We start from the raw sequence: 118,578 nt of genomic DNA, 5'->3' as shown, positions 1-118,578 counted from the left end.
CAGCTTAAGGGGAATTGTAGTGACAATGTGTGTGTGTGTTTATTGGAGGGGACCTTTTCAAGAGTTTGCTATGGAACCCACAGCATTCTAGTTACATTCCTTCCCATACCCACTAGAAAAGATAGTGAAAGATATAGCTCAGAAGGGCCCTTCTGAGTGATATATTTTACAATATCGTCTAAAGTTTACAAACAAGTGCTAGGTCCCCATCCCTGCCGATAACAGCATTGACCGGGATTGCCTAATGTTTATGGGGTTAAAGTATTTGATTCAGATGTGGAAGGAGTTGCTTACATTGAAGCAGCAGCGATAGTCAGTGCTGAAGAGAGGTCTGCTGGACCTGGGCAAAATTTTGGGGACGTGAGCCTAATTTCAGGAGGCATGTTGCACTTACAGAAAAATGTGCTAGGGAATTTGAGGGGGAGCACAATAGTTATTATCACTACCCCCATACCCATACCCTCCAACATCTAAGGTGAGAAACCGGTAGAAATTCAGAAAAGTGGAGTAGCCATGGGTAAACGGGGCGTGGTCACATCCCCTTTCTATACTTTCAATGGAGAATCGAAGACCCAGAAAATCGGTACAAAGCCATTTTGTCTGTTACAGGCCAAAAAAAGCGGTACTGTATAGGCCAAAAAAGGTACAGTTGGAGGGAATGCATACCTGCATGCAGTGTGTGCTGCCCTGATCAGTCTGCTGCCTGGTAAGGAGGGAGAAGGGGGAGGTGTGAACCCTGGTCCTCTTTTGGACTCTTCATCATGCTAGCGCCTGGCTATTGTGATAACACTTAAATGTGTTATGAGTGGGTGATGGCTGCGATTCCAACGGTCAGTATACTGACATCTGAATACCGAAAGCTGGTTCTCTACAGGACAGGAGGGTGAGACCCTCGCGGGCTCGCTTTGCTCTGCATGCTGCAGGTACGGTGGCTTGCTGCACTCACCACAGGTTCTATTCTCCTTCTATGAGGGTCGTTGACCCCCACGAGGGAGAATAGCCCTTGTCAGTGTTGGCGAGGTGCACTCTGCAATGGTCTCCTAGCAAGCGGCAGCAGCAGGATCAGCCCTGAAGGCTATTTGTCCCCTTTGCTCTCCTGTCCTGTGTGAGTGACAGCGCGCCTTCTCAGTCAGTTTGTTACAGACAGCACGCCCAGTGTCAGTCAGCTCGTGATCTGCCCTCACAGTCTCCAGCTCCAGTCTACAAGCCTGCTATAAAGAGACCTCCATTACTGCCACAGTATCTGCTGCATACCCAGGACAACAATAAATACCTGCACCATACACCTGTACCTTACATCTGTGTACACCTGTCTGTGATAATATATCTGCTCTACGGCATATCTGCAAGTTAGCCCTTTGAAGCCTGTTAACTCTGTGCTCATTACTACAATAAACCCCCATTCATGGTTAAGCTTCCAAAAACTTGTGTCGTCGAACAACACCACAAGCACCGCTATATATTCTGCTAACAGGTGGGCAGTTGAACAGTCGGGATTCCGATTTTGGTAAACTGACCGTCAGGATCCCGCCTGATGTGCAGTCATCTGCACCCACTTACATGTTAATGCAGCAGGAGGTGTCAGGCCCCCTGCTTGCATTAGTGATCTAAATTGCATCGTAGTATTCAACATCGAATCATCTGCAACACCACTGGACTGCTGTGATCCATGGCCGGCTGCATGACACTTGAGGTCATGCAAACCAAATGCCACAGGTCCTGATAACAGGACAGGAACTCTCTGGATTTGCTAAACTACAAAATTCCTCCCAACATAATCCTCTCCAGGAGGGACACAATGCTCTATTCCTGGACTTTCCTCTTCATTTATGGTTACCATCACCTGTGGTGAAACACCTTTCTAATCAATTAACCTGTTTAAAACAGGTGATGGCCATCATAAATGAAGATATAAGTTTAGAAACAGAGCACGGGCCCTTATTCTGCATCGTGCGGTACGGCCCGCGTGCGGCCGTACCGCCGATGTTTTTAGTCTGCACATGCGCAGAGGTCAATCTGCGCATGTGCAGCCCCATTCGCCGCAGACGTATTTCGTCCGCCGCAAAGGGGGCGTATAGGGGCGTGAGGGGCTTCATACCCTCATTTCCCTATGTATACGCCCCGCGTTTCATGGGCGTTCCCATGCAAACGCGGGGCGTATGCATGGTAATGAGGCTATGACGCCAGTGATGGGGGCGGAAAGCTGACGTCGCCGGATGTCAGCTCTCAGCCCCCATACAAGCTATCACACGGACGATTGTCCGTGTGGTCTCAGCTTGCGGGAGCTGCTGTGGCGTGCGGCCCTGCCTTCGATGGTCGACGACCATCGAATGCAGGGGGCAGCTCCCACCATGGTGGAGGCGTACGCCCCACCATTTTTATGCGGATCGCCAGCCGTCCGTGTACGGACGGCCGTGGCGATCCGTCTCGTGGGCGGGGATTGGTTTGTGCGGCCGGAGCACCGTGTGCGGCTCCGGCCGCACCAACCAGAATAAGGGCCATTGTGTCCTCCTGGAGAGAGTCATGTTGGGAGTTATGAACCCATGGCAGCAAGGTTGTCCTGCATGCCGTGTCTCACCCAGCAATGTGCCTGCAAAAATTTGCAGTTACATTACTAAAGTGCAAGCTCTTCGCTGCGCAGTACCGACTGGCCCCTGGTTGTCAGAGCAATAATGTCATGAAAAAAAGGAAAACAATTGTGTGTTGCACAACTAACAGCAGCTGGCATGGGGTAATCACTCCCCAATAATAAGGTACACAGAAAAAAGAGTGTGCCAGCGCTGGCTGAATATATTACAAGACGGTTCAATAAAAATTGATTACATTTATTAAAACATTTATAACACAATAAAAATCACAGGTATATAATTAATTGAATATTCAGCTTCAAATAAGAGCAGTTTTTGCTGTAAATTGTTCAGAATTAATAACACTTTCCAACTGTCTCAGTTTGATGATTTAAGAATATTACCAGTATTCTTAAATCATCAATAATGTAATACTTTATGTCAGTGGTTCCCAAACTGTGCGCCTAGGCTCCCTGGGGTGCCTCGGTTTGGTTGTACAGAACCGATTCAAATTATTTATGGTCAATGTAATAGGCAAAATCAGTGCTTGTGGCTTCCAGTTTTTAAATATATGGATAAACAGAAGTGAATTCTGTCCCTCACCACATAACTGGACCTAAGGATGACATATAAGCATAACTTATTTAATTTAATATTGTTTCTGAAATTCTCGGTAGCAAACTTTGCACCTAGGGGTGCTGTGACAAATATTCTGATAATCTAGGGTGCCGTGATGCAAAAAAGTTTGACAACCGCTGCCTTACGTCCAGGAAGCTCCTGGAAATCAGGCAAGATTCCCAAATCCACTTCCCCCTTCTATCCTTTCACCCCACTCACCCCTGAGTAGGGACAGATGATGAGCCATTCCTTGAGGGTAGGCAACACTGATATAATTTTAATAGCAAGTGTAAACATTTTCCCTGATCTTATAGCTTCCTGTTACAACTATCCTTGTCTACTAGATGACAATAATTCATTATGACATGCCAATTATATTGTTATTTAGCTTAATTTTGCAATGTGTAGAACAGGGTTGCCGACTTTATAATTCTCCTCTCCGGGAGAAGCCCGGAGAGGAGAGTTCCAGCAGCCGCTCAGGGGGCGGGGCTTAAGTGTGACATCCCTAAGCCCCGCCCCCATGGTGTCAAACTGTCAAATTCACAGATCTCCATGGAGGGGCGGGGCTAAAATGTCGCGATTGTCATTTTAGCTCCGCCCCCTCCTCTGAGACCCGAGGATTGCGGCATTTTAAGGCCGTGATACGGGGCGCAGGTGGGGTCCCCCCTGAATCCGGGTGGGTTGCCCACCCTTCCGGGGGGGGGGGGGGGGGGCGGGCCATTCCGGGAGAGTCGGCAACCCTGGTGTAGAAGTTAAACTCCTATATTTCTGGTACACACAGTTGATATATTGGGAGTGCAATTGAATGGGCGATATATATTGGCCAGTGTATATGCACTTTGAGAGGGCAGACAAATTAGGCAAAGAGCTCAGCTGTTTAAAATAAGATTATTGTAGTAAAAGCATACCTCCCAAGTTTGAGGAGGGATGCTCCCACGCGCTGTAGGCACGTCTGAAAATGTTGGAGGCAAGTGGGAAGGGGCGTGGCCTATACTCACAATGCTTCCACGAGGCCACGCCCCATTTTTGCCGCTGTTGGGGGCATGAATCGACACTGTGCGCAGTGTCTATTCACGGGTGACAGGGGGGGACTCCCAACCCCTCCCCCCCTCTCCACTGTGAGACACTACTGGCCCCAGGTGGGATGCAGGAATGTCCCCAAAAAACGGGACATCCCTCCAGAAAGCGGGACAGTTGGGAGGTATCTAAAAGTAAAAATATTATTATTATTATTATTATTATTATTATTATTATTATTATTATTATTATTATTATGTAACATTCTCCTGGTCAGATATGAGTAACTTAAATATGAACTTGCAGTTCGGAAGTTCAGTATTTATTTGAAAAAATTTGATTAAAGGTAACCTGTTATGTACTGGCTTTTGTTATTTGTGTTTCTATATCTGTTCTCATTTATTCTAGAGAGCATATTTTACCTTTTCCCTCTGGGAATGGAACCTCGGTTTTCTAATGTTAATAGGTGTTTTGTAATTCTACTGAATCTTCCTTAAGTCTGTTTACTTGTGTCCCTCCTGTGGTCAATCAAGGTAATTGCCTTTTTATATAAGCCCCTGTTTATTTATTTACAACTTCTTATATAGTGCAGTAGATTCCGTTGCGCTTTACAATTTTAAACAGTGATAAAACAAACTGGGTAACAACAGACAGACTTGGAGGTAAGAGGGCCCTGCTGCAAGCTTACAATCTGCACCCTACTTTGTTGTGCAGCCGTGCTTAACCCTTTGAATGCCAACATCTCTGTGAGAGTTGCGCAAAATATCCACTGTAAATGGCAACATTGCTCACATTTGTTATAAATATTTAAATAAACAATGTTAAAAAAAATCTCTATCTATCTATCTATCTATCTATCTATCTATCTATCTATCTATCTATATATATATATATATATATATATATATATATATATATATATAGATAGATACAGAAGTACCAACACACTCGCCATTCCTGAGAATGGGGTGCAAACAGCACCCACTTCCCAGGATGGGGTGCATTGGTCTGTGACCACACACTCTAGTAAATACAAACACAGGGGGCCCAGCACTCACTACAACAAACTAACTCACACTAACAACCGGTTTTCATGGGAACCTGGCCACTGCTTACACATCATAGCTAAAATGAACATTTGTTTTTTTTCTTGGGTTAAAGCTCAACTGCCAAGTAACTTGTGGCTTTTAAAGGTGAGACAATCCCAAACACAGCATCTGAATTAGTATTAAAGGGGCAGCTTCACAGGTTTCAGATGAATGAGCTTATCTAGGGTGCATGAGAAAGCTATGATAACAGTAACAGAGGTTAATTAAAAATCAACCCAAATATATAGATACAGAAGTACCAACACACTCGCCATTCCTGAGAATGGGGCGCAAACAGCACCCACTTCCCAGGATGGGGTGCAGTGGCTTGTGACCACACACTCTAGTAAATACAAACACAGGGGGGCCCAGCACTCACTACAACAAACTATATATATAGCAAAACCAAAACCCGGCACTCAGACCCCCCCCCCCCCCGTTGGGTAACTTGCTCAGTTGCCCTTCTGTGCAGGTCGTTATCCTGGTATAAATGATGCGTGGGTAAGCAGAGGCACTCTGAGACTTTCAACGGTGAAATGAAGTGAATCTTTAATCGTCTACATGTTTTGGGGATTTCAACCCTGGTCCTGAAGAAGAGGTGAAATCCCCAAAACATGTAGACGATTAAAGATTCACTTCATTTCACTGTTGAAAGTCTCAGAGTGCCTCTGCTTACCCACGCATCATACTGTATGTATATATATATATATATATATATATCTGTTTAGTGTATAATGTTTATTAGATTCATTTTTTAATTAGTCTTATTGTGGTCACATTCTCTCATGCACCCTGTTTTAACCTATACTTCATAGCTTATGTTGGCCATTTCCCTAGATGATTAGTGACAGGTGTGTTGGTAACTGCTCACCTATAAAAGCACAGTCTGCTGTGAGCTTTAGACCAGATAGCATGCCTGGAATCAAACATTAATGTGATAGCTATGTGTATTGCAGCCATTTTGAGCGATAGTGTTAGGACCTGCAGAAAAGTGGGGTCCCGTGAAGGGGGCTGCAGGCTTAAATGTATTGATCAATTCATGAACCAAATCTCCACTATTTATTATCAGTTAATTTAGTGTGTGCAGAGCCCCTACAATGCCTCTTTGTCTTGGGCGGGCCCGATTGTACGTGGGATCGGTGCCTAAAAAATCGCCTTGTGTGGAGCGGGGATCAGACTGTTCTGTGTCGGAGGTGGAGGAGCCAGTATCAAAACGTGCTGGTCTCCTCTGTTGCCACCTGACTCTATTAGGTCGTGATGATCTATTTGTGTTTGTGTCACCAGTTAGCCACCTATACACGGTGTGATTTTGGTAGTCTGCTGTGACTGTAGCTAATTTGCTACGCTTGAAGGTTATCAGGTCCTTTCTGTAGGTGTCAATTTGGGTGACAAGTTTGTCTATAAGATTGTTGGTTCTGTCACTTTTAATGGTGACCAAATGAGCCGCCCCAAAGTTGTCAATGTCCACTCTAACTTTTTTTAGCTCCAGTCCAACCTCCTCGACCACCAATAACATGAGGTCGAGGGAACATTTGTTTAGAACCCCGCACCATCGGCTGCAGAACGTGGGGTTCGTTCGGCCTATGGTCGGGGTATTGGCCACCCTAAAGCCTCTTGGGATAAATTTCTTCCGATGATATTCGAATAGGAAATGGCCGTGTAATGACAGGTCTACTTCCCTCTTCCTCAATTTCAAGAGACGGTGATATAAGTCCAGGGGAGTTTCAGTGGGGAGTGTGTCAAAGTCTATCTGATTGAACAAGACATGATCAGCGTCATCGTCAGTCAGTGAAATTATTCCATGCTCTGCCTGGGATAATAGGTGATCGTCTAGGAAACCTGTGGTGCCTGTTGCCATTACCCCACCGGCGTAGATAGCACTAGGAGCGCAGGAGAGTCAGGGGCTCACTTGGTGAGGGAGGGTTTTCTCCACTTGAATGATTGCTAACACAGACAAACTTGGGACAGAGGTGTGTGACATACAACACATAAACATACAAGTAATCCACTCTAGGTGGGGGTCTGGTGACAGTTGAAGCCCTCTGTCGGCTGTCGGTCAGTCAGGGGGGATTTGCACGTTCGTGGTCAGTCCCCACTGCTAGGAATTGACCACTTAAAGTGGGTGTCAGACTATGAAGATAGTAGTCACTATCCCCAATTGTATAGATCCACAAAAAGCCTGCACTCGCACAGTTAAAAACTAGGCAACCGTGGGGTGTTCTTTAAGGACCACAGGCGTGCCTGTGTCCATATACAAAACCAGAAACCTACCCAAGGTAGGAAAAAACACTTGCCACAAAAAACAGCTGATATAACTACTAGCTGTTTTCAAATGAAAAAAGACTCAATGAAAATATAACCTGTTTCACAGATCCATCCTTCTCCAACGTTTCGGTCATCAACAGTGACCTTTTGTGGATATATATATATATATATATATATATACCAATCAATGAGGGCTGGCGCTTCCGTACATTTCATTAAGTGCCATGGTGCGCTGAATTTTTTTTTTACCATAGGCTGCTCTTGGTCAGGCACTTGGCAGACTTCTCGTAAAGGAGTTTACCACACAGAAATGGATATCAATGTTTCAGGTTTAATTCATAGTGACCTGTCATCAGGATAATATATACAACTAAATGTACATACATCATATACAAGTGCAGAGTGAAGCACCGCACCGGGATCCCCAGGACGCCGTCACACGTTGTGCAGGGGCTTCTGGCCAATCCGTACTTGCGTCATCTGCATGCGCCCCCATTGCATAGGGTACATGGGGAAGTTTGAGTTAACTTCGACATGGGGTTTTTCACTTTTTCTACTGAAATGTCGACATAGTTGGCATGGACACTAAAAGTGCACCACGTCCCCTCGCATGGCTCGCTGAGCTCGCCACTATTTTATTCTCCCACCATGCCCTAGTGGATGGCAGGGCATGACATACTACCTGTCGGCACATGTCAGGCCGCCGACGCGTTTCGGATCCGGTCTAGATCCTTTTTCAAGGCATGATTTGTGTGTGTGTCCGAATCCATCTTTATAGTGTCCTGGCTGCGGTCCATAGCGTGACGCGGTCGCTGGACATCCCACTTCCGGGTGCCGCACGACTCCTGCGTCATCGCGTCAGTCACGTGACGCGGCCTTTGCACACCCCACTTCCGGGTGTGGCGCGTCGTCTTAGCTAGCGTGTCCATGGTTACTGGATAGTATTGGCATACCTTTCCTCTGCTCCGGTCACGTGACCACTCCCTAATCACATGATCGGCAGACATTGCCATTGTATGGAATCTTGTATGCTACTTCCGCCGATACAGACTATTGGCACCATAAAAACCTTATAAAAAAGGGAAACAAACAAATAAATGTCTAAAAATCATCATGCAATTAAGATACCTCATAAAAACCATTTTAATTCAAAATCTGCGTTTATCCAGCTGGGTTTCAATGTATTGAATTTATAAATCATCTGCATCTCTAATTTGGCAAGTTGTACATCACTATCTCTCCTGCGACAATGTCCTTCCACATATTTTAATCCTAAAAATATTTTAATGTGGTTAGGAGAGCTGCCATGTTGTTCCTTAAAATGTTGGGACAATGGGGTTTATTCTAGTTCATTCTTTCTGACAAAATCCTTCTTAGATGGACAAAACCATGTGCACTGCAGGGGGGCAGATGTAACATGTGCAGAGAGAATTAGATTTGGGTGAGTTATTTTGTTTCTGTGCAGGGAAAATACTGACTGCATGATTTTACACTGCAATATAGATCTCACTTTGAAGAAAAACCCCACCCAAATCTAATTCTCTCTGCACAAGTTACATCTGCCCCACCCGCAGTGCACATGGTTTTGTCCATCTAAGAAGGATTTTGTCAGAAAGAATGAACTAGAATAACCCCCAATGAGTGCGTCTCGACTCCTTTTTTAATATTTCTGATGTGCTCGCCTAAACGCACTTTTAAAGGTCGAGACGTCCTCCCTATATAAAATAGATTGCAAGTGCACCCAAAGAGATATCTCGTTGGGTGCTTGTGGAGCGTGACCCAGCATTGCTGCCGGCAGCCCCACCATTTCCAACGCCGGTCACGGACATCCGCTTCCGGCGGAAGTGACGTCAGTATGCCCGGCAGCGTTGCCAGGGTGACACTGTCAAAACAAATACACATATCTTAACAACAACGTAAAACATTAACCTGTGCATACAACTGGTGACCAAGAGGAACGTGTACGTGTTTGAATGACAACTCAGTACTTATATGTTAGTTGGGCGCCCACTAAGCTATTTGCTTAGTTTTACGCTTCGGGCTTGGTGGCTCGCCACACTATATAACATCAACTCCATGCCGACATGGATAGTTGGGGTATGAGCGTACTAACTATAGTGGCCGCCCAAATAACATATAAGTACCGACAACTCTATAAAAACGTGCTATGTTTGTAAATGAAAAAAAATCATATCTATCAGGTTACACCATCTACTTGCAAATTACCCTCTCAAAAAGCATGAAACATAGTATTTAAAGAAAAAATCCTGGATAGATACTCATAAAACAGCCAGTACAAAGTATATCCGGTACTTATGTATTATCTGGGCTCCCATGTTAAATGCACCCCATTTTTTCATACCCCTACTATCCAATTACGCATGGAGTTGATTTTATATAGTGTGGCGAGCGCAGTGAGCCACCGGGCCCGAAGCGTGGCGAGCGCAGCGAGCCCCGCGAGGGGACGCGGTCTCATAAGAAAAACGGGAGCCCGGATATTACATAAGTACCATATATCCTTATTTAACCATTATTTTATCATTATTTTATCAACTGACGTCAGGGGTGCAGACATTACCCCATGTCCTGTCAAGCCCCCCTTATTATTAGGTCTGTGCTCATAACAGTTTTAACATACCATATCCAACATTTTCAGGAATGTGCCACGTTGTTAAACTACATGTTATGTTAATGTATCTTAACTATATAGCTGGCCCACTCCACTTAAAAAAAAAATATATATATAAAGGGGTGGATCCATTAGAAAATGACAGGGGGGTCACCAAGATTGGGGAGGGGGGGGGATAGTGGTGCCAGTGTGCCCGCTCAGAGAGTGGAGAGAGAGAGAGATAGAGGAGGAGAGCAGAGAGAGAGTGGGAATGGGATTATAAATAGGCCCTGGCCTTTAAAGTACACAGGCCCACCTTGGCATCAAACACGAAGGATGCAGTTGTGTGCACGCCGAAGGTGCGCGGTTTGAAAAAAAAGGGGTGTGGCTTAATGAAAAGGGGGAGTGTCCTTGAGTGTAGTGTACCACACCATATACCACTTCTACACATTATGCAACAAAATAGTGCCCATAGTGCACCATGGCACCTAGCTACACTGCTGGTGTTGCCTTCACATTTCACTGACAGCTTATTATTCATTACAAAGTGACCATGAATTTGTGTTAAAGTTATCAAAAAAATTATTTTTTTCCCTTCCCAACAGAAAATCAACAGCACCGGGAGGCCTTGGCACAGACAGTGCTTGAAATGTAGGGGGCCCTTGAGAATGTTGCCACTCTTCTGGGATGCCTCCACTCCCTTCTTTAAATTTATTAAAAAAAAATATATATAGTTTCTAGAAAATAAAAGTTTAGGAATAGTTAGAAGTTGTCTGTGGTTTTTATACTAATATGTTAGAGTCTTTCTGAGGGCAGCTGGACATAGGTACATGGACACATGTGTAATGTAACTTATATATGTTATTTAAAGTGAAGGGTAAGTAATGAATGTTGTGTGCATGTGTGGGTTTTAGGTTTAAATAACACATGCAGTATTGTAAGTGCATGAATGTTAGTTGTTGGTGGAGTAAAACATCACACATATCATTAGGGTAGAGAGACATGTAAATAAATAGGAACATAATAATTATTAACATTATTAACTAAATGCACATAAATACCAAAATAAATATAAATTGGTGGACACATAGTGGAAAGTGCCACATTCGAACACAAGAAATATACATGTAATGAGGGTTTTAATTGTAGATTAATTAAGGGAGAGAAATGAGGTAATATAAAGCAATCAAAATATCAAACAGGATAAGTGGGTAATTGGTAGAAGGTAACTTCAAAGGGAATAATTGCTGGACCATATATGTGAAGTGTACCCCACCATGCTCGGCCGTACGCTTCCTTGTACGATCAGAGAGGCACGCTCAGTCACCGAGCGAAAGGGCTAAGATCCGTACGAGCACGGTAGCGTACGCTCATATGCACGCCACTCCCCTTTGCCGGTTTATTCCACCGACTGTGTGCAGATGTTCTGTACGTTCTGATGCGTTCTGACCAGCACGTCCACACACGGCCGCCCGATCCAACCTGAATAAGGTCCATAATGAAATGCATGGATTAGAGATTCAGCAGTGTCCTGTAAGGTATGGTTGTATTTTGGATGTGTCTTTAGATGCATGTAACATGATTTATACCCCTTTCAGACAGAAAAGTCTGAAAATCCCGGCAAATACACGGCATTTCAAATGCCGTGTCAATTTGCCGGGAGCAGCCTGACCCCCCTTCACACAGAAGAACAAATTACCGGGTTGAAAATTTCTACCCGGTAATTTGCTGAATAACACAGGTATTTCTTCTGTGTGAAAGGGTCAACACGGGTCATAAATCCCGTGTCCTCGACCCTGGTCAATTCCCGGGTGAAACTGCTTCACCGGGGTATTTCATTTTCTGTGTGAAAGGGGTATTAGAGACGGATTGAACGTGGGGCGCAAAGGACAGTTCAGAGTCAAGGATGACACCCAGGCAGAGAGATTGTGGGGCAGGTTTGATTGTCGAGCTCCCAACAGTGATAGAGATATCAGGTTGGTAACTACTTGGCCGGTGGAAATATAGTTCATTCTGTTTCTGAACTGTTAAGTTTGTGGTGGCAAGATGTCATTAGAGATGAAATGGCAATAAGGCTTTGGTGGAATGTACCAATACAGATGGTGATATATCTGAGGAGGGGACACACCTGTCTCTTGTGTGTTGTGCACAGAGCTGGATTAAAGGGGATACGGTCATTAGGTTTACAGTAACTAGGCGACAAGCATTTGGTTGACACCACTAGGTTGACATGCAGCAAGGTCGACATGGGTTGAGGTCAACATGGGTCAAGGTCGACATGGATCTAGGTCGACATGGGTCTAGGTTGACATGACATTAGGTCGACACTAGCGTTAGGTCGACATGGGCTAGGTGGACAGCCAAAAGGTCGACATGGGGTTTTTCACAGTTTTTTTGTTGTACCAACAGGTGGTATTTCATGCCCTACCATCCACTAGGGAGTGGGGGGAGAATAAAATAGTGTGCCGAGCGTAGTGTGCGAGGGGATGCGTTGCACTTCAAACTGTGCCTGTGTGGACATTCGGGTCCATGTCAACCCAGATCCATATCGACATTGCTGCATGTCGACCTAGTGCTTGTCAACCTAGTTATGATCGACTAAACGATCCCAACCTGATTAAATGGGCCAGCCAGCTACTACAGCTGCTCTGACTCTGGCACTACTGTCCAGGGACAAAACAGTTTCTCTTCAGCCATGGCCACCAGCCAAGCAATATTTATTGTGCTTTTTTCTGAGAAGGATGCAGGAGGTGCTGGACCACTATTCTTCCCGGTATGGGGGAGTTTGTCACTGTACCTGCTGAAGGTGAGAGGGCTAGGGTTTTTGGTTAAAGGTTTATTGGGTCAGATGCAGGAGAAGGCTAAGGAGCTGGCCAATAAGCTCCTACCTGTCATTTTTCAAACCAAGCCTGTAACTTCACAGATAGGAGCTGATTAGCCGGTGATAAAGTACCAGCCACATTATCACTTCACTGAGCTTAATAAATCTGCCCCTATGTCTTTGACCTAGTATGCATCAACCTGCTGCCCAACACTGGTGTAAGGTTTTTTGTCACACTAGGCAATAACTTCAAACTTCTTCCCCTCCACAATACCACACTACCACAAATACCCAAATTCCAGCCAGGGTGTCCGGCGCCCTCCTGCAAACCATAAATTTTTTGCGCCCTTTCACATTGCCATGGGCTGCAGGGGGGGGGGGGTGTTTGCTGGGTGCAGGGAACGCAGGGGGGGGGGGGGGGGAACAGAGAGCCGGGTATGTGAATGCCAGGAGGCAGGTGTAAGGTGGAGGGAGCTGGGTAGTGAAGGGAAAGCCAGGCAGCATAGGGGAAGCGAGCAGGCAGCGCAGCTAGTGATTGGCTGAGAGCTCTCAGCCAATCACTGATTGGCTGAGAGAATCAGAATCGGTTGAAATTGGGCTCAAATCGCATAGTGTATGGGGACCTTTACACAACACAAACACAATAGGGGGGGATTTATTTTTTACATTGTCAAGAGGTTTTATGTGCAGAATTTTGAGGGGAAAAATGATTTCTTCCATTTTGGAATAAGGCTGATATTCGATACACTGTGCACGCATATGGGTCGCAAGGTGTATGTGCGATGTCTGCTAGTGAAGAAATCTTGCTACTTTTTTCCTTCGCTAGCCAAAGGTGGCGATACCCTGCCCTGCAATGATGCGGCGGGGGGGGGATTAGTACATTTGAAAATGCGGTGAAACGTAGGTTTTACCCAGTGGTGGGATTCAAATAAATTAACAACAGGTTCTATGTCCTAATGCCCATTGCACATAAAGCCGCACGCCATAGTGCTAATAACACATAAGGCCACACACCGTAATGCCCATTACATATTGTGGTACACACCGTGATGCCAGTTATACATTTTGCAGCACACCATGATGCCCATTACATATTTGAAACATGTGCCTCTTACCTACATGCTCATTGCTAGGGGGGTGTTGCTCGATGTCAAGGGCTTCATGCTGGATACCAAGGGGCTTCATGCTGGATACCAAGGGGCTTCTTGCTGGATACCAAGGGGCTTCATGCTGGATACCAAGGGGCTTCATGCTGGATACCAAGGGGCTTCATGCTGGATACCAAGGGGCTTCTTGCTGGATACCAAGGGGCTTCTTGCTGGATACCAAGGGGCTTCATGCTGGATACCAAGGGGCTTCATGCTGGATACCAAGGGGCTTCATGCTGGATACCAAGGGGCTTCTTGCTGGATACCAAGGGGCTTCATGCTGGATACCAAGGGGCTTCATGCTGGATACCAAGGGGCTTCATGCTGGATACCAAGGGGCTTCATGCTGGATACCAAGGGGCTTTCCGAGGGCCGCAACCGGGGTCCTTAACTCAGGGGGCTTAACTAGGCCAGGTGACTTGGTCTCTGTGAGCCCTGAAGGAAGGAGTTTATAAGTCCCTTAGTGTAGAAGGGGTGGAAATCAGTGACAGGGTGCCCACAGCGCAGGTGCAGCGGGTACGTGCGGGCATCTGGTCGGCCGGTAGTTGATGGTTGCTTGTGGTGGGCAGGTAACTGGTGGGCAGGAGACAGGGTGCCACATAAGCAGCTGTGACAGCAGGGCAGAGAGCTGCGTGCTGCCCATGCTGTATAATGAAAGCAGGTCTGCGCAGCTATTTTGAATTCTCCTGCTGGACCAAGAGACAGTAGGAGCTTGCGGCCGGCAGCCAATAAGAAGCCCCCATTGCCGCTCCTTATTGGCTGCCGGAACGTGAGCTCCTATTGGCTCTCGGTCCAGCAGTAGCATTAAGAATAGCCGCGGATGGTGGCACGTACCTGCTTCCAGTATATAGCCGGGCAGCATGCAGCTCTCTGACCGGCTGTCACAGCTGCTTCAAGTAACTTGTGAGCCTCCGCAGCGCTTCTTAGCCACCGGTTCTGCAGAACCGATCATATATTAGGAAACGGTTCTGCAGAACCGGTGCGAACCGGCTGAATCCCACCACTGGTTTTACCGCACTTTCATCTTAGTACATCCCGCCCTAAGGGGCCAGGCTGACTGCATATACAGTATGCTGTTCTGCCTAACAGACAGTTTCATCTATGGCTTCCTGCCCACACACTAGCGCCTCCTGGTCTCCATTCCACAGTACCCTGTAAACTGCCAATGGCCACTATCAAGCTGAATCTGTCCATGGCTGGGAATGTCCTAGGTGGTTGAAAATGCTTTTGACTAGTTTGCCTATGCCTAGACTGTCTCTTGATGTAGGTACAGGCACTGTATAGGATGGAATGTGAGATCAGAGTAGGTACAGGAACATTATAGCATGGGACATGGGATCAGGGTAGGTACAGGCACAGTATAGCATGGGAAATGGGATCAGGGTAGGTACAGGCACATTATAGCATGGGAAATGGGATCAGGGTAGGTACAGGCACAGTATAGCATGGGAAATGGGATCAGGGTAGGTACAGGCACAGTATAGCATGGAACATGGGATCAGGGTAGGTACATGCACAGTGTTAATGACGATTAAATATGACCAGAGAGACAATAAGTGATAAGCGCTGGTTACGTAATAAGTCCGCAACCAACGTACCCTTTATACCTAACTACGTGCGAACAAAGCGTAGCGTACCTTTTATTGTATTATGTACACCAAGAACCAATACCTTAATCAGAGATTCCTTCGCAGTACTTTGTCTCTAATCTGCGAATATACCTTATCGGACAGTGTCCGTAATATACCTTGCCGCTATTATGCGAATAAACAGACACGACCACTGTATAGAAATAAGGAGATAAGAACTCCGTAAAAAGGTTGTATTTAAGTCCCTAATGGACAAAAGGGGGTTACAGAAATAAGAATAAACAGGTATAACAAGTAATACAATATACTAACAATGAATACTAAACAGACTCTGCTAAGGGGAAAGAAAACAGATACAAGACACAATCAGCCAATCAATACAATAAGAATAAATACCGTTAATGCAACCGTTACCGTTCTCATCAAATATGCGAAGTGTAGTCCGGTCAGAGCTCGCTATCGTTCAGGAATGAACTATAGCCCGGTGGACAGTCAGGGAAAGGTAGATGTGCCGAAGAGACTTTGGCTGCTCTGGGTCGCCTATCTTATAGGGTCAGAAAGGGGAGGTCAAAGGCCGTTCTCATTGGTCAGAGGTCGAATGTCAGGTCAGCTGTGATTGGGAGGTAAGATGATACACCTGGTTTGGCTAGGTCCAGGGGAGTGAACTTTAAGAGTCCTTTGTTTGGTGGTTTCGGCGTCAGCAGTGATAAGAACCGGTTTCATCTAGATTCCTTTGTTACATACTTTCAACAGAAACTGTCCCTGGAATATGGATTATGTCCATAACTGTTGAGCCGTGTATATTGCGGAATATTCACAATGACCGGAATACTTCGCACAATGAACGGAACGGAATGGTACTAAACATGATACAGACAGATGTATGCAGGGCTAACTAAGCTATGTGTGGCGTTCTAAACCTTTAACTATATTTTACTTAGTGTCAGTATGTATTTATGAATTTATGTGTGATAGTATGGCTACTCTTCTGGTCCACTTTGTCACACATACTCGGGTATGGAAACTTTATTTGCGCAACTCTGCGAACCAAAATGGCGGCCATACTATCCTAAAATGGCGTGTGTGTAACTCGACTTCCATAGTCCACCCTTTAACAGTAAATATAAAACTGTTACAATACAAAACATTTCACACGATAATACAGAAATTCATAATCCTAACAAAGAAATTGGGATCCATGAATTAAACATATAAGGGGAGTAAACCATCTGCTCTTGGCCGATCCGGGATCACGGATAAACGATGGGCCGCATTTATCGAACAATCTACTCAGGGTCACGAAGGATAATGTACAATTTTGGGATAAAAATAAAAACAAGGGTGGTTACAACATTTACACGTTCACAAATATGGTTTCCTTTAAAGGGAGGTGGTTTCGATTCTAGGGTCATATACCAAACCCTGGTCTTCCTCTGTATCTCTCGTTCTTACACTCATGATTTCGGTACGTTTTGTCTTTCCCCGGGTCACCACCTTTAAACATTTGAACAATAGCACAAAGACTATGATGGCACCACCGATACAGAGAAGGAGTTTTCCTATGCTAGCTATGATCCCTTGCGCCCATTCTCCTAAACCAGAGAACCAGTGCATTGGATTCAACCAGGAGGTCCATTTGCTAACTTTGTTACCTATTTCTGCCAGGCTGATATTATGTTCCCTTCTAAATTCCCATTTAAGCTGAAGAATCTCATCCATCCGATGATCGATGATTTCTTCTGGGTCTTTAGTATTGTTGGTGATATATGTACAACACTTCACCCCAAACTGTGTAGAGAGGGTGACACAATATCCTCCTGTCATAGCTGTCAGATAGTTCAGCACCATCCGATGTTGGACTAGCTCTCTTTTATATGCTTGCAACTCCTTCCCAGTGTATCTAAAGGTGTCATCATAAATCTCAGTGATGTTATCTACCAAGCTGGCTAATGCTTGTATATATTTAAAATTTATGACTCCTCTGGCGGTATGGGTGATATCTAATGCAATGAGAAGTTGGATACCGAATGACTCGTGTATCATTTCAGAAGCTAGGGGTTCTTTCCTGATTGTTAAATCCCTTTTATGGATTTGATCATAATGGGTATGAGTGTAAGGAGGAGAAATACCTCTGTGTATGCTCATCATCTCATCATGTGTGAGGGTCATCACTTCAGGTAACACTCTGCCTAAATAACAAATACCAACGTAGTTCATGGAGAGCCATTTGTACGCCCTCCTACCACAAATATAATAAACATCGTCAGGGAGAAAATAAGGGACAGAGTATTTCATGATCTTGTCACACATTATCCATAAGAACATCCCCGTCCCCTGTTCCCTGACTTGTTCCTCACAGATTTCTGGTTGTAGGGTTACATTACAGTAGCCGGCTGATACTCTGCCGGCCATCATTTTACTTCTCTTCACCGTGTAGACATATTTATAGTGTCTCCCACTGGTTCGGATTTTTAACAACAATTCTTTATCAATAGGCTCTCCATCTGGACGCTGGGAGTAAGTTATTGTCTGGTTATGCCATGTCACTTCCCAAGTACCAATCGCTCTGGAACTCGAGAAGTTCATACATACCAGGGATTTATCCACTTGGTATGGGTGTAATCTAAGACTAGGGGACCTGGTATACAGGTATCTCTTATCCAATGGCCTCCCCTTGTTTAATACGCTTATCTCTGAAATATTAAGCGGGTATGGGACTAGGCCTACACTACTCCTTTTATGTAACACTTGTGAACACACCCAGCATTCTGTTTGGTTTAAGACCTTACCCACTAGTGAGTGGTAATCACTCAAAGGATGTCGGCCTGTAGTTGCCTTACTTGTCGACTGACATCGCTGGATGCATTCTTCTTCCATTTTAGGTTGACAATATCTACAGACACAGTACTCACCAGACAATAACTCATCACATAGCCCTTGAACTACGTTTTCCTCATACCTTTTACCTTCTCCTGTCATGGGCAAAGTGTCAAGCTGGTTTAGGGATTCTACCTCACCCATATCTGGGTCCATTATTACACTGTCAGAACTCCGCTCCGATCGCTCTAGACTGTGGCAGCCACCGAGTATCTTGTGATGAAGAAAAGAACACAGAAAGAAAACAAAGAAATATATGCATAACTGTGAACCTGTTGCTTGGAGTCCTTCCATCATCTCTACCCAGGAGACTTTTATTTTGCTCTGCTCTGGGACCTTTGTTCGCTCAGGTTGCTCGACCTTGGCTGCTTCTCAGTGTTCCCGAAACAATGCTTCTAGCGACACTTCTTCTCTTTCGCTCTCTGCACACTGGGATTCTGGGTTACTGGCTTTCTTGCAGTGGGACGAATGTATCCAAGTCTCTCTCTCTGCGACTTTAATTGATGTAGTGCTGGTCAACAAAACTTGGTACGGTCCTTCCCAACGGTCTATCAAACAACCTGAGCGTAAAAAATTTCGGATCATAACAAAGTCTCCTGGTTTAAGATTATGACAATTCTCGGTAGGCATATCAGGGTTCAGTAAATTCAGCTGCTTTTGTTGCTCCCTTAGCTGTTTGTTTAGCTTTAGGATATACTGTACAGTTAGCTCATTGTTACATTTGAGATCATCCTGTGGGTCTATCATGATGTGTGGCTGCCGACCAAACAATATCTCGAAGGGGGACAAGTTGAGCGGAGTCCTGGGAGTGGTCCTAATGCTATACAGCACAATAGGCAATGCCTCTGGCCATAACAACCCTGTTTCAGCCATAACTTTACCCAATTTGTTCTTAATAGTACCATTCATTCTCTCAACTTTGGCGCTCGCCTGGGGACGATATGGAGTATGAAGTTTACTATTAATCCCCAGGAGTTTACACATGATTTGGAAGACCTCTCCTGTGAAATGAGTGCCTCTGACACTCTTAATGACCTTTGGGATACCATACCTACAGACAAACTCCTGACATATTTTCTTTGCTGTAAAGGTAGCAGTGTTGGAGGCAGCGGGGAAAGCCTCCACCCAGCTGGAAAACATGTCAACACAAACTAATACATATTTCAAATTTCTACAGGGTGGTAACTGTATGAAGTCGATTTGTATTACCTGGAAAGGGCCTTCTGTAGGAGGGATGTGGGATGGCTCTGTTGGGATGGCTTTTCCAACGTTCTTCCTCAAACAGGTGAGGCATGACATTGCCACTCTACCTGCTTGAGAAGCGAACCCTGGTGCACACCAGTAGGCCTTTACCAGCTTGCACATACCTTCCTTCCCAAGATGTGTCAGCCCATGGGCCGCCTCGGCTAGACTAGGAAGGTATGCCCTGGGGGCCACTGGTTTCCCGTGTCCATCTCTCCAAAGTCCGGTAGACTCTTGGCCACATCCCTTCGACTTCCATACTGCTCTTTCCTGTGGGGAACACAAATTCTGCATGTCTATCAGTTTGGATGTGGATACCATGTTCAGTGTACAAAGGTTGGTAGGATGGGTGAAAATATTTACAGGGCATGCGGCCCTTTTCGCTGCCTCATCAGCGCGGCTGTTACCAAGTGACACCGGGTCCTTCTCTGATGTGTGAGCTTTGCACTTGATAACAGCCACTCTGTCTGGAAGCTGAATAGCTCCCAAAAGTCTCCTAATGTATGTCGCATGCGCCACTGGTGTGCCAGCCGCCGTCATGAAATTTCGGAGACGCCATAGGGCTCCAAAATCATGCACTACTCCGAAAGCATATCTGGAGTCGGTATATATGCTAACTGCTTTTCCCTGGGCCAGTTCACATGCTCTGGTCAGTGCCACCAGTTCCGCTACTTGTGCTGAGTGAGGTGGTCCCAAGGGTTCAGCTTCCACAATACCTTCTCCATCTACTACCGCGTAGCCTGTGCACAGCTCTCCCGTGTCCGTCTGTCTATGACAGCTACCATCTGTGAATAAGGTTATGTCTACCTCACTTAATGGACTGTCGCTTATGTCAGGACGTGCTGTGAAGGTCTGATTCAGATAGGTCATGCAATCATGCTTGTCCTCACTCTCACAAAACTCTGCTTTACCATATTCAGCAACATTCCCATCACCCTCCACCCTTTGTGCCTTGGAGGGCACATGAGGAAGGAATGTGGCTGGGTTTAGTGTGTTGCATCTTTTGATGGTAATATTTACTGGGGCCATCAGCGCCAGTTCCCACTTAGTGAACCGTGCTGAGGACACATGACGTGTTTGGGCAGAATTTAGGAGGGCAGAGACAGCATGGGGAGCATGAACAGTTAAATCGTGTCCCAACACTACGTCCTCACTCTTACTTACTAGTTGTGCTATTGCAGCCACACTTCGTAAGCAAGTTGGGAGTGAGCGTGCTACTGTGTCCAGCTGGCCACTGTAGTACGCTATTGGTCGGTTGGCATCACCATGTTTTTGTACAAGTACTCCTGCCGCACACCCACCTGATTCAGTTCCGTACAGTTCAAAGGGTTTCCCATAATCTGGCATTCCCAGTGCTGGGGCCTTTGTTAGGCTCACCTTTAGTTCCTCGAAAGCCAGCTCAGATTCCTCAGTATGAGAGACCCGATCTGGCTTAGTTGAGGAAACCATCTCTTGTAGTGGTAATGCCAGAGTAGAGAATCCTGGGATCCAATTGCGACAGTATCCACACATGCCTAGGAACGTACGGATCTGATGCTGGGTCTGTGGCAGTACCATGTTCTGAATCGCTTGGATTCTGTCGTCGGTGAGGTGTCTCAGCCCTTGGGTAAGGCAGTGGCCCAGATACTTAACCCTGGTCTGGCATAATTGCAGCTTATCCTTTGATACTTTATGTCCTGTCTCTGAGAGATGCATCAGTAGTTGTCTAGTGTCATCCACTGATGACTCCAGTGACCCAGAACACAACAATAAGTCATCGACATATTGTATCAGTATCGAACCACTCATGGGTTGAAAGGATTGTAAACAATCATGCAAGGCCTGGGAGAAGATGCTGGGGCTGTCTATGAATCCTTGGGGGAGTCGTGTCCAGGTATACTGTACTCCTCTGTAAGTAAAGGCGAACAGATACTGGCTGTCAGGGTGCAAAGGGACGGAGAAGAACGCTGAACACAAATCAATGACTGTGAAATGAGTACAGTGAGGTGGGATTTGCATTAGGATGACAGCTGGGTTTGGCACTACGGGGAATTGGCTCTCAACTACTTTGTTTACCCCTCTTAAATCCTGCACTAGTCTGTAGCCCCTCCCCCCGCTCTTTTTCACAGGAAAGATGGGACTATTGGCCGTGCTGGAAGTTCTAACTAGGATTTCCTGTTGGAGCAATCGTTGGATCACTGGGAATACTCCTAGCTCAACTTCAGGTTTTAAAGGGTACTGCGGTATTTTTGGGGCTATCCTGCCTTCTTTTAAGCGGATTTCTACTGGAGCTACATTTGCCATCAGCCCAGCGTCCTGTCCATCTTTAGTCCAAAGGGAACTCGGTATTTGTGCTGTAATTTCAGCTACCCTAGATGGATTTGATTCTACAACAGTGGAATACAACATTAGCCTCTGAGGACTGTCCAGCATATCTTGCACTTCTTGTGTAAGATTTTTTAGGAGTGTCTAGGAATACCCCATCGGGAGTGCAATAGATGACACATCCCATTTTACATAGTAAATCTCTACCTAGGAGGTTAGTCGGGGCCGCTGCAGCCAACAGAAAAGAGTGTTTGGTATGCAGAGGCCCGATTGTAACCTCCGCTGGTTTCGTCAGTGGGTAATGTTGTATTTTTCCTGTTACCCCAATTGCCGCTACTGATTGGTTAGTGAAACCCAAGTGAAGAGGAGTGTTGAGAACAGATCTGGCCGCCCCTGTATCAACCAAAAAGGTTTGCCTTACTCCAGCTATATCAACCTTCACCTGAGGTTCCTCTCTAAGGTGTTGAGTTAATCTAACTGGCTGTAGGATACAGGTATGACCTGTTTCCTATTGTCTGACCTGGGTTGCCCTTAGCACAGTGTCAGCCATCAGATGGGGAGGAGGCATGTTGCGTGACCTGTCTGTCTCCTCCCATTGTCTAGGGGCTGGGTATCTCCGTGTCTCACCTTTGTGAGATTCCCATTCTCGCTTATGTGTCTGATAACTCCTGTGGTTTCCTAACCTACAATGAGCTGCAATGTGTCCCTCCTTATTGCAGTTGTAACAGATAATTGGCTTTCTACCTGTGTCCCTGGTGTTTCGTTGGTATGCAGCTTTGTTTGGGGCATTAGTAAGGGCTTGGATGCTAACCATCATCAGTTTGTCAGTTTGCAGTTCCCTGTGCTTCTTAATGTTGCGGTCGTGGTCCACAGCAGATTCCCGTAGGGCATCCACTGTCATTCCACGCCAATTTGGAAAAGAAGTTTGGACTCTGGCTCTCAGGTTTTCCCTAAGCCCTTCCACCAGCACAGAGACAATCATCTCCCTCAGGTGGGGGTCGTCCTTAGGCTCGGAGACACCAGTGTACTTTGATACCTCCAGTAAGGCTTTTGTAAAATAATCAGCAGCAGTTTCGCCATCTTTCTGTTTGATGGTGAAAATCTTGCTATATTCTACTGCTGCAGGAAAATACACTCCCAACTGTAAGTTAATCAGGCGTATATTCTCCTGGTTGATCTCATCATTTATCTCCTTGTCCACTTTCAATCCACTATCCTGAATGAATTTCGGGATGTCAATGTGAGTGGGGAGACAGGCCCTCAACATGATTCTCCAATCCTTGTTGGTGGGCTCATCAGAGTTTCCTAGATCCCTTACAAATTTCCGGCACAATGCCAGATCTTTCCTTGGGTCAGGGAAATCTGTAATGATGGACCGCAGCTCTAACCGTGTCCATGGGTTTAGCATGGTCATCTTTCTGGTAGGTATCACACCCTCTCTGTCTGCCTTACCATAGGGAACCTCCAGTGTGCGCATAGGATATGTTTGTACCACATTCGCATTACTGGGACCTGCTTGGGAGTCATTTGTGTCTGTGCTGTGTGGTGCATCATTACCTGAGTCCAATACTATGCTGTTGGCATCAGCCGTCTCCTCCTCCTGTGCTGGGGCCTCAACAGCGGGTTGAGCTTTTCCCTCAATCATATTAATTGCATGAGAGACGGCCAGTGCCAACAGCTGCTCGTTTTCCTCTCGGGTTTCCTTGTAAGGGGATAAGACAGGGTACAGGTTAGCAACGGATACATTATTACTTATACCTTTCTTATGAGTCATTATCCCCTTCGGCACATATGGGGGTGGGGGAGCTGATTCTATTGTGGCAGCGGTTGCATTTATATTTTGGCTGATTGTGTCAGGTATTGCCAGACCTCTGCTTCCCCATTGTTCCTGTCCTTCCTTCTGCCACAATTTAAGAATATCTATATGCTTCACTCTCTCCTTACGACTGGAGAGTAGGCATATTTCATCTTTTACTGCCGATAAGATTTCCGGATCGAAGCTACCAACACTGGGAAATTCTAACTTGCTGCCTTGTGTCATTTTTCTCCATTTATTTTGGTAAACAACTGCGAGTTCACCGTGCTTCCTGCACATAATAAAAGCAGCCGATCCTTTTGGCCGGCTTGCTTCCTCCCTAACATGCACGTTATCACAGCGTGACCCGTTATTACCCATAATTACAGGAATAAACGTTCACAGCTTAATAGATATCGGTGGGTTATTACTTATCTGAGAGCTCCCCAAACACTCACTTCTACAGCTTCCTAGAACATCCCACAGTCAAGCAGGTGCGAAGGATACGAGGTACGATACTCAATCACCAAGTCTTTCAACTAGCAGCGAACTTCTAGCCAACTTGCTTGGTGCGGCACAATTTTTCCAGGGTATAACAAACTTGTTTTCCTATACCCCCAAAAATTGGATTTCTAAAGTAGCTAATCGGAAACAAGTGCGTTCCGATGTATCTTCTTGTACCCTCCTAGCGGAATCAATTCCACTGAAGGGGCAGTTCCTATGGGCACGTCGTCACGTGAACCCTGTCCTACCTGGACTGTCCTACACTGGACTACACTGCGCTTGAGTCGTGTCGTCACACACCCGTTCGCCTCAGTTATTTTTCACACTGGGCGCTGGTTACACCTTGGTCTTATGCATATATTTGAAATATTTCTGTACAGAAAATCTTCCCAGGCTGGTAGCTTTTCACTAGATACTTATGCAGGTATAAATCCCTTATAATACGCTATAGGAATCTATTAAAATAATGCTTGAGTTGCTTGCTTAATGAGAAAATGAACAAAAAGAAAAAAACTTATTTTCTCTTTATTTAATCACCACCTTATCCACAGTATATTGCTATACTGTTTAAATAAAGCTAGTGGTTCAATACTGTTCACCTTTGAGTTCCTATGTGTGCTGCATGTGCAGTACCAATGAACAGCCACGTGTGTACATGCGCTGTTCACAGGCCGCCGATTAAACGGCCACCCACGTGTTCTATAGTGTATTTGCAAGGTTGCACTCGGGTTTCGCTATACGCAGTAATTGCGCCTAAATGTGGAATAAATCCCTTAACTCCGTCCGAAAGTTACGTATCAAGATGCGAAATAAATCCCGCACTTAATCCGTAAATCACGTACAAAGATGCGAAATTTTCCCGATATGGGCACGTGCGCGCGCACCTTGCGTGATACACAATAAACGCTTTACGTTACTGCAAAAAGGCCCAGGGCTTGTCGCCACGTGGCGGAGTCTCTGGTTTTGCAGTAACTAACAATAAAAGTTATAGTTTTGCACAGAGGGGATCCTCTATGTACTATTATAAACACAGACTCCACGTATGCGAACCTTATCGCACGTGGTACATATACTATAATAAACAAGCAGCCCAAGACACTATACCCCGTTAAACTACTTGTGGCAGGCAGAAGTACAGTTTACTAAACACTTAGGTATGATATGCTTTAAAACACGTGGCTTTCACTTATTGTACTCCGGGTTCAGCGCTAGCACTTCCCGAACCCCGCACCGCCGCGGACTCGGCCTATCCAGCAATGGAAACAAATAAATACTTCCACCCTTTTGCTGGTATAGGTCGAGCCGCACGCCTGGTACTGAGTTCTGGACTGTGGAGCGGACGGACGAGCCCTCAATTGTTAATGACGATTAAATATGACCAGAGAGACAATAAGTGATAAGCGCTGGTTACGTAATAAGTCCGCAACCAACGTACCCTTTATACCTAACTACGTGCGAACAAAGCGTAGCGCAGCGTAGCGTACCTTTTATTGTATTATGTACACCAAGAACCAATACCTTAATCAGAGATTCCTTCGCAGTACTTTGTCTCTAATCTGCGAATATACCTTATCGGACAGTGTCCGTAATATACCTTGTCGCTATTATGCGAATAAACAGACACGACCACTGTATAGAAATAAGGAGATAAGAACTCCGTAAAAAGGTTGTATTTAAGTCCCTAATGGACAAAAGGGGGTTACAGAAATAAGAATAAACAGGTATAACAAGTAATACAATATACTAACAATGAATACTAAACAGACTCTGCTAAGGGGAAAGAAAACAGATACAAGACACAATCAGCCAATCAATACAATAAGAATAAATACCGTTAATGCAACCGTTACCGTTCTCATCAAATATGCGAAGTGTAGTCCGGTCAGAGCTCGCTATCGTTCAGGAATGAACTATAGCCCGGTGGACAGTCAGGGAAAGGTAGATGTGCCGAAGAGACTTTGGCTGCTCTGGGTCGCCTATCTTATAGGGTCAGAAAGGGGAGGTCAAAGGCCGTTCTCATTGGTCAGAGGTCGAATGTCAGGTCAGCTGTGATTGGGAGGTAAGATGATACACCTGGTTTGGCTAGGTCCAGGGGAGTGAACTTTAAGAGTCCTTTGTTTGGTGGTTTCGGCGTCAGCAGTGATAAGAACCGGTTTCATCTAGATTCCTTTGTTACATACTTTCAACAGAAACTGTCCCTGGAATATGGATTATGTCCATAACTGTTGAGCCGTGTATATTGCGGAATATTCGCAATGACCGGAATACTTCGCACAATGAACGGAACGGAACGGTACTAAACATGATACAGACAGATGTATGCAGGGCTAACTAAGCTATGTGTGGCGTTCTAAACCTTTAACTATATTTTACTTAGTGTCAGTATGTATTTATGAATTTATGTGTGATAGTATGGCTACTCTTCTGGTCCACTTTGTCACACATACTCGGGTATGGAAACTTTATTTGCGCAACTCTGCGAACCAAAATGGCGGCCATACTATCCTAAAATGGCGTGTGTGTAACTCGACTTCCATAACAGTATATCATGGGACATGGGATCCGGGTAGGTACAGACACCGTATAGGATGGGATGTGGGAGCAGGGCATGATATATGCACAGTATAGAATGGAATGTTAGATCATGGTACAGGCACATGCAGATTTAGACCTAATGGGGTCCTAGGCAAGATTCCGGTTTGGGGCTCTCCTCAAACAATTTATAGAAATATAGTTTTCCCTGCCGATTGCAGCCGGCATTGATAGCGTACCTTGGCACGTGCACAGTTTACTAATAAATGCTCAGTTGCGTGAGCTTCAGCATTGTGTGCAAATCTGAATAAGGCTCTTGTCGTAAATTTACTAAGATCGAATGGCTACGAATGTAGCCATTTGTACCCATTTGATCTGAAATATGTCCAGACCCGGTGGCCGACTGATTTGCAATCAGCCAATGCGGCTGATCTGCTATATGTATATACACCTGGGTCAGCCATTTTCAGCTGATACGAATAGCTACGCCATCGATAGAACACGGCCATATGTGGCAGATTTACAATCATTCGTACGGGTGAATTCGGATACGAATTCACTAGTACACACATGTCAAATACAGTACTGCAAGCCATGTTTTTTGGTCGTATTTGACTGAAGCCTGCATGCATTAATCATACCCGTGCAGGCTTCTAAGGTGTAAAAAAAAAGAATATATATATATATATAGTAGAAGAAATGCACAGAGGCATTCATGGACTTGTGATAAAGAATTGCTTCTTTATTGTAGTATTTCTACGTTTTGGTTTGTCTCCAAACCTTCATCAGGAATACAGTTTAAAGGAGCAAGTCATACATTTATAGTGAACAGGCAAACAGTGAGAAAACACGTGAAAACACCTGCCCACAGCAGGCTGGTGACGTCATAAACAATAGACTGTCTCAAGACAGTGACTGTGTATAATTAACTGTATGCTAAATACAGTAAATAATAACAACGGCAAGTGTATGTACAAAAGAGCAAGGTAAACAGAACATACATTAGCGGTTCATATGCATGTAATAACATTTTACATCTCATGATCAATACTGCGGGGAAAAGCAAATGTCATAGATAGACAGATTACGCACTTAAATCCGTTGTAGAGGTTTGTATGGCTATGTCAACTAGCCTAGATTTGCTAGTCTAATGAGCGTCTAGAATAGACAGAAGACAAACGTGTCATTGTAACACATACTTGCCAACCCTCCCGCATTTAGCGGGAGGCTCCTGACATTCACAAGAGCCTCCCCCTGCCCCTAAAGCCCCACAGTTCTCCCGGTTTCTTGGTCCCATCCATTAAAATATGGACTGCGCATGCGCGCATCCGGAATTGGTGGGGGGCAGAACGTGCAGGGAGCACATCACAGCCGGCCACCGCGAGTTGTGGGTAGCGGATGCCGAGCTTCTGCTGTGTGTACGCGCTGACAGGAAGCAGTCAGTCTGCATTGTTGTGTATTGGGAGGAGCAGGAGAGCCGGCAGCCAGGCCTCTGCTTTACTCCAGCTGGCCCCGCCCACCAAAGTGAGCTCCGTGCATCAGGCCTGACGCCTGCTGCCTGCTGCCAGCTCTTCCTTCCTTCCTCCGCAGCCTGCAGTGATCTGCCTCCCCCTCAAAACTGCCGGAATTCTGCAGCCCCAGCAAGGAGTAACACAGCCAGGTTAGTGCTGTGTGTGCACTGGGGGCTGCCTGTATGTAATGTGTGCGTTTGGAGGGGGAGGGGGGTGGGAGCTGTATAATGGCTGCAATATAAGGGGAATGAGGGGGGGGGGGTATATGTAATGCAATTTAGTGGTGTATGTCCTGGGGGAGTAGGGGCAGTGTGTAATATACAGTAGTGTCTTTACTGGGTGTAATTACATATGGTGTAGTGTATATTGTACTATGGGATTGTGTACAATATGCTGTGTGTACTGGGTGTAATGTACAATGGTGTGTGTGCAATGTGCTGTGTGTAATATGGGGGTGATGTATAACTTTGTTAGTGTTAAGCAGTGCTGTGTAACGTAGCTGTGACGTGTGTGTAACCCTACTGTGTAATGTAGCTCAGATGTCAGTATGTAGCCCTCCTGTGTGATGTCAATTATAGGCCTGCTATGTGATGTCGGGGTGATGCTGTGTAATGTAGCAGATATATCAGTTTGTAGCCAGTACTGCAGTTTGTACTTTAGTTTTTACCTGCACGGCAGAACACCCCCCTGAGTGACAGTAGACACGCCCATAGGTGGGGATAGACACCCCCCTTGTGTAGAATGTGATACGCCCCCTCAACGCTAATCAATAATCTCCCTGAAACTACTTTTCCAAAGTAGGCAAGTATGTTGTAACATTTTATTATTCATATAATTTGCAACACTCTATCAATTTCTTGTGCGTCTGAGTACTTAGTAAATACATGTCAATTACCATACTGTGCAAGGAGAATGTTTTAAGTAAAAGCTTGAGAAAGAAAGGTATTCGTTAAGCCCATGTGGTTGTACTGTGTTTAGTTGTGCTATCCACTTTGTTTCTAACCTTAAAAGGGTTTTATTCCTAATCACCTCCTCTGGGATTGATTCTCACATGATCAATCATTTTGTATCTCAATTGTGCCATGTTGTGTTAGTGAGCTTCTATGGTTGGTCTATGGGTCTATGGGTACACCACTAAGGGCTTTCTTGATAGCGCTCCTGTGTTGTGCCATCCTCTCTTTAAATGTACAGGCTGTTTTGCCTATATAATACTTGTCACATGGACACCTGATGTAGTACACAACAAATTCACTGTTACACCCCAATACATGTCTGATTTTCATTATTTTGCCAGTGTGGAGGTGTAGAAAGGAGTCTCCAGTTTCTAGGTATGTGCACGTAGTGCAACCTAGGCATTTGTACACTCCTGGGTTTTTAGTAAGAAAATGTAAATCTACATTTGCTGTAAGTTTCGAGATGTCAGTATGCATTATTTGGTCTTTCACATGTCGGCCTCTTTTGAAACAAGACAGTAGTCTTTTGTTTCTGAGGGGTGTGAGAGCAGGATCATTTTGAATTGAAGGCCAATGGTTTCTGGCAGTGCAGTTAATTTCTGTACTTGCTGTCGTGTATGTGTTCACCCATACTATAGCATCCTCAGCTTTGTTAATAGCCTTCGGTGTTTGTTTTTTGGGTTGAACAAGGGTTTTGTTCATGGCTGCCATCAAAATTTTATTGGGATATCCCCTTTGCAAAAATGTTATTCTCATTTTGTGCATTTGAACCTGCTCATCCAGTGGGTCACTGCAGATTCTGTGGACCCTTAGGAATTGGGAGTATGGGAGACCCTTTATTAGTGGGGCTAGGTGGAAGCTGGTTGCTTCAAGTAGTGTATTGCAGTCTGTGGGTTTAGAGCAGTGGTCGCCAACCCGTTGCTCGCGAGCTACCGGTAGCTCGCCTGAGCAAAACGGGTGGCTCGACCACTGCTGCCTGCCCGGTCCGCCCACCCGCTGTTGCCGCTGGCTTGCGGCCAGGGCCGGTGCTAGGGTGTCTGGCGCCCTCCTGCAAACCATAAATTTTGCGCCCTTTCACATTGCCATTGCAACAAGCTGCAGCACGATTGTGGAAGCATATGCAACATGCGATCCTATGGAGGAACTCGGGTGAATGCACATGTATGCATAAACCATCTCAGTGCTGTGTCCGCAAAATGTTGCAGGCACTAAAGGTGGGGTGTGGTATGATTCACCGACAGTTGGGATCCCGACAGTCATTATCCCGACGTCGGGATCCCGACTGCCTGGTCTCAGACAGCGTGGCCAGCGCAACAAAGCCCCTTGCGGGCTCGCTGCGCTCGCCACGAGGGAAAATAGCCGACGGCCGTCTGGAACCCGGCCGTCTGTGTTTTAACAGTCGGGATCCCGACGTCGGTTTAATGACTGTCGGAATCCCGACTGTCGGGACCCCGTCCGGCAGCCCTAAAGGTGCCCATACACCCTGCGAGAATCACATACATTATGGGCTAGATCGCATCGCACAGCATGCATGCAATGCGTGTGCGATGCGATTGCATGCATGTATGGCCACCTTTATTATTTAAAAAGTGTCTAAATTAATATAAAAAAAATCTACAATTCTTAAATTTGTTATAAACATGTATAATAAAAGACTCACTGTTATTTTGCTGTTTAACTCTTGTGTAGTCCCTCCTCTTCTATCTGTGTAGGCAGGATGCTGAGGATGCCATTACACCCCTCTCGTGGGGGAAAGGAGGGGAGAGAAGGTGGAGATGGAAGAAGAGGGGAGGAGATAGAGGGGGCAGAGTGTTGAGGACTGGCAGTGGCACTGGCACAGCACACTGAGAAGAGGTAAGGAAGGGGAGGCGGCACTGCTGCCTGTTCGGCATTTGATTGACAGCTGACAGGCGCAGGGAGCATTGGGTAGGGGACGGATCCGGAAATGACATGTCATCCAGGCATTTACAGCGCAAGTGTCCGTGAGGAAGAGGGGGCAGGTCACAGGAGGAGGACAGTGTGTGCGCGGTGCAGGGAGCTGCTCAGCCTCTCCATACTGCTGTCCGCTGTCAGACAGGCGCTGCGGGCGACTTGCAGGCTGTGTGCACTCACAGTGCAGGGAGCAGCTCTTTATACTGCCGCCCGCCCGCTGTCAGACAGGCACTGTGGGCGGCATGCAGGAGGCAGTGACAGTGAGGGCTGAGGTAGCTTTAGCAGAGCAGAGAGGGAGACAGCGCCTTTTTAGCATGGCGCCTCCCTGCTTTGCAGGAGCTGCTGAGTGGGTAGCGCCGGCCCTGCTTGCGGCGCTATAGCCGCCACCTCGCGCCGCTATAGCCGCCGCCTTGCCCAGCTACAGCCGCCGTCACCTTCCCCCCCGCTGTAGTCCTTGTACGGGGACCAGAGGAGACAGCAGGCGCTAGAAGTCATATTTGACCTCTAGCGTCTGACAGGGAGCACCGCGCTAAGCGCTTCCGGCACTTCCGGGTAACGCTGCAGCGCTGTGTTCCCTGTCAGATGCAAATATGACTTCTATCATGGTGTGGGGGAAGAACGGACGGACTCCATAAGCCAGCAGGGGGATGATGGAGATGAGCACCGAACGCGGCAGCAGCAATGACTAATTTATTATTCAGGAATTTATTATAGTGAAACTGCCCACTATGCCCATTTGAAGACGGGCATAGTGGAGGGGGCAAGCAGTGACCCCCTTGTCAATGAGCATTAACCCCTGGCAACAAAAATGAACCCCTGACAGCAAGCAGGTAATTTACATTTTTTTATTAGAAGCCTTACTGTGGGACATTGTGTGCAATATGTGTAATGGGCATCATTTGTGTGGCACATGTTTAATGAGCATCAAGGTGTGGGGCATATGTATAAAGGAGCTTCACGTTGTGGGTCATAGGCATAATTGGCATCACGGTGTGTGGCATATGTATAATGGAGTATCACGGTGTGGCATATGTATAATGGTGCATCACGGTGTGTGGCATATGTATAATGGAGTATCACGGTGTGGCATATGTATAATGGTGCATCACGGTGTGGGGCATTTGTATAATGGGCATCGTGTGTGTGTGGCATATGCATAATGGAGCATCACGGTGTGGGGCATTTGTATAATGGAGCATCACGGTGCGGGGCATATTTATAATGGGTATCACGGACTGCACTATTGTGGTCATGTGTATCTGGCACTGCACTATTGAGGGCATATGTGTATCACACCCCCATTTTCCATGGCCGCACCCCATGTGGCTACAGCTCTTAGAGAGCTGACTATGCCCCCATAGCGGAAAAAATAGGGGATGTAGCCTCGCAGGAGTTCCACGGTAGTAGCTGAACCTTCTCCTCTGCCTCCAGTGTTGGGAGGTATGTTTTGGGGCATTGCAGTGTGTGGCATAATGTGTCAGGGGCATTACAGTTTGTGGCATTATGTGTAAAGGGCATTTTTGGGGATATTATGCAGATTTTTACATTTTTTTACTTTAGTAGCTCTTCGGGCGGTTTATTTTGTCGCAAGTAGCTCCCGACCCAAAAAAGGTTGGAGACCACTGGTTTAGAGTATATTGACGTTTGCAAGACGTTGTCTTTCTTAAACACCGCTACATCTAGAAAGTGTATGCTGTGTGATTGTACATCATACGTGAATTTTATACTTAAGTCTCCACTATTTACATCTTGCATCATGGATACAAATTATTCTCTGGTTCCCAGCCAAATAATAAACAGGTCGTCTATATATCTTGTAAAGAAATGTATTTTGTGGGCCAAATCATGTTCAAAAAATAATTTGTTTTCTACAATAAATGCAAAATAATTCCTGTCTAGAGAGAGTTCAAGTAGGCTAATAAAAAAAGGTACACATGGACCAGTATAAATGTCACTTCTACTCAACAACTAGCTTTCTCTCTCTCTATTTATATATATATTTTAAACTGGCGTGTGGTCCCCCAGCCTGGCTATAACCAGCCCCATGCTCGTTGAGCCGGTACTGGTTGTAGAAATACGGGGGGGGGGAGCAAAAACTGCGGTCCCCCATATTTCTATTATCAGCACCAGGCTCATGGGTCGGGTGTGGTATAGGGTTCCGACAGTCGGGATCCCGACAGTCATTAGCCCGACATCGGGATCCCGACTGGCCGGACTCAGACAGCATGGCAAGAGCAACAAAACCCCTTGCGGGCTCGCTGCACTCGCCACCTATTCTATTCTCCCTATTCTATTCAAACAGAGTAGGAAACCCCCTGTATTTTAAAACCAGCACTGGGCCCAAACAATGTAATGGGGCGGTGGCTGAGGAAGATGGCTGAGGAAGATGAAGGGTTGGTGGCAGAGGGTGGTGATGGAGCTGCAGTCTGTGGTTGAGTAAGGTGATGGAGGCTGTGGCTGAGGTAGGTGATGAAGGATGTGCTTGATTAAGGTGATGGGGCTGTGGCTGAGAAAGGTGATGGGGACCTTGGGCATGGCTGAGGAAGGTGCTCTGATGGGGACTGTGGCTGAGGATGGTAATGGGGCCTGTGGCTTAGGATAGTGATGGGTGCTCTGGCTCAGGAAGTTAATGAAGGACTAAGGAAGTTAATGACGGAATGACAACAATGTTAATGAGACCAAGTTTCAACCCACTGGCTAGATCTGGACTCTCTGAAGGAAGGCACTCACTGTTCTGGACTTTCTGGAGCGACTGGAGGCAGGTCTGCTGCGATTCATCTGTCAGTTATTTTATTTTATCCATGTCCTATTTAAAATCAAACTTGTCTCTTACATACATACAGATGTAGCACCGCTCATTCAGTGCTGGGGCTCACCAGAACACCCCTACTGGCGAGCGGATGCTACTTCTGACTGGGACGCATGAGCGTCCCACACGCAGGTGCATCCCAGTTGCCTGTTGGCGGGAGACGGGAACCCTGCCCGTCTCTGCTTCAGGGAGATGGGCAGGGTTAGGGGGGGAGCAGGGAGGTGGGGGACAGCAATGGGGGACGGCGACAAGGTAGTGGGGATCCGGGGGGGAGCTCCGGTTGAAGGGGATGCGTGTGCATCTCATACAAGCGCATCCCCTACCAGCAGCTGGCGGGTAGCGAATCCACCGCCAGCCCCTGCCTGAATGAGCAGTGCTCCATCTGTAGCCACCAGCCACACTTCTCTCTATGGGGAAGATGTGTTAAACCTAGAGAAGAGATAACCTGGAGATAAAGTGAAAGGAGATAAAGCACCAGCCAATCAACTCCCAACTGTCATTTTCAAACACAGTTCATTGGCTGGTGCGTTATCTCTTTTTACTTTATCTCCAGTTTATTTCTTCTCCAGGTTTAATACATCTGCCCCCATGTTTCCAGCCTCATTCCATCACATACTTCCTCCCACACTCTGCACTCTATCAATGACTGCCACTTTACCTCCACCCTTATCATTTCACTTTCCCGCTTTCTGGATTCTCCAGGGTTGCTTTCAACATCTGGAATGCTGTCCGCACTAGGGATGGACATCGGAAGCTTGTCATCAAAAGGTAGACGGCCTTCCACCATCAAATGTTCTTATTTGATTGGTAGTTAACAGTCCTATCAAAAGCATATGAAAGTAACATCATGGCAATATTTGAGCATGTGCAATTTTTTTTTTAATTTGTGCATGTGCAATACTGTTAAATGGTGGCTGGGCAAAGGGTGAGTCATGGGGGGAGATCATTGGGTCTGGCCAAGAACAGAGTTGGGCTGCCACAAGATTAGGCAGACCAGCTGCCGGACTGGACACAGCCAATGTGGCCAGTGATGGTCACTATACACAGTGGCTGTTTACAGTCCTGTAGCTGCTCTGCTTCATCAAGTGACAGTCAGACCTGATTGATGCTAGACAACACTCTGCATTGATGCTGCTGATTCAGAGGCAAGAGCTGTCAGAGATAGTAATCTTACCTGTTGCTCAGTAGCAACCTGGGAGAGGGGAGTGTATGGAGCAGTCTGAAAAGCAGAGACAGCCTCCAATGAATTGACATGAATGCCCCCCTGAGTAGGTATGGACATCGAAAGTCCACCATCAATTGATGGCTGGACTTCCACCATCAAATCTTTTGACACAATGGTAACTGACTGTAGCATCAAAAGATTTAGCTAAAACAAATTCATATGATTTGTGCATGCGCAAAAACACAATTTTTGGCGCATGCTCAAACATCTGCAGCATGACTGGCTGGGGATTGAACTCAGGGTGGTTCCATTGCAAAACCATTCAAATGTTTGCCATTTGATGGTGGTAAACAGCGGAATGATACTATTGAATGATAAAACACAACTGCCAGAACAAAAACATTGATGTTAACAACAAATGCAATGTGAAGTAAATCACTAATACATAGAGCAGCAGTCACCAGAAGCCAAAGCGGTGCATCTACGTCTTTAACAGTAAGGTAACCATCGAAATACCATGAAGTCATTACCATTCATTGGCAGCAAACATCCGAATGGTCAAAACCCAGGGCTGAATTAAGGTCTGTGGGCGCCATGGACAAAAAATTGTGGTGCCCCTCCCCCCGATGGAGTTCCCATGTGCCGCAGGGACCCCGCCGCTGACTTCCCATCCGCCGCAAGGGACCCCACCACTGACTTCCCATCCGCCGCAGGGACCCCGCCACTGACTTCCCATCCACCGCAGGGACCCCGCCACTGACTTCCCATCTGCCGCAGGGACCCCACCGCTGACTGCCCAGCTGCCGCATGAACCCCGCCACTGACTTCCCATCCGCCGCAGGGACCCCACCACTGACTGCCCAGATGCCGCAGGGATCCCCTGCCCGCCCTGTGCTGCCCAACCCTGCTGCCTGCCACCCACCCACCAGCCACTGCAGTGCGGGTGTGAGGGCCACGGGGCAACCACCCCTGTGGCCCCGTGGTTTATCTGGCCCTGTCAAAACCACTGTCACATGATGGTTTAAAAAAAACACTATATTTCGATGTCCATCCCTAGCCCACACTGAAATACACTTTTATCAGATCTATTCTGCCAGCTTTACAACATATCCTTATTTTTATTTCCTTTCCAGCCAACCATTCCTCCGTTAGATTGATTTTGTAAAAATAAACAACTGATTCCATTTTATAAGATAAACAAACAAGCCAAGGTGGAAGTGTAAAAAAAACAGTCTTTTAAACTTCCTGCTAATGTTAATTTCACAAAGATTAGTCTTAGTTTGCCTGCTAAAATTTCCTATATTTAAATTTATTTTAACTTCTTAAATGCCTTTTTTTACTCCTTTTCAGTAGAGCAAAGTGTACGCATTCTAAACTAAAAACTACAACTTCCATGATGCTTTGCACGGGGCGTATCAATGACTACGCCATTCTTGCCCTTCTCTTCAACCTAACCCGACAGCTGATCCAGCAAACCTCTTTATTGGTCAGGGGGTCGATCGCTCTTGCAATGAGACTCTGTTATTGGCCCATATGTCCCTTCCTCTCCCTCTTCGAGTTGCAAAGGAGCAGTAGCGAGAAGTTAGTACGACCAGGTGTATTCCTGAACTAGTGTGTGCGCACACTGCGTAACGCAGCCCCTGCATTGGGTAATATGGGTACGGTGACTACGTAGTTGGTGAGTGCCTGTTTGAGAGACAGCCGGAGAGGTAAACACGGGTAACTGGGCTGTCAAAGGCCTGTTCGTTTGTGTAGGCGGCTAATGCACCCGGGAACCGCACAACATATATATGGTCCAATGTGTATATCCCTGTAGTCATTTCCTGTTATACAGAGTATCGGATCATTGTAATAGTCAAGTCAAATATACACTGGAGTGTGGTGTATGTGTACTATATATCTCTTCATGCACTTCGTATACGTGCACTCTCACATACAGCTGATATGCAGGTATTATATATTGGACTGCAGTAGTTGCTTTCATGGATATTGTAGATAAAAGTTACTGGGTCGACATCTGACATGGGCCCACATAGCACTTCCAGTATAGCACTGTGTGCATGCAGTAAAACCATGTATTGCATTTTTGTGGCTTATCTCAACTCCTTCTGCATAATGTCTTAAGGTGCCCACAGACGCTACAATTGTACTGTGCTATGCGTTTTTGACTGTACAATGGTTCTATACAATTTTTCTTCCAGCTTGCTATGAGATGTGCACTTGGATGCATGTGATGAACCCATGTTTGTAATGTTACATTTCAGATGTAGTCTAAAAAGTACGTGCAGCACGTACTTTTTTAGACATACAATATCGGGCTCCAGGGAACATAAACACCATCCAATAATTGTACATAAGATGCAATTTGTGCTTAAAAAGTACAAAACGCATTCGATAATTGTAGCATCTGTGGGCACCTTTAGAAGTTCTTTAATATCATGGAGGTAGGGGGCCTTTTATTGATGACTGCTTATTTGTTTGTGCTTTATGTCTTTTTTTATCTGAGAATAATTGTGATGTTTGCATCTTACAGGTGTCTAATTACCAAGAGCAGTGGCAATGGTGCAGAATGTTACAGGTGCCCTAAGCTCTGTGTCTTAACACCAACATGGACAGAGCCAATATTGCCCAGGACATCATCCATAGACAGATCAGGGTATGTGCTCACTGTTTACTCATACTATCGATGATGTACAGAAGCTATGTGAATGATGATGTGAAGTGAATTTCTGACCTTTCTGAAAATTGTTATGCGTAATGAAAAACAGTTGAATGTGGATAATTGGGAACACCTCATATAATAATGTATCATGTGACACTTTATTCCAAGGAGCACAGTTATTATTAATTGCAGTCAGCCCCCAACCAAGTATGAGAGGTTTTGCGTTCGACAAAATGTATAATCAGTCATCATGGCTATCAGTAATGCCTCATACACACTATGTGGCACCGCCAATACCGTTAATGATATCGGCAGTGCCAAGAAAATAAATTACCTGCTCGTAAACACTGAACGATATAGTTAACAATATAATTCAGTGACGTTACCGGGACCCTCACTGAACATGTAGTCGCTGACAATCGTCAGATTTGACTGCATGTTCACACATTAGGGGTTATTGTTAACTAGCAGCAGGAGCCACATTGTTAACGATACAGTGGGCACACACTGAATGATACTTACTATGTTATTTTTAATTATATTGTTTTCGTAAATCCATATAGTGTATACACACTTTAAGAAATAAAATGTTTACACATGTATATTTCCTGCTGCCCTGTGCGATAAAGTATGTCAGCAAATGTGTGTGGGCACCACGTGGGAGAGAAAAAGACCCTATGTAGCCCCTATGAAATTTGCCGGCAGGGTGACCTGAGACAGACATACGGCAAATAGCTGGGGTGTGCGTCTAGATGTAGTCAGCCGGTTTTGCCCGTTTATCGCTCGTACGGGACAGCGTACAAACCTATACAATTGATCGGCCGTCTGACCCAGAACGGAGGAACGGGCCAACGATTGTATGTATGTGTACCCAGCTTAACATGTCCCAGCAAGCCTATCCAGGCATGATGGCTCTTGTCTAACCACAAGGGCCAGAATGTGTGGACACACTGAATGTTTCAGTCCTTTATTAAATAACGTGCTCTTGTTACATAAAGGCACCCTGGTTCACTCTGGGGCTAGGTATTGGAAAGTAATGGGAACCTCACACCATTTTCTCCCCCTGTTTTCCAGTACCAGCCTATGCACAGAGGCTAGGGTTGGTTATAGATCTAGGGAGTGCCCTATGTTTTTCTATGTTTTAAACAGAGAGAAAGGGAGATGCATGTGATTGTTTGTTGTCCGAAGTATGACTGGAGTAATTGTGGGGAAAATATACTGTATAATGTGTAAACATTGGTCATTAATTGGGGTTGGAATGTTTGATGTAGGATGATAGCAAATTATGTAGCAGCATTATTGGCATACTAGCTGATGTGCCGTTTCAACCAAGCAGACGTTGGCTGGGTGGCTGCAAATAACTGTCCAGATCACTCAGCGGGTGCTGACAACTGTCACATTTTCCAGAGCACAATGGTGATGCTTAATAAATGGCACACAGACGTTTTGCCACATAACCTTGAAACTTAGAAACCACTTACAACGCCAATATTTTTCTGCAAATCTACAGGCCAAGACATTTTATTTGTGCTGTTGCTAAGACAATGGCATCCTAAAAATATGTCTACCATAAGTTGTCCTTTAGCTATAAAAAAAATTATATACAGAACAAAGATTTTTTATATCAGCGCTAACAAATCTAGCAAACAAAAGCAAGGGATTTTGTGCATATTTTGCTAAAAACATTGAAGCTTTCAGCCCATCGTCAAATGACACCAATTCTCTGCAAATCCATTCAGTAACATATATGCCCACCACACTATCACATTGCAGTGATTGCACTGACATTACAACTACTGTATATGTGTCCGAGGACCCACTATTTAAATAACTTGGGGCTCTACTTCATTGTTTCTTGGTCCCACTATAGTTTATTGGGTACTTATATGTTAGTTGGGCGCCCACTATAGTTAGTACGCTCATACCCCCCTCTATCCATGTCGGCATGGAGTTGATTTTATATAGTGCAGCGAGCCAGCGAGCCCGAAGCGTAGCAAATAGCTTAGTGGGTGCCCAACTAACATATAAGTACCGTTTATTGTTATTAAATCTAACATATAAGTACCGTTTATTGTTATTAAATCTATTCTATCTCAGCATCCTGTAGATGTTGCAGTTGGGATATTGTTGCTTTGTGTGTAGTGTAATTATTACACAGCGTAAAGCCTAGAGGATCGTTTAGTATCTAATATTCAGGAATTACCACTGACATCATCGATGTCATAACTAAAGCGCCTCCTAATCATGATTATAGATAAGCAGAATAGTGACCTGCATTAAGTCAGTGATGGGTGCCAGATTTCCTCCCGACAGCTGGGTTTCCGGCGGTCATTAGACCCACTTCAGAATCCTGACTGTTAAAAGCCTGACTGTCGGGATCCTGACTGGCAAGGCTTGTTCTCCCTCATGAGGGTCCATGACTCCCATTAAGGGAGAATAGAACCTGTGGCAAGCGCAGCGAGCCACCGAGCCGGCAATTGGCTTTGTAGCGCTCAACCTCCTGTTGGAGTCCTTGCAGTCCGGATTCCGACACCAGTCTAATTACCGTCTGCCTTATCTGCAGCTCATACCACAACCGAATGCTTTAACTAATTGTCTTCAAACTTTGCACACTACCTTCTCTTAAGGGACAATCTAAGTTCGAAGATGGGTTTAATCTGACGGACCCTTAAGGGTTCTGTCATAAGGGTCCATGCTATTTCTGTTGTTTTCACGCATTATGATATGGGTTTTGTGGGGGTGGTAATGCGCTCCACCATTGATAGAGTTATGTGGTGCAGCAAATTCTGGGTTCTCTTGCCTATAGAACCCGGGGGTTAAATACAGCTGTTTTTGGGTGAATTGCGCTCTCACTAGTGTGTCCAATATGTATGGACCTCGGGCTAGATCTGGTATGTATGTAATGAGAGACCGATTTAGTGTAAAACAGATTGCTTTATTTGTTAACCTTGTACAAATGTTATTGACAATTGGTTAAAAATGGGGGAAATGATGCGGGGGTGGGGTGCGGGTGAGGAATGTCTCAATGGTGGATGGGTGTCACAGTGACCAATACTTCTGAAGATCTCACCGTTGTGTCTTCTGCAGGTATAGGTGTGTGTCATTCCTCCCTGTAGCGAGTGGTCTTGGTGGTGGTGGGGATCAACTGACCTCTGTGGTTTGGCAATGCACGGGGTCTGCTGGTGTGGATGGGGCTGGGGTGGATCGTTGGTGGGCGGCTGATAGGTCTAAAGTGCCCATCCACAACCCCCATCAGCCACCCACCACCGACCCACCCCAGCCCCATCCACACCAGCAGACCCCGTGCATTGCCAAAGTGTGGCCGATCCTCCCTGAGTAGTCCTGATCCTCCCCGAGCGGCGATGGGGGAGGATTGGCAAATGGGGGGACCTGTACCCCCCCCCCCCCTGTATCTGTTCCGGTTCCTAAAACTTTGCCCCAACCAACATTATTTTTGAAAGACTAAGGGCCGAAGGTAATGCGGTGTAGGATTCCAGATGAACCCAAGGTTTTTTTAAGGGGTTAGTCCTTTACAAGGCAATCCAATTAGCCGTGAGTTTACTCCTGGTGTAAGCACGGCTTTATGCTGTACTTACAGTACCACTGGGTTTGTTGATCTTTGTCCGAAGCCCTATAGGTCTGTATTTGGAAATCTACGAGTCCTGGGAGAGATTGGGCCACAAGGGGGGCAGGCCATTGTCTGTGTTTCTGCGCCTATGCAACAGTAACGCTCCAACTTCAATACAAAGTTTTGCAGTGTCCTAATAGGAAGTTTTTACCTCCTAGGAGAGGACAGCTAGAAGTTTTCAGAGACGTCATCATGTAACAGATCCATTAATCCATCGCCTGGGACTAGAAGCAGAGCTACAGGTAAGTAGGATCCTTGGAATATTATATAATGAGCAGCACGTCTGTGTAGAAACTATTTCAACTGTTCTATTATTTACTTTTCTGTAGGGTCACTCTGGTTGTGTCAATTGCCTGGAATGGAACGAGAAGGGGGAGTGAGTATTCTTTACATATGTCTACCTCCAATATTAATTGCTAGTTTTGTTTTACTAGGCTGATATTGTTATTTGCTCTCTGTTAATATATATGGATCTCTTAATTGTATGATTTTAAACTTTGTTACAGTGTTTTTCTTTTCCCACCGTCTTAAATGTTCCGAATCCATAAAGAACTGCCAAGTATACTTTTATAGATTGTTTGCGGTGTTCTGTCCCATGGCCTAGCTTCTATATCTACTAATACATACTCCCCATGTGCCTCCTTTTACCTTTTCATTTGCAATCCACAATGATTTTCTGTAAATGGCACAGCATTCTATTAGATCTTACATATATTGAAGAAAAGATCCATGCCAAATGAAAAAGTTTACCAAAGGTTAGGAGTTTATAGCTATGAACTGGAACTTTAACCAATACATTTCCACAAAGCAAATATATGTAGAGCGGATTAGTAATGTCTGTGCTTCTCCTAACGTTAATTTGTAGGTTGTTGTGTGGGCACTGTGAAAGAAAAGAAATGTATATAGTGTACAGTGTACACTGTTTAATATACATACTGTACAATACAATCATCCAGCGGCGTACTACTCATTTGGGGGGGTTATTCTGGTCTAGATGCTCGCATGCGAGCGCAATGCTTTTTAAATGCACATGTGCATACGCCGGGTGAAATTTTCCACTGAGACTGTCAGGAAAAAATGCAGGCATGCCCAGACTTTCAGGCAGGGTCTTTGGTATCCGCTCCTTCTCGATCAGCCTGTTTCTTCTGCACAGTTCGAGTAGGGTCTGGGTTATGCACAGACTTGGAACATCATTTAGATGGTGAGTGAGTCTGTCCAGGCGGCGGCTATCTGATCGCAGGCCTCTGCTAAATCACCCAGCAGCAACCAGGTCTGAATAACTCCCTATATGTTTATTACTTTGAAACCTCAATAATTGTATAAACGCAAATGTAAAGCACTTTGGGGGCGATTAAATAGTTTCAAGCGCCAATTACTGTGCCTCTGTACAAATAAGTGTCTATCAGGGATATTCATTTGTTGCTTTAATCAGATACCCATTAGCTGCGTCAGACACATTGTTTTTCTCGCAGCCTGCGGAGGTGTGAGGGAAAAAAATGGGTGAAATTCCGTAGTTTGGGCACGAAATGCCGGACTTTAGAAGCCCAACTGCTTTTACTGCAGCTTTCAGGCTTGTTTAGATGCTATTGTGGTCTGATCTTGGCAACAATTGAATAGCTCTAATAGACACCCATTCATATAGATGCGCGAACAATTGAATTGCCCCCTGTGAGTCTTATTGTTAGAGAAGTGCTATATAAATACAGGTTGAGTATCCCTTATCTAAATACCCGTTATCCAAATTATTCCGAAAACCATACATTGTAGAATGTGAAAACGTTTTGTTTTATTTTGTTTTGCTAAAAGTACTACTGGGGACATCTGTTACAGCACTTCTGAGGAGGGTTGGGATCGTTGGGTCTACAACAACTAGGTCGACATGGGTCCAGGTCGACATAGCCAAGGTCGATATGGGTCAAGGTCGGTAGGACATTGGGTCGACACACGCATTGGGTCGACATAGGGTTTTTCACAGTTTTTCCCTAATGTCGACACCGTTGACATGGACACAGTTTTAAGTGCACCGCATCCCCTCGCTTCGCTCGCATTGCTTTGGGCACGGTGCCTCCCTATGCTCGGCACACTATACACTATTTTCTTCTCCCACCACGCCCTAGTGGATGGTAGGGCATGAAATACCGCATGTCGGCTAAAAAAGCAGTGAAAAACCCCATGTCGACCTTTTGGCTGCCAACCTAGCCCATGTCGACCTAATGCTTTTGTCGACCTAGACCCATGTCGAACTAGTGGTGGCGACCCAATGCTTGTCGACCTAGTTTTGACCTAATGACCGTATCCCTCTGAGGACATGATATGTAACTGGCACTAAATATGTGCAAGAAAATGATTGCTTGGCATTCACATTCAGTGTCTGAGATTGTACACAAACTGTGTTTCATGTTTTGAAACCTTGTTTCATGTACAATAAAATATATATATTTGCGTGTATTTCATGTGTTTGATGTGATTATACAACATAAATGCAAGATACCTCATTGAAATATAAAAATATTCTGAAATACAGACTAATTCTTTTGGTCCTGAGCATTTTGGATAAGAGATACTCAACCTGTATTATTATTACAGAAATTAGAGTGGAGAGATGTCCTTTATATTTTCTGAAACTGTAAGTAAATCAAAATATATCACATCATCCAAACCAGGGTTTTTCAATTCCAATCCTCTTGTACTCCTGGTACACCATGGCTGACATTTTTTTCCCCCCATGTACTTCTATTTATTAACGGTGTCAAATGTATTATTTTGCATGTTCAGGTTTAAGGAGAAAGAAAAATCACACGGTAACCTTTAGCGCTATCTCAAGTCATGTATAGGAGAAGACCATACAATTAAGATGGGATGTGGTACATAACTTAATGAAAATAAGGTGCATTTTTAAAATAAAATACCTTGTTATTTGTATGACATACTGCACCAATTGTGTCGTTTTGTCTTGACTCTGGCACATCCAATGGTGACATTTGGGTGGTGTGGAGAGTTTTGATTTCAGATCCGTGACCAATTTGTGGATATTGAATCATTAAGGAATAGCCCAGCTGATTTATGCCTTGAGGATTGTTTGATGTGCATTATACCTTCTGCACACTTGTGAGTGCATCACATAAAATAAACATCGCTCCATGTGTTAAGACTTACTGCACCAACGTTGTTGTTGTTTTTTCTCCAAAAAAAACATTTGTGGGAGATTTGGAGATCTTTTTCAGATTTGGGAAAAGTGTGACCTAATCTGGGACATATGAAACTACAGCAACCTTCTTTTCATTAAGTTATGTACCACATCCCATCTTAATTGTATGGTCTTCTCCTATACATGTGACTTGAGATAGCGCTAAAGGTTACCGTGTGATTTTTTCTTTCTACTGTTTCCTTCATTGGTGATTGACAAACACCTACTGCACTGGTTCCTAGCTGCACAATCTCTAGATAGCAGCCGAATTCCTGAATATTCTTTGAAATGTTCTGGTTTAAGGAAATCATGAAAATGCAGTAGGTATACTGTAGAAATCTTTGATGTTGCAAAAGGTTCTCCTCACCGAGCCCCATATTTCCTCTGTCAGTTAATGTTATATATTATGCATTTGGCTAATGATTTCTTCCACTGCCTTCCTTTGCTCATCTGTGTATATATTTCTCTTCTGCACAGTTTGCTGGCATCTGGCTCTGATGACCAGCACATGATGCTGTGGGATCCTTTTCATCACAAGAAACTGCTGTCTATGCACACAGGGCATACTGCCAACATCTTTTCCGTAAAGGTGAGCAATGTGCAGTATGCTGCTGTTGTCTGCATTTTAAAAATAACCAGTCAGTGTGTTTGCTTCCGTATATACAATTTAGTGACCCTTAGTAATTTGTGAAAAACATAAGTAGTTTGCTGGGTCCCTCCAGCCCAGAAGCCCCCCCCATGTTGCTGTGTTAGTCTGCTACTCTCTGTCAGTCGCTGCAAGGATCTCTTTTTCCCTGTCGCACACTCCTGGCCATAAGCTTGTCTAGTTCCTCTGCTGCATCACTGAGAGTCTTCGGGGGAATGTGCCTGTGTAGGTGAGACGAACCATGCATGATTATTCTATAGATATGTGGAATAGATCACATGCAAATTTGCTCAGATGCGACTGGGACACAGGAGACCAGTAAGGCAGCTCTCTGCTAGCAGGGAGCCATGTCTTAGTGGCTGCTCCTCCTCTCCAGTATGGGAGACAGCTGGCGGTGCTGGAAGTGGGGCCCCCAATTATCTCTACACCCTTTTTAGACCATCAAGGAACACTTAACAGGAAAAGCGTCACACATTCCTCGAGGTTAGACAGACATAGCGGAGCAAACTTCTTCTGTTAACTCTTTACCCATCCCCTGCTGCATTCTCTGGTCCAAGCTACCCACTACAGGGCTGCTACTACTTCATTCTACTGCCATCTGAAGATGACGGACAGCCATTTTCACTATGCCTGCTTCACTATACTGAGAGAGACACACACACACACACACACACACAGGCTTCTGTCTCCTTTAAACCTCACACCTGCTATAAGGTTTTGTACCAGGCTCCTTAATCGGATTCAGTATGAAATACCGACGGTCAAAATACCGACAGCTATTGACCGACGGTCAAAATCCCGACAAGGTCAAAATCCCAACATATAGAATGTAGACAGGTGAAAAAGTCAGCATGACTTTTGGTCGCGAGGTCGACATGGGTTTTTCAGTCTTTTTACACGAATGTCGACACAGTCGACATGGACACAGTTGGAAATCAACCGCAGCCCCTCGCATCGCTCGCTATGCTTCGGGCACACCATTTTATTCTCCCACCACGCCCTAGTGGATGGTAGGGCATGAAATGCCGCCTGTCGGCACATGTCTGGTCAAAGAACTGTGAAAAACCCCATGTCAAACTCGCGACCTGTCGACCGAAAGTCATGTTGACTTTTTCACCTGTCTACATTCTATATGTCACGATTTTGACCATCGGTCAATGGTTTTCGGTATTTTGACTGCATCCCCCTTAATCCTATGTTGCCGTTGATTGTTGAGCCCTTATTGTCCGTTATGGGCCTAATTCAGCATGGATCGCTAGTGGAGAATTCACAGTGGACTACGAGGATAAAGTCACTGCCCAGACACAGAGAAAATAAAATGCCCATTAAATTTGCAATTCCCAGAACATCAGAGACATTGCAAATCTTAGTAGGTCAGAGGCTGCCACCAATGTTCCCTCTAATTTTACGAAGGATGTGTGCAGCTAAAGATTTTGGCTGTGCAACTTTGGAATGAAATTTACATTTTTGTGTGTCACTTATATATAACTGTAAAGTGACGTTCAGCATTTGTGTTAACTTTACTTAAAAATTATATTAAACATTTAAACATTCAAAATACAGCACGCAATGTAGTTAATGGGTGAAACACACATTAATTGAGTCCACAACTGCAAAAAGGGACCACTGCTGCTTTGTGCGCTCAGTTGTAATGTCTGTGCGCATGCTCGTCAAGGTGTGTGCGCGTACGTGCGCACAGCTTAGAGGGAACACTGGCTGCCACTGATTAAGACTGAGACTGCTTGGAAGTTGTCAGCCCTGATGTGAAAGACCATTCTGAAAAATGCCTGGGCATGCCGTTATTTTTTAAATCACGCCCAGAAAACAGCAGGTTTCGGTCCCCAAACGCAGGCTTATAAGGTGCATTTTAACTGTTGTATACTGCAAGGTACTACTTATTGTCTTAGGTAATCATCTAAACCAGGGATCCTCCAAAAATTCTGCTCTGAGACCCCATTAGACAATAAAAATAATTACAGGACCCCAGCAAGTTACTACAGAAGGTCATCACATCACACGAGTAGTCGGCAAACAACACATACATGGCAGCATTGTGGAGGCACAAAATGATGTGAGGATTCTAAAGTAACAGACAATTCAACAATTTTTCAGACTCCTCGAATCACTGACTGAGATTAGAAAACTTATCAGCCTGATGGTCTGCAACATGGAGTCGCGCCCCCATGCTGAGAAGGTCAGGACCCACAGTTTGAGAACCACTGATCTAAACATTCAGTCCTTTGTCTCCAGTTACGGACACTAGTTGGTAATATACCAAAGTGTATGGGGGTATTCCCTGGATCACACTATTCTGTCATCCAAAAGGGGGGGGGGGGAGTTCTTCTGTGGTTCGCAGTTTGTCAGAACTGAAGTGTGTATTTCAGTTCCTTCCCAAGGTCCTGATGGTTTGAGTGCTTGCTTGGCAGGAGTGCAGCGTGTGCGCACTTGGTTTATTTAATGTAGATGTGCCAACTCCGTCAAGTTGTTGCTTTTGTTTGGGTGGCTAAAGCCTTAGATTATTGTACAGCCTCTCTTGAGGAGGGTCTTCACATGGATACCCACCAATCTGAATTGCTATCGTGGAAATGGATGGCTATTACCTTATCTGTTCTTTTCTCCAACGTCTCCGCTTCTGTGCTAGCAGGAGACCTGCACTTAGGCAGCATATTTGGCAGGTGTATTCAGACTCCAAAAAGGGTCTGGAGGCTTTATGTTTTCCTGCTTTATGTTTTCCTGGGGATATCTTGTTTGGGCCCAATCTAGATAAGATTGTGGCCACCATAGCAGCTTCTATAACAGTTTTCCTCCTATCAGAAGCACCTAAATAGAAATGTTTTTCAAAAGCCAAGTGACAGTCCTTTTTAAGGTAAAAGGGATATTCCTCTAAAGGTTCCAAGGGCCATCAGTCCTGGACAACCCCTCATTTGGCTCCAAAACCAACTCTATAATGGGGCAGGCACCCCCATGGGACCCTCCACCATTGGGGGCCAACTTCTAATGTTTTCCTAGACCTGGTTGTGGACAACTTCAGACACTTGGGTAAGGGGCATTGTTTCCCGTGGTTACACCCTCACCTTCCTGGATTGAGCTCTAAGCCAGTTATTTTTCATAGGAACACAGAAAAGCTGTTTTTTTATTGTTTTTTCATTTTGTGTATTGAAGTTGGGTGGTTCTCCAGACACCCCCCTCCTCTCAATCGTCATCCATCGCCCATAGTCCTTCTCACAATGGTTTGTCGTTCAGGAGGATTGCGTTTTTGTTCTGAGCATTGCCATGTGGGCTCTTTTATGGCACCTTAATGGTGGTGGTTCTCAGGTGTAATGGGATTCAGATCTCTTCTAACCTGTAAGACCTCCTCCTGGCACAATGTCCAGATGTCCTTCAGAAACCTCTTAACCAAACTATAGATTTACTTCATTTTCACAGATGTAGTAGCCTTGCTAGATTTCAGAGGGTGTTTCGCTCCAGAGACAACTGACCGCATTACAAGACAAGGTTGCACCTTTCATAATAATCGCAGGGTTCATTCCAAGCCTGCAAATGCAGAAACTGGGTACATTAGTCACCCACGTTTTGACATAGAGGAACATGCCTAGTTTTACTCCAGCCCTCTACAATTGGAGCTTGTGTCTCCATGGAATCACTCCCATCTTCAATCCAATTTAGTCTCTTGAGGTGCGCCGCTCCTTAATATGGTGATATGATATTTTGACCACTTGGTCAAGGGTCATTCTTTCTGGACCCAGGATTGGGCCCTGCTCACCACTGATGCCAGTTGGAGGGAGATAACAGGCCACCATGCATTTCAGGGTCATAGTCTTCTCAGGAGACTTTACACCTGATCTTGGCGCTTCAGGCAGTGTACTAAGCCCTGTGCCTGGCCAAGCTCCTTCTCCAATACAAACTGGTCAGTCTGACAACCTGACTACTGTCTATAAACATTAACGGTGGAACCCTGCAGCAAAGGAGACATGAGAGAGTGGAGTGGTATTCTTCCTTTTTCTGATTGTCCCTTCCAGCTGTCGCCAGTTTACATCAAGGAATTTAAATACGTGAAATGGATTTCCTTACCTGCCAAAACATGCACTCAGACGAATGGTCATTTTACCCAGACTTGCTCCATAATTTGGCAATCTTAACATAATGGCCTCTCATCCCAAAAACAATTTGGCTGTGTTACTAGATAATTTCTTCTCACTGAATATCCTTAAGGTGTGTATGCCTGTCTTCTTCCTTTTCTTCTTTCACTCTCTCCTTGGGCTCACTTCATATAACTGGCTAGAGGAGGAGGTGGGGTATAGGTAGAGGGACCATGTGCAGGTGGAGAAAGAACATTCACTGTTTGGTGCTCAGGCACCCCTGCTCCACTCTATATCCACTATTTCCCCAGTGTCCCCCATGGATTCAGATAAAAGAATTCAGGTAAGGACTAAAGTCCACTTATTGCTATAGTGAACGATAATAATTTGCATCATTAAAGAAGGCTTTTTTTGGTACTTGTTTAGTTTCACGGCGCCCGATATCTCGGATGCGATATCGGCCGATCCGATGCAATTTTTTTACCTGTTCCTAACCCCACTATCCACTACGCATGGAGTTGATTTTATATAGTGTGGCGAGCGCAGCGAGCCACCGAGCCCAGAGCGTGGCGAGCAGAAGCGGATTACTGCACTCGCCACACTATATAGAATCAACTCCATGCCTAGTGGATAGTGGGGTTATGAACAGGTAAAAAAAATCGGATCGGACGATATCGCATCCGATATATCAGGCGCCGTGAAACTAAACAGGTACCCTTTTTTTTTCTTCTTTTTATACATTCTTTATTTTCGGTAGAGAAAGGAGGAAGAATGAAAAGACTGATATAGTAAGGGTCTAGATAATAGAGGGAGAGAGGACACACCAATTGGGGGCCAACTGGTGGCTCTTTGAACAAAAGCAAAGCATTGGTAGTCAAGGTGCAAATCAAGGTGTATGGGTGCAAGGTTTTATAGTCTATCCAGCTGAACCAGCTTATTGTAAATTGTCCATGTTTATCAGTAGTGGAAAAAGTAATGTCATCCATGCATATATTATATCCATTCACTGATATGACATATGCGGGCAAGAAATGATAACATTAAACACATTCATTTAAATCTCATTATTCTTTTTTGTTTCTTTTTTCTTTCCTTTGCCCCATTGCAGTACACAATATTAACCTTGTTTTATCATTGGGTCAGTTAGACTTCATATATAGGTATCTTATGTAGTTTTTCATATTTTTGCCATATTTTGATTCTATCCTTGTACTACTGCTTTCCTCCTTCTAGACAGCTTACTATATGTTCTGTTTTTCCAAATTTCCCTGCCAGTTTCTCCCTCACTCTGGGGACCGCATCTTGATTACTGGAGCAGCAGATGCAAAGGTACATGTTCACGATGTTAACTCAAGAGAGACCCTCCATGTTTTTTCGGAACATACCAACCGGGTGAAACGGGTGGCCACCGCTCCTATGTGGCCTAACACTTTCTGGAGTGCAGGAGAAGATGGCCTGATCCGGTGAGAAATTCTGAATGTTTCTGATAAGTTATGCAAATGTTTGATTTACAGGAATAGTAACTCTGTGTTTAGGCTGATCCGTTATCTGTGGGCCTTTTATTTCAGGCAGTACGATTTAAGAGAGAGTAGCACCCACTCTGACGTTTTGATTGATCTGACTGAGTACTGTGGCCAGCTTGTGGAGGCAAAATGTGTAAGCATTAGCCCTCAAGATAATAACTGCTTGGCAGTAGGAGCCAGTGGGCCATTTGTGAGACTGTATGATATTCGGATGATCCATAGCCACAGGTGAGTGAGTCTTTGAGTGGTGTCCTAGCAGGGCATTAATTACACAGGTGTTAGTGAGAATTGTTTTTATGAGAGACGGTCTTTGTGTCATTATCTCCATTGCAGGAAGAATCTCCAGCAGACTCAATCTGGAATCCACACTTTTTGTTCAAGACAAAAACCTATCCCAGAGGGAGCGGCACAGTATTATGTAGCAGGTAGGATCCCAATCAGCTCAATTTATATCTTCCGGTTGTTTTTTCGGTACTTGTGTATTATCACGGCGCCCATCGCATCGCAGACCATAAGGCATGCAATGTCCCGCGATGTTGCCCAATGTCATACAATGTTAAAATTGTATGGCATTGTATATGGCATACAATGCGATGCGATTATAAATTGTATAAGCACCCTAATGGGTGCTTACAATGTTAAATGCACCCCCACGCCACCCCCAGTATGAACGTGAACCCGAAGCGTGGCGAGCGGCGGCGGTACGCGTCCTCCCACCTTTTCATACCCTCACTATCCACGTCGGCGTGGAGTTGATTTTATATAGTGTGGCGAGCGCAGCGAGCCACCAAGCCGGAAGTGTGGGGAGCGAAGCGAGCCCCGCGAGGGGACACGCATTACTTCACAGGTATACGCATCCCCTTGCGGGGCCTGCTGCGCTCGCCACACTATATAAAATCAACTCCACGCCGACGTGGATAGTGGGGGTATGAAAAGGTCGGAGGACGTGTACCGCCGCCCCTCACAGGCTCGCTGCGCTCGCCACGCTTCGGGTTCACGTTCATACTGGGGGGTGGCGTGGGGGTGCATTTAACATTGTAAGCACCCATTAGGGTGCTTATACAATTTAACATCGTATAGGGGGCTTACATCGCATCGCAGTGCATCGGGTGTATGGCATGCGATGCGATAAAAAAAATCATTCGACTAATACACAAGTACCGTTTTTCCCCCTCCAATCATTTGTGTTGATGATGCATTACGATGTGCTTTCTTGCAACAGTTTGTTACTAGCATATAAAAATGGTAAAAAAGTATATAATATACACACATCATACATATGTTAGCAACCCCTACAAATTTTTCATGGCTGGTCAAACATTGTGAGACTATAGCCCCTTAGCTGCTGTGGCCCTACTACTACTGCCAGAACTGCTGCACATATCAGCTGAAGCCTCAGGCCCTTGGACCACCTCTGGGCATACTGAATGGAACTCCCCCACCCTCATATCATTTTAATGATTGATCATATTGGATATATTTTGAAAGGGTAAAATATTAGATCTTTTCATATGGTCATAAATACACCTGTTAAAACCCAATATTAGCAAAGCATAAATAGAAACATAATTTTGACCACAATTCATTTCACAGGATAACTTCATTCCTGTTCATAGTTCTGAAAGAAACACATCGGTAGATTAGACATGCCCTGTTTTTGTTTCTTCTGCTACACTGCTCTTTATTCTTAGCAATATACATTTACATTTCTGTTACTTGTTTCAAGGCCCCAATCTAAACTTAGTTTACTGAAACATTTTCTACAGGTCATCTTCCGGTAAAGTTGCCAGATTACAACAACAGGTTACGAGTTTTAGTGGCTACATACGTAACATTTAGTCCAGATGGGACCGAACTGCTTGTCAACATGGGAGGAGAGCAGGTTAGTATGCTGAAAACGGACAATTAACTGTTTTGATTCTTTAGTGGTACAGGGACTCTCCTGCAATGTTTTTTATGAGAAACGTTAAGAATTTTTTTTTTCACATCATTTTTTATCACTTTTGTAGGTGTATCTTTTTGACCTAACATTCAAGCAAAGGCCTTGTACGTTCCTGCTGCCTAGATCTCATCCATCTGGAGGTGAGTTTTGCAAAATAGTTGCCTCTAGATATGAATTGTTATGGATAAATGTTGTTTTTGTTTTTGTTAACATATATATCCTTTACTCTGAAAATGTTGGATGTTGTAGAGAGTAATTTGAGAAATAGGTTGACAGAAAACTTCTTTGCGTTCTATGGGCAGTATGCACTATCATCCACCGCCCCTTACACCCCCCTCCGCTGGCTGCCGCATCTATACTAATTGCATATTCTCTAACATATGCAATTAGTATCGCAAAGGGCAGCTCTTGCGATAAGGAGCCGGTAGGGGGTGAGCGAGTCCCCAGCGGCTCTCTCCCCTCCTCCTGCCCGGCTGCTGCTGCTTCAGTGCTCTTCTCCTTCTCCCTTCACCCGGAAGAGGAAGTATGGTGCTAGGGAGGAGGAGGTCACTGGTCCGGGCAGCACAGTAGGAGGCTACCCGGACACAGGTGAGGGGGGAGCGGCAGGGGTTTGTGCCGGGCGGCAGGGGATGCGGTAAGAAACCCATAGGCTTCTATGTAGATACCCCCAGCGTTAACCCGGTTTGCGGGTTTTCCTACATACTTTACAAGCCCTTTAGTAGAGAACAGGGGGAAGGAATAGGGGGCAGGTGTATTAAGCCTGGAGAAGTGATACAAGTAGAGATAAAGTGGATAGTTACAACAAACCAGCCAATCGGCTCCTAACTGCAATTTTACAAACCCAGACTGTAACTTGAAAGTTAGGAGTAGATTGGCTGCTGCCTTATCACCTTCTAATGTTTCTCCACTTTATCACTTCTCAAGGCTTAATAAATCTGCCCCATAGACAGAAAAACCTTTTGCCTAAACATAAATGATCTTAATGCAAGATTGATGGGTTGCGGTATAGATGGTAGACAATGTCTAGGTGACTAGATTGACACCTACGAATGATTGGCATGTATAGGGTCAAGATGAGTTTTTCATGTTTTTTAGTGTCTGTCGGCATGGACACCGTATAAGTGTACCATGTCCCTTTGCATGGTTCTCTGCTCTCGGCACACTATTATATTCTCACTCTATGTCCACTTGGATTGTAAAGTGTGAAAAACACCCTTTTTTGTGAAAAAACCACACCTAGGACAGGCATGTCCAAATTATGGCCCTCCAGCTGTTGTGAAACTTCAAGTCTCATCATGCCTTGCTGCAGTTTTACTTTTAGAGAATATTAAAACTATGGCAAGGCATGCTGTGATGTGTAGTTTCACAACAGCTGGAGGTCCACAGTTTGGACATGCTTGACCTAGGGTATGGCGACCATTCTAAGGTGCCGAACTAGTCACTGTTGACCATTAGTGGTCAACCTAGTCACTATTTACCTAGACATTGTCGACCGAGGGACCGTATTCAAGATTGCAGATGTTACCTTTTATGAACACTGTCAAAGTAACAAATGGTTACACCATTGCCTTCAGTAGAGCATCCATAACAGTCATGATCTTTGTGAACACCTGGCATTTTTACCAATTGGATAGAAGAGTACTGAAATTGGAAATGGTGAGCCTAAGCTGTGTGAGTGTAAATTTGTGACCTTCCCAGATTTGTGTTGAATGTAGAGGGGGACATTTACTAAAGGAAATTTGTAAAAAAAATAGGTGTATTTGTATCCAGAAATACACTTATTTTTGACATTTACTATCCCGAAAATACGGCAATTCGTATTGATAGCACATCAATACGAATAGCCGTATTTTCGGGATAGTAAATGTCAAAAATAAGTGTATTTCTGGATACAAATACACCTATTTTTTTTACAAATTTCCTTTAGTAAATTTCCCCCAGAATGTCTGCTTTTAGAACACAGAAAATATTTAAATAGAATAGCAGCCACTTGTGCTCTTCCGGTACAGGCATAATGTGCGGGACGCCACTGAATGGCTTCCTGCAGAGCATCATTTCTTTTGTCTCTGAGAATGTCAGTTGTGATAACACCACTGGCACCCAGGTATCTTTAGTTGGACCCTAAAGTGAAGCAGACCGCCACACCAGCTTCCACCACTAGCATTCTAGGTAGACATACTACGGACTGTATTACAGTCTTCTGAGGGTTTGGAACCTTGCTGCTTTACCAATCAAACCTCTTTCCGGTGTCATCCTCATAATAAAAAAAAGATTGGATCTGTGTAATTTCCTGTTGGACCCCCAGGTTTTCAATGGCGTTCATGGGTTGTAATGGACCTTTTGCTCCCTCTGGCCAGGCTAATTTTATACACCTCTGGATGAAATCTAACATTATGAGGGAAATTTACTAAGATCGAATTACTACGCCTGCCCATATTTGTAGCCATTCAATATCAATTACCGGTCGTATATTTGCTTCTGCTAATTTACTTAGCCGAAAATACTTGTGTGTAATCTGTTTTATGAACAGTATATTCATTCATTATTTTTATTTTTTTTGTCACCCTTCAATTGAATGGTGAAACCAAATTTACTATCTGGTTGTATGCTGAATTTGGCTGGTTATTCAGCATAAAATACACCTTGAACATACTCCTCATTTTCCAGGCGTATTTGGCGGAAGCCTGCACAGATCAGTCAGATTTCTGCAGACTTCCATATTTGAACTAAAAATGGCGTGCGGTTCCCCCTGCTTAGCAATTACCAGCACTGGGCTCATTGAGCCGGTCCTAGTTGCTGAAATACAGGGGGGGGGGGGGAGCCGGGGTCCCCCTTTATTGCTATAACCAGCACCAGGCTCATGGCCAAATCCTGTTTCCCAAAATACGGGGGACAAAACAAGTAGGGGTCCTGTCACAGCCAACAGTATCCTGTGACAGCCGGGGGACACTTATTATGTAAGGTCCCACAGCCATAACATGATCAAATCGTCCCTGTCATTGATTTAAGGCCCGGTAAATATGTCAGTAGCATCCTAAATGTTAACTATATGTCCAGAGTCCAGAGTTTCCAAAGTCATTCCTCAAGGCACCCTAGAAATCCAGGTTTTAAAGATATCCATACTTTTGCACAGATGGTATAATTAAACTGTCAGAGGTACTAATTAAATTACCTCTGTTTAAGCATAGATATTCTAAAAACCTGGACTTTTAGGTTACCTTGGGGACAGAGTTTGGGAACTGTAATGGGCCAAAGATTTAATCCAGATCTGTTTTTCCAGATCCATGGCAGCATCTTCAAATGTGCGGCGATCTTTATGATGTGTGATTTGACGCCTTGGTGCCCAATGGATTACACCACCTATTTGTAATGATTTGCATGGAGTAGGCAGAAGGGAGTATGGAAACATTACTCCTGAGCCTGAAATACTGCAGGCCCCGGATGCTGTATGGAAGCCCTCTTTCTCAGTAGTGGTTACAGAGATACTAAAATATGAAGACACATCTCCACCGTAATTGAGTCAACATTACGGAGTATATATAGGAAGAAGAGGAGGTTTTTGTCTGATATATATATCAGACGAGATATATATATATATATATATATATATATATATATATATATATATATATATATATATATATATATATATATATATATATATATATATAGTTCCAATATCCCATTGTCTGCGTTCTTCATACAATGTAGCGGTAATAGTGATTTTGGTTTAAAAAATAATTCTTTAGATTATCGCACAATATTTAAAATTATTTATACAAATTGTTTAATTCAATTTACATGAAGTTTTTACCAATTTAATGTAATCTTGTTTGCATTTAATATTGGTGTTATCACTTTGAAAATATAATGTTGTCACCACTGTAGAAGTCCAAAATGGAAAGACCTCAACCAATGGATTGTGCAGTAATGGCATCCGTGTGAGTGAAGCCAAGAACATTGTGGGGTGAGTCTCCTTACTAAAATGTTTTACAGGGCATTTTGCTTTCTTTTTTGTTTCATGGTATCCCTAGTGCTTCATTCCATATTAGTTATTAAATGCTCTGCATTATTCAGTCTCATGTAGAATGTCACTTTCATTCCTTTGCTTTCTGCTTTGCCGATTTTCATTCCACTTAAATGGTAGCACCTGTAATCAAGAAAATAAATTTTAATTAAGCATCCTGGAACCGGTTGTGGAGTACAATTTCCTGAACCTTTTGTAGACTACAATATGTTCAGGGAGAACAGAGACTCGCAGGACTACAATAAACCTGCATGACTAAAATTTGTTTTTAGTATATCAAGAGTGATAATATAAGAGGGTGAATGAAAAGGACGAAAGCAGTAGTCCAGAATGTGAGATGGATGCAGATTACTTCCATTTCATCCAATTTAGCAATAAATAGTGCCGCCATGTAAAATATGTATATGCAGATATTGTGCATAGTTCTTTATGGTCTGTTTAATAATGATAATGTAAAGTGACAAACGGCATTGGCTTTCACTGCTTCCTATTACCAGCACACCAACAGATGGCAGCAGCATTCACACAATGTAGTTTTCCACTAAGATGCTGCACAAAAATGTAATTTCACTTTCCTCATAGCTGGGAGACACTGGATCATAGGGGCTTGTTGGTGGGGACCAAGGAGTTGGTACTTTAACTAAAACCTGTAACTTTGAACATAAGCTTCTCCCCTGTTCAACTCCCAACAGACCAATGTGTTTAAGTGCCCATAGGAGTTGGGCGTGGTTTGAGGGGGCTGCAGTGCCTGCCCCAGGTTAATTATTTTATGGCGGATGCCATGATTGTTCCATGGGATCTTCATCTGGTGCACCATTTCCCCCCGATTCCAAGTTTCCTCAGGTATTTATGTGGATCAAGGATCAGTGGGTAACGGTAATCTTAGTTCATCCAGACTGGCCACACAGGCCATGATACACTGACATTCACAAAATATCAGTAGGTTCTGGGTGGCATAGTACACTACAAAACTAGAATTGCTGCTTCAGGGTCTGTTTATGCACATGCATCTCTGTTAGCTTTAACGGCCTGCCTTTTGAGACCAAGTTTTCACTTTCAGTGGCCCGATCCATGGACCTTATCCACCATGGATCGCTAGATAGAGGAAAAGCAGTTGGCTCCAATCAAAAAGTTGCTGCCCCTTGCAAGATCTGTGACAGATACTCCCTTCCACAGTCCTGCTTTTACCAATATCTCCAAATCCGAAACTTTGTCACTTTATCTCTCCCACTCCCAAACTCTCTGCGTACTCCCACTGCAATGGAGCACCTCTGCATTTTTCGGCCGACAGATAGCGGCATTATTTCCCACATCTACCACTCTGTCCTGTCTTGGAATCCTCAAACGCTAGCGGACCACGAACTCTCCTGGAAAAGAGATCTGGGTATACCTCTGGGAGAGTAGACTTGGGAAGCAATTCGCCTTAACATATCGAAATGCTCCATAAGTGTCTCCATTAAAGAGAATTCTTATAAAGTTTACTCTCGATGCTACTTTGTCCCTGAACGTCTCCATCAAATGTACCCTACTACATCAAATCTCTGTTGGCGACAATATGGACAAGTGGGAACATTTTTCCATACCTGGTGGGATTGTCCTATTATCGCCCCTTTTTGGTTGATGGTTCAATCTATCATATCCTCTGTAATTCCCCTGCCTCACTGCTTCTATGTGCCCCGGTAGACCAGCTCTCTAGGCCTGACAATAAACTGGTTTTGCACATTTCCTGTGCAGCCAAATTTCAGATAGCTAGATCCTGGAAACGAGCTTCTCCTCCAACTTGTCAGGAGCTTCTCAATCGTGTTTGGTTTGTATCTAAAATGGAGTACATAACTAGCCTTTTAAACAACACAGTCTCTAAATTTCACACCACTTAATGGGCATGATAGGGATTATTCAATGTCTCCCTTTCTGGTCTAGCTTAACTCTGTTCCGTACCCTCCGTCCACTCATTTTCTTGCTATTAATCTCCGACTATTGATTCCTCTTCTCCTCCCTAGCTCGCCTCCCTCCTCTGCTCACTACCCCCCCCCCCCCCCCACCCTTCATCTTCTCCTCCTCACCACCAGCCTCCAAATAATCTTTCCTCTTCCCATCCCCCTTTTTTTCCTTCCTTTTATTCTTTTTCTCTCACCTTTCTAGGCTAACTCACATCTTGCACTACGGCTTTCCCTGACCTCTTCTAAGAGCTATTTCTCAAGCCACTCCTCTCTAGATACCCCATGAGCCATTTTCCCTCACAGTTATTCCTTTTGGCTCTTTTGTATGTTAATATTTTATCAATGCTCACTTGATGGCTACTATATTTTATGTTCTTACTATAATCTGTAACTGCTATAATTTTACTGGCTTTTGGATATATTCCATTTCTGTATTCACATAAAACTCTAATAAACATATTAAAATTGCTTTCCTATTTTACACATTTGCGTAATTGGGTACTTGTGTATTTTGGCGGCGCCCATCGCATCGCATACCATAAGGCATACGATGGTATGCGATGCTGTACAATGTCATACAATTTTAAAATTGTATGACATTGTACATGGCATACAATGCCATACGATGCGACGCGATTAAACATTGTATAAGCACCCTAATGGGTGCTTACAATGTGAAATGCACCCCCACGCCACCCCCCCCCCCCCACTATAAACGTGAACCCGAAGCGTGGCGTGCGCAGCGAGCCCGCGAGGGGTGGTGGTACGCGTCCTCCGACCTTTTCATACCCCCACTATCCACGTCGGCGTGGAGTTGAGAATAGAAAGTGTGGCGAGCGCAGATACCTGTGAAGGTATCCGCGTCCCCTCGCGGGGCTCGCCACGCTTGTGGCTCGCTGCGCTCGCCACACTTTCTATTCTAAACTCCACGCCGACGTGGATAGTGGGGGTATGAAAAGGTCAGAGGACGCGTACCGCCGCCCCTTGCGGGCTCGCCACGCTTCGGGTTCACGTTTATAGTGGGGAGGGGGGGGTGGCGTGGGGGTGCATTTCACATTGTTAGCACCCATTAGGGTGCTTAAAAGCACCCTTTATGGTGCTTATACGATCTTTCATCGCATAGGGGGCAAAAATCGCTTCGCATGCCATGCGACGCGATATAAACATTGCGCGATGCACATCGGGGGCGCCGCTATAATACACAAGTACCCGTAATTGTACTTTTATATATTTAGGGATACATTGAGGCTTAAAGTGTATGGGTCTTACATGGAATTGGCCTCCTGCTTCTGCGATGCCACCTTCCCAGGTAAGGGGCCCAGCTTGATTTCAGAATTCAATTGATCTTCCTTTTGGCGGACCAGTTTCGGGCCCTACAACCCATTCTTTAGTCATTGTCGAGTGTCAATTCATTCCAGAATGTGGATTCTGGGTTCCTTGCTTTTCACTTTCAGTATGGAGTATGACCAGTTTCACGCCTGTGCTTTTCAACTGGAGATTCTATACCTCAAGACACAGACGATAGTGTTTTTTTTTTAAAGGAGTTCGGTACTCTCCCTTTGTGTTGGCTACACCAGACCCTTTTGGATCCACCTCTGGATCTTGCTCACCACTGTAGCCAGTCTTCAGGGTTTCGGGGTGGTTTCCTAGGGACATTGCACAGAGCTCTTTGCTTATCACAGCCTCTCCTCCAGGGTTGCCCAAGCAAAGTACAGTTGAACAACACGTTAGCTGTCTCCTACATCAACCACCAGGATGGCAGTTCTGGCAGCATGAAATAGGTCATGCGCATACTCCATTGTGCAGAGCTTCCTCTTTCAGCTCTGTTGGCTGTGCAGAGCTTCCTCTTTCAGCTCTGTTGGCGGTGTTCCACTTTGGAGCAGTGAAAGTCTGTCTTGAACGTCTTGTCTTGCTGCTCCCTCTTTTATAAGTATTGTTTGGGTTACCTTGCCAAGTAATTGTGTTACTGTCTTTTTACTGGCCCAGACTCTTCTCCGGTGGAAGAATCTCTGGATGTGGTGAGGGCTCTCCGGATATATGTGTTATAGGACTAGAGTTGTCCATCAATTGGACTTCCTCTTTATCCTGTTTCTTTTTCTCAAGCAAGGCTGACTGGATTCCAAGCAAACTTTGGCCAGGTGGCTCCCTTGATTATACGATACCCTATTAGTCAGTGGTTCATCCTTATCCTCTGTAAGACTGCTGCATGGTCCTCTGCTCACAGTTTCTTCGATTCTATGCATTGACACCTTTTGCGTCTTCAGATGCTACCTTTCGGGCACGAGTTCTTAAGACAAATCAGGAGCATCCAAGCATAGGGAGACCACTTTGAAACACCCCATTGGATCTGTGTGTCCTTAGAAGAAGAAACTGAGATTTATGTTCTTACCTGGGTAAATCCTTTTTCTTGAGACATAGGGGTGCAGACCACCCACCCTGACGCCCCTGCCTTGTGGGTTCTTGTTCCTTTGGTACTGGTTCTCCAAACATCTTGTGTGTGTGTGTGTGTGTGTGTGTGTGTGTGTGTGTGTGTGTGCTGGTCTTCCTTTTCCTTGCTCTTGCCTTGGGCTTATTACCTTAACCCAGTGGTTCCCAAACTTTTTAATATCAAGGCACCCTTTGGGTCTCCATGATTTCTTCAAGGCACCCTTAAGCTGAAATAATTAGCAAACTGTCCCTTTTTAAAGTAGTTGGGTCAAAATAACACTAATAGTAATTAGATCAGCTAAAAAATACATCTGCACCTGCTTCCATTTAAAAAAAAAACAGCCCAGGCTTTCTATAAATAGCAGGTTTTTTCCAGTAAAATAATTCAATCTAAAATGGAGTTTCCTGTGCACACTATGCATCCTTGAACCAAGACCCGGGCCCCACCACTCCCTGCTTACCAGCCTGATCCTCGCCTCCGTTTAGCATCCTATAAGTCTTTTATATTATAGCACCCCCCCCCCCCCCCACACACACACACACACACACACACGTTTCTCTATGCAGCACCTCGCATATACTCATTTAGCGATTGCCAATGCTAGGACCTCAATAAGCCGCCTGGTCCCTGCTGTATATTGCTACTGCACAGTGATGGCACCCAGTGAAGAAATATATGGGTTCCAGGGATCCCTCACTTTATAAATTTGGGGTCTTAATCCGCTGTTTCTGGGTCCCAGGCCAGCACATATTATGACTTTGAGGCCCCCGCCCTCCATTTCTGTGACTACAATGGCTACTTCAAGGGGGGGGGGGGGGGGGGGGGGGGGGGCAGAAGAAAGAGTGATTGGAGTGAGGAACAAAGAGGGGAGCAAAAAAATGAGGGGTGGTCAGATAAAAAGAAGGCTACATTGTAAATTAGGGAAAGAGAGAGGTGCGAGAAAGTCAGGGTGTCAGATAGAGAAAGGGGGAAAAGCAAGAGAGAGGGAAGGGTGTGAGCAGGAGTAAGAGTATGTCAGGGAGGGAGAGTGAGTGAGTGTCAGGGAGAGAAAGGGGTGAGAGATTGAGTAAGAGGAGAGAGAGGGGGGAGGGAGGAAAGAGAGATACAAGAGGAAGCATAGTGATAGAGATGGAGGGGAGAAGAGAGAGGAGAAAGATTATTGGCAGAAGAAATATAAAGAGAGAGGATAGAGAAGGGGCAGAGGGTAGAGAGAAAAGGAGAGAGGGGAGCAAGGGGAGAGAGGGTTACAGAGACTGGCTGAGGAGGAAAGAGAGAGTGCGTGAAAGAGAAAAAGCGGAGAGAGAAAATGGAACATGGAGAGGGTGAAAAGAAGAGATAGGGTGAGGGGGGGGGAAGAGAGGGGAGTTGGTGAGGGATGGGGTGAGATGACGAGGGGTGAGAGGGGTTGAGGTGATGGTGAGTAAGAGGCGGTGATGGGGATGAGGTGTCGTGGTAGCGAGAGGAGATGGGGTGATGGGGCGAGAGGAGATAATGGGGCAAAAGAGGCAGGTCTCGTTCTCACCACCTTTTACCAGCGTCGGCAGTCGCTGGGTCTCCTGCTCCCATGGCCGCAGTTAGGGGTCTCCTTGGGTGCTGGCAGCCACTGGGTCTCATGCTCCCACCATCTCTGAAGGGGGCACCCGGGTACAGGACGGCTACTGCTGCTCTCCCGCGCTGCTTCCTGCTCGCACTGATCATATCTCCCCCTGAGTGCCAGCTGCCTCCGTTCACATGTGCCCGCTGATCCAGCAATCTAAATACATCTCGTCCGCACTCCACACCCAGCCCCGGCGCAAGCTGATGACTCCCTTTTGGAGCGGCTCACACCACGGATGAAAAGGTAAAAAATACATGCGGCTGCAGGCAGGCTGCCTCGTTAGGGACATTGGCCGCGGCACCCCTGTGACAGCGCTGCGGCACACTAGGGAGCCGCGGCGCACAGTTTGAGAACCACTGCCTTAACCGATTACCCCAACCTTGGGAATGCAGTATCGTGCAGAGGGAGTCCTGGGCTGCCAAGGAAAGACATTTTTTAGCTATTTGGTGTCCAGTCTGTGCAGGCTATAGGATGTAGTAAATATGCCGACAGTCAGGATCCCAGCAGTTAGGATGCCGACGCTATGGTCCTGAACGCTGACATTACCTCCAGCCAAAATCCCAGCATACAGGGTTTATACTCCTTCATGGGGGTCCACGACCACCATAGAGGGGGAATAGAACAGTGTGGCTGCCGTGCCCACATTCAGCCCCCAAGGGTCCTCGTCAGCTCCCCTGTTGCTGGCATTCTGACAGCTGGGATCCCAACTGTTGGTAAATCGTACTAAAGCCCAGGCTATATTGTATCTGTGTCCCCTATAGAGTCGAAGAAAAGGATTTAATCCGGTAAGGACATAAATCTCCTTTTGCGCTGCTCCAAGCACTGCCTCCTCCATCTGTATGAACGGGAACCGGGTCACTCGACCTAATTTCCCGGCAACAAACCGTTAAGAACTTTTTTACCTGTTTGTAATGCCGGGTTGATGCTGGTTTGCTGGACCTAGTAAGCCCTTTCAGATTGCACCTATTACTGGGTCAATCCGGCATGAACCCAGTAATTAGGTGCGATCTGAAAGGGGTTACAGGTTTACAGGTGTTTGTTTAGGTGCCTTGGTCTCCATCCGCAACCACAAACTGCTTCTTGAACTTCATTAAATACATTCAGGCATGGGTCTTATACAAGGATACGCAGGAATGGTAAGACCATGCAGTATTGTGTTCTCAATGATTAGCTAAATTATTAGTAAATGCTTTTTTCCCCAACACTGAAGGGTTGCTCCTGGTCTTTTCAATCTTTTTGAATTCTTACTCTTACATTTAATTGACCTTTCCTGCTACTCCTTTAATTAACCGTTATTTTCTACTTTCCCTTCCTAGGTCAACAACTGAACTTCCACCACACCTGGAAAAAGTAAAGCAAAAAGCAAATGATGCGTTTGCCCGACAGCAGTGGAGCAAGGCAATTGAGCTTTATAGCCAAGCCATGCAGAGTGCTCCTCGCATTGCTATGTTGTTTGGCAATCGTGCTGCCGCGTACATGAAACGCAAGTGGTGAGTGGAATAGATTATGATAAAGTTGCTACAAATGGCACAGAGCTTTAGCTGATATTTTCTTCTTTTTTCCTTGTGCTGATAGGGATGGAGATCATTATGATGCTCTAAGGGACTGCCTACAAGCACTGGCATTAAATCCGTCCCATCTGAAGGCTCATTTTCGGCTAGCTCGCTGCCTCTTTGAGCTCCGCTATGTCTCCGAGGCACTGGATTGTTTGGAAGGCTTCAAGGCCAAGTTCCCAGAACAGGCCCAAAGCAGTGCATGTGATGCTCTAGACAGGGACATCAAAGTTGCCTTATTCTCCAAGACTGACAACCGTAAGCCCTACAAATGTGTTTTATTCAGCAACATCTACTTTCAACAGTTGAAGTTATCCACATTTATCACTCTAGTTATAGCTATACATGAAAGAAGAATTTATGTTATAGCTATACATGAAAGAAGAAGTTAATACACAACAAATCACACCTCTTAAGATAATATAGCTAACTGATGATAGTGTATCATTTATTTTAACCTTTTGAGGCCACTGAAGATTTTGGGATGTTCAGCTAGAAGTGCAGGCACTTTCACTTCTACACTGAAATAAACTGATCCCATCCCATACTAGTTTTTTCCTTTTTAGACATGGGCATTTTCTTTGTTGTTTTACATTTGCTGCTTAATGCAGTATTTTTCAATACTTTATGTGTTTGTTTTCTAATCCATTTAAACACGGCTGTGAGATGGCAAAAGCACGTCGATAAGGTAACATTATGATACCTCTTCTGGCCTCCCTTTGAGGCATATGGGGGTATTCAATCCCCACCTCTATTTCCAATGGGGGAAATAGAGGTGGGCGCCTATTGAATGCTGTCTCTCCTGACAGCATTAAAGAGGCATCTCGCCAGAACGGACCCAACTTTAAAAGCTGTGGATCTTGACAATCCACAACCGTTTTCGCGGACACGTCCCCATTTTAGCAGATCGGCAGACGGGAATTAAATCCCGCCTGCTGATTAAACAGGCGAGCAGGCCTAAAACAGGCCAAGCTAATGACAGAGTTTCCCAGGGCAGTGGCACGATCTGGGGCAGTGTAAATTACACAGACTATGCATCAATTCACAGCCTAAAAGTGTGAAGTGAACGCCTCTCCCTTCTGGGAGACATAAGAAAGTATACTAATGACTTTCTATTACCAAGTTCTTCCTTACAGTAGTCACAGGTCTAGTGATGGTATTATATAGTAATCCCCCACTTGACACGGGGATATTCAATCTCCGGCGAGCACCTCCCGTTGGCGAGACGCTCGCCAGGCCCTATTCAATGCTGTCTTCCCCGACAGCATTGAGCAGGGTATCTCGGCAGAACGAGCCCGACATCACTAGCTGCCGGCTGCAGCTCGCCTCTTCCCGGCCGCAACTTGTGGCCACGCCCCCTTTTTGCTCCCCAGGGCATTGAAACCCGCCTGCATGTTCTCGGTCGAGCTGACCGAGAACGGGACTGGGTCACGGCAGTCGAGCATGCTCGACTGCCGTGACCCTAACATTGAATACCTCAACAATCTGAGCTTTGGTTGGACCATTCTTCGGTATTATGGCCCTTATTCAGATCTGATCGCCATACATATTTGTTCTCAAAACGTAGTGTGGGAATAATCACCTACTTCTTGGTGAGCGCTCATTCTCTGTGAGAAGTCTGCCATAACGGAGAGCCATATTAAGCTCTAATGCTTTCCCCTTCTGTACACCTCAGACCGTGTAGTAAAAAATTGGGTGGTCGTATTCTTAATGGATTAATTCCCTTTCACTTGCTCAGTTTATGTGTCTGGCTTGCATGTTAACTTGTTTTCTATTTCTGGTTTGTGGCTTTCTGAAATGACAGAAGAAAAAGAGAATAAAGAGCATTTCCAAGCTAATTATTTCTCTGTTTTAAATGTCCACGCAAGTTGCCTTTCTGACTATTTGGTATGACCTTTTCTTTGGCTCAATCAATTATTACTCCCAGACAGCTGCAGTGCAGTCACATACCTTATCCTAGTGTGGAGTGCTGTGGGACTGGCCAGGGGTCATTGGTCCCTGTATATACTCTACTTTCTTGAAGGGTGCATCTGCTGCTACACTGGTGACTCCTTGTCAACAACCTCAACAAGTGATTGTTTCTTTTCCATTGATGACTTGATAATAGTGAGATGAATTTCTGTCTTAAGGGCAGGCAGAATGTTATTCCCCAAGTGTTGTCTTCAGGTTCTTTTGTCTCAGGAAATATGGGACCTCCAATACACAGGTCCGCTGGTTGCAGCCCCTTCACTTTTCACTATATAATGACCACAGAGAACTGTACTAAGGGATAATGGCCAGGTCCTGTGCTGGGCAATCATATGAAAGGATTTCCTCACTCATCCTTGCTGTACTTGCAGTGTAAAGCCTGCCAGAATCACAGAGACCTGTAGTCCTAACTGTCCATGTCCCTGCTGAAGGGAAGTAATATCTGAGGTAGGGGCTTACCTTTAAAATGGTTCCAGTATCTTTACATATTTCCTTTTTCTTTTCTTTTGTATTCTGTCCTTCATATGGCTATTCTCTGGAAAAGTAAACCTAAACTTAATTAGAATATGGTTTAAGCTGCCAAACCGGTCAGTAAATATGGTTTACAATAACCTTTTTCTTCCACCTAAGTAATACTTAGGTTTATGACTGTGCAACACTTACAGATCTTAAAATGAATATATTGGATTCTGTGGCTACATCTGCATTACATGTACCACACAAGAGGTTGATAAATAAAATGGTGGACCTGGGACTAGGTGCAAATATCTGTAGATGGGTAGGGAACTGGCTGTGTAATAGAGAACAAAGAGTGGTTGTGAACAGTGCAGTATCAACTATGATACCAGTACTAAGTGGAGTGCCACAGGGTTCGGTACTGGGGCCCATCTTGTTTAACATTTATATTAACGATATCGGGACGGGGATTCTCAGCGATGTATCCATCTTTGCTGATGACACAAAACTGAGTAGAGTTATTGAATCAACAGAGGATGTGAACATACTTCAAAATGATCTTAACAAACTAGATGAGTGGGCTAAAAAGTGGAAGATGAGGTTCAATGTGGATAAATGCAAGGTTATGCATCTCGGGAGACGTAACCAGTGTGCAAGTTACAACCTAAGCGGGGAGGCATTAGGTACTTCAGCACTTGAAAAGGATCTAGGAGTCCATATAGATAATAAGCTGGGGTGCAGTGTTCATTGTCACATTGCAACAAAAAAGGCCAACAGAATTCTAGCATGTATTAAAAGGGGCATGGAAACTATGGACTTAAAAGTAATTATGCCACTGTACAAGGCATTGGTTAGACCACACCTTGAATATGGAGTACAGTTCTGGGCCCCACACTATAAAAAGGACATCATGGAATTGGAAAAAACCCAAAGAAGAGCAACAAAGCTTATTAGGGGAATGGATAATTTAAGCTATGAGGAGAGATTAAGAAAGCTAGGACTATTTACACTAGAGAAGAGACGTTTAAGGGGGGACATGCTCAACATGTACAAATATATCAGGGGCAAATATAAGGAACTCTCAAGCACTCTTTTTACTGCAAGAAAGGAATCTAGGAAACGAGGGCACGAATTTAGATTAGAGGAAAGAAAATTTCGTTCCCTCAAAAGAAAAAATTTCTTTACGGTCAGAGCAGTCAAACTTTGGAACTCTCTTCCTGGAGAGGTGGTGTTGGCAGATACAATAAATACGTTCAAAATAAGGTTGGACAAGCATTTATTGGATAAAAATATCCAGGGGTACTAATAAGAAACATATTCTGTCTTTTACAAGGGATAAGCTATTAAAACGTAGGTTGAACTAGATGGACGCAAGTCTTTATTCAGCCTTATCTACTATGTAACTATGTAACTATGTATGGCTTGCTGTTGGTATTATATTCTGCTACATTTACAATATTATGCTAATAGACATTTATCACTAATGGTTATAGAGTGGATAAATGTCTGTCTTTTACGTATCCTTCTTATCTGTAGTATTATGTGCTCCTCTCTTGTTCCCTATTGCTCATCTCATGGTGCCGTTTGTTGCTTTTATGTATCGCCCACAGAGGATGATAAAAAAGGGGGCTCTGCCCGTCTGCGGTCAGGGGGACGGAAGGACTCTCTCTCAGAAGACGAATTGCTGCTTAGAGAAAAAAGCTTGGATTATAAACATAGATACTGTGGCCACTGTAACACCACCACAGACATAAAAGAAGCCAGCTTTATGGGAAGGTAACACAAAGATTGTCTTTTAATTACAATATTTTTTTCATCAATAGGTTTTTTATTAAATCTTGCAAGGGTACAAAATACAGAAAGGGAATAGTCATCCAACAAAATCGCCATTAGTGAAGTAAGATCACAAACAGACAAGATATATCCAGTACGAATGCAATTACAATTTGCAGTATCCTACTAAACCGCAACCCTTTGAGCAAGACTTACTTTTATCAAATATAAAGTGGGGTAAAGGGAAGAAAGTGGGGGCCATAAGAGGGGGAGGAAAAGGAGGGGTACACATGAGCAGTGTCTCAATACTGCATACAATATAGTTAAGAAAGAATAGAAGAAAAAAGTCTATTCACGTTGGGAGATCACTCATCAGTGGAGCGTAGAGGGGAGGAAAGGGCTGCCAGATCTAGTATCCCTACTGAGTACGGATAGGCCTTGGTCTTCTCTGTACACGCTCCACTTAAACCATTTAATATGTATAGATGAAGCAGAAGGGGAGTATCTGATGTTGGCCGCCTCAAACAGGAAACGTTTATGTACCTTATTGGCGATGTGATGAATTGAAGGAATTACTGGGGAATTCCAATGTTGGCCTATGGCTGCCTTGATTGAGATTAGGATGTGTCTAAGAAGATACAGATATCCTTCAGCTAACTGGGAATTGTAATAACGCCACTACCGGGTCAAGTGGTCAAGTGGTATGGGTATTTTTAAAACATCCCCTATCATCAGGGAGAATACATCAGACCAGAGTCGGCGCAACCGCGTGCATTCCCAGAAGATGTGGTACACGGTGCCAACACCTCCACAGTTCCTCCAGCAAAATCTGGAGACGGAAGGCCAGATGTTATGTAGCCTCTGAGGAATATTTATTTTTTTATTCTGTATTGCATGAATTCTGTAATACCCTGCTGCATTTCCAACTCTTGGGGCTCATCTGGTTACCCAGGAATGGGGCAAAGTGCCATTGCGGCATGGTGTATACTCCGGGTACGGCGCTGCAATTTTCCACTGCCACAGCGTTTTCTCTCCCTGAACTCCTGGGTGGTGTTTTGTCTGCCAGACTACAAACAAAATCCCACTTACTCATGCCGCAACTATATTCTAGTTATTTGGATTAACCCCTTGGCAAAAACTTCTGCTATTTGATATGGTAAAAAAAAAATGGCATGTCATTTGCAGAACCATTCCCTTTCCTTTTCTCTGCTATCAGAAAATGTATATTTTAGGCACAGCTTTAAATAATAGTTCTGTTGTCCACAGCATGATCTATTGTATTCTAGGCTGCCAATGCCATTCCATTTGTTGTTTGTTTAATCAGACTTTAACTCATAGTTTCAGACCAGGGGTGGCCAAACCTGTCCTCAAGATCTACCAACGGTGCATGTTTTCCAGGCAACCATCTATAGTAGGAATGAATGCAGCATGTTTTATAATGTGACAGTTAGTAATGACTACAGCTGTGCACCAGCTAGGTAACCTGGAAAACGTGGACTGTTGGTAGATCTCGAGGACCAGTTTGACCACCCCTGCTCCAGACACTCTAGATACTAAAATATATATGTAGCCTAGTTTGGTGGTATTTGGTAACTGATACTGTAGTGGTCCTCAAGGCACACAAACAGTCCAGGTTTTATGGCTATCCCAGATGGTATAATCAAGCTGAAGGTACAAAATAAGTCACCTGTGCCTAAGCCTTGATAGCCATAAAATGTGGACTGTTGGTGTGCCTCGAGCACCACTGCTGTAGATGATACTAAGCTCAATTTTCTGCACTTGGAGTTAGGATCACATGCTATAGGATGACAAACGAGCCTTGTTAGTTTATTCCCCTAAAACTCTTTACTGTGCACTGGATGCAGGGGAGAGTGGTCACTTTGCTCTGACAACCTGCTCCAGAGGTACGAGTTGTCCGTATTCCCTATTCTATACCTGCTCCCGCTTTCTCTACCAGGCTGCTTGAATATATTAACGGAACGTATACAAACCAGAACAAATACATGCTGTGTAGAATGAGGCGTTCCATGAGTTATCAAAGCAGAAATGCAACACCTGTTGACCCTCGAGAGTCAACATCCTTTAAAAGCATGGCCCGCCTGCATCCCTTCTTCCTTAACCACTTGCATGGCAGGGTCACATCAGATGTGAGCCACACCAAGCTGGGCTTTCCATGACATGGTCGCATATGATGTAACCAGTCAGAACGCCCACTCGGCATGTACTGGGGGAAAGGGACCAGGCATCAGATGCTGCTATCCGAGGGACCTACTTGCCCCCTACTTCCTTTAGTTTCTCCACCCAGTGCCTGCCATGCGCCGACCACTGGAGGCAACGCCCCACCCCTGCGGCAATAGAGATTAACAGCAGGTGGGCATACGTTCAAAAGCAGCACTAGTCTTTCCTCTGGCAGCTTCAGAGTATAGCAGGCTTTAAAACATCTGAAGTTTTGCTATTTCCACCATCAATAGTCCGATGTTCTGACCATTGATGTTTGTTAAAAAAGAGTTATATGCACATAGAAATTGTTTTGAGAACTATACTAGGGACTGTTTTCATCAATAAAAAACTACTAGATAAATTTGCATGACGTTTTGATCTTAGAGACCAAGAAACCTCCTGAGATGTATTAGACGACATCAGGGAGAGGAGCAATAAAGGAAATACCAGGTGCTTTACACGCTACACGTGTTAATTATTTCTGCTTAGCAATAACAGACATTCAAGCAAATAAAGCCTCGGGCAAACTCAAGCTTTAACTATATGTTCTAAACTGGCTAATATTTTTTTTTCCAAAAAAATGAGTGGTTAATATATGGCACCTCTCCAGTACTGGAAATTAAAAAGACAAAGTTTGGCAAATGTAGAGCCTCTAGAGGCCATTCAGATGAAGGCAATGCAATCCTTTGCCACACTCTACTAGTAATTGAGGTATTGGACCCTATCACACAGACAAACCAAATATAAAATTTAAAAAATACAATTAGTGAACTGAACACACAATGAGCAGTATTCAATGCTCCGGCGAGCACAGCACAGCGTTCTCCATTTTTCGTTTGCTGTGCATTCTCCATTATTTTTCTACCCCTTGCCATGCCTCCTGCTCACCCTATTCAACGTGTCAGCTGCTCGCGCCCCTGATGGCGAGCATTGACCAATGCGGCTAACGAGGAGTTAATGGCTCCATATGTAGGCAGTGTTCAAATATTGCAGAGATATGCAAAAAAAAATATTTCAAAGCAGCTAAATGTGTGAAAAGATGTGTACCTCCAAACAAAGGAGTGAGGGAGAAGAGCTGAATCATGGGTATAATAATCGGTGAGAAAAAAATGCATCATGGGGGGGAGCGTTGAATAGGGTGAGGAACATTTTTGGACTGGCCTTCTCGCCCCAAAAAAAGCAAACCTCGCCAGAAAAAAAAGCGAAATGGGATCATTGAATACACCCAAATACCTGGACAACAGAACATTTCCAGAGAATGGCACGTCCTGTGTTTAAATGAACATCGAATGCCTAGCTATCTAAATACTACATTGGAACCTGGAATGCTTTGATAGAAGAAGCAGAGGACTGCTCTGCTGTTTAGCTAGTTCACCCTTTGGAGATCTAACTGTGTTTTGCAATAATAACTTGCAATAATAACTTGAAACGCTCACCACCCCTTGGTCTTCTAGGAAAAAGTCTGTCATTTTGTAGCTGAGTGACAATATTATGTCTAAACTCTTTATAGTGTTTTTCCAAAGGCTGGTTGATGGACTTGCCTTCCAGTGCTGAACATGGCACTCCTATGGAGTGGCATCCGTTCTTTTACCTATGTAGAGGAGTCCACAAAGGCCGAGAATAAAGTACTGTATGCTACTAAAATTAGACTTGCTCTGGGTTTGAGAAAAGATGCAGTGATTTTTCTATAGAAATCGCATCAGCTCATTTTTATTTTATTTTTTTATATTAGATTGAATATGCCCATTTATTCTGACTTTACTCACATAAACTAACAGCTGATGTCTGCCCAAGGAGGAGAAGTCAGGTTAAAGCTATGTAAACGACTTTTTGAGGGGAGAGGGAATGGGTTTTGGGGGGTCCGCACACAGGTTAATTGTACCCTTATTTAATTAATATAGGGTTTTATTTAATTGGAAGAAAAAAGCCGCCGTGTTATTCAGATATTAAGGCGGGGGTGCTATCCGGGAAATATGGTTTGAATATGGTTTAAAGCTATGTAAATTAATGTAGTGTTTCAGAAATTGTTTCTCCCGAGTGACATCCTTTTTTTATTTTTATTTTTTCATTCCCATGTTATGTTACCTCCTCTGTTGCTCACAATCTGCTACTCTATTTTCTCTAGCAATGCCCAGTACATTGTAAGTGGTTCAGATGATGGTTCATTCTTCATCTGGGAGAAGGATACTTGCGCCTTGATCCGTGTCCTGCAAGGAGATGAGTCCATTGTTAACTGTCTACAGCCACACCCGAGTTACTGCTTCCTGGCCACAAGCGGCATTGATCCTGTTGTGCGACTATGGAGCCCGCGTCCTGAGGTTAGAGAGAAGTCTATAGGGAGATGGACACTGTGTGTCTCTATCTAATATATATATACACACTTATGCATCTCATGATATATTCTGTGCTGCTGAAGGATCCTTCTGCTTCCACTATATAACTCTGTGTGTGGGTTCATGCTATCTCCATTCCCCTCCCCACATGATGTCACTGTCCCTGTCACATGTAGACCTGTCATCACTGACATCTCATGCATTTCCTGGTTTGTGCTGCTGCCCCACCGCTAGGGGTACTAGAGGTTATAAATTAGATGGTGTTGTAGTACTGTACTGGGGTATGTGTGTAATATATATTAGTAACCCCGTTCGAAGCAAAAGCTTAGAAAGTTAGTCTGCTACCTCCTGTGTTTGTGCCTGTAAGTATTATCACTTCAATGCCGCAGCACTATAACAGTGCTAAATAATTTTGAATGCGTTAACGAGCTGGGGGGAGCGGTGCCGCGGAGGCGCAGGGTCTCTGATAGAGATGACATGCTAGAAGTCCTCCTGCACCTCTAGTGCCTGTTACACTGACAGATGCTAGAGGTGCAGGAGGACCTCTAGCGGTGGTTTCCTTTGCGGCGGTTGCCCTGTAACTCCACGGCGCTGCTCCTCCCAGCAATAAAAACACTTATTTCCCCTTGGGCAATTAGCATGTAAACTCCTCCTGGGCAATGAGCATGTAAACCCCCCGGGCAATGAGCATGAAACCCCTGGCAACGAGCATGTTCAAAGCTTTTGCTTCAAGCAGGCTTATTGGTATAGTACAGATCTATACTGTATAGACCTAGTACATATCACAATTAAATGTGTTTTGCTTGCTGTGCAATGTGTTCCCAATTAAATCAGGATCTGATCACAAGGCAATCGCACCGTGTGTACACCCCTTAATATTTCAGTAAAGTTATGTCTGTATCATGCCTTGAAAACCGTGCATTTACTGCACTAAAACGTTGTTGTTCTGATGGACAGCTATAACTAAAAGACTTACGGAGTGCCGCAGTCTTTTCTTTATGTGTGTTTTTACTTGTCTAGGGTCGTCATTGTATTTTAATAAGACGGGGACAAATTCGTCCCTGTTCTGATGTTTGGGGCTCTGTGCATGCACATAGTATATTATGTTCATGTGTAGGTCCCCTTTGCGAAAGTTTCGGCGACTTGCATAGTCCCCAAGCCATTCGCAAGGATTGGGGCGGACGGCGTTGGAGACTGGGGTCGCCCATGGGATTGCCCAGCGTTTTATGGGCTTCTCCATGAAAACACTGGGTGTTCACATGGGTATGTGGGCAGGCCGTTGCATCCCGGGGGTGGCCGGCTGACGTCACAAGACATTATGCGCACCTCTTCGTCCCGGCGGCTGCAAATAAGTCAGTTTCCACTGATTTTTATTTGCGAAGGCAGAACAAATCATTCATTGGTCGGTAACTATTGAATAAGTTCTCCTGCTGTGGAGACATGCGAGGGGGTGTGTTTTCATTACACATCTCCTCGCATGTTAAAGAGGGGAATCATTGGCAGCAGAGTGTGGGTTCTGGGACGGGCGGCGTCTCAGTTACTCGGTAAGCTGCGATCCTTGCAGCTTACCGAGCCAACCAGAATCGCCCCCTAGGTGCCTTCCTTAATATAATATATGGATGGTGTTTGTTCCCGTTGTATTGTAAAGAACTTGATGTTTTTTTCTCTTATTAACCATTTCAATTTAATATACTAATATCCTTCAACAGGATTTTAGGATTTCGTAGGATTTTTTTTGTGCTTAAGGAATATTCTATTACCCTCCTAGTATTATAAAATGTGCTCTGTTTTGATTAACTACTGAAATGCGTATATATATTTGTGAAAACTATTACTTATTTTTTAAAAGGCAGCTTTCATGTATGGCTTGATGGTCCAATAATTACATGTGATATTTACTGACCGAGTGCAGTGGTGTCCGGAACTTTTTCTAAGACTGTTCACAAACTCCTCCTATTATTCTCTTTGCAGAGTAATGGCCCAGATCGTCGTGTGGTAGAGGATATGGAGGGTGCTTGTCAAGCTAACCAAAAGAGAATGAATGCTGACCCTTTGGAAGTGATGCTCCTGAACATGGGTTACAGGATTACAGGACTGAGTGGAGGAGGTCCAACATCTGGTGATGGGGGCTCTGATGATGAGGATTCTGCTGAGGGACAAGTTCAGTGCCGTCCCAGCTAACCTTGATGTGATGGAGGAGTGTGGGTGTGAAGCAGATGCACCTTATAAAGACAGGCTTGACCATATTTTAATGGCCACTCATTTTGCTTTCAAAGCATTCTGTGCAGACCAACATACCTCATAATGACTAAGGTAAAGAAGGCGGAGGCACAGAACCAATCCTTCCACACCACTACCACTGTATAGGACAAGGACTAAACATCTCTTATTCCCCAGGCTCCAGAATATTTCTGATGCTGATCACTGTACATCCCTTTCTCATTCTGGAGTTAATCTAGAATTTCACAGAGATGAACACTATAGGAAGGTCACTAAAAAGAGGCAGTAAAGCCATCATGCGGTATTTAGAGATTTTCAGATTCATTAACCTTTTTTTTTTTCTTTTCGGATTTGTATGGTGGAGTGAACCTGCAATATGAGCAATGTTTGTGTGAGTGCAGTCGGCTGAAGCAAATGTGGATATAGCTATGATCTAGACTCCAAATTTGCCTCATGGTGTCTAGAATACATGAACAATGAGGTGATGTTTCAGCCTGTCTCTAAATGGATGAGGGTACAGGCACAGTGGTGTGGTTCAATGCTTTTTTTTCCAGCTTTTTTAAATTGTGTATTTCTAGATATTATCATCTAGAAGGGTGGTTTGTAGATGCCATGCCTAATTTTGACTAATGTGAATAAATCGTTCAGTAATCTAGAATGTTTTCTAGACCAGCTAGTTGGTTTAATTATTTTATGTTCAAATTACGGCCGCTTAGTTATACAGCCCCATCACAACTTGATGCAAAGCTTTGTGCTGCCAGCAAAATCCCTCCTTTTTTTTTTTTTTTTTTTCTTTCTTTTTTTTTTTATGGGGGGAAAAGCTGCATTAGACCTATGAGTAACTCTAAAGAATTTGTATTTGATGTACATCTACAAATAAAAAGTTCTTTATTTCTGAGAATCTAGTTTTAAAAGTCAGTAATCTTCAATTTGCTATACATTTTCTCGGCAGCAGACATTTAAGATATTTAATTGCTAATATTCCTTTATTTATCACAATAACCTACTTTTTGTCTTCTTTTTTATCTCCAGTTTGTGTGGAGAATACAAGATATTGCTGTTAAATGATGACACTGTACTTGTAAAAAATAAATGGACAGGACAACTTTGAACTGCACACCTGAATTCCAAACATAAGCGATACTATCACACTGGACTTGTAGTTCCTCACTAGTAAAAACCAAAAAAATGCAATATACTGCTAATTAGCTTGAAGTGTTTATTAGAATTAAGCCCTGTACAAATGCATCGATTTTTCCAGCTTTTCGATTCGATTTTGCGGTACTTATGTATTATCTGGACTCCCATGTTAAATGCACCCCATTTTTTCATACCCCTACTATCCAACTACGCATGGAGTTGATTTTATATAGTGCCCGAAGCGTGGCGAGCGGACACGGTCTCATAAGAAAACCGGGAGTCCAGATATTACTTAAGTACCGATTTTGCTTATAGAAGCAAACTCGAATCCTAAACGGAATCTAATGTTTTTTGTGTCACGTTCGATTTATATTCGATTCAATGCACGCTCCCGTTTTCACAAAATCGAACAGAAAAATCTACTGTGCAGCCAAGGAAATATCGAATTCGATCTAGTAAATTGAATGTGTACAATGTACCATGAATGTATATTGAATTAATGCAAAAGTACAGATCTAATGCCAAATCGAATGGAAAGATCTAATTCCAGGTCTAATAGAAAATCGAATCTAACATTGAATCAAAAGCAAATCGATGTGTGTGTACAGGGCTTAATTCTAACAGAGCAAAATCTAGGCACTTAGCATAATTTTTGGTCAAAAAGATATGGGACCCCCCATCTGTGACCAGTTGACCTCGTATGGGGGTTCCTAACATTAGGGTCCAGGGCATGGGACACCACCCCCAAGTCGGCACAGACCAACTGCCCCAAAGGCATCACACTAATGAGAAGTTTAAGTGTTAATGAGTGCTATACGAAGCAAAATATTTTTGTTAGAGTAATGATTACAATGTTAAAAGTTTTTACATACTGTACGTAAAAAAAATGAATTGATTAAAAAAAAATAAAGTATTACAAGGTGATGCCCCAAGCTCATCCCTAAAACTGACATTGTATAATTTATCCAGGTCTTAACACCAAAGTGCTTTTCCCCGTATGCATTCTGGAAATGCTAGAGAGCCATGCTAGTTAATTACATCATTTGGTAGGTGGGATTGGTGCTAATCCAAGCTGTAAGTAATTTACATTCATATAGTGCACTTTCTCCTACAGGATTTAAGGCATTTACAGACATTAAAAAACAATGCACATAATACAGAGGATGTTGGTAGTACAGTCACAGACAAAAGAAACCCTTGAGCACACAGTAAGCATAATGCAGAGTGGTGCAGCATTTACTTCCATGGGTTGTGTACTCCACCCTGACAAGATATCAGGTGTGGCAGCCAAGCTGAAGGAGTCTCAGCCTTTACAGTATATGGAGGAGTCCTTGTTAGAATGAGTTTTACATTTTTAGTTAAACTGAACAAAACGCCCACCAATTATATTTGTACACTGAGACTAATGGTGTGTACACACTTGTACAATGCGCATGAGATTTTGACTATATAGTCAGAATCTCATCTGGATCTCATGCAGATCGCACAGGTTTTAACCCTTGCGCTCCTGTATCGCAGCCAGAAAGTCTTGGCTGCATAGACTATATAGTGCAGATCTGCACTATATAGTCTAAATTGTATGCAGATAGTCTAAATTGTATATATTGTATGCAGATAGTCTAAATTGTAAATCTCATCTGGATCTCATGCAGATTGTACAAGTGTGTACACAGCTTTACAGGCTAAATTGTATGTATCCTGCACATGTATTTCAATGGTACAAAACATGCACTGAGTCATAGAAAGCAAAACAGCAAGTATAACTAATGGTGTGTTCACATGGTGAGATTCCCTTGCTATTCAGTTTAAGATTTGAGTGCTATGCAATCCTTGCTATCTCTGTACTATTTACATACAATCCATACAATCTGCATTCATTTGCACTATATAGTCATTGCTGTCCTGTCTATCTGGGTTTCGATTTATGCTGTCACAGGAGCGCGCATCGTAATTTTACATATCGATGGTCATCCATTGTATTTGATTGATTGACTTGTGGGCCAATCAAAACACAGGGGGCGGGGCTTCATGGGTGTCGGGGGGCAGAGCTATGCTCAGTGTCCTGACACTTAAAAAAAAAAAAAAAGCAAACCATTTTGCCATCTGAAAACCATCTGGTTCTCCCCCATCGATGGCAAAACTATTCGACATCGGCCATGAACCATCAATGATTTTGAATCATCGATGGTCGATGGCCATCCCTACCCACTCTGGGACATATAATTGTCTACTGTAAGGCCACATGATAATAGCACATACACATACAGTATATCTAAATTGAGAACCAGCTTACCATGCATCATCCCTAGACCCTTCTTGTGGCACTACAATAAACAGCACGTTCTCTAAATGCAAGTCCCATCAATGCCTATTTCTCATAAAAACAGAATGAAAGCTGCTTAATCAAATTAGTAGTGCCCATCAGGTGCGGAAAGGGAGAGGGGGTTGTTCTAGACTAGAAAGACACTAAACATGTTTTCCCCCAGCACATAAGATTTGAAAAACCACTTGGTATTAGGTAATTCAGAGATCTTGTCTACAGATCCACAGTTATGGTAAACATGTACCACAGGTATGGTAAACATGAACTGTTGGTAGATCTCCAGAAGTGGTTTGGCCACCCTTGTGTTCATTTATCAACCATATGCTCTGGCAGTGTGGTTTTGCATTTGATATTCTGCTCAGGCCTATGTACATTTGAAGTTTTATCTATTTTGAATATTGACATTCCAGATTTTACCAGATTTTACCAATAAATTATGTTATTTCTTTTACTGTAAACCAGTGATGGCTAACCTTGACACTCCAGCTGTTGCTGAACTACACCGTTTTAGCATGGCCAAGTAGTAAAACTGTAGCAGGGCATTCTGGGATGTGTAGTTCAACAACAGCTGGAGTGGCTGGGTTAGCCATCACTGCTGTAAACCATACTTGCCTACTTTGAAGAATTCCTGCAGGTGGATGGGGATGGGCTAATTGTATTATTAGGCACTGCCACCACATGGAGAATGTGGTGTGATTGGGAAATATTTGCATAGAGGCAGAGTCAGAATGATGTTATTTTCCTCTAAACACGTCAGTTGGTCCTGCTCCCTCCGCAGGTACTGTGGATTCACTCCACCTCCCTGGGAAGTGGATGAAATAAGAAAGGGGTACCCATTCCTCTGGGAGTATGAGGTACTCCCCAAAAAATTGGGGTACTTGTGTATTAGCACGGCGCCCAATTAGCATACGTATGCTGGCGTAGTGAAATCGCATCGCATGTCCCATTTTTGTGCCGTGCGATGCGATGCAATCTCATTAGTTAATATGGTACTTGTATATTAGCATGGCGCCCATTACGCAGTTAGCGTAGCTGTGGTGTCAGAATCAGCATAGGCAGCGTAAAAAGCGTAGTCAGTCAGAAGTAGCGTAGTGTTCCTGCTCCCTGTCAGATTCAGTCAGAGGTGAAGAAGTGACAGTAATGGCTGCATCAGTGAGAGGTAAAGGAGAAGTGACAGTAATGGCTGCAGAACCTGTCACAATGTTCACCTTGCTGCAGACAGAGGAGGAGGCAGTTGTTTTTTTCCAGCAGCACAATTTGCTGCCAGTAACAAAATTGTGTTAACGGGCACCCAATGCTCTTAACTATCAAAGAGTGCATGTGGTGCTGCCATATAAAATCGTGTCGGAAGAAGGTGAGCCTCAGAGCGGCACATTGGTTCCCGGGGTGCCGTTTACTGTCTCTAACGCTTATCAGATTTATTTATTCCTGGGCGGAGGAGCTGACAACTATCAGTTACTGTGAGTGACAATTTCAGTTGTCAAATAAAACAGCGGTCCTCTATAATATTTTGATGCGGGAGGCCCGCACCGTCGTATTGGCGGTCCAGGTAAAATCGTCGAAGTAGACGAGAGCCTCTTTGTCCAGAGGAAAAGTCACGTGGGATGGATGCTGCCTCAACTGGATATTTGGAAACATTTCAAGAGACACCGGTGAGTGCTTTGTTACACATGTCCAAAAACGTGATGCCAGTACTCTGATGGCCACCATCAATCAATTTATTAAACCGGGGACAACGATCTACTCCAATTGCTGGCGTGCCAATAATACCGAGCAGCTGCAGCAGGCAGGATACCACCATCGGGTGAATCATCGTTTTCATTTCATCGACCCGGAGACTGGTGTTCACACACAGAACATTGAGCGCCTTTTGGGGTCATGTAAATGGCGCAACAAGCTTCAAAGAGGCACCACACTCCAGCATCTAGACTCCTACCTGCAGGAATTCATCTGGCGGAAGACTGTGGGTGCTGAAAATGCTTTTCAGCGTATTATTTATGCACCCTTATTGTCTCTCAGATACCTGGCAAATCAAGCCATCTTAATAATCAAGACATATGTATCCTGTGAGTCGCGACTCACCTTTACATGTATAACCTACATCTATGATAGATGAAAATCACCTGACGACATTGGTTCCTTGGAGGGTCAACCTTATTATATGAGTTGACCCCAGTATTAACCTGACTAGGGGTCTCCGCTATTAGGTGAATAGTAGTGATACAGACAGGTTTCTGATCACTCAAGGAGCTATCTATTAAAGATATTTGAAACTGTGTCAACATTGCCGACATATAACTGTGTGTATTAACTATATTATGTGCACCTCTACACAAGGATCTTAGCCACTAAACACTATAAATACATAATTGATTACAATAATACTAGTGTTGGCTACTTACTCCTGTTATTGAATTATAGATAAACAATATTGTGTGTGGAAACAGAGAGCCGCCGTTATTTTAAAACACCCTGCGTTTATGTTGTGTGTGTGTTTTTATATTTCGCTCTCTTAAAATATTATTAAAAGTTACATTTTATTCGTGTAAGTCTCTATAGGTGCACCACATAAGGACATACTTTCTTCTCTTCATTGTACCTTCCTATTTTTGATGTCCAGTGGTAGCACACCTCCCATAACACTTTATACAGAACAGTCTATGTATTAAGTGGGGGTCCGCCCTATAACAACCTCCAATAGATGAGGGTCCTGTGCGAGTAGTAAAACCCCTGTGTCTCCTAAAATATAAGGCGGTAACGTATGGCCAGCACTGTAAACGTTACCACCACCACTGCTCACCAATGTACATTATGTTATGGGGGCAAGGGCGTAACTACCATAGGTGCAAGGGGTGCAGCTGCTATGGGGCCCAAAGCTGAAGGTGGCCCATCTTTAAGTAATGTTTTACATACATGTATCACCATCAGTTGCTAACTAGGGGGCCCTTAAAAACTTTTGCTATGGGGCCTAGGACTATCTAGTTACGCCCCTGTATGGGGACTATCTAGTTACGCCCCTGTATACATGCACTGCTGGCATTATATGCGTCACCAATGTCAAACGCCTGTGATCGCTGTTCGTTTGCGGTCTTATTGACAGCAGACAGACATTTTGGGGCATGCCATTGCCATTTTTTGGGAGTTCACCAGAAAATGCAGATGTTTCCCAGCCATTGGGAGTCATCAGTGCCCACCCCCCATACGGCCATCGTAGTGGTGAGTAGTCCTGGCTTACTCGGTACTGCGCACAAGGGGAAAGTCATTTGATGGTGAATGGTTTCTCCCTACATGCACGGCTGCAAATGGGAGGGATTTTGCCCTGGGTGCGGTGGCGTTTACCTGAATGCTGGGCTCAGAATATATGCAGCCCAGCGATCAGTTCTGAATCAGAACAGAAATGCACAGAATAAAATGGCCCCTGCTCCCACCCTTGGAATTCAAACCATTACGTAAATAACCTTTAATATGAAAGATTTTCAGCCTCCTGGGAAAATAACTAAGTGTGTACGCACTACTTTGGTGACACATATATCTATCAGAGATTTTGGCAAAGTCTTTTGATATGAAAATCTTCTAGTGTGTATGGGCCTTAACCATACACATACACACACCCTGCAGCCTATAACCATAACCATACACATACTGTACAAATATAGCACAGCCTATAACCCTAACCATACACACACACACACCCACACCCACCCTGCAGCCTATAACCCTAACCACAGACACATCCTGCAGCCTATAACCCTAACCATACACATACTGTACACACCCTGCAGCCTATAACCCTAACCATACACACATTCTGCAGCCTATAACCCTAACTATACTTACACACTACAGCCCATCTTTTGCGCACACGGTTCACATTTTGAGTGGGGGGCCCAAAGCATATTTTTGCACCTGGGCCCACAATGAGCTAGTTCCACCTCTGGGTACAAGTACCCCTGGGGGTACACTGCAGACCAGTTGGGGGAATTTTAAATTAATATTGCTAATGGCAGAAGAGGAAGAAGTCTTTCATTGACGTAGAGATGAACCTTGTTGCGCCACTTCTGGTTCTGTCTGTAGTGTCATCAGCTTCTTAGTGCTTTTGCCTGACAGTAATCCATTGGGAGCTACCTGCGCTGCCCTCAGACAACAGCAATCATCTGGAGGGAGCAACTATATTAATCTTACAGGCGCTAGTGGGTACCCCAGAAACCGTACACAGCCAGCGGCCAGACACAGAGGGACCCAATTCCTGACTGCACACTACTTCTCCGTTACATGTTAATATAAGGGCACATATACCACTCACTTCCACTTCCTTGTTGCAGAATATGGGGGTTATTTTGATTTAATCGGTCGTATTCGCACTAGGGACCAATTTTTAGCGCCTTTGCATGTGCAGTTATGCGCATGTGCAGACGCTTGGTGCGAGCAGTCCTAGCAGTGCAGGCAGGGGGGGCGCTCAGCGTTTCATGGGCGTTCTCATGGTAATGGCCCATGACGCGGGTGTCAGTTGCCGCCCGCTTGTTGTACAGGATACTCCGAGATCGGAGACACCTAAGGTGATTATGCAAATCATCCATTCGCAGCTCTACGGGGGATTGTGGCATGCGGGCGGCATCTGGGGGACTGGCAAGGCTTCGAAATTCAACCAGAATAAGCTCCCATGTGTGCACTATATAAATAACTGATAATAAATAAATAGATTGAGGGTAGTGATGAATCTAGCAATAAAAGAGACAGTGGGCCTGATTCAGAGCCAGATAAAAGGCCAATATGGAATGAGTTGTGGCCAACTGAGCATATGTAAAAAAATTCCTATGGCTCATGAGTTACAGTTACACAAATTGTATGCACAATTGTGAGGTTATGATCAGATACTCCTCATCAGAGATGTTGTGGAAGTGATAGACATTCCTAGGTTAGAAATGCACATAACAAATTTGTATCCGAGGTGGGTGGGTACACCATACTTGCCTACCCATACCTCCCAACGAATTTTGGGGGGCTACCATGAGGCCACACCCCGTTTTTAGCCGCGGTGGGGGCATGCCCAGCCAACCCCCAGCCCCTCTGCCTGCAAGAATAGACGCACAGCGTCTATTCACGGACTACAGGGGGGGACTCCCAACTGCCCCCCCCCCCCCCGCGGGACACTGCCGGCGGCGGGAGGGATGCGGGAATGTCCCAAAATATCGGGACGTTCCCAGGATAAGCAGAACAGTTGGGAGGTATGCCTACCTGACCCGCTCCATAAGGGAGAAAATGCTCTGTTCCTGGACTTCCCTGGTAATGTATGATTGCCATCACCTGTGGGGAGCTAGTTAATTAAAAAGAAAGGTGTTTCACCACAGGTGATGGCAATCATACATTACTAGGGAAGTCCAGGAACAGAGCATTTTCTTCCTCATGGAGAGGGTCAGGTAGGCAGGTATGGGGTACACAGATGCACATCCAGAGTCATAAGTGGCCGTAGTCAGATGGAGAAATTGCACCTGCCAAAGGAATGGTGTAAGTTTGGATGGTGCAAGCAATAGTGGCGTATGAGGATGAACTATCAGTATATTACTCAGGGCCGCCGACAGGGGGGTGCCAGGGGTACAGCCTGTTAATTGCTCTTCCCAGTCAGATATTTCAAGTTCTTTCTGACTTAGAGTTTTTCTAAAAGCTGGGACTCTCCCCCTTTGAACGACACCAGAAGCTTGTCTCTACTTTTCCGAGAACCAGAGATATCAGCCTTCGAGCAGCTGGTTACTGCTCCAGCTCCACACACCTGGTGTGTAGTTTTATATACTCGTTGGCAGATTGCTCTGCCTTTTGAATTCTGATCCCCTAGTCCCGAATACCATTTGGTAGGTGGGATTCTCTAGTTTTTAATTCCATTAAAATCTAAGAAATCTATTTCCGGGAACTGGAGATATCTGCAGTCAAGCAAGCTGTCCTCCCACCAGAAAATTATGAATAATAAGCCCACTCCACTATACACCCCTCCTCTTGATATAATACCCCCTAACACCCGTTGGACATCAAAGCTTCCCCCACCCCTACCGCTGGAGGATCGGTAGGGGCCCTAATACATTGCTATGCCCAGGGGTCTACACTGCTGTTGACGCCCCTGTATGTATGTATGTATGTATATATATATATATTTATTTTATTATTATTTATATACATTTGGTCTATCTATAATACTTTAACTGACCCGGCATAAACTGGGTCACCTAAGTGTCCATCTCTGTGCTTTGCTCCGCCCTTCTGTAAACCCCCTTCTGAAAATCCTGCATTTGCCCCTGGCCCCGGCCTCTGCAGGGGCCCGGGCAGCTGCCCACAGTGGCATGGCACCACCCCCCACACCCACTCAGTATCCCCCACCCGGCGGCCAGGCGCGCACAATACCCAGTGCAGCCTGCACAGTGCCGAGCCTAGGATACATAGGGGCTCTGCAGGCTGCACTGTGCAGTGAGTGCTCTGAGTCCCGGAGGGAGAAGATGCCACGCCGCCGCCACTTCTAGTAAGTATTAGTAATGGGGGGGCGGGGTGCAGGCATGCGATGGGGGAAGGGTGCCGGCGCGCGCAAGGGTGGGGCGTGCGCCGGACATGCAGGGGGGGGGGGGGGGGGTGTGCCGCTGGGGGCCCGAGCTGAAGGTCAGTCCTGGGCCCCAACATTACTAGTGGCGGCCCTGATATTAATGCATGTATAAAGACTGCGTCTCAGTCCTTGCTGCCTTGCACAATTGCCCACACACGACTGTACAGTACACAAAGAGAAAAGGCAGAAATAGCATAGAGTCGCAGTTGGAGGAGTCAGGACTGCCGATGAAGTTGAATGCAGCTTTGTGTGCTTCTACAGCACCGCACCCTTTTTTCCCTCATTAGGTAACTGCACATTTGTGAAAATTTCTGTATAAGTATATATGCTACATCATATTTGCTCTGCAGACCTATTTCTTCCTCTATGTTGGTACCTGTAAGACATTTCAATTTGACTTCTTTGTTTGAACAAAAAAAACTCAAGGCCTGCCGGAAAAATGTGATTATTTTCTCTCTCTCTATGTGCAGTGCACCGCTAATGCCAAATAACTCCACTAGGGGGCGGGCTACCTATTTTACATTAAAGTGGCGTAAAATGGAAATTCAAATGATCTAGCATGGTGCTTATAAACTACGGGCCAAAATAACTTGCGAACAAGGTGAAAAGCTGAATTGTGAACGATTCAACCACTAGTAATCAAAATCTACAGACTGCTGGAGCGGAAACTAGAGACTGGAGGATGTGACGTCAGAACTGGCATGTGAAGCCGCAGTGGGAAACTGACAGTGATGGCGGAAGTGGCTGTGTTGCTACCCGTGATGGCGGAAGTGGTGGAGGAGAAGATGAAACCGGACCCGGAGAGAAGCCGTTTTCCTCATTGTGTCGTATGGACACCAATCCCTGTGCTGACGTAAGAAAGGATTTTATATGTCTACAGACAGCATGACATCGTATATAAGAACATGTACAACAGTGCTATCTCCTACCTATCTATCCATCCAGCTAAGCATAGAGCAGCGTTCGGTGTGCTTATGAAATGGGCATTAAAATTTGAGGGTTACAAAAGTTGGCAGATTTTTTTTTTAAGTCATTAATATAATGTTGGTATTGGTCATATATATATCAAACCTTGGATAGAAATAAAGTACCAACCAATTAGAATCTGATTGGTTGATTGGTACTTTTATCTCCCACGTTTTCATACATCTCTCCCTCTCACCATTAGGTTGAGTATGAGAAAATTTACAGTGCCAGAATATTGGCTATTTGTAGTCCGTTTAATCCATGTTCTATAAAGTGACTGAGTAGCACCTATGACCCTGTCATTTGGTAACTTACACAATTGAGAGCTCTGTTTCATGGCTCTAGATCAGGGATATCCAACTCCAGTCCTTGAGAGCTACCAACAGTTAACGTTTTCCTGGGCTTAGTGGGCGATTCTGCGTGAGAAAATCGCATTGCATTGCATCGCATGCTTCTTTCCGTGCGATGCGATCGGATGCGATGTGATTTTCCTATGTAATTTATTCACTGCTTTCTACCCTCGGGCAGTGCGATCGCATCGCTTGCGATCGCAAAGCACACAAAACCGCATGCGATTGCATGCGATTTTATAGGGTGCGATGCCATTTACTTTACTATACATTTCTATGAGATGCAATGAGATTTAGGCACCCCCCACTATCCACGCCACCCCGAAGCTTGGCAAATGCAGCGGAATGCTTCCTCCCGACATTTTCATACCCCTACTATCCACTTAGGCGTGGAGTTGATTTTATATAGTGTGGCGAGCCACCGAGCCCAAAGCGTGGCGAGCGCACCGGAATACTTGTAACGTAATCGGAATGGCTCGCTGCGCTCGCCACACTATATAAAATCAACTCCAAGCCGACGTGGATAGTGGGGGTATGAAAAGGTCGGGAGGACACGTTCTGCCGGCCCTCGCGGGACTCGCTGCGCTAGCCACGCTTCGGGGTGGCGTGGATAGTGGGAGGTGCCTAAATCTCATTGCATGTCATAGAAGTGTAAAGTAAATGGCACTGCACCATATAAAATCGCATGCAATTTTGCGTGTGGTGCGATCGCATCGGCTGAGGGTAGAAAGCAGTGAATAAATTACATAGGAAAATCGCATCACACGCAAAAAAGTGCATGTGATGCGATTTTTCTACGGTGCCGTACGTATGCAAATAGGGCACCCTGCTAATACATAAGTACCGTGAAGTAATTAGCTCCACCTGTAGATCATTTATAATGTGCCAGTCAGTAATGAGTGCACCTGTGCCCCAGCTTGGTGAGCTAGAAAACGTGAACTGTTGGTAGCTCTGAAGGACTGGAGTTGGCTACCCCTGCTCTAGATAGTGCACAAGCTATGGATAACTTTCTTATTTCAACTGCAGAGATGAAGAAAGAGCACTTGTGAATTGTACAATTGGCATTCAACATGGTTATCGTTTACTCCGCTTTATATAGATTGCCATCAGTCTTGGCTTAGCATGCTATTCTTGTCAGAAAAGGTCTAAATTTTCTGTAGTTATGCCCTGTACACACTATACAATATGTGCACGTTAACAATATCTCCAGTTTTCCCTAAACCTGCTAGATAGGCTATTTCAGTGGGGTTCTGCACCCTGCCTGATTCTGCATTGACAAACTGCTCCATACCATTATGACAGTGCCCAGCTAGAGCAGTCTGCCATCCTCACCCCAGGGACACAGTGTACCATGAATTGGATCAAAGTCAAGAAGCCATGCGCATGCAAATGGTATCTACAGTATACTCTACTACGGCTAGATATGCCCAAAGAGTGGCAAAGATGAGGACATGCCCCATATTTGGGCACATACAGAAGAGCCTGATTTACCCTTCCTTTTGTTCACTCTAGAATGAACACTATGGTGGAAACTTATTAAGATGGGAGTTCTATTTCACATGGGTTGTTGCTATGGGCAACTAATCAAAATCTAATTATTGATTTAGCACCTTCTTGAAGACATTAGTTAGTAGCTGATTGGCTGCCCATAGCAACATCGCATCCAAAATTAAACTCCCATCTTGGTAAATTTCCCCCTACATGGCCTTTTATTATAATACAAATCACCTGCCCTTTTATTGGCGTCTTATTATAAATATAGATCTCTCACCCTTCCTGCAATGATATATGTCAGTGGTCAATCCTTTTAGCTGCGATGTACTCCAGCGGGAATTGGTGACTTTATTGGATTGCCACCCAAGAATATGCAGGATGTAATATACAAACAGATATTATAAAGGCATATAGTATTGTGTTCTTGCAAAAAGACTGACTCCACTAAGAGCAGGTGTTCGGTGCCTGGGTCAAAAATGTCTAGGGCGACAGTCACTAGGCTACTAATGGTAGACACCTGGAAATGGGCAACATACCATATGTTGGCACTGACAAGCCCATGAGCTTAAGGTGGAAATGGACAGTGTTAACACTAAAAAGGTTGACAAAATGTATTCATTTTTTTTGTGGTGTAGAATGACTTGGTTCCTAATTTACTATCCAAGTGGGCATAGAGTGATATTATAATAGTGTGCCGAGCGCAGCAAAACATGCCAGGGGACGCGGTACACTTATATGGTGTCCATGTTGACATATGTCGACATAGACACACAAAATTGTAAACTTGTGTTGAACTTTTTATTGTCGACCCTAAACTTTTGTCAACCTGCCATTGTCAACCTATGGTATGTAGACCATTTCAGGTGTAAACCTAGTCACTGTCAACCATTAGTGGTCGACCCACTGACTGTCAACCCCCTGTTTCGTAACCCTAAAGGTGCCCATACACTAGTAAGATTTATCTTCAGATCTGGATGGTTGGAACAAAAACATGGTTATGGATGAGTGACAGTTTGTCAGGTTTCCAGCATTTTCAAGCAAATGGTCAACTGTCATTTGCTCTCATCCATAACCATGTTTTTGTTCCAACCAGCCAGATCTGAATATAAATCTGCGTGTGTATGGCCACCTTAAGAGACAATCCTGGCATAGAGTTGGAGCAGTGTGATCGCGTAAAGCTACAAATTCCAGAGCTTGGAATGTCTGGCAGCCGAGCAGCCCCCATAGAAGCCTATGGGGGCTGCATTTTCTATCATAACATGGAGGGACTGCCGCAGATATTGGACATACTGTGATCTGTAAATAGTGCATTTGGGGTATAATTAATATTTGCAGGCAAAAACCTCTTTTTCCTGGTAATATCCTGCAAATATTTAAGGTTAATGGTTTGTGAATCTTTATATTGTCTTGTTGGTATGTTTTGTTATGTAATTGGTTTCTTTGCTAGTTTTAGAAAATTGAAACTGAGCATAATAGTGGAAACTGCTTATTTTTACATTGTATCCAATATCCTGGTATAATTATTGCATGACCTTAATTCATTAATTCATCTTTTGGAATTGAATTCTTCAGATGGCTGTTTCCTTTCATTGGCCATATGGGAATCTGTACATCATCTGGTGTGATCCGAGACTTTGCCGGACCTTATTATGTATCTGTGAGTAAACTATGGAATGCTGAAAGCCAGTTACAGGGATTTTAAAGCTATCCGTGGTCTCCTGTATATTTGTTTTACTATTGAATCCAAAATGTAATTATGTTTTATGGAGCTAATTTCTTACTTCATGTGCACACTAATGATGCAATTAGTCAGAAAAACATCCCCCCCAGTGTTAATAGATAATTGAACCTCTCTAAGCATATGTTTTTAGTATACAGTAGCTCAGTTTCTTGACTTTAATGCCTTTGTTCCAAGTATCATTAACGATCCCAGTATACAATTGTCTCGGATTGTTTTTAGAGTAGGAAATGAAAATGTTGTGTGGTTATATCACAGAATTATATGGTTGTGTTGGGTTTTATTTTAGTTGTTTTATTACTTTATATAAACTTGAATTGTTTGTATATTTGTAATTTGGTAATCCTTAAGTACCACAGACAGATCATACTTATAGCTTCTGTACTATGACAAAATACTTTTCCTAAATATGTGGAGTACAAGGGAAAGCGGTACTTATGTAGTATCTGGGCGTCCGATTTAGAAATCGGATCGCATCGCATGCGACCAAATCGTATGCGATGGTCAAGATTTTTCCATAGGATTCAATGTTAAAATGGTCTGAGTCCATTTTAACATAGAATTCAATGGGAAAAAGGGGTCCTTTTCCTTTCCCCACTATCCAAGTGGGCATGGAGTTGGATATAAACCTGTGGCGAGCGTAGCGAGCCACCGAGCCCGAAGCGTGGCGAGCGGACACAGAATACTTTTTAAGAAATATGCGTCCCCTCGCGGGGCGCGCTTCGCACGCCACGCTTCGGGCTCGGTGCGCTCGCCATGCTATATAAAATCAACTCTATGCCCACTTGGATAGTGGGGAAATGAACAGGACCTTCTTAACATTGAATCCTATGCAAAATCGCATCGCATCTGATTGTATGCCTTAAGGTAAGGCATACAATCACAAAATCGGACGCCCAGATACTACATAAGTACCGGGAAAGCATATGTTCTAACTACATTAATATACCCAACTTGAAACCGTTTTATTCTTATTTACAGGAGGACTGCATGGCATTTGGGAAGCCAGTTAAGTAAGTGACTTTCTTACAATTCCACATCTTCCCTTCCAGCTCCTTATTTCTCATTGACTTCTCCCTGTTTGTTCGGATTCCCTCTCTCTAGATATTGGCAGCTGGACCCTAACCTTGTGTTTGCCAGTGGCACCAACCCTTGGGATACAGCAGTCCATGAAGCATCTGAAGAGTATAAACACCGAATGGTGCGTAGCTCCATGCCTTCTTCCTTTGTTTTCTGTCCATGTAGCATACACTATACCAGTAGTTCGCAAACCTGGCCCTCAAGTACCCCAACAATTCACGTTTTCCTGGTCATCTGTGGATTTGTAAAATATGACAGTTTGTAACGCACAGTCTACCGACAAGGTGACTAAGAAAACCTGATCTGTAAATGTCCATACACACTGAGCGATTTTCGCTGGTTTTAACGATTTTCCCAGGGGTGGACGACTTTCGTTAAGAGAATGCTATGGAAAGCCATCCACCCCGTTGCTCATATGCTGCTAATACCAGCAGATGAGTGGCGAGGCCAGCGATGATGCAGGAGTGTGCATCGGTGCTCATCGCTGCCCCATACACACAGCCTTTGAGCTGAAAGCAGCTCAAAAGACAAAAGTGAGCTGCTTTCAGCTCAGAGTCGCCCAGTGTCTATGGGCATTTAGGGCACTTGGTTGGGAACCACTGCACTATACGGTTACTACATTGTAGTATGCAGCACAGTACTGAGATCCAGCCTCAGTTAGGGGCTTCTGGCTATCATTATAGAAGGCGCTAGATCAGTGGTTCCGAAACTGTGCGCCTAGGCTCCCTGGGGTGCCTCGGGACACTTGCAGGGGTGCCTCGGGTTGGTCGTCCAGGACCAATTCAAATGATTTATGATCAAATATTTCTGGACAAAACCAGTGCTGGTGGCTGCCAATCATAAAATGTGTACAATCAGAACCAAATCCTGCCCTTTACCACATAACTGAACCTAAGAAGCACATATAAACACAATCTACTTCATTTGATATATATTTTTGGGGCCTAGGGGTGCAGTGGAAAAATTCTGATACTCTAGGGTGCCGTGATTACAAAAAGATTGGAAACCCCTGGGCTAGATAAATACTAGCTAGAAGCTGATTGGGGCTATGGGAAACTGCTCCATTTGTCCACTTTGCCACTCTTTAGAAAGTCAATCCCAACCTCAGTCGTCAGGGTAAACCAGAGGTTCTCAAACTGTGGGTCCTGACCCCAAGGTGGGTCCCGGCCTTCTCAGCATGGGGGTCCCGACTCTATGTTGCTGATCATTAGGCTAATGTATCTGTGGAGGGGGACAAGGTATAACTCATTAATTGAACACCCACTGCTTCCCTCTTCCATCCCCCTGTCACTCTTTTCCACCCCCACCCCCCCATTACCCACTGCCTCCCTGTTACAAAAGCGGTCACTTCACTAACCACACATGTGGTGGCCATTCAGTAGTAACTTGCTGGGGTCCCCTGAGCAAAATAATTCGAGCACCCCTGGGGTAAACTAACAGTGCAGGTATTAGTGCTATATAGGCTTCAGCATAGGGGGTTAAAGCCGAATAATTGAGGTTCTAATTAGGTCACCTGTGCTCAAGCATGGATATAGCTAAGCTGTCACTGTGTGCCTCGAAGATTGAGGTGGGAAATGCCTGCATTAGAATGTTTAATACATTTCTCCTTTAGTCCCTTTCACTAGCAGGTTTCCTCCCTCTCAATTGTGTCTGGTATTTCCCATTTCTTATAGCATAACTTGTGCTGTGATAATTGTCATTCCCATGTGGCCATGGCACTGAACCTTATGAAATACAATAACACCTCCTGGAATATGGTGAAACTCTGCTTCCTGAGCCTGTTCTACAGCCGATATGTCAGGTTAGTGCATGACTTTTACTACTTATGTTTTTACGTATCTGGATATATAACTGTATTATTTAACATGTCATTTTTGAACACCCTGTGTACTTCTAGTGTTGGAGCCTTCCTGAAGACCTGGGTTCCTTTCTTCCTGCTGGTAGGGGCAATTCTCACAGTCATTCTCACTTTACACTTGCTGTGACATTTTCTTTTGGGACTACCAAATGACTATCGGCCATCCTGACTCTAACCCCACCAGAGATGATGGGGGAGATGGAACAGAGAACAGTGTCTTCAAATTGTGTCAATTATCTGCTCAATTCCTGTTTCCTTGAGACTCGCATGGCTCCTTTATCCTGATTCTTTAAACCACCTGGAATTGCAGGAAATGTTATTTTAGATTTTTGTGATATTATTCGGATAAGCAGGTACTCGTACTAACAATCGTATAGGCTCTCATGTAATATAGTCAAAATAATAATTGGTGTCAAAATCTCACTCACAAGCACAGTAACACGTAAGCAGTATGGTTGTAAATAAAAAAACATTGCTTGTTTTTCATTGGCACACTCACCTGTGCCAGTCTTGGTGTATGGGAGTGTATATGTGTATGTACGTGTGCATATAACTACATATATAATCTATGTTGGCAATGCACCTGCTGCAATAATGATAATGTACAGTTAGATTTACTGCCCAGTATGGGGTGTTTTTATAAAGTTGATGGCATATGGGATAGCTGACTTCTGTACAGTGATGACGTGGCAGCCTGGAGTCCCCTACTCACATACAGGTAATCTCTCTACCGATGTGCAAGATTGTTATACATGTAAGTATGTTAATGCTTAAGAAGTGGATGATTAAAAAAAGAAAGAATGGTTTTATTATGCATATTTCATATACACACACAGTATAAAATATTTATTCAGAAATCTTTAGTCCAACTCTTTATTCAAGAGTTATTAAAAGACCGTCAAAATGGCGGCTTCTGCCATGTACTTTCACTTTGAGCTGTGACTGTTTTTTAGCCCACAAGCGCTCCGTCCCCATCTGCTCCTACCTCCAATCTCTGTATTTACAGCTCCCCCTCTCCATATCCAGCAAGTTTAAAACAGACCAGTGTCCCTGCAAAAATTGCTTTCAAATTCCATTATGACATCTTTTAGCATGCAATGGAGTAATTTGGTCTGCCGATTGGTCTCTAGTGGTCATTCGCAGTACTGCACCCTATAGAGGGGTGAGGAGTAGATAGACATTGATAGATAGATTATGGCAATGGTACATAAAAGAGAAAACACAGGAATCTACCAAATCATAGCTACAACATAGCAATATATTTGCTGCATACCAAAATCAATCATTTATATTTCTGTCACCAAAAGACATGTGTTTCCCCACATTCATCATGTGCTAGACTTTGCAGTTTATTGCACACACAACTCGCATCACCACCTCCCTTGGGTGCTCGGAAGAGAATGAAAATAACTGCTTTGCGAACAAGACATTTGGAAAAGTTATTTAAATGACCCAGTTGTAAAAAACCTAATCTGTCTAGAACAGGCATAGGCAACCTGTGGCTTACCAGCTGTTGTGAAACTACATATCCCAACATGCCTTGCCACAGTTTTAGCACTCCTTAATAGCAAAACTGTAGCAGTGCATGCTGGGACTTGGAGTTTCACAATAGCTGGAGAGTCACAGGTTGCCCATGCCTGACCTAGAAAGACAAAATGTTAAAAAAGAAAAAGCTAAATAAAGAATGAGGACATATTAGTAGGAGCAAAGTGATTCCATACAATTAGGGTGGCCAATCCCAGGATCGGAGGGATCCCAGGATTTGGCCCCAAAACTGGCGGGATTTAAGTCCTGGGATTGCGCATGAGCAGTCTAATGCCGGACAGCATCTGAGCACCCACTCAAACGCTGCCCGGCTGTTCCCGATGCTTGGCCTGTGGATCTGTGCAGCATGACGGTCAGAGGTCACGCTGCGCAGGCAGTCACTGACGTCCGCCCGCTTCCACCATCCCCACACGCGTGGCTCCCCAGGTCGCCTGGTTTCAGAGGCACCCCAAAATTTTTAATTAGGGATGTCAATCCCGGGATTGAAGAGAATATACACATGACCAAGCCTTGGAAATTCCTGTATCATTTTTATCATTATTTATTTTTATTGTTTTTCAATAAAGAGCAAAAAGCCAACAAACAAAATTCCCATTAATGTGCAAAGAAGTGTCATGTACAAAACAGCAATACAATACTAGTAGCAAAAGATAGTGGGATGGAAAGCCTAATGCTGCTTTCACACCGCAAAACCTGCTTAAACCTGGTATTTAAAACGTGTCTTAAAACGGAAAACATGCAGGTTAATGTCCCTTTCACAACTCACATATTACCCGGTATTATACAGGGTATAAGCAGGTTTGCGGTATGAAAGCACGGGGCCACTGATCGACAATGAGACCGTTTACCTAAGGTAAGGAGCGGCCGGCGGCCTCCGGCACGCTTATCGCCACTGAGGTCTGCTCTGTGCATATCTAATGAGCGGGACCCAGTGCAGTGAATATTTAATGAGCGGGTCCCCACCCCCTGCATATGGAATGAGTGGACCCGTTCATTCCATATGCAGGGGGGCGGAGACCCGCACATTAAATATTCACTGCACTGGGTCCCGCTCATTAGATATGCACAGAGTGGGACCAGCTCAGTGCTCACTACTGCCAGGGTCCTAAATACCGTTTCAGACTGCAAAAAAAAAAAAGGGTCTGAAACGGGTAGGACTCTACTTTTTTTTACCGTTTTAAAATACCATTTTTTTTTTTAAATGGTAAATTAACTCTGGACCTTTCAGACCACACATATTACTGTTTTGAAACAGTTAAAAAACGGCAATATAACGGGTAATAAGTGCGGTCTGAAAGGTGTGTTAGCTGACAGAAAATCTGCAGAAATATTCAAGTATAACATGTACATCCATGAAATTATGTAATTCACATTCAAAACTATCACGGACTGGGGAGGGGTGTGTAACCTGACACATAATCCAGCACATACATAAACCAAACAACCATAAAGTCAGTTAAGGGGCATTATATCGTTGTCTATATAAGTACCATGTTGTGTTTTCAAAAAGCTTATTACACACACACATATAACATTTTTAATAAATTGTACATTTTCCTTTTAGAATACAGTTTAACAAAAAATATTCTGCCATACAGATCTTAAAGAGAGAGACCACTTTTACAGAAACCCTGTACACACTACCACCTTTTGTTTCTTGTATGCTGCTCATTGTGGTACCAATTGCAGGTTTTCCTTTGCAGTCCATATATGGTTGTGGTATTACCTTATCCCCTGGATACAGCTGTAAGAGTCATATGTAGGGTATGATGGGCCTTGGGCACCTCAGAAGCTCTATCTCTGCATGTGTGTACCCATCTTTGTTTGCATGTGCCTTTCTATGTATGTCTGTATTTACATTATGTTCCCCTTTATATGCCCATGCCTGTGTGTGAACCCCTCCCAGTCAGTAGGTTATATCACTGCATCCCTTACCTGCTACCTGTGTGTACTTTATTGTGCCCTTCCCTAGTATGTATGTTTGTCAGTGTGTCCCCTACCCCTTTCCGAACAGTGCTTTACTTACCTAAGTGGTTGTCTTATTTTCTTTCTCTAAAGGCCCCCTTACACTTGTTCAACAAATTGGACTTAATTGACTCCAGATTTATCCTATGTGCAGGAGGATCAATCTCTTTTAATCTCTTGGTTATACCCAATGGAACGGGATCCACCTGAATTGAGTCAAATCTCACAAAATCTCACTAGTGTAAGGGGCCCTTAAGCCCCTGCTGGCTTCTCTGATGCTGCAATGATGATCTTCACTGTTAGCCAGGCAGAGCCGGCCTTAGGCATAGGCCAACTAGGCAATTGCCTAGGGCATTTGGAATGCCTGGGGGCAGCAGCAGCTTCTGCTGATTAAAATGATATTCAGCATGCCTATATTCTGTGTGTGAGTGAGGCTGTATCTGCATATGAAATAGTGTATTCATGGAAATCACTGTAACATAGCATTCTGTATGCAGGTACAGCCACAGTCGCACACAGAATATAGGCATGCCACATATTATTTTAATCATTGGAAGCTCCTTGTGTGTGCTGGTCATAACAATGCAAATAAGACAAATTTTCAGCAAAAAAGGCACCCAACGTTAGCAGAACTAGCCAGGAGCTGCATGGCCTATTGAGGCAAGATGTATGAGGAAACATCTGTATCCAAGCAGAGGCAGAGGTCACAGTGTTAGCGGCTGTGCGAGTGCTGTCTGCGGGTGGGTTGGTTGTGCAATAGTGTTCGGCATATGTGTAAGGGGCATTATGTGTGTCATGTATAAATGCATTAATAATGTGCGACATTTGTAACAGGCATTATGTGTGTCATGTGTATAAGGGCATTAATAATGTGCAGCATATGTGTAAGGGGCATTATGTGTGTCATTATGTGTATGAAGGGCATTAATAAAGTTTGGCATAATGTGTAAGGGCATTATTTTTATATGGACATTAATAATGTGTGTCATGTGTAAGGGGCATTACTGTGTGGTATTATCAGGGGTGCCAAGAGAAAGGGGTAGGGGGTACAAATTACCCAGGCCAAAGTCTGATGGAAGGGCCCAGTGGGGGCCTTGGGCCTCCTCCCCTAAGGGTATAATGTGAATAATGTGACGAGTAATGTATATAAGGTAAAGTGGTACTACTGTGTGATGTAACGTGAATAAGGGACACCATCGCATGATATAATGTGAATAAAATTGCACTACTGTGTGGCATAATTTGAATTGGGGGTACTATTGTGTGGCCATGCCCCTTCCCAGCAAGAACACACCCCTGTTTGGGCTGCGCACCGAATGTGTGCACTGTTTCTATTTAAAATATTGCGGGTAGGAGCACCAAAATGATGACTGCTATGATGAGGATTGATGGTGCTGGGAAAGGGGAGCAGGGTCAGAGGTGGAACTAGTGGCGGTGCTAGGGGGCACCAGCCAAAATCTTGCCTAGGGCATCAGTTAGGCTAGGGCCGGCTCTGTAGCCAGGTGCCTATCAGAGGTTCCCTTGAGCACTGGTTCCTATGGCCTTCTCTCCCCTCCCAATCTGCCCATAGGCATAGTGATATGGGTCTCATATGAGGTGGTCACTTTTTTTAGTGATCATATATAAATTGCAAGACCCATTTGGAAAGTTCTTTGATCTTCAGTTTGCTTATAAAGGATGGAGTAGTTGACCAGTGTGGTAATAAGATCTAAAATTAAATATGCAGATAATTGGAATTAGAGATGGGCAAACAGGAGGGTGTATATGTAATGGTGTTCTGGATGTGCCATAAATGAACAGCCATTTTTAGTCACAAAAATTCTTTCAGTTTCCGATTGACTCTGAGCTGGTGAATTTGTCTCAGATCTTGCACTGTAAATGGAACATAGTTTGCCCATGCACATTATAGAAGCTCATACATCTATTATTATGTACAGGTTATAACCAGAAAATGAAAGGGATGTGCTTGAGGGAGTTGTCTAAGAAAGGGTGTCAGTAGTTACACCAGTTGGATTCTTTGGGTTAAATGTTTACATATAACTAACTTAGCGGCTAATTCAGCATGGATTGCTGATCACAAAATTCACAAATTGAGTGATTATCTAGTACTACGCATGCATACCTTAGACAAGGTGCATGCACAAGTGTAATTCATGACTAAAAATGCATTTATGTAGTAAATGCAATGTTACCGGAGCTTGACTGACAGGAAGCCGGTGTTTGGAGGTGGAGCCTGCTTTTTTTCTGGGTGCGATGAGAAAAATGTAGAAGTGCCCGGCAATTTGTGAGGAGGGTCTGTGACGTTGGCACTGACCACATCCAGCCTGTCTCAATCACTGAATATTGGAAGCCTCAGACCTGCTCACAATGTTGCAGATGGCAAAAACTTTCGAATGTATAGCGATTCATTAGCAATTTAGCAAGGGAAGGTTTCTCTGGGTGACGGCTTTCTCCTTGCAGACCACTGTAAATTCTCACATCAACGATCCATGCTGAGTTTGGCCATTAGTACATTTGAGAGATAAATACATTTTTTTTTTTTTTCAGACTACTTCCAATTTATATATACTTAGCAATATCAGTATTGTAATTAGTGTGTTGGTATGCTTTACGTGTGTGGGAGGTACATGTGAATGTGGCAGACTGGCTGCTCGCTGTGGCTACTGAATCTGCCTTGACAGTGACATACTAGTTGGTAATGCATATCATAAAGTGTTGCTTTTTTTGGTACTTGTTTCCTAGCACGGCCACACCGATTTACATCGGGGTGGTCGTGTCGGAAAAATCGGGTCGATCGCATGCGATTTGGTCGCATGCGATGCGATCGTCGCGACCGACCGATTTTGGACCCGATTTTTTTAATGAAATGTAAATCGGGTCCCTGGGACCCGATTTTACATTGTATTCAATGTAAAAATATTCCCAACCCCCCCAAATTTAACGGCGTACACCGCACCCCACGATAGACGCCAACCCGAAGCGTGGCGAGCGCAGCGAGCCCGCGAGGGGCGGCGGTGCGCGTCCTCCGACCTTTTCATTCCCCTACTATCCACGTCGGCGTGGAGTTGAGAATAGAATAGTGTGGCGAGCGCAGCGAGCCACCGAGCCCGAAGCGTGGCGAGCGGACGCGGATACCTTCACAGGTAAACGCGTCCCTTCGCGGACTTCACAGGTGTCCGCGTCGCCACGGACACCTGTGAAGCCCACGAGGGGACGCGTATAACTGTGAAGGTATCCGCGTCCCCTCGCGGGGCTCGCCACGCTTCGGGCTCGGTGGCTCGCTGCGCTCGCCACACTATTCTATTCTCAACTCCACGCCGACGTGGATAGTAGGGGAATGAAAAGGTCGGAGGACGCGCACCGCCGCCCCTCGCGGGCTCGCCACGCTTCGGGTTGGCGTCTATCGTGGGGTGACGACGGGGACATCTATAATGTGAAATGGGTCATATTGGCCCATTTCACATTTTTCACATTTTTTCACTATTTCAATGTCAAAAAATATTTTAACATTGAACCCGATGGAAAAATCGGGGGCATCGCGTCGTGACCATTGTTAATGGTCCCGACCGACGCGATGCCCCCGATATTTTACCTTTCCCGACACGATTTCAATGTTAAAATATTTTTTAACATTGAAGCCTATGGGGAAATCGCGGGCATCGCGTCGGTCGCGTCGGGACCATTGTTAACGGTCCCGACCGACGCGATGCCCCCGATATTTTATCCTAGCCGGCCAAATGGACCTGATTTCAAAGGAAATCGGGTCCATCTTATGGATCGTGTACCTTAACTAAAGGTACACGATCCATAAGATTTGTGGCCGTGCTAGGAAACAAGTACCCTTTTTTTTTTTTTTTTTTCTTCTTTCCTTGACATAAAACTGTTTATATTGGGATTTGTAACAAACTTGCAATAAATTATGTAATTTTGATAAACTGCTAAAGTCATTTTGTATTATTCTTTGACTGCAATTGCTTTTACCAAATGAGAACAATATGTTCTCATATATTGTGATGCATTGGGTTCCAGGACTCTAAATGTAATAGAGTTCGATTTTGTTTTTAAGGTTTGGTAATTGCATGTTGTCCACAATTGTAATAATGTACAGTTAGGGTAAAAATCAAGTTTTTTTCCTTTATCAAATATCACAAATATTAAATCATACACAGATGTTTTCATATTGAAAGTACAGTCGCAAATGTATTAGGGTGTGATTGTTCAAATTCGCACACCAAACCTTACAAAAAGTGACCAGAATAATAACCAGGTTCAGGCAGGCGAGTTTGGCAGAAGCATGCACAGATCATACTTCTGCCAGGAAATGTTACCAGGACCGACTCAAAGAGCCTAGGTTATGCTTTGGAAGGGGGCCTGCATGCCATTTATTTTTTCAAAAAGGTTCCTCCTTGTTAACCAGCACCAAGCTCTTGGACCAATCCTGGTTTCAAAAATACTGGGGAGGGGGGCACGGGGAAAAATATTTTTCAAATGAGCACTGGGCTCCATTAGCCAAGACAGTAATGCCATAGCTCATGCACGTTTTTATGTTGTCCTCCTTTCCCTACACTTAGTCAGTCCTGGTTGTGTTTATGTGGAGTAAGCACCCCTCAATATAGGGGTCCCTCTCCTGTGCCGCCAGGGGCCAGGGCTGAAGCCTGGGATTATCCCCGGCAGCCCAGGGGTACCAGTGATAGCCCTGGGCTTCAGTCCTAGCCCTTGGGTGCCCTGAAGGGGACCCATTTTTTGTGGGGTACCTATTCCCCAGGGAACCTGAGTTGGACTGACTGGTTGGGGGAAGGGTTAATGTTGTGGCCATGGAGACCAACATAAAAGTGTCCCTGGGCTCTGGCATTAGTTTCTTGGCTAGTGTAGCCCAGTGCTGGGTTTAAAAAAAAAGGGGGGGGGGGGGGGGGGGGCTACAACTTTTTTTTTTTTCTTTACCACCATATTTCTGTAACCAGTCCAAGAGCCCGGTGCTAGTTGCTAAAATAAAAGGGGATCTCCAGTATATTTTTACAGCCAGGACCGGTTATGCTTGGGAGTGGGCCCGCATGTCATTAAATAAACATTCTCTAAATTTGAATGTTTTCTTTATTAAAAAACACCGGAAATCACATATGATTTGTGTTTCACCCTTTATAATTGGAACCTATTATTATAAATTATTTTGGTACTTGTGTATTATAGCGGCGCCCCCGATGTACATCGCGCAATGTTTTTATTGCATCGCATGCCATGCACCCGATGGCATGCGATGCGACGCGATTTTGGCTCCCTATGCGATGAAACATTGTATAAGCACCCTAAAGGGTGCTTTTAAGCACCCAAATGGGTGCTTACAATGTTAAATGCACCCCCACGCCACCCCCCCCCCCCACTATAAACGTGAACCCGAAGCGTGGCGAGCGTAGCGGTACGCGTCCTCCAACCTTTTCATACCCCCACTATCCACGTCGGCGTGGAGTTGAGAATAGAAAGTGGCGAGCGCAGCGAGGCGAGGGGACGCTGATACCTGTGAAGGTATCCGCGTCCACTCGCCACGCTTCGGGCTCGGTGGCTCGCTGCGCTCGCCACACTTTCTATTCTCAACTCCACGCCGACGTGGATAGTGGGGGTATGAAAAGGTCGGAGGACGCGTACCGCCGACCCTCGCGGGCTCGCTGCGCTCGCCACGCTTCGGGTTCACGTTTATAGTGGGGGGGTGGCGTGAGGGTGCATTTAACATTGTAAGCACCCATTAGGGTGCTTATACAATTTTTAATCGCATCGCATTGCATGGCATTGTATGCCATGCACAATGTCATACAATTTTAAAATTGTATGACATTGTACAATATCGCGCGATATCGCGTCGCATCGCATGCCTTATGGTATGCGATGCGATGGGCGCCGCTATAATACACAAGTACCATTATTTTTGTTACAAAATGATTCAATGTGATTTTTAGGGCACATAAAAATCGCTATCCATTACATTTTGGCCCCATATGTTAAAGGCTTTGTAGTTACACATGATCTAAGATCACTGCTACCCAATGTCTAACTATTTCAGCAGTTGCTTTTTAGTGCACTGATTAGAGCATCTGCTTAAAATTCTTTCTTCAGATAGAGGACACACAAAGAGTGAGCTTCAGGCTTCTCTGAACAAATGGTAGTAATATACCTTGGCAGGCCATTCAAGTGTAGTAGTGAAAAACAATGAAGTTTTGCAGTATGCATCATTCTGCTCTGTAAAGGAGAATCCTGAAAATCTAAATGTTATCAAAGAACAATGATGAAAGACTCATGCCAGCTCTATACTTTGCCCTGGTCCACAAGGAACCTGCATCACTCTGAACCAGCTGATGCCAATAAATGATGCATGATACTTGGAGAGATTGAGTCACTCAATCTTCCAACTTGTGCATCATTTATTGAGTCTGTAAGTCGAACAGCTGAAGTATTGTACAGCACCAGTGAAGAGTTTTAGTAATTATTACTGCTAGGTGTGGAACATGCTTTTACTGTACACCAATGTTTTCAAGCTCCAAAACATCAGGACAGGGCCAAACTTGCCATTTAGCGAGTGAACTAGTATAACCCTCTTGGTTTAAAAATGTTAAATAAATAAGAGTCCCCCATTGTTCCATTATTTAAAAGTAGGAAAAGTTGGGTTACTCCATAATGGTAGAAAGAGAAAAGTTGGGTTACCCCATAATGGTAGAAAGAAAGAAAAGTTGGGTTACCCCATAATGGTAGAAAGAAAGAGAAACCCTTTTAGCAATTTTAGTTTTGCACGCACAGTTCTCCACGCTATATATGTAGAATATAATAAAATATTGTTTTTAAGGAGGTCTGGGAATAATTCTGGTATGTACTAAAGACACTAAGGGGGCAATTCAGGCCTGCTCATTGCAGGATGAATTCTGAAGCAGACCCTAAGTTCCAAGACTTAGATTGGTGCCACCTATCCAATCTAAGGCTATCCTAGAATTTAGAAAGAGCAGTTTTAGACATGGTAAATATAGTCCTCATTCTTTAATCTGTTGTAATTTAAATAGAGAGATCCTAGGGTGTTTGTTAGACCAGATACATTTTGACATCTCCTTATTTAGTTGATCTAAGTCTCTTTTGCTTGGAATAATGGTGAGCATTTTAGGTACTTGTGTATTATCTGGGCGCCCGTGAACTTGTTTCCTAGCACGGCGCCCCTGATTTCCATCGCAGTGCATCGCGCATATATATATATATATATATATATATATATATATATATATATATATATATATATATATATATATATATAGCGGCATGCAATGCAATTTTTAATTGTACAAGCACCCTGATGGGTGCTTACAATGTTAAATGCACCCCCATTGTAAACGCCTCCCTCACTATCAATACCAACCCAAAGCGTGGCGAGCGCGGCGGTACGCGTCCTCCGACCTTTTCATACCCCCACTATCCACGTCAGCGTGGAGATGATTTTAGATAGTATGGCGAATGCAGCGAGGGGACGTGGATTACTTAACATGTATTCCGCGTACCCTTGCGGGGTTCGCTGCGCTTCGAGCTTGGCGGCTCGCTGCGTTTGCCACACTATCTAAAATCAACTCCACGCCGACGTGGATAGTGGGGGTATGAAAAGGTCGGAGGACACGTACCGCCGCCCCTCGCCACACTTCGGGTTGGCGTTGATAGTGGGGGTGGCGTTGACAATGGGGGTGCATTTAACATTGTAAGCACCCATCAGGGTGCTTGTACAATTAAAAATAGCATTGCATCGCATGCCATTTGCTGGCATGCGATGCTATGCAATATTTAATTGTACATTCCGGGTCATTTACCCGAATATCACATTGCATATCATGGCATACGGTATACCATGGTATGCGATGGGCGCCATGCTAGGAAACAAGTACCTCAAGTTAGCCCAGAGCGTGGCGAGCGGACGCGGTACGTGTCCTCCCGACCTGTTCATACCCCCACTATCCACGTCGGCGTAGAGTTGATTTTATAAAGAGTGGCGAGTGCAGCGAGCCACCGAGCCCGAAGCGTGGCAAGCAGACGCGTAAAACATTCCCAAAGCGCGGCGAGCGGGACATGGAATACACATCAAGCAATCCGTGTCTCGTCGCTGCGCTCGCCATGCTTCGAGATCGTTTCGCGTCCCCTAGCTGGGCTTGCGCTCGCCATGCTTCCGGCACGCTGCGCTTTATAAAATCAACTCCACGCCGATGTGGATAGTGGGGGTATGAACAGGTCGGGAGGACGCGTACCGCGTCCGCTCGTCACGCTTTGGGCTGATATGGATAGTGGGGGTGTGCAAGGATGGAATAGCATGCAAATCAGCAGGAAATGGCAGAAAATCGTCCGGAAATCGCATCGTGGATCAAATCGGCCGCAAAATCATATGCGATATCGTATACGATTTAGATAAAATCGAGCGCCTTGATAATACGCAAGTACCGCATTTTATAATATATAATCTAGTAAAACGTGTAATTGTTAATGGAAGCTATGAGCATTTTTTTTAAATCAATTTTTTTTTTCGAAACAGAGGGATATAATTAGAAACATAAGGTTTAGACTGATGATTGGGGATCTTGATATCTAAATATGTAATACAATCATTATGAGCCCACTGAAAAGGAAACAATCCTCCCCATCCAATCTTTGCTTACGAAAAAAATGCTAAGGCCTCGCTTTTTGTATAAATGATTTTGAATACCGTTAGTGATTTCAAAGTTTCCAATAAATCGATCACATGAGACATAGCTGATTTTGGATAGGCAAAATATCATTACATTTCGTCGGTGAAAGCCAAGAATTTAATGTCAAAGCAAAAAAGGAGTATTCAGAAAAAATTGAATCTCCGTTTATGAATGATCAGGATTCTAGGAGCATGTGGAGGGGTATTCATAATCTGACCAATTACAAGGTAAGTAGTCCTTTGTCTGAAATGGCGAGGAATCTTTGGTAAATGACCTGAGCCAATTCTATGCTAGATTTGACAGAGACAACAGGTCGAATATATGTAAACTCCCCCTGTCAGATGACGAACCAATACTTGTTCTTTTTGAACATGAGGTGAAGAAGGGTCTGTTAGGGGTCAATGCCAGGAAAGCAGATGGCCCAGATGGAATCCCTGGTAGGGTCCTGAAGGGATGGTCTGGTGAACTGGCTAAGATATTTACTTATATTTTTAGCATATCCCTGCAACTTGGTATTGTCCCCGACAAGTTTAAATCGACCTTAGTTGTTCCTTTCCCAAAGAAAACCAAAATAGAAAGTCTGAATGACTTTCGACCTATTGCTTTGACTCCCCTCATCATGAAATGTTTTGAGAGGCTAGTCTTGGTACACATTAAAGGTCAATTGCTTGCTGGTTTTGACAATAGTCAATATGCTTATAAGCCTAAAAGATCAACTGAGGATGCGCTATTGTCTGTTGTCCACTCTTGCCCTTTTTCATTTAGAAAAGCCAAATACATAGGTTAGACTGTTGTTTGTTGATTATAGCTCCACGTTCAATACGATCCTTCCCAATATACTGGCAAATAAACTGCGTATTTTAGGTTTCTCAGCAATGTTATGTCATTGGATTTTAGATTTTCTGGTAAATAGGCCCCAACATATAAAATTGGGAGACCTCGTGTCCTCAGTCACAAGGATTAGTACAGGCTCTCCTCAAGGCTGTGTCTTGAGCCCGCTTTTATTTTCTTTATTTACATATGATTGTCATCCGCAGGCGGATACAAATCTGATAATAAAGTTTGCTGATGATACCACGGTTGTGGGACTTATTACAGATGGGGAGGAGAAGGCTTATAGAGACGATGGGTAGAATTGGGGTAGAAATAATAATCTACTGTTAAATCTGACCAAAACGAAGGAAATCCTAATTGATTTTAGACATCGTAGAAAATCGGAGCTAGAGCCCCTATTTATTGATAATCTGAAGGTAGAGAGGCTGACTGAGTTTAAGTTATTGGGAGTTATCTCAAATGATTTAACTTGGTCGTCAAATATTATGGCAATGGCTAAGAAGGCTCAGCAACGTCTATTTTTTTTAAGGAGACTTAGAGCAGTGACATTTTCCCAAGAGAATTTGATTAGGTTTTATAAGTGTGTTATTGAAAGCATCCTGTCATATTGTATTGTGGTATGGTTTGGGAATAGCACTAAAAAAGATTTGAAGAGATTAGAGCGTGTGATACACACTGTGGCGGCCATAATCGGCTGTGACCTCCTCTATTGAGGATATTTTTATTAAAAATTGTTGGCGCAAAAGGAATAGTATTGTGCAGGGTTGCCACCATCCTTATAATTCCATCTTCTCTTTTTTTACCATAAAAAAAAAACAGTTAAGGTGTATCAGGTCGAGGACATCACGCATGAAGAATAGTTTCTTCCCGGTAGCAATTGTCGATTATAACAAAAATTGTTAAATTGCATATCTTTGTGACAATTTTGTTGTTGTTCTACAATGACAAACTATTATCTATTTTATTATCTTATATCAATTTATTGCTTTTTGTTTGTGGTTTTATAGATAAGGTTATACAAAATTTCAAACACAATCCCTAATACATTACATGTAAATAAAATAAATTAGTCTGTTTAAAATGTCCAAGGTATTTCCCTTCTTATTAATTTAAGGCCCCCATACACTGCAGCGACTTCTCCCCTCCAAGAAGTCGCATGCAGTGATCCCTTGCAGGTCCCGGGTGGCAGGATTGTATGCGATATATTGCATGCAATCCCAGCCAAGCAAGCTTATTTATTAACAGCTTCTTATATAGCGCACACATATTCCGCAGCGCTTTACAGAGAATATTTGAACATTCACATCAGTCCCTGCCCCAGTGGGGCTTACAATCTATATTGTCTATCACATGTATACGCACACACAGACATTTTAGGGTTAATTTTGATGGCAGCCAATTAACCTACTAGTATATTTCTGAATTGTGGACCGAAACCGGAGTACCCGGAGGAAACCCACGCAAGTACGGGGAGAATATACCAACTCTTCACAGTTAGGGCCAGGGTGGGAATCTAAACCATGACCTCAGTGCTGTGAGGCAGTAATGCTAACCATTACACCATCCGTACTGCCCGTACATATTTGGCTCAGAAGCAATCCGAGAGATTGCTTCTGTAGCAGGGCAACACAAATGATCCGGTGCGATGCGCACGGGACCGAACATTCCAACAGACCTACATTCCATCACCGGCAATTTGTTTTCTTTTCCATTGATTGATTACTGCAATCACAGGAAAATAACCCAATTTGCAGGTAAATCACCCAATGTATGGGGCCTTTTAGGTTATATTGCTTTTAAATGTGTGTAGGAGATTGATTATAATTACGTCTCCATGTCCAATAGTTTCACAAGCAGCATTTGTCAGAATGTCCTGGATAACAGGTTACAGATAATAGATCTATTATATCTACGCCTGAGTCATATGCTCTCCTCTTCTCTCAGCTCTGCCTTATGCTTCTGAGCAAAGAACCCTCCCTATTCTTTGTTTTCAAGTTTGTTTTTAGAATGTCTGCTTGTAATGTGCTGTTTTTAATAGACCCTGGTTATCAAACTGATGTTCTAAGGGTGTATTGTACTATCCATTTATACTGTTCTCCTAAATCACACAGTCCTATGAGTCATTAACAATTCTCTACATGCATATCTGATGGTATCTGATGGTAATTATGCAGTGGATAATTTATAATGGGTGCAGTGTGTGGTGCACAGGGGCCTCTGAGTCCCAGGGGGGGGGGGGGGGGGGCACACCTATTTTTTTATATTAACCCCTCCAAAGTCCGGCAATGAAGGTAACAGAATCCTCTGAAAAAATTGCCTCTGCACCATTTTTCCAGAGGTCTGCGCATGCGCAGTAGAGGCAGAGTGCTCTAGTGCTCCTACTCTATTGTGCTGGGAGGCGAAGCGCTGCAGCCGGCAGAGAAGAGGTGACCCGAACAGAGCAGGTTGCACATAAGCCTCCTCCTTTCTTAAAGTGCCCTTTTTATTATGGCATTGTTTCAAAAAGTGAGTGCTACTGCGTAGTACACAATATGGCTCCTTTGGGGAAGATGCTTCATTTCCTTACCAAGATGGCCAGCAGTCAGGGCTGTTTGTAGACAATTTGCCTCCCAGCGTGAGCACAAGAAAAGTGCCTCCATATACAAAATGGGGTGTGGCCTCTTGCAGGGGAATAGGCGCATTACAACTGGTGTGGTCTTGGCGTAATAGAATACCTTACCCTAACATAATAGTGTCCAGTATCTTATGCCTCACATATTAATGGGGTTAAAATGGGGATGACAATGATGAGGTGGAACTGAGTTTCACCACCTGTAATGGCTAATGGAACTAGTTCCACCTCCACCACAACCCTGCACAAAAATTCCAGCAGAAAAGATGTGCCACACCAATAGAAGATGCAGGCGGTGCTAGTGTCATAGCGCATTACATGTTATAGTGGCTTAGCGTAGAGCCATGGAGCAAGCTCAAGTCATGGTCTCTTCCCCCCATATACACAAATACACACACATGGGGCGAAATGTAATAGGGTGGGATTTTTAGACTTTTGCGATTTTTGGTCAAAATCGGCCAAAATCGCAATTTTTCTAAAAATTGCACATGTAATAGGGTGCGATTCGCGGGAAAAATCGCATTTTTTCCCGTGAATTCGCACATTTAAAAGATGCGATTTTCAGTCACACTGAAAATCGCAACCAGATGTTTTCCCATAGGAAACTATAGAACTCGCATATGGGACATTACCAAAAAGCGCAAAAAAAAATAGACCAGCTTCTTGCTGCCAATTTTTACAGAAACATGCACAGATCATTGAGATCAGGAGCCGACTTTCTCGGGTCCTGATTGGCCGCTAGGCGGCCAATGAAATCATTCTGAGGAGAGGCGCGGAAGATGAAACATCTCTGCGCCTCTCCAGTCCGTGAGCGGGTACCACAGCAGCCAGGAGCAGCGCGCCTGGAGCTGAAGATGCCGGGGTCGTCGCCGGGGACCAGGTGAGTAGGATTTCCTTCCTCAGGTACCCCTGTGGACTACTTCGGATCCTGGACCCCGGATTCTTCAGCCCTGGAGCCCCGGAGCCCGGAGCAGCCCCGAAACCAGGACCAAGGCCCCGGAACCGGACTCTTCAGCCCCGGAGCCCGGACCAGCCCTGGAACCAGGACCAAGGCCCCGGAACTGGACTCTTCAGCCCTGGAGCCCCGGAGCCCGGACCAGCCCCAAAACCAGGACCAAGGCCCCGGAACCGGACTCTTCAGCCCTGGAGCCCGGACCAGCCCCGGAACCAGGACCAAGGCCCCAGAACCGGACTCTTCTGCCCTTGAGCCCCGGAGCCCCGGACCCAGGATCCAGGGACCGACCTACGGGCTCAAGGTAGGTAAGTATCAATATGTGTGGGCTGTGTATGTATTAAACTTTTATTTTTCAGGGTGTCAGTGTGTTTTATTTAACTAGTTTTTGTACTGTAGAACTACAAGTGCCAGCGGGCCCTTTAATGCCCCACATGCTGGGACTTGTGGTTCTCCAAGTCCCAGCATGCGGGGTAGGCTTGCTGGGACTCATGGTTCTACAGTAGAAAACAATAGTTTATATTCTTTTTTTTTACACTTTACATCAGCCCGATGCCCACCGCCCAGGGGCATCGGGGACAGCCCCGGACTTTCAGCATGGGCTGGTAAGTCCTGGAGGGGGGGACCCCTTCATTGGGGGGGTCCCCACTTCCCCAGGACCCCTGCCCATGCTTACCAGCCACGGGAATAATGCTTTGGCCGCGGGACCTTATATAATAAGTGTCCCCCGGCTGTGGCATTACCCTGTTGGCTGGTTGGGTCTGGTGCTGGTTCTTAAAATACGGGGGACCCCTAGTCATTTTGTCCCCCGTATTTTGGGAACCAGCGCTGGACCTTGAGCCTGGTGCTGGTTTCATTAAATCAAGGGGACTGCACGCCGTTTTTTTTCTTTTTTCTTTTTTTACAACACAGCGCACTGTACTGAAAATGTGCCGATTTTCATGACTGAAAATCGCACATTTTCAGGACTAAAAAAGCGCCCGAAATCGCACCATATCGCACTTTTTTGCCGCAAATTCACATCTCATTACATATGCGAATTCGCGGCAAAAAATGCGATTTTTAAAGGTGCGATTTGGTGCGATTTTTTTCTTACGAAAAAAATCGCACCCTATAACATTTCGCCCATGGTATCAAACAGGGGATAAAAAACATTGAATCTCACAGGGTAATAAACAAACAATAGCCCCTACAATGGAAAAACATGAACATTCACTCTCACAGAGAAAAAGAAAATCACACACATAGGTGTGTGAAACATGGAAACACATGTATTGGCCTTTGCAAAAACTGAGACTCCTAGATTCATTGCCCCCACGAAAAAAAAGAATTAATTGCCCCCACAGCCAGAAAAAAAAAACATAAAAGACACATTGATTTCCTCTACAGACTGAGCTCACCTGCTGGGTTGTCACAGATAGCTGCAGAGCTAATCTCAGGAGACCAACAGCCTCATCACCATCTTCAGCCATCACCACCACAGCATCTCATCACCCTCATCACCCCCTCACCACTGTCCTCAGTCCTTCAGCTTTCGGGATTCCGATGGTAAGTATACCGACATTGGAATCCCAACTGTTAAATTCCTGACAGTTGGATCCCGACTGGCAGGCCTATTCTCCCTCGTGGGGGTCCACAACCCTCATAGTGGGAGAATGCAATCTGTGGCTAGTACAGCGAGCCAGAGAGCCCGCAAGGGGCTTTGATGCACTCGCCTCCCTGTGCAATACCGGCAATCGGGATTCCTCACTTGGTCACTTATGTTTGTCCACATATTTTATCATTTGTAGCTACCAGCTCTGGTTTTACCAATTACATTTACCATTTTGAACAGATCCTGGACCACCAACCAGGGCACCAAGGGTACCATGGCAAATAGGGGGCTATTCTGATTCATTCGGAAAGGCGCAATCACTCTGTAATGGACAAAACCATATGCACTGCAGGTAGGGCAGATGTAACGTGCAGACAGTTCGATTTGGGTGTTTTATTGTTTCTGTGCAGGGTAAATACTGGCTGCTTTATTTTTACACTGCAATATAGATATCAGTTTGAAGTACACCCCCACCCAAATCTAACTCTCGCTGCACATGTTACATCAGCCCCACCTGCAGTGCATATGGTTTTATCCATATTAGAGAGTGATTGTGCCTTTCTGAGTGAGTCGGAATAATCCCCATAGTTTGGGAACCACTGAGCTAGCCAATCTTAATTTGTGAAAAAAAAAACAGTTTGTATATAAAAAAAAAATCTGTGTTAAACCTGGTGGCAAATGATGCAGAGCAGTTTACATGTTGTTTTTTTTTGGGGGGGAGGGGGGGGGGGGGAGTGCGCCCGCCGTCTATCTACTGCGGCGGGTACGGCACTCTCCAGATTCTCCCTACACCCCCCCCCCCTCCTCCCCGCAGTGCATCCAGACCTGGTCAGAGGTGTTTGCAGTGATCCACGGGGGGCGCGGGTGCGGCCCTCTCCAGCTTCTCCCTACAGTACACCTCCCCGCAGCGCGTACAGACAGACCAGGTCAGAGGTGTTTGCGGTGATCCACAGAGGGGGGGGGGGTGCGGCACACTCCAGCTTCTCCCTACACTCCCCGCAGCATGTCCAGAACGGGTCAGAGGCGGGAGAGGCTGCTGCCTGCTTCCACTGGGCAGCTCCGCTGCTTCTGCCTCTGACCTGGTCTGGACGCGCTTGAGGGAGGGAGGGATGCGACAGGGGAGAGGCGAACGCTCACCTGCCTCCTCGGGGGGGGGGGGGGTGTGCAGCGACCACGGCTTCTATGGCACTACAAAGTACCGCCCTCCAGAGGCTGGCGCCCTAGGCAAATGCCTAGAGCTGCCTAGTGGTGGCGCCGGCCCTGAGTATAGTCACCCATCACTACTGTTAGGGTAAAGTCCCATTTTTATGAAGCAAGTTTATCCGAGATTGGATTTAGGAAAAGGGGGTCTCTCTCTGTGGTTGGGAATGTCCAGGTATCCTTTATGTGAGCTGTTGGCAAGGTGGCTTTCCTTTGGTGAGAGACGGCAGAAGGCTGTATGGTGTCAATGGCTGAATATGCCTGTCTCCCTTTATGCTAATTTACGTGGAAGTAGCTCCCGGAGAGTGGTTATCCCAAAATAATTCCATAGTGGCAAAGCTGAAATAGTGCTGGCGGTGACTGATTCAGGGACGGGTGATGATAGAAGTAGCTGCTTGCACCCTGTGTGTGCATTCTCCATGAAACTGCCATGTCTGTATTATGATTTTGGTTATGAAGGTGTATGATCTATTGCTCTAACTGATAATGAATAAATGCAAATGTGTAAATCAATAAAGTTGTATACAAAATAAACCATCTACTCTTCAACCCAGTCCGGCACATTCACTATGTGTTACCTGAGAACATATATGGAATAACTTGAGTTACATTGCAGTGTAGTAAATGGAGGTAATGATTGAGTATGCAGGCAGCGGAGTCTGGGAGAGCATTTTGCCTTGGGACTATATTAAATCACACGACATGGGTGGAGAGTCAAGTACAGGCAGAAACCTATCTCCGAGCTATGAGTACATATTGGCGTAGAAAGGTGTTCATTATATACACTTATGTGTTTTATGCGTGTACACAAAATTTGTGGAATGTATAAGTGACCGACTGTATGTGAAAGCAGAAGATAAGGTGTGCAAAAATAAACCCTGGGTGTGTACTCGTCTTTATTTGTCTTTTCTTAACCCTTTCGTCAAAACTTACAGCAGTATTTATCAGATTACATTTGAAAGGCCTGCAATAAATCTCTTTCATATATTATAAGTATTCACAGGTGGTAAAAAAACTGGTAAATGTAGCTAAAATTATAATTGTGTATGTATGTATGTATGTGTATGTGTATATATATATATATATATATATATATATATATATATATATATATGTATGTATATATATATATATATATATATATATATATATATATATATATATATATATATATATATATATAGTTATACTTCTGGCAACACTGGCACATGGCATGATGGGACTTGTAGTTTAACAACAGCTGGAGGCAGGGGCTGATTTAAGGGGAGGGGGGGGGACGGAGCGGTCGCCCCCCCTAGGCCAGTGTAATCACTGCGGGGGGGGGGGGGGAGGGGTATACTCCTCACTGCCGCTGGCCGCATCTGCACCCGCACCTACTAAGTAATGATTGTAGTGATGATGGGGAGATGATGACTGTGAGGATACGGGTTCGTCAATCACTCAGACACTGAGCAGATCAAACCAAAATACGGTTTATTTTTCCACAGCACACACAAGTAGATAAAGACAGGAACAAGAGGCAAAATGTAGCATAGAAACATCCAGGTAGCAGTTCAAGTCCTTGTAGCATCACAGTTCCAAATCACAAAACTATCACTCTCTACACAGCAGTGATAGCAGAAACCTGTATAAGTGCACACAATAGCGTAGTAGGATGCCCACCCCGGGCAAACGACGTGTTCCACAAGATTCAGTGGAGGGTATGACCCCTTAGCCAGGATTGCGACTAACATGAGGAGCCGGTGTGTGTACAAGTCATTTTAAAACCTTCTAAATTCCCACGGTGCCCATACCATCAGTGGGCTTGCACTGGGTCTGGATTGGTGGATTCAAGAGTCAGGTATATCCCCCCAGGTATATCTACAGCTGTCCATCTGCTGCTGCCCCCGCTGCTGGGTCCGGTTCCAGTGAGTCTGCTAGTGACCAGAGATATGCAAAGGAGTGTCAATACAAGGAACAATCATGAGCTGATTGCGTTATGTGCTGATCACCCCCTGTGAAGATTGTCCCTCAGCTATCACCCTCCTGTAAATAGCAGGGATAATAGCAGGGTAATTGTATCACCCCCTGTGGACATAACATTTTGGTGAACTTATACACTGTTCTTTCCTGGGTATTTCCTTTCAGACCATATTTGGGCAACAGCATCTGATATACAGTGTAATACTATGGTTCTGGAAATACACACAGATAGGGGAAATAGAAACATCTACGGAGAATAAGAGGGTACAGAAGGACTAAAAAGTACATTAATCACTACACCTAATAAAATATAATAATTACAGTCTTACGGTGAGTCCGATAACTTTACAATGACGCCGCCTCTCTCACCCAGTAACTGATGTAGCGGGGCTTTCTCTCCCCATCCTGCCATCCTATTGGCTGGTGGGCTGTAAATTAGGTGGTTTGCAACCCTGATTGCTCACAGACAGTGTGGGGTGGGCTGTGTCTGCAGCACTGCCCGGCGGGCACACGGTGGGTGTGTGTCCGTTGTGTGCCCGGTTTCAGGATGAAGTCGCCTGATGAGCGGGAGCTTGTGGGTGCACTGTCCGGCTGCTGGTGTGTCCGGCTGCACATACAGTGTGTTTGTATGTATGTATGTATGTATGTATGTATGTATGTATGTATTTCGGGTGAGCTGTGTGTGATGTGAAATGTACATGTGTGTTTATGGTGTGTTATGTATATGTGTGCAATGCAGACCCCCCATGCAGGGTTTTTCTTTTTCATTTATTATTGTTTTTTATTATTATTATTATTATTATTATTATTATTATTTTGGGGGGTGGCAGTCTTACAATGGGAGGAGTCAGGAAGGGGAGGAGTCAGGACTGGAGGGGGAATGTCAATTTAAACAGTAAACCGGACATGCCTGCTGTATGGGGTGCCAGAATAAAGTTTGTGAGTCAGAGTATAATTAGCAAGGCCATATAGGGCAGGCTGCAGCTAGGAGACCTGCTGCAGGGCTGGTACAATTTGAACTTTTTCAATGGAGCTGCTGCATTTGGATACACAGCTGATACTGTAGCTGGTGTATAGGAGGCAGTACGGGGATGCTCTCTGGCCATAACAGCTGCCATCCCAGTTATGTTCTATCATAAATACAATTGGTTCATCTTCTACCTGTCCCTTGGATTACAGGAACAGCCATGTACTGTGTGGCCGCACAGAGTAACAGGATGTGCTGTCATACCTATCGCGCTGATTGGTGGTTGTGCTGCCAGAACGTCACTACGGCTGGAATTATCCACCAGTCAGAGTGCTGAAAGCTGTTTACTGACCATAATGGCACCCACGCATCTCCACAGTACCATGAGTGGAAGGGCAATTTATATTTTCATTGCTTCTAAAAAATATGGGACATGTATTTTGGCATCAACTGACACTGGGATGGGGGTACAGTATTTCTTATGCTTTTATCAGTTTGTGGAGAGTTTCATAGTTTTGACAAGTATACACACACAAACACGGTAGTTGTGACCATTGCAGCATATAAATGATGACCTACTGCTTATTATGCTGTTATAAAATAGAGGCCTACATTTCACAGGCTATGTAATGTCAATGCGTGTGTTTTAAAGGCAATAATATAGTATACCAAAAAGAATAAGAATATATATATAAATATATCTTCACAATTTGATCAGTCCAACCTTAATACAATTCACTCTAGTATATAGAATAAGAGTCCAAATAATTTCAAAAATGTATTAGAAAAGTCTCTTAATCCACACAGTGGCAACAATTCATCCAGATCTTTATGGTTTTCATTGAGACAATTCATATGCTTGATAACAGCAGAAGAAACTCATCAGAAGCAGAAGGGTTTCTTCTGCTGTTATCAAGCGTTTTAATTGTCTCAATGAAAACCATAAAGATCTGGATGAATTGTTGCCACTGTGTGGATTAAGAGACTTTTCTAATACATTTTTGAAATTATTTGGACTCTTATTCTATATACTAGAGTGAATTGTATTAAGGCTGGACTGATCAATATGTGAAGATCATCACTAGGGGCACCAACTCACGACTGTGATATATACAGTATATATATATATATATATATATATATATATATATATATATATATATATATATATATTATAGCATAGTAACTAGGCGCTGATCTTAACCAAGTAAATTATCTGTGTATAGATAATTCCCTTTATCCCAGTTTTGAGGATTTTTCTATACACATGCATTCATGTTCTTTCAAGGTTCAATGTACCCCAATAGGACCACACTGACCTAAGTATTGGTCCCTATATGCATATAGCGTTTTCTTTAAACTGTGCGCTTCATCACCAAAACCAAGATGCAGATAGGAGGCAAACAGGGAATATTCCCAAGAAATGTTACTGACCTGGGAACTAGTCTCTATATTCACGTAAAGGTACCTTTTGGAACTGCTACTTCTGTACAACACTCACAGGATACTTAATTAGAAGGTAACTGACCTGGGAAACAATCCCTATGTTCATGTAGAGGTATCTTTTATGGGTAAATCCTCCCCCAAATAGGATGCAGGTATAACGATTTCTCCAAAAAGGTTTTATTCAAAATGGATATAAAAAAAAAAAAACATAAAAAAATTGTAAAAAAAAAAAGGGTCTTTCACAGGTAGACCAATATATAAAAACAAATCATATCCTCCTCACCTGGATTTGGCAAGAGTAGAGAAGTGCACACCAATGTCCTGGGTGAATAATGGCCCCTCCTGGGCAAAGGAAGGAAGTTTACTTCAGAAACGCATTGGGTACTTGTCTCAGGAGGGTCCATTATTCACCCAGGACATAATTGTACTCCTGCCTATTCTGGGTGAGAAGCTATATATACATATACATACATGTTCTTTTTGGTATTCATGGAGGAGTGGTGCTTCTTGGATAGACACCTACCTGCAGGTCTGAGAGCGCAGTTAGTCCAGTAACATTTGTAATAAAATAGTATACTTATTCTATATTGAACTGTAATCTTTGGAATTATTATCATACTTCTTCGAAATGGTCGGATGCGTATGGGTATTTTCCTCTGCACTCATTATAAAATAGAACCCTGCCGACATAAACAACATGACATGGTATGTGGGAATAGAGGGTTAGGGGCGACAGGGCTAAGGAAAGGGTTTTGAGTCATAGGGTTGACAGTAATTAGATTGACAGTCAAAAGGTCGACAGTCAAAAGGTCAAAACATAAAAAAGGTTTACAAGCATTAGGTTGACATGGTCAAAAGGTTGACTTGTTTTTCATGGTTTTTGGGTGTCTATGTTGTCATAAGTTGACATGGACACATAACAGTGTACTGCTATACTCTGCACACTATAATATTATCACTCTATAGCTGGCCATACATCAGAAAGATATTGTACCCAATCATACAATCTCAATTGATTGTAAGATGGATTGTATGCAGATTGTGTGCACATCTTGTGTACACAATCATACAATCAATCATAAGATGGATTGTATGACTGATTGTATGATGGATTGTATGCAGATTGTGTGCACATCTTGTGTACAAAATCATGCAGCAGATGGATTGTATGACTGATCATATGATCGATTGTGTGTAGATTGTGTGTCCAAAAACCACCAAGGACTGCTGGGGATTTCAAGGGAAATTGTACACAATCATGAGTGCAATCGATCTTAAGATCGATCTTTCTGATGTATGGCCAGCTTAAGTCCATGTGGAAAGTAAAACCGCCTTTTTTTGTGAAAAAAAATCTGAAAAACGTATGTCTGCCTTTTCATGTCGACCTTTTCACCATGTTGACCTAATGCATGTTGACCTTTTGACTGTCGACCAGTAGTGGTCGACCTATTGACTTTCAACCTACAATAATTACTGTCGACCTATTAACTGCATCCCAAGGAAAATATATTTAGCTGATGGATCCCTGACGGGATTCCCTCCTTTGGGATGCCGGTGTCAGTTTTCTGACCGGTGGAATCCTGACTGCTGTTAATCCCAGAGTCAAAACTACATAGGTACAGTGTACCAGGGCTCCTGATGACTACTTCTGCCCCTGCCACGCTCTTCCTGTCAGCGGCATCACCCACTGCCTCCCTTGCCTCTTCCTGTCACCCACTGCCATGTTGCATATTGTGAATTTGGGTTTGCG

At 44.4% G+C, this 118,578-nt stretch overlaps 2 protein-coding genes across 5 annotated transcripts; both read left to right on the top strand.

Annotated features, from left to right (window-relative positions):
- The first annotated feature begins 36,877 nt into the window (after positions 1–36,877).
- Positions 36,878–76,639, top strand: WDTC1 (WD and tetratricopeptide repeats 1). 4 transcript variants are annotated; one of them, XM_083173319.1, is made up of 16 exons: positions 36,878–37,023; positions 37,879–38,001; positions 41,794–41,877; positions 41,965–42,011; positions 45,300–45,411; positions 50,823–51,010; positions 51,116–51,298; positions 51,404–51,495; positions 52,837–52,952; positions 53,080–53,152; positions 56,901–56,979; positions 64,321–64,494; positions 64,580–64,815; positions 68,592–68,757; positions 73,100–73,292; positions 75,279–76,639. In XM_083173319.1, exons 2-16 carry the CDS (start codon positions 37,954–37,956, stop codon positions 75,486–75,488), a joined length of 2,001 nt encoding a protein of 666 aa, XP_083029445.1. In that variant the 5' UTR covers positions 36,878–37,023; positions 37,879–37,953; the 3' UTR covers positions 75,489–76,639. The 4 variants fall into 4 exon arrangements, with proteins under 4 accessions (XP_083029445.1, XP_083029448.1, XP_083029446.1 ...); XM_083173322.1 differs by having other exon boundaries at positions 36,906–36,926; XM_083173320.1 differs by having other exon boundaries at positions 36,919–37,054.
- Positions 76,640–86,232: 9,593 nt separating this feature from the next.
- Positions 86,233–93,545, top strand: TMEM222 (transmembrane protein 222). Its single transcript, XM_083173318.1, has 6 exons — positions 86,233–86,426; positions 89,956–90,040; positions 91,103–91,134; positions 91,226–91,322; positions 92,875–93,002; positions 93,099–93,545. The coding sequence occupies exons 1-6, from the start codon at positions 86,305–86,307 to the stop codon at positions 93,184–93,186; spliced, it is 552 nt and encodes a 183-aa protein (XP_083029444.1). The 5' UTR covers positions 86,233–86,304; the 3' UTR covers positions 93,187–93,545.
- Positions 93,546–118,578: the final 25,033 nt, after the last annotated feature.

Source organism: Crinia signifera, chromosome 2 (assembly GCF_055691185.1).
Source record: "Crinia signifera chromosome 2, ASM5569118v1, whole genome shotgun sequence".
NCBI classification, from domain to species: domain Eukaryota; kingdom Metazoa; phylum Chordata; class Amphibia; order Anura; family Myobatrachidae; genus Crinia; species Crinia signifera.
The sequence above is the reverse complement of the archived record's forward strand: the minus strand, read 5'-3'. Positions and strand labels throughout refer to the sequence as shown.

Excerpts from the sequence above, each read along its gene's own strand:
- TMEM222 (XM_083173318.1), top strand. The coding sequence starts at position 86,305 with ATGGCGGAAGTGGCTGTGTTGCTACCCGTGATGGCGGAAGTGGTGGAG. Across the intron at positions 86,427-89,955 it reads ACACCAATCCCTGTGCTGAC|ATGGCTGTTTCCTTTCATTG; the intron begins GTAAGAAAGGAT and ends TGAATTCTTCAG. Across the intron at positions 91,323-92,874 it reads AAGAGTATAAACACCGAATG|CATAACTTGTGCTGTGATAA; the intron begins GTGCGTAGCTCC and ends CATTTCTTATAG.
- WDTC1 (XM_083173319.1), top strand. The coding sequence starts at position 37,954 with ATGGACAGAGCCAATATTGCCCAGGACATCATCCATAGACAGATCAGG. Across the intron at positions 64,495-64,579 it reads GCGTACATGAAACGCAAGTG|GGATGGAGATCATTATGATG; the intron begins GTGAGTGGAATA and ends TTGTGCTGATAG. Across the intron at positions 68,758-73,099 it reads GAAGCCAGCTTTATGGGAAG|CAATGCCCAGTACATTGTAA; the intron begins GTAACACAAAGA and ends TATTTTCTCTAG.